This window comes from Oreochromis aureus, linkage group 20, assembly GCF_013358895.1.
Source record: "Oreochromis aureus strain Israel breed Guangdong linkage group 20, ZZ_aureus, whole genome shotgun sequence".
NCBI classification, from domain to species: Eukaryota; Metazoa; Chordata; class Actinopteri; order Cichliformes; family Cichlidae; genus Oreochromis; species Oreochromis aureus.
The window spans coordinates 13,174,969-13,317,754 of record NC_052961.1 but is presented as its reverse complement, the minus strand read 5'-3'; the positions used below and the strand labels follow the sequence as shown (position 1 = coordinate 13,317,754).

The window sequence follows — 142,786 nt, the reverse complement described above, 5'->3', positions numbered from 1 at the left end:
TTTGAGTGAAGCGAGGAAAAGAATCACTCAATTATGAACATTACTTGAAGATGATGGCTAACGACAAAACAAGGTGCCTACAAACGTACAGCAGCATGAATCTCAACTATTTCCATTTTAAAAAGGAAAGAATATAATTTTGTCCGTTTTTGCCGATGGCTTAAAGGGCGGCGCTGTCTGCGGTGGTGTAACACAAAGCCACTGTCTGTATCCATGTACGCCACAAATATATCTGCTTGTGTATGTGTTCCAATTATACCAGAAGTGGGTTATTTTTTGAAAGCTGTTATTGTGTAAAAACCTTAATCCATCCCTGATTTATTTATTTTTTGCTTTCAAGATCCCATAACATCTGTTCATTTTTGATAGTAGTTTTTGTTTTGCTTTTTTCACTCGCCACTCATTAAGCCATGTAACACTGACCCGTGAATTGTTCGAGCATAAAAAAGGGACCTAATTCAAAGTATGAGTAAGTGCTGTGTCTACACATAAAAGACAAAGAACCAGTTTTACAATTTGTCCTCAGGCACTTCGTTACTAGCAGCCTGTCACAAAAACACATAATTTGTTCTCATTTCTTTAGTTGAATCTATGAAAAATGCCAATCATTAAACAGTTTGACAGTCATAGAGTAGAATTGTTGTACCAACAAGTAGCTGTTAGCTGAAAACTTGGCTTATCTAGGCATCGTATGCAGTGTGGCCATACGAATGTTAGAGGGGACTGGACAAGCGGAAGACAGAAGATGAATTTGCAGGTCTAAAATTATATCTAGAGCAGATCAATAGTATCTGAAAGCCAAGTCTTTAAGAAATAGGGGAGAAAATCCAGCAAAGACCTAATGCAGGACTTGAGAGGTTGATCCATTTACTGTTCACTGAAGCCTCATCACACTTGGTCTCAATGGAAAGCAAATGTGGAGAAAAGGCTAAGGTATGTCAAATTACATAAGAGTATCAATAGCAACAGGTTTTGCAGAGTGATGAATAAAAACATGAAATTTTCATTTAAAATCATCATTGGTATGTACACAGGAGGTCAGGAGACAAGTAGTGAGTGTCTGCAGCTATCTGTAAAACATGGTGGAGGCACAGTTTGGGGATCCTGTCAAATGTGTTGGAATTATGCAGCACCCTCATTTTTCAGCATGACATATAATGCGGATTTTAAAAAATACACGCATCATGGAACACTGTCAGTAATGGATTGGCCTCCCCAGAACCTGGACCTCAACGTTATTGAAGTAGTGTTGACAAAGAATGGAACAAAAAACATGCAAAGAAGATCTTTTAATGTCTCAGAGAAAGACTAGAGAATAATTTCTGTAAAGAAATTACATGAAAGCTTCCCTAGGAGTGTTCGGGCTTTGCTGAAGAATAAAGGTGATCATACCAAATAATTCTTCCAAGCTTGTTGTCAATAAATGCCAATAAATTAATAAATCACTCTACCAATTTATCATTTTTCAAACAAAATATAAAGAAGTGAGGCATGACTTTGCACTGTACTGTGGTTACACGTTTAAAGGCTTACAAAAAAGCACATTTGAGGGGAATTTTAAGCAAAGAGCAACTTTCCCAAACTTCCAAGAAGTTTGCTTTTCAGGTTTGGGGAGTATTTTATTAGTTTTTACTTGGCACTAATCAAATGATGTGTGTTTCTGCACACATGCACTTTATGAATACAGCTTGTTAAACAACCTTGCTTGCCTTACCTGTTAACTTAGAAGTGCATCCTCTCTGAAAATAAAAAGTGGTCAAAATGCTAACGCTGAGACTTCAAATTGGTGGGCTCATATGCGCCAGTCATGCTGACTATGTCTATCCTTTATAAACAGTCTATGCTTTGGTCTCAAACTTCAGACTTCATCACTTCCTACTGTCAGCTCAGACAGGGTGCAGGCTTCAACATCATATCATAAAGTAAAAAAACACAAATCCAAAGCTATTTTCCATTGCACAACAAATCCAGCTTTAGTGAGGATGAACCTCACAAAATGTCTAAATATTACACATAAACCACCTCGGTGTTATTCGCCTGTGGTCTGTTTGTTTATTTTATGGCGAATCATGGAAAGTCATGGTACTTTCATGCTTCTGCACAGAGCACATTATCTGTTCATATCCAATAAATTCGTATTTGTTTACATTCCTAGTACTGCGGTTTTCAAATGATTGCTGCTGAAACATCTGCGATGACCCCAACATGATGGAGGGGAAAACTTCAATTTAAAAAAAGAATCCATAGCAAAACAATATCCCGATAAGTAAGGGATATCCACAAACGCCATCAACAGTTTTCTTTGTGGTAGCTTGAACAGGAAGTATCTTTAACTGTAACTATGCTTTATACAGAAACAACCTAAAATGAGCTTTATGATAAACATAGAGCTGCTTCAGCATTTACCATATGAACTATATGAGTGATAACAGCTTGTTATTCACATGCGAGCATACAGTACAGCAAACATGTGGACACTAGAGAGATTTTTTTTAAAACATCTACATGCAGATGGGTAATTTCCATAATATGCATGCCTTTATTTTTGTCAAGTTTTCCAAATAGAGTAAATTAAAGGCAATCTAACTTTGAGCAAATGTAAATGGCTTAATGGAGCTATCCCCTGTAATTGCTCCACTCAGTCAAGCATTCATTAAGTGCTGGGGAGGTTGGCTACCCTGTACTTTTTATAAACAAGTACGACGAATTTTCTCCTTGAGCAACTTTCACTTCAGATTTTCACCAATTTTACTTCTCAGATCTTTTCTAAGAGCCATAGAACGATAATATATGGAAGGATTCATTCTTATAAACAGGCTCTTTGAAATGCATATGAAATTTTTTACATGCTTCCTCACTGAATGTCACCATAGATTTTATATACACTGTTTTTACTGCCTGTGGATGACTGTGTTCAGACCAGCTTCATGTTGTGACGTATAGATAATACAGCAATTTTCTGAAGTCAGTTTGTGTGTTATTTAAAATATGTAATTAACTTTTCATGCTTATGGTATGTGGAGTATTGACACCCTAATAACATCCATCTGTTTGTGGGTCTGGGTCATGTAGGCAGCAGTCAAACTTGGGAAACCCACACCTCCCTCTCCCCATCCACCTACTCGAGATTTTTTTAGGGAGGATACTGGAGGTAAAATATCCCCAGAATACTCCATCTAGGAGGGCTCCTGACTAGATGCCTGAACCATCTCAACCAGCTCCTTTTGATGTGGATGAGTAGCAGCTTTACTTTGGGCCCTCCTGATTGACCAGCCTTGTCATCCTATCTCTAAGGGAGAGCCCACCCACTCATTAGTGAATTGCCACCTTCTCTAGTGGAGGGGTTTGTGTGCCCTAGTGATTCCAGGAGCTGTGTGGACTTCCAAGGCAAACTGATGAGGGGCCAGATTTTACAGCTTGAGAAATAGCAACATGCTGTTTATATGCAATTTCATGATGTCACTGTTCTGACCCTTTAGGAGACTTAGTGGGAGTTAACAGGAGTAGTAACATGAGAACTAATGCTGGCATGTTGGTAATGCAATATGCATTACAAATAAACCTTACTTAATTTACTTTATTTTACTGTGCAGATAATGTATACCAGCTCATACCGCTGGTTCTCTTAGAGGCGGTTAGGTGGATGTTGCTTTATTGAACTTAGCTGGAACTACTGTCACACAGATATTCAGGCAAGGTTGTGATGCACTTCAGTATGTACCACTTGTCCCAGTGAAGCCAAGCTAACGGTCACAATAACCTAATGTCATCGGATGTGTTGTGAATCATTTCATCACTTCTAAAAGCACAAGCAATCAAATCCATTTCGGCCCCTTTTCACATCCCTGAATACAATACAAACTGCAGAGCAAAACACTGCAGACTGCTCCAACTGAAATTACAAGCTCTCCATCCGATTAGTTCTCTTTTTTAACTTTCTAAAACAATTGCTTGTTTACTGCAAGAGCCAAGATGACAGCATCTTTATTCAATGATCCAGCCATCAGGAAATTATTGTGTTCATCGTGTCTGGCCTCTTGTCATTCCACATCACTCAGCAAACAGTTTACCTGCCCACACAAAGAAAAGCATTTGGCCAAAAGCCTGGATGGTCCCCATAGTTTGATGTCATTCACCATCTGTGCTGAAGGCAGAACCTCACTACAGCCTTATAGTGAAGAGACAATAAAATAGGTGAACCTGGGAGGTTAATGTATACTAATACTTTACACCATCAGAAAGGAACATTGAATAAAAAGGACAAAATTAATGGGGCGTTTTTTTTTTCTGTAGGTAGCAACAGACAAGCCTTTTAACCCATAAATAATTTATGGTTAAATTGTTTTGAAAGAAAAAGGGTCTTCAACTTCAGAGCAAGTAACAGAAAACAGTACTTTTATATCTCGCCAACAACTTTGGATTGGTTCAGCTGATTGATGCTTCTTTTCCACATTACTCAAGATTTTCTGCTAATTAATGTTAAAAATGTACATGGTGGCTGCATACGTGCAGTCTGGCTTTAACATGCTTTGACAGCTCTTTATGGCTCCGTATTAGATTCAAATTATGGGGGTGGGGGTGTACTGAGTAATTACAGCCATGTTTATTCACAGTCCCTTACATTCTGCAGTTTGAATGCAGTTGGAAAAATGAACATAGTCATAATTAAAGTGGAGCTTTTTTTAATACTTTGCAAAAACAAAAAAAACACTTTAGAGGAAATTCCTGCCTGAAGTCTGAAACCCAGAGACATCACCAAATAACCCTGAAGGATGTTTTTCTTTCTTTTGTTTTTCAGGCCTTTCATTCAGCTATCTTCAGTTGTTTATTCTGTGGGTCGTCCAGCCTTTGGCTTTGTCTTCAGAAATTAAAATGCACGCTGAACTGGGTTAAGATTCGGCCCATTACGCAGTAGTCCACTTCTTTACCTTCACAAAGTAAAGGTGAGGTAAGGTGAGTCAGTAAACAAATCCATTTTAGGTGAACAGAATCCAGTGAACTCTATCCTATCACTACTTTAGAAAAGTTTCCCCCACATCATAAGCACTGTGTTCTTCCCGTAGGCCATTTGGCTAATCAGAAGAAAGTTGGTTTTGAGGCTGGTGGGCATTAAAGAGCTGAGAGCTGATATTGCCTGCTTCAGCACACAGAGGCTCAACCACTGGGCCAAATAACATGTAGTATGATACAAATAAAGATTTTTTTAAAAACCTTTGAATAAAGCAAAGCTCTGGTAGAATCCCAGAATGAAAATATAGAGGTAGAAATGAGCATGACCTTTCTCTAGCAATATACTGGTGTATACTTGGAAACAGTGTTTGTATTTTCAGGCAGTGTGCTTCACTTTCATACGAGAAAAAGATATGAGAGTTAGAAATACCATAGATACTTGAAAACATAAAATTATGAAACACAAATGTAGCTCCAGTTGCAAAAGTATAATTTGGAGGAGGTGTTTTAGTCCCATAATGCTGTTAGATGTTGCTTTTAAAAATAACAATAGGTGTTGTTGTCATGGTCCACCCGTCCTTCAGGTGAGGACCTGCCTTCTAGCTTTCTTGTGTCCTTTTACTCTCTCTTGCTCTCCTCTGTCTGTGTAGCTGTCTGTGTAGCTGTCTGTGTGGCTGGCACTAAGCACTCTCTTAGAGGAGTGGGTGTGGTCCAGGGAGGACTCACAAAACTTGCTCTCCTCTCCACTCATTGCAACTTTGTCATTGTACTCATGTTGTAGTATAACTCAGGCCAAATACTTCTGCTTTGCTGCGCTCACCTTTTGTCCTTACCTGAGCTTACCTCCTCCATCCTGTGGTACCACAATAATAACCTGCCTGACCCACTCTCATGTTCCTTCAGTTGGAGACCTGTCTATCTCTGGTCTATGGAAAACTGGAGGCTTGAACCTGTGCTGGAAAGGTAAAAATACCCACATGAATACCTACCTAAGGGCATTTACCTAACTGAAGTCTTTGCTTCTAGAAAAACTGATCTTGAGCATAATCTGTTGTTGCACTTACCTGAAACCTGTTAAAACTTTTCATCTGTATCCTGCATTTGAGTTCCTCAGGCTGCATTTTAACAGTTGTTATTAATGAGCCAAATTAGCATGGCCTGCTAGTTTTAGCAACTTGAATAAAAAAATAGAAAACAGTGTTCTGTTTTTTTTGTTTTTTGTTTATGAAAGAAAAGAAAGAGCCCACGTTGCAAAGTCTTAAAATACAGAATATCACTCTTACAGCAGTCTGATGCACACCTGTTAAAGACGTCCACTGAACGTTTGCTAGCTAATTAGTCACTGGTCATACAGGTACTGTGTGAGAGCAATGTTAAAAGATTGAGCAGCAGTATGAAGTTGGGGGCGGAGAACAGGAAAATAAACCATGATAATCTGATAATCCCCAAACACAACATAACAAATCTGAATCTATATGGCATGGACATCTGCTGTTTTTGACCACAGTTGTCTCTTTATTTGAGGAGGGATGATCACTTAAAGCCCCAAGCAAAGTCAGATCGAGGCTTATTCTGAGAACAGCAGGAAGTGCAGCATCACCATCTATAGGCTGGAACGGCAACGACACTCTTGAGCCTTAACAACAGCTGCTTTTTACACAGTGCCTGCTCACCCTGCAGACACACATTGTGCCCACAAACACTGCTTTCAGAATCAATTACTCACACACCACAGGTCACATAACAGTTCATTACTGTTCAACTACCAGTGATTGTTCAATAGTGAGCCTATTACAGAGATAAACCTCTGCCAAGACAAGAGGAGAACAATTAAAACGTTTTAATGATGCTTTTAATGTAGATGAAGAGATGAGTAAAAATAAGTAAATAAAAACAGATGACATGGTTGAGAAAGAATAGGTGAAAAAGGTAAGAGAAAGATTGCAATCTGTTTAATAGAGAAGCTGGATTCTAAATTGTTATCGATCAGCTGTATTATGTTGTACTTCCTGACTTTTAATCTCAGTATCCCTAATATTCTAATGATCAGTGCTGTTTCCTTTGTAGCAGAACAACATTTTTAAAACTACTAAATGAAAGAAGAAGCTGCATGTTTTTCTCCACTGACTCATACAGGTAGTTCAGTTCAGCAATCCCTCCGATGGCAATTCACTTGAGAGACAGTCTGCAGCGTTAAAGTCTCTGCTGTAGCTAATTAGGTCACACTTGACACACCTTTTCATATCTTTCTCCGTGGCAATTATTCTAGCAGAACACACTCGTGGTAAACAGAAAGTTTACTCTTCAACTTCCTCCAGTTTTGAAATTTACTGTTTTGTTCCTTCACTTTCTTTTTACATTCAGGTCTCCAGATTCCAAAGTCTGCCTCCCCAGTGGAAAACCACCACACTTACTTTAGGTTTCATCAGATGAAAATTGAGTTGTTGGAAGGAACATGAAAGAAAACAGCAAAATTGCAACAACACGAAAAAAAAAAAGCTTCCGAACCAAAGAATCACCATACCCTCATATAGATAACATCCATGCAAATGTTGACCTGCAGCATTTTTACAGAAATACAGAACGGTGGGTCATGAAATCATTTAATTTTCTTCCAGCCTGAATGCAGCAGTGAAAGAAAAGGTCTCTGTTGCCTCTCTGAGATTTGCGCTTGACATTTGAGAAACATATTGCATTCTGTTTTTTACGGTTTCTGCAGTCAACAGACACGAGCTGTCTCTGACAGTTACACTTTTTGTTTAATAAAAAAAACATCACATGCAGGCTGTCTGTGGAAGGATAGAGAGGTAAATCTGTATCCAAATAAATGCAATGGCATTACTATTAGGATCCTTTCCAGAATGAAAAGTGCCACTGCAATAAAACATTTGAAATGTGTTACGGTATGTGCTTTAGGTATCAGAGGTTGAACTATCTGATGTGATTATTCTAACTGGTTATTCCGATGTATCAATTCAGCATTTTTGCTAATGTGGCAAAGCTGCAATAAAGTCGGCTAGCTTAGTCCACCGATTTCCAACCTGATTGTAAGTCAGTAAATGTGGGAGGTCACGAGATGATTAATGGGAAAGGAAACAAGGGAACATAACCTGTTGCAGTACACATTTGTATTAATTTTTGCGAGTTTTTCTTACTGTCTACCACTGATTACCTTCATAATAGAAACACAGCTATGAAAGAACGCATTGTCACTTTCATAAAGTTCACTTTTGCTATATGCACATATACATCATCTTTCACAAGGCCCCATTAAGCACTGACCTGGTGACTAAGATGATATATCATCTATCTGATATTGGTATTGTACTTTTCCATCATGTGAATGACACAAAGGCTTTGCTGCCAACGTGAATGGATCCATTCATTCCTTTGTCATGTTTGAAAAATGACCGCTCATCATAGAGACTTACTGAAACCTTGGGCTGTACTTAATGACCAATGAACGGTTCTCGGTGTGTCTGATAATTTGCAGCAGTATTCAAATTGACATGCACAACTTACTGTAACATGTTCGCCATTAATGATGACCAAGACCTGTGCTTACTCTCTGCTAGGTGAACGTGAGTTCCAGTTGACATAATAGAAATCACTACAAAAAATGCACAGATAAGTGGAGAAAAGAGCAATATTTAGAGTCCAAAAATGTTTATATTTATAAAAGCATAGGCTGTATATAAAAGATGGCTATCTCCACTGTAACATCAGTCATTGGTTAACAAAGTCCTGCTGGGAACCCTCAAGCTGATCGTTTTTGCCTCCACCAGAAAGCGAAGGACAAGCGCGCTCATACACTAGCATTAGTCACCTGGTAAAGCATAATCATTTATCCTCCTTTGGGACTCTAATGACGACCATAATTTATTAAATCAACACCATATATTAATTCAATTTTAAAACTAACATACACTCATCAGGAAAAAAATGTTGTATGGTTAAAGGAGAACCAAGTTTTGTTTAAGTACGGACAAATGGATGTCTTCTCGTAATCATCAGAGTCGCCTCCTGATGGTCATTAGAAATAATACAGGTGCTTCTGCACTGGCTTTACTTGTCAGACCCTGAAGTTAGCACAGTCTTTATGTACAGTCTATGGGAGAAACCAAGGGCAGAGAAGTCCAGCTAGACAGCACAAAGGCTGTAATAAGGATGGTAAAATATGTTTTGTAATTTAAGTGTTGAACCTATAGAGGCTGGACACACCTGTGGGCATTGATAGTTATTTGTCTTTCTGAATTAGCCCTGTGATGGACCGGTGGCCTGTCCAGGGTGTATCTCGAGCCCTTTCAAAACTAGGATAGACTTCATGCGTATGGATGGATGGACGTATTCCTTTAATATTTAGGGGAGCTCAAATGTGTGCTCATAAACCAGACCGAATGGCTAATGATTACTGGTATCATGTCTTTGTCTTTTATCTTTGCTGTTGTGCGGTGTGCAGCGCCCAGATTGTAAAAAATCCAAGTATTGACAGAGCTGAATTATCAGACAGGCATTATCTACATTTATGTGAATGCTGAATTCTTCTGACAGGTGTAATTAGCGTCTATTTTTGCAGTGAAGAGAAGGGTGACAGATGATACTCGCGATAACACTGTTATCAGAGCTGTTAATGCAGTCATTATGTAAAAATGATAATGGCTTTTATTTGTCATTGCAGAAATCATTCAAAGAGGTTTTTCTTGCTAGAAGCTTGCTCATTAAGATGTTTTGCATCAAAGAGTTAAATAATGTGTATAAACACAATCATATTTCAGAGAACTGTAAAAAAAGACTGAAACATGAATATATTATGAGCCCGAGAGCCATAAATCAAGCAAAAGACAATGTAAGTGTCATAATGTTGAATTATTTCAGAGAACTCTGCATGTTTGATCAATGCTTTGAATCTACCATGAAAACGCATTTCCCTCTTCAAATGCTCCCCGCAGAGCGTGGTCTCGCAGTGAAAAATAAGAGAGAAAGAGCGACAAGAGAAAGTTGGCTGGCAAGTACTGGCTCCCCTGGCGTCTTTTCCAGAACACAGCCAAGATGGCCATATTGTGTCTCTAAACAAATCGAATGGTTGGCACTGTGACAAGCCTGCCTCTGTGGTGTTCAGATTTACAGAGTCAGCACGACTGTGCTCCTTCATTCCCAGGTCACCACATGCAGCAGCCAGCAGGGAGCCTTGGTCGTGTTTACTCTGCTGCTGGATGGCAACTGTCATTAGTCTTTTGGCTGCAACGTTAGAAAAAATAAAAGAAGAAGCATTGATTACTTTGTGCAAAGTTTATAAACTAAATGCATCTCCACTTCTTTCCAATTCATTAAGCTATATTGTGACAAAAGGTTCCTGCTGGGTTGAGGCTGAGCTGTTTCTATATAATCGCATTTGTCCCCAAGCTTGAAGGTTTCACCGAACTCTTTCTGTGTCTGCACAGAGGACTTACAAACACTTTTCAGTGTGTAGTTTTGTTGCTTGCGTTCACCAAATTCATTCATAAGATGAAAAAAATATTCTGCTAGAAAAAAAAAAGCATGAATGGTTTGGTTAATAAAATGTCCGAAAGCTCAAACAAATCACAAGATTTGTCCGGCCAGCAATAGAGAGCCACAACACTGAATTAAAGCTTATATTAATTGCTTTACATTTTATAAAATGCTTGCATTTTACAGACTGCAGCTATTTGACAGCTAATTGTACTGAATCAAAGAAAAGAATAATTGATTCTAAAAATAGTATTTTACATTTACTCATCAGTTAAACTACAAACCCTTTCACAGGTTTGGTTAGATTTAGACAACAGAAGGACTGGACTGAATGAGCAACACAAGAGGACTTTTAATCTGAAGTAATAAACCACTCTGAAAAAATCATATGTATATGGACCTTTGAGGACCTCTTATATATTGCCATTTTTTCCCACAGAGGACAGTTTCATAATCATGAGGTAATGACCAGGGTCACAGCTGAGATAAACTGAAAATCTTTAGCCTCTACTCAAACAGTTAAGAGCATTTGAACACAGTGGTGAAAAAGGTGTGCATTGCACTGCTGAAGATTCGTGGACGCAGATCCTTATTCACTACGCTGCTCTTTACAGTTTAACTCTTCATCAGAAAAAGCACTTCTAATTGTACTTTGCTCCTCACTGTCTTTGAAAAGCAAGAGCTGTCAAAACAAGTCCAGTAAATGCATTTTTATCTTTAAGTTTGGAACAGTAATCTGTCTTAATCTATTTTGTGTGTTAGTTATCATATGGGGAAAAGTCCTGTGGTTATCCATCCGTCCTGTTCGAATAAACCTTCTCTAGATCTGTTCAGTTTTATTCATGTACCACCACTTAAACAGTCAACAAATTTTGACTCAAAGTATGTCATATTGTAAGGTAAAGACCCCAAAGAGTTAATCTCAGACAAATGTTCAGACAAATGTGAATTGCATTCACTTCATTAATGAAGTGAATGCAATTCAGTAATCAAATGTGTTTGGCTATAACTGACTACATGTGTATACTGTATCATAAGTGGACAGACATGGATGTAAACCACACCTTCACCATTTGGCTGAGTCAAAACAACCACAAGGCAGTGATTCTAACTAAAAGGTACTCTGGATATTATTAAATGTGAACATATTAAATATTACATTTTTTGTTTGTCAGGTGCCCTGTTTGAAGAAAACACTTGGTAGCCACTTGAATGAATGTATGTAAACACATTTACATGAGGGCAAACAGATTTCAAGGAAAATAAAAATGCTCAAATTTGAAAAAAAAGAAAAAGAAAATCTTTAGTCTCCTGTGGCAAACAGTCCATCCGTCCACCCTTACTCTCTCCCCTGCAGACTTCATAGCTCTGTGAGTCACCACCAATAAAGTGACTGATGCTAAAAATGACTGGTGCTGTCATTTGTCTTGGGATGTCTCTATACAGCCTCTATAGATGGACCATAGAGGCTGTATCTTATTGCTGTACTGATTTATATTAGATTGCTTATAATTGTTCATATTATTTTATGAGCACAGCTTTCATATACGCTGTGAACCCAAAACATGAGAAAATACTTGTCAAAGTCATCCAGTACAAGACCATAAACTTCCAGCTTACGTGAGCACAGAGCTGAATCAGCAGCTCTCTGACACTGCGTGAACAAAAACTAAGCATTAAACTTTTATTTGGTATTTATTACAGAACTGTTATGTTGGGGGTTCTGCTTTTGTGGTCACTCAGTGTATATTCTATAGTGAATAAATACAATTTGCCCACTTTCATAAGGAGACCATATAAAGAAGCTCACGCTGTCAGAGACAATTACTGCTATATATTCCCATATAAAGCTGTTATCTCTAAAGAGTCCAGAAACCTTTTTGTCTATGAAACAGAAATGGCTTCTCTCTCTAGGGCAGTGAATGTCTATTTTTTACGACAGCTCTGCAAAAGAAATGTCTCTGCAACACACACCTACACAAACGACATGCACACACACCACACACATTCCTATACACACACACACACACACACACACGGCAAGGACTTGACAGCCTTAGACGCATACATCCATTACTGACTTCCCAACAACAGCCCTTTACAGGCAAATAAAGGGTATTTGTGTAAAAGCTGTAAAAACCTGTCACACCTCCAGTTATGTGTGTCAAGCTCTGAGCGAAAAAAAAGAAAGAAAGAAAGAAACATGTCCAACGGGAGATAAAAGAATCGATAAAGGAAGGAGAGATAGTGAAGAGAGAGAGATTAGCCACATATGTGCTGTGTACTGACTGGGATGCAAGCAGGCTAATTGTTCGGAGACCAACATGAGGCACTGGGATGAGGGGATGAGGAGCATCAGCCTGTTGGATCGATTGTTCTGGTGATATGTGTGTGTGTGTGTGTGTGTGTGTGTGTGTGTGCGTGCGTGTAGGAGAATAATGATCAGTTACTAAGCACATGTTCACAAATATGGAAACAGTATTCTGATCATTCACTTGCTTTAGTTACATCAAAGTAAAATTACCACGATGTATTTACGTTTAATTTAATGCAGCCACTGCTGGTTGTTCGTCTGTCTATCTCAGCCAGGGCACTCTTAAAATATATTTTTTTTAATTTTCCTGTTTAAATAAAGAATAAAGGGGTTTTTTTGTAACTCTCTATTGAAATATCTGAAAAAAATCTTTTTTCTGTTGTCTGTTAATTATATTGACTGTAAATTTAGCCAGTGCAGAACTACCTTAAGCTTGCATTATTCCTTATGGTCCCAGCAGGGGGCGAGTGTTCTGGTTTCAGCGTGACCCCGGCAAACACTTTTCTCAGGAGTTCAGGTTCAAACGCTACTTTCAAGACTTATTTACAGCATTATGTTGGAATATCGAGTGGAAAATGATAAAGAATCACTTGCACATGAACTTTGGGTGTTCTTTCATCTTGCTGGTAACATACAGCCTGCTCTGAGAGATTGCTCTTCATCACAGAGCGCCCACAGCTAGAGACATGTGGTTCACTTGTACACTAGTGATGGGAATTCCGGCTCTTTTTAGAGAACCAGCTCACTAAAAAGAGCCGGCTCTTTCGGCTCCCAACCGGCTCTTCAGGTTGTTTCTTTGCTTTAGCTAATTTATTATCAACAACAATATAAAATTGTGCACAAAAGGAATTACTAATGTTAAAAAAAAAAAAACAAAAAAAAAAAACGTGGTTTTATTTATATATGTTTATATATAAATATAATAAACTTTTATTTATTCACTTCACATAAAATATAATAAATAAATTATAAACACAAAAACCAACTATTTACATTTCAACTTTTAAATGTTAAAATTTTCAGCTTTTTCCTTTTAAACAAATTTAAAGTGAAACAACACAAAACACTGCAAACCACAACACAATAAAATATAAATTAAAATATGCAAAACAAAAAGAAGATCCACATTCTCTGTCATATAGGCCTGGGATGATTTTTTGCAAGAGTGTTTTCCTGCATGGAATTGCATACATAGGATTGCATACATAGGATTCACTGCATGAATAATCTCATGCAGTGAATTCTATGTATGCATCTTGATGAGATATGATGCAGGAGAATGCTCTGTTTTGCTGATGTTGGACCTGACCTCTGCCTTTGATACTGTAGCTAATCACATTTTGCTAGATAGGCTGAGACACTGTGGGGTGTATTTGGGTCTGCTTTGGATTAGTTCACTTCTCTAAATATAGGTCCTTTTCTACTTCTCTTACGTATGGTAAATGGTAAATGGACTGGTTCTTATATAGTGCTTTTCTACTCTATCTGAGCACTCAAAGTGCTTTATACAACTTATTCATTCACCCAATCTCACCCATTCACACAAGCACTTTTTCCTAAGCTGTTAGTGCTTTCATGAATGCACCAATGTAAAAGGTTAGTATCTTGCCCAAGGATATTTGGCATGTAGACTAGTGGGAAGCCAGGAATCGAACCACCAACCTTCCGATCAGTAGATGACCTGCTCTACCTGCCTGAGCTACAGCCAGGTGTGCCACAAGGTTCTGTTTGGGACCTTTATTGTTTTTGCTGTATTTACTTCCTCTTCAGCACCTTCTGAGCACTCTTAAGGACATTTCTTATCACTGCTATACAGATGATATTCAGTTGTATATCTCCTTTAAGCCCCAAGATGTTTCCAAACTACAGATTTTGCATAGGCGCATGGACTCCATTAGAGGTTGGATGGCTGATAACTTTCAACTTAATGAGGAGAAAACCAAAGTCCTTGTTTGTGCTCCCTATAAATTTGTGCCCAAGGTTATGGAAAATTTAGGTCCTCTTGCTACATTTGCCAAATCCTCTACTCGGGATCTTGGAGTAAACTTCGACTCAGCTCTGAGTTTGGACGCTCATGCTAAATCTCTGGTTTGCTCCTGTTATTATCATTTAAGAAACATTGCTAAGCTGAGTCGATTGTGTCATGCTCAGAACTCGAAACTGTCATACATGCATTTCTTTCATCTTGTTTGGACTATTGTAATTCTTTGTTCACTTGTTTATGTAATGCCTCCTTGGAACGTCTGCAGGGTGTTCAGAATGCTGTTGCAAGGCGTCTGACCTTGTCTTCCAAGTACTCTCATGTCACACCCCTGCTGATCCAGCTGCAGTGGCTCCCCATTAAATTCAGAGTCCGCTTTACAGGTACCGACATATATCATAGATCTTTAATATCCATACATCCCCAGCAGGTCCCTGAGATCATGTGATCAGGGCTTGCTGGTTGTCCATCATACGAGGCTGAAAACAAAAGGTGACAGAGCTTTTAAAACAGAGAGGGGTGGCCATCTGTGGCGACCGAGTGGGGTTCAAATGTTCGCTGAAAATTTAGTTTTATATAAATATAATGTTGAGGCCAAAAAACTAAAAGGATCATAGCTCTCACAGCTCCTCTGCAAAGGGTTTCCCTAAGAGAGAGAAAGAGTGGTTAGCTTAGAACCATGCAGCGTTGCAGGAGACGGCAGCACTGCAGAGGTGAGGACCGGCAGCTGTTCGAAAGAGACAAAACAATACACACAAACACACACAACAACTGACTGTCTAGAGACAGACTAGACCAGCCACACCACACAGTCACTTCAAAGCTCATCTGAGGACAAAAACTGCCAGAACAACATAAAAAAGGTACACTGTAAAATGTAATTCTAGATGTTTGTTATTTCAACATATTATTCTATATCAGTTTGACGATAGATGACTGAAGTTGTTGTTATAACATAGAATTACAAGTTAAAACGTCCCAATTACACCAAAAAGCTAACTTGAAAACTCATGTCCAGCTAAATCAGCAACTTATGTGAACTTGACAATGTGGGTAAGTTGAGCACAGCAGGATTCAAAACTGCCTCACGTGACTGCTACCGAGGTGCATCATGGGGAATTGGCGGTTAACGACATGCTCACTTTACTTGGACGCTTTCTAATCGCCTTCTTTGGAATATGCTTTCAAGGTGAGTAACATTGGTTATAACTATAAGGAAAGAGAGCTACAAAAGTTGGAACATGTTTTGAATTTATGGCATGACGTGTGTTTTTCTCTTTACCGAAATGTTTGCTTTAGCTAATGTAACTTTAGCCGACAAGGTCCAGCTTGTGTGTCATGACCAAACTTAACCTAATAAACTGACATATGGCCTTTTTATGGGTTTAATGTGGCACTGACCAAATCACAAGTATTGTGCCGCTTAGCTTTAAGGTTGTGCACTCAACCACTGTTGCGATATTAGCAAGCTAACTCAGCTAATTAATAAAGCTTATTTCATATTGTCTCTGTACTTGTAAATTTCTTTCAAGTTCACAGGCTGTTGTTGTTACGGTCGCTGACCTCTGGTGGCTCTCCCTCGGGGAGAGAGAGAGTTTTTTTTCCTCTTCTTGTGTTGCAGGTGTGCCTCATGAGCCACAGCTGAGGGGTGTTTCAGCTCGTCAGCCACGGCATATAGTCTGCCATCCTAAACTGCCACACCCCTGCCATTTTCCCCATTTTTCCAGAGCTGTGAGCCATAGTGTTTTGGGCAGCAGGCCTTAGTGTGTGCGTGTGAGAGAACTTAAAACTCTGAACTTTGTTTTTCTTTTCTTTTATTGTGAGCAGAGGTGTACCCTGTGTTAATTAGTTCATCGTTGTGGAAGCAGGTAGGGGTTCTCTGCCATTTTTGTTTCAACTGTTTTCTCCTGTTTTGGTTAGACAGGGAGCTCAGCCATTGTATTTTGTTTGGGTTAGAAAGTTCTTGGTTTGTTTTTTAGCTAAAAGGGGGTGTTTTGTTTGTTGTTTTGGCCTTGGAGACCCTGAAGAAAAGAGCTTCCCTGTGTTTATTTTTTACTGTAGTAGTTTTGGGCAATAAATCATGTTTAATGACATCTGTTTTCCAGTAGTTCATATTTTCTTTTTCACTTTGTGTTACCCCCCACCCCAGCCAACACTTCGTTCTTAAGTGGGGCGTAACATAAGTGGGGGCTCGTCCGGGATTTATTTTGGATATGGCACAGTTTAGCCTGGGTGATTTTATAGCTAAGCCTGCATTAGATCAGCTCGATGCATGTAGGAAGGAGGATTTATGTGCTGTTGCTGCACATTATGAAATCCCTGTGGCTAAGTCCATGAAGAAGAGCGAGTTAAAGTCTCTTGTTGTCAGTGGGTTGGTTGGGAAGGGTGTGTTCCTTCAGACGTGGACTCGGGGATGCCGCGTCAGTCCTCGACACCGCTGATCAGCCCGAGGTTTGTGCTGAGGAGGGGCGGGGACACCTACGGTGGTCAAACCAGGTGGGGAAAGCCACCAGCCTCTCTTCCACGGTTTGAGCCCTTCTCTGTCGAATCCAGTAATTCCAGTGTTAGTGCACGCTAAAAGCACGCTTTGGCTGCCTTGAACTTGAAGCCAAAGAAAGGGAACGTAAGGATGAGCTTGAGTTCAAGCTAAAGTGTCGGCAGCTAGAAGCTGAGACATCTATTAGGTTACGTCCAGCTGGAGTTGCAAGCTAACAAATTGTCTCCTGAGCCTTCTGCTCCACCTTCAGTGAAGGATGAAGATAACCTTAGTACTCCTTCAGATAATTCTCCCTTGCTCCTGCACCTCCGACATTTGATGTAGGCAAAAACATTGCCCTGGTTCCACCATTCAGGAGACTGAGGTGGAGGCCTATTTTAATGCGTTTGAGCGCATTGCTGTGGCTTTACATTGGCCCAAGGAGGTTTGGTCCCTTTGCTTCAGTGCAAATTAAGTGGTAAAGCACAGGAAGTATGCGCAGCTCTCACTATTGAGGACAGTCTTGTGTACGACAACATCAAAAGTGCTATACTCAGAGCCTATGAGTTGGTGCCTGAAGCTTACAGGCAGCGTTTCAGGACCCTGAGGAAATCCACTGCTCAAACATTCCTTGAGTTTGCAAGGAAAAGGGATACTATTTGATAGGTGGTGTCAAGCAAGCAAAGTTTCAGAGTTTAACGACTGCGTGAACTGGTATTGCTGGAGGAATTCAAAACTGTGTTCCTGAGCGTACAGTGCTGTACCTAAATGAACAAAAAGTTGCCACTTTGCAAGAGGCAGCTGTCCTGGCAGAAGAATTTGCTTTGACGCACAAAGGCGTATTTGTGGGAAAGTCTGAATCACCCTACCATGAACAGATGAAAAAGGACACAAAGCCGCACCCTCAACAACCTAGGGGTTCCTCGGGTTCCAAGTCTGATAGACAATGTTTTTACTGTCACAAAGTGGGGCATATAGTTTCTGAGTGTTTGGCCCTTAAACATAAACAGGTGCCCCAGCAATCAAAACAAGTGAAAGGGGTTGGCCTGGTCAAGTCACTAAACTGCCCCTCTCATGTGACCACGAGTGAACCTGATAAGTGTTTTAAACCCTTCATTTTTGATGGTTTTGTCTCCTTGACAGGGTTTCCTGGGGATCAGAAGCCCGTGAGAATACTGAGGGACACGGGTGGCTCACAATCATTTCTATTGGCCGACGCTCTGCCAGTCAGTGATGAGTCATCTTGTAACGCGAGTACAATAGTGCAAGGTATTGGGATGGCCTACATACCCGCACCATTACATTGTGTTCATGTGCAGTCGGGTTAGCCTCTGGTTTTTCAAGGTTGCGGTGAGAAACTCGTTTCCTGTTCAGGGTGTTGAGTTTATAATGGGAAATGATATTGCTGGGGACAAGGTACTCCCTGTTCCTGAAGTGGTGGATAAACCCAGCCGTGTCCCAGAAGAGGATGAGCTGTTGAAATCCCACCCTGATGTGTTTTCTGTCAGTGTTCTTACCAGGTCACAAGCTCGTAAGCTGGAGGAAGTGACCCTGAGTGAGACTGTTCTTGGATCTGTTCTAACTGGGGACAGAGAGCCGGCTGTTAGCCCTTCTAAACCAGCACTCGATGAACAGGGTCTGACTACTCTATCTGAGGTTCTTCCTTTGCCAGTCTCACGTGAGTGTTTGAGCCATGCTCAGGAAAAGGATGAGTCACTTGCTAAGTGTTTTAAGGAGGTGTTTAGTTAACAAACAATAAAAAGGCACACAGGTTTTATCTTGAGGATGGGTTACTACTAAGGAAATGGGTCTCAAGACCTGCATTACAGCAGGAAGGAGGTGATGAGGGTTGGGGTGGTACGCCAAATAGTCATTCCTAGGGATTACCGGAGTGGCATATTGCAGCTTGCGCATGAACACCCATGGTCAGGTCATTTAGGAATCACTAAAACCTATGACCGCTTCTTCAGCACTTTTTCTGGCCAGGTCTGAAGAAAGACGTTGCTAAGTTTTGCAAAACATGCCAGGTTTGCCAAATTGTGGGTAAACCTAACCAGACAGTGCCACCTGCTCCTCTCAAACCCATCCCGGTAGTTGGGGAGCCTTTTGAGCGTGTTTTAGTGGACTGTGTGGGTCCTCTACCCAGAACAAAAGCGGGTAATCAGTTCCTCTTGACAATCATGTGTGCCACAACCCGTTTTCCTGAAGCCATACCACTTCGAAAATCACCGCCTCCCACTGTAATTAAGGCTCTACTTAAATTCTTTTCAACATTTGGTCTGCCTAGAGTTGTCCAAACTGACCAAGGCAGCAATTTTCAGTCAAAACTGTTCAAGCAGACTTTACAATCACTTGGTATCAAACACATCCCTTCCAGCCCTTACCATCCCCAGTCACAAGGTGCACTAGAAAGATGGCACCAGACCATAAAGTTGATGATGCGAAAATATTGTCTGGTGACTGACAAGAACTGGGATGAGGGACTGCCATTTCTACTGTTTGCAGCTCGTGAAGCAAAACAGGAGTCCCTTGGTTTCAGCCCTGCTGAACTAGTTTTTGGGCATAGTGTGAGAGGGCCACTAAAAGCTCTAAAAGAACAGTTTTTATCTGATGCAGCTGCAATCAAATGTGCTTGAGTTTGTCACGCAGTGTCGGGAACGTTTGTACCATGCCTGTGAAATAGCTAAAAGTCTCTGTCAGCAGCCCAAGGGAAGATGAAGCGGCGGTATGACAGGAAGGCAGTGCAGCGTTCTTTTAAACCTGGTGATCAGGTACTCATGTTGGTGCCCACATCTGGTCCATCTCTGTCAGCCCAATTTGCGGGACCATATGTGGTAGAGAGCAAAGTCAATGACACAGACTACATTGTTCGCACTCGGATAGAAGGCGCAAAACACGGCTCTGCCATATAAATATGCTGAAACTGTTTCACTCTAGGGAAGACGATCACGAGGGCTCCATCTCACTCATTTCTGTGCCCATAAACCATGATGATGGTTTGGTGAAGGGTAGTGAAGGTCAGCAGAGTGGTAGGCTCGCAAACTCAGAGGTTCTTGGTGCCTTAGACACGCATTTCTCCTATCTTCCTCATGACGAGAAAGATGACGTGAAAAATCTGATCCAAGCGCACCCTAGTCTGTTTGGGGATGTACCATCTAGAACCCCAGTGTTAAAGCACGACATTGACGTGGGTGATGCGTGCCCTATTAAGCAACACGCATACCGGTGCCCCCCACTCAAGAGGGAATTAATGAAAAAAGAGGTACAGTACCTGCTTGAAAATGGTTTGGCGATACCTAGCCATAGCTCTTGAAGCTCTCCATGTCTGCTGACACCAAAGTCAGATGGTTCTCCTCGTTTTGCACTGATTTTAGGAGGGTAAATGCAGTCACAGTCCCTGACTCATACCCCTTGCCTCGCATGGAAGACTGCATAGACAGTATTGGAGCCGCCACCTACATAACAAAGCTAGATCTGTTAAAAGGGTACTGGCAGGTTCCTCTAACTAGCAGAGCCTCTGATATTTCAGCATTTGTTACTCCAGACCATTTCTTGCAGTACACAGTGATGGCGTTTGGCATGCGGAATGCACCAGCCACTTTCCAACGACTTATGAACTTTGTGTTAGCGGACATTAACCATTGTAATGTGTATTTGGATGACATTGTGGTATATTCTTCTTGCTGGACTGATCATGTGAGTACTCTGAGGGATGTTTTTGCTCGCTTAACCCAGGCTTCCCTAACTCTGAACCTGGCAAAGTGTGAATTTGCCAAGGCGGTAGTGACATACCTCGGAAAACAAGTAGGACACGGCCAGGTGCGTCCCGTGAATGCAAAAGTGGAGGCCGTACTGAGCTACCCGGTGCCCACCACAAGACGGGAGCTCAGGCGCTTCTTGGGTCTAGTGGGCTACTACAGATGTTTCTGCCGGAACTTTTCGACAGTAGTGGCTCCCCTGACTCATCTGTGCAGTCCAAAGGAACCCTTCGTATGGACTGCTGAGTGTCAACATGCATTTGACTGTGCCAAGTCTCTCCTTTGCAGTGCCCCTGTACTGGCTGCTCCGGACTTCAGCAAGGCCTTCAAGCTGGAAGTGGATGCAAGCGCTACTGGCGCTGGGGCAGTACTACTACAGGATGGAGTTGATGGCATCAGTCACCCGGTTTCCTACTTCTCAGCTAAGTTCAAGCCTCATCAACTCAACTATTCCACCATCGAGAAAGAAACCCTGGCCATGTTGCTTGCTCTGCAGCATTTCGACGTGTACGTGGGGTCAACCACCGCTCCTGTTATGGTTTATACTGACCATAACCCTCTGGTATTCCTAAAACACATGTACAATCACAACCAAAGACTGATGAGATGGGCGTTGCTTGCTCAGGAGTACAACATAGACATCCGACACCAGAGAGGTATCGACAACGTGGTGGCTGATGCACTGTCCAGGACCCAGTGTTAACCTCAATAACGGACTTGGTGACAGTTGTTAAAAGTGTCTGCTTCACTGTATGTGATATTTTATGTGGGGGGTGTTACGGTCGCTGACCTCTGGTGGCTCTCCCTCGGGAGAGAGAGAGTTTTTTTTTCCTCTTCTTCTTGTGTTGCAGGTGTGCCTCATGAGCCACAGCTGAGGGGTGTTTCAGCTCGTCAGCCACGGCATATAGTCTGCCATCCTAAACTGCCACACCCCTGCCATTTTCCCCATTTTTCCAGAGCTGTGAGCCATAGTGTTTTGGGCAGCAGGCCTTAGTGTGTGTGCGTGTGAGAGAACTTAAAACTCTGAACTTTGTTTTTCTTTCTTTTATTGTGAGCAGAGGTGTACCCTGTGTTAATTAGTTCATCGTTGTGGAAGCAGGTAGGGGTTCTCTGCCATTTTGTTTCAAACTGTTTTCTCCTGTTTTGGTTAGACAGGGAGCTCAGCCATTGTATTTTGTTTGGGTTAGAAAGTTCTTGGTTTGTTTTTTAGCTAAAAGGGGGTGTTTTGTTTGTTGTTTTGGCCTTGGAGACCCTGAAGAAAAGGCGTAACAGTTGTATTTTGGTGGAAGTTCATTTTGGCAATATTTCCAATAACTGGCTGGGTTCAAAAAGAACTTTTTGGCAGGACTCCGATGCTTGTTGTCATCTGTTTACCCCTATGTAATCACTTAAGTTGTTATTAACTGCTGCATGCTAAGCTGCAAGAGTGCACTGAGGACTGAGACAAAATATAGTCTACAAACCAGCATTATATTAGTTTTTGTCAGATAGTCCTTCAGTGTGCTTATTTTTTGCTTTAATTCTATTGTGCAGTTATTTGTTACCCTGAAATGCTTTATGCTTAACAACAGCTCACTATTTTGACTTATTTTTGAACTGTTGTGATCAGTATGACTAGATTGTGTGAGTTTCCATACTAAAAGAGCTGTAGTGATAAAATAATTGGCATCAGAGACACTGATTTTTGGCATGGTATACTGCAGAAGGTTTTTTTTTTTTTTGGGGAGATAATTTACCTTTTAATTAAACTGCATTCTCTGTATTGTAACAAAACTAATATTGTTTATATGTCAGAAAATTAGCAACATGAATAAATGGCGAAAACAATATAATTATAACATATATTTTTATTTTACTTATTTTAGGTCTGTGAAGCCAAACTTGATGCTGGGGATTTATTTTTGTCAGTGGAGTCAAATGGTAAGTTACAATTTGTGCATTTTGTCATACTGGAAACACCTCAGATTATATTGTAACTTAATAGCTCTGTAGAACAAATGATATAAAGATTGTAGTGTCAGGGTACTTCTTAAGAAGTAATATGGCACTGTTGATGATCACATGCAGGTGGCATAAACTAAATATTCAGACGTGTTACCAACAAATGATTCATTAACAAAAGCAATGGAGCAGACTGTTTAGGTTCTTGTGGTTGTAATAACATCCATAACTGCAAGTTTGTCATTAATTTATTTTCACAGGTCTAGATGATCACATCTGTCTTTGTCATTTAAATGAGGTGGACTTGCAAACTTTGCGCTCTTTTGGGTAAATTGCTGTCCACTACATATACACAGAATGTGCACAGTATTTCAGATCTAAAAAGGGAGTATGTAATGGACTTGCTGGCTTTAATGTAAAAAGCCTGTTGTGTAACTTTAATGAGGCAGTTGGACTAAAACAGTATTGCTCATCAAGGTAAACATCTGAGGAATAAGGAAACTGTTACTTGTCCTTTTACTCAGTGTTCTTTTAATCGCACATTTACTAAAGTTTTACATCACATAAGTCATTTTCACAATCATTCTACTTTAAAAGATTTCGAGACAGAGCTTATTGTTCTCTGAACTTCCTTGTTTGCTGAACGGCAGGTAAAGTGCATCTTTTGTTTGTTTGCTTTTGTGTGTTTGTGTTTTCTCTAATGGGCCTCAGATGACCGTTTGCTTAAATTTGGGTCTCAAAGAATCTTTTTTCATTCTGCCTGTACTCTCCACCCTCTTCTTCTATTGCTCAGGTTGAAGCAGAATTTGCCCGTCTTACATCTGTTGACCTGAAAGGGTTCCTTTTTGCTGTGCTTGACCATTATGGAGAGGTTCGTGGAGCTGTACAAAATCAAGAGCGGCATAGGAGGGCTAACTAGGCTCATAAGATGCTTCGGTGATGATGTAAGTGTTCAACTGCGAAATCTAATCCTTTGTTTAAGTTTTAGGTTATCCAGTTCAACTGATGAACTCATTGAAAGAAAGCTGATAAGTAAAGTCAGTCATCATATTTCACAACCGGACATTTAGTGTGGTAACTTTTACAGAATCTATGTATATTGGTGGTAGGTTGGATATCATATTCTACTTGAATGTCCTGATAAGCCTGATTCAAAATCTCCAATGATAATCATATATTGATGGAATTATGTATCAAAAAGCTGTGAATTTGGAGCTGTCTACATGCTTCATAAACACTGTTTAAAAAGTGTTTTTGTTTTCTTTTGACTTCTTTGACCAGAGCCCTACACAAAGGAAGAGGACAGAGGACCTCACCTTCCTTTTCTAAAGGAAGATCCTCACACACTTTCAAGACTGTGAAGGTTAGCATTGTTTCTTTTAGTAAATTTAATAATGACAGCACCACAGTGGATTTTAAATTAAAAAGTACATGTGTACTTTTTCCTCACCAAATGTATTATTACAAGATCTTTGACACTGGAGTTGGTCTGGGTTTCAGAGAAACTAACTGGCAAGCTAGCATTGATATTATTAGTGTCTTGTGTTTATTCATGTCTTCACCAGGGTCTTTGACATTTCGCTGCTGTACTGTTCACTTCAGCTTTACGTTTGATTTCTCACATTGTATATTGTAATGGCAGAGATATTAGGATATTTAAGGGGCTGCAGTGGCTGCTACAGCTGTGGGGGCAATACTTTGGTGAAATGTCCTGGACCCTGGAAAAGAGACTGTGTAGACTGGGTAAGCAATTAAAGGTTACTGGCCGAGAGTCATTGGGCAGCTGGGTAAAGGTGGATGTTGATATTCAGTGCCAATTATGCAACCTGTTCAGCCATGTCTATATGCTCTTTTTCATGCTGTTAATATAGGGGAAAAATAAACTTTAATCAATAAACTGATTAAAGAAGCATTGTCTATGGAGCCACAATCTGATCCTGTAGTGTAGCTGCAGTTTGCACATTTCATGTATTCTCAGCCAGATTTGGTTTAGAGCACAGCCAATATTTAGCATAAGTAGATTTAAATTCACACACTGGTGATGGCAGCTACATTGTAGCCACAGCCGCCCTGGGGCGCACTGACAGAGGCGAGGCTGCCGGACTCTGGCACCACCGGGCCCTCTGACCACCACCAGTAGGCAACAGGTGAAGTGTCTTGCCCAAGGACACAACGACTGAAACTGTCAGAGCCGGGGCTCGAACCGCAACCTTCCAATTATAAGACGAACTGTCAACTCTTGAGCCACGATTCAGTCATCCACCCATGTGTGTGAATGACTGACTGTGTAAAGCACTTTGGAGTCCTTAGGGGACTAGTAAAGCGCTATACAAATACAGGCCATTTACCATTTAAATTGAAAATTTTGTTTGAATTCTGCAATTGAAGACATGCTCAGTTATTTATGAACATGGTCTTTGTTTAAAGTAAGAAATGGATTTGTAACATGGGGTGCATATCTCATTCTGAAAAAACTTTAACAACTAATAAGTGTTACCCAAAGCCAATCACCATCATCCAAAGCATCAGTATGGCTCTTCTTTGGAAAGACATGAATTGTTAAGCACAAGGGATATTGTGTAATTGTAATTGTGTAATTTTTTTTTTTTTTTTTTGTCTTTGAACCCTTTTATAGCCGACAGGTATTGAAGACACGTTTTCTAAGAGGATGAAAGTTGGCATCGCGATGGTGAAAGAAGAAGACATCATCGATGTGTTGGTTGTCCTTGAGGCCCCAGTAATCCTGTCTAATCTGAGGGATGTCTCAAGTGCCATTTCCATGCTGATGGGCCTTCTTTTTGCCCTCAACATACACTATCCAAAGGAACTTAAGGACATCTTTGAAGTCATTCAGAACATCCTAATGAACATTGGTGGAAGGCAGTGCATCTCACTAGTGCATGGTCTAAGAAACAGACTCTTGCAGAAAGCCATGTAGAACTGTAATTGTATGCTCACAGCATACAATTGCCTTAGTGTTAAGGACAGTTTTATTTTACTGTTTGTTTTTTTATTCTTGCAAGTTCTCATTCTCACTTTTGTATGTCACTAAATGACTACACTTTACATTCCAGATTAGACAATTACTCATTTGTTCATGGTTTAAGAAACTTATGTGAACAACAATATAATGGTGGACTTTGCAGATGCTTATCTCATGCAAGTCAGTAGTTTTTCCTTTGTTTTGCAATTGAGCAGACTCAAACTGATGTTTCTGAAATATCCATATTATCAAATGTTTCAGAAGCATGCACTCATTTTCAGAGATATTGGTTCCGTGGAATTTGTTGCAATTGTAAACGAAGACAAATACAAGAGTTTGATGTCTTAGTTTTTATAAACTGATTTTTACTGTCACTTATCAAAGGTTTTGTACTATTTTAATATTTCAAGTTTTATGCTAACAGGTGTGACTGAGCACAATGAAGTTTAAAAATTTTGCAAATGTAAAGAATAACTTTTCTAAAATAGCAAGTGTTCCGTTGATACATTACATTAATGCAGACTTTATGTTGTTACTTCACAAGAATCACTACTGCTCCGAGAGTATTGGTCAGAATTTAATCTTCACCCAAACTGGGCTCAAGACCAAGTTCAAATTTATTGTTTCACAGGGAGCAGCCTTTGAGTTTTGATGGACTGTGAGAAAGATGAGCTACGTCACTGATTTTTCTGTTTCTCAGATGACTAAGATGGCACAATAAATGGTGAATGTTGGGTGCTCATGAGTAATTGTCTTGTCATGTTCTTAAAACAAACTTTCTGTATGAAATGATCAGATAGACTTTAATGGAATCTGTGGGTTTTTATTTTTTTCTCTGTAAACAACAGAAAATTAATTTAAAGGAATGTAGGTATTTAAACCTGAGATCTAAGATAAACCTAACAGGTAGTTTTGCTGAAATGGATGTTAGAAAGCTAAAAAACAAAACAAAACTTAAGATGTTTAATACACATTTTCTTTACATCCAGTCAATCAACTCTGATAATTAAAATGAAACTGATTTACAAGTTCACTCAGCTACCTTAAGGGCTCAGGTAATTAATAAACTTAAATCAACTTAGCTAACAGATTATGTTAGTTAAGCTAAAATAGATTCCTAAGTTAAAAGAACTACTAAAGTATTTGAATTAACTAAAAACCCAAGTCAACTGAACTAGGACAAGAGTTTAAACAATAGATTATTTTAATTTAGCTGAAAGGGTTTTCCCAAGTAAAGATGACAATTAAAGGAGTTGAACTGACTAACAAATCTCAGTCAACTAAACTAAGATGAAAGTTTAGACAACATGTGATTTTTCATTAAGATAACAATTGGTTGTGTTATAAGAACAAACTCTATTTCTTGACTTAACTTAAAATTTTAAGGCAGCCCTTTACCTCATATTTTTAAGTTGAAACAACAAGTTATATTTTACAGTGTAGAAAATAAACCTTAGAAACATGCAGGGTTACAGGAGACGCCAGCCGTGCCGAAAAACAGAAAAAAGAAAGAAAACTTACCTTAGAAATCTGTAGGGTTGTTTTCTCTGAGACATGTTGGAATCTGTAAACAGTTACTCCGAAAAGGATCCAGGTGTTTCAAAATACTTCTCTGGTGAACGTTTCAGTTCTGCGAACATAAATGCTGCGATTAACGAACTAAAAGTTGTTATATAGATATATATATTCAAATCCGTCGTTGGTACTTCCTGGCTTGTGTAGCCACTAGGTAACAAAAGCTCAACACTGCCCCTAGCATCCTGGAGCACTTCCGATGTGTTTTGGAGGTTTCATGTGATTTGGAGTTTTTACGTGCTTTGTCTCTAGGGGCCAGCGTAAATATAATTTTATTTATTCACTCCACATAAATTGTAATAAATAAACTATAACATACAAAATCCAACTATTTCCTGCTTGGAATTGCATACGTAGGATTCACTGCATGAATAAACTTTCTGAATCCTTTATCATCTGCAACTGAAAATAGTTGTGGATGATTACTATACCTTTCTAATGTGATGATGTTGTCTTCTTGTTGTTGTCCCTGGCTCTCTTTCTCTCTCATTCCCTCCCGCTCTCTTCCGGTGCTACTGCGAGTGTAACTACCGGCCCTCCCCCCTCTGCTCAGCGCAAGCACAAGGCTCATGTGCGGAGCGAGAGAGAGGGTGAGAGAGAGAAAAAAAAACACGGCTCGCATCGTTCACTTCAAAGAGTCGGCTCTAAGAGCCGTTTCGTTCAGGACCAACACATCACTATTGTACACACACTGCAACTGGATGTGTGTACTTTGATTTCATTCGACGCAGTGTGTGCTCATGAGTTCATAATAATCCAAGAGATTTTTGACTACACCCGTAAGCTAAGAAAATGGTGAAAGAATAATGGAAATTCCAAAGAAGTTGACATGTGGGAGTCCAGACGGATCAGTCAAGGCCCAACGTTTCTGACATCCAAATATTTGCATTGATTCATTCTTTCTGTTGTCACACAAAGGTCCTTACAGAGTTCACTTGTACATTTTCAGTCAGACTAGCTTGCTTTTTAAAGGCTTATGGTGGACTCTTGTTGTTTATGTTTAACTGTATTGACATGTTGTAATATTATTTTAATTTCATAACAGTGACAAGCAAGGATGTATCTGGGCTGCTACCATGCTACCATCGCCTTATTGTCATAAAAGCAGGTCAGACACATAATGCTGCGCCTTAGGACTTTGGAAGGGTGTGCATACCTGGTTACGATGACAATGAAAGGCAAAAGAGGCTTTTAAGCTTTTAATTAGGAACTGATGCAACAGACCAAAAGCAAAATTATAAAATAGAAATTGAGGGAAAAAACTTGAAAAAATTGACCAAAGGGCAGGTGCTTGAGCACCACCTGGGGTCCATCTTTGCATGGGCTGAAGATTTTCATTGGGAGTGACCAGAAGAGAAAGGACTAGAATTAGTATATCACAGGGACACAGAGAGGCAAGGCTGAGATGGATTGGGCATGTGCAGAGGAGGGATAGTGCATATACTGGATGAAGGATGTTGAAGACGGAGCTGCCAGGCAGAAGAAAAACAGGAAGGCCACAAAGAAGATTCATGGATGTAGTGAAGAAGGACTTGCAGAGGATGCTATGGCGAACCCTAAAGGGACCAACAAAAAGAAGAAAATTGTTTTTAAAAATCTATTTTTTAACCCTAAAGTCTCAAGTATGTAAAATTAAAGTTTAATACAGTACCTGGTAACCTGGTGATGAGTTGTAGCAAGATTGTTTTGCTTGTAAAGGGTGGACCATACAAAACTACAGATTGAACCTAATTGCAGGTAAAGGTCAGGCACTTAGAAATGTATTTAAAAACACATAAAAGAATATAAGTAAAATGAACATATAAAAAGTAAAAGTACTCATAATGGCCCTTTTTTCAGATGGTTTCATTTATGTTATGTGCACAATTTGTGGGAATGCATTTTATGTAAAACCTCAGTTTTTACAGTAACTCGTGAGAAGCTTAAGGATGAAAGTGGAATAAAAAAAATATATTTTCCTTCAAATGTAGTGGAGCAAAAGTACAAGATTGCAAATGGCCTCTGATCACACAGTGGCACACAAATGGTGACAGAATTGCTATGCAAGACACCGACCTTCCCAGTGGGAGGATCTCGGGGTTCAATTTCTTGCTCAAGGACACTTTGACAGGAGGAGGTGTTGTCTCCTCAAGTTCTCCAACCCTGTGATTAATAGACGACCTCAAGAGCCGAGGTTTCCCCACAAAGTAACAAGTTTGGGTGGATTATATTGGACGGCTTTACCTCCCTCACCTGTGGATAGTCAGTGACCGGCACCACCTCTGTCAGATGACAATGGAGATTTAAAAGTCATGTGACGAAGATGATTCTTGAATATTTGTCAAAGACAAGTAAAATGTGAGCTGTCAGTGTCATTTGTTAACCACCAAGCAGTAGGCCTAGACAAAAAAGCATAATTTACACTGCCACCATGAGCAATGAGAATTGGCTATAAAATATTCCACTTGTCATCCTCATCCACTTAACTCCATTTCACACATGGATCAGTTCTATCAGTGGCAGCTCGTCCTCATTTAAAACCATTAATGACTTTCCTGCAGAGAATTTAGCAGGATGGATGAGATTACTTTGTCATTTTTGCACGTGTGTATGCGTGTTGGTGTCCTATTCATTTGCTCGCATATCTGTTTGAAGTAAGTGTTTCATTATTGTGCTGTTTGAGCCCCTGCTACAATGTGCTCTGTCAACATTTGTATTGAAATGAATGATGAAAGATTTAGCACATTAAAAAAAATCACATTAATATTGGCTTCTCCTTTTGTATCCGTTTAGGAAGACCCTGATTGTTATTCATCATCACTTACCTCCATCTCATGCTTAGCTCAGTAGTGGCAATAGTAAAGAGGATGGGGAGATTGGGAGTTTGGGTGGGGAGTGGGGCGGTTGGGGTAATGACAGCACACAAGCTACAGCTGGGCAAACATAGGAGGCGCATTGTGTAAGCTATCTAGTGTGTCACTGCCTCTCAGTGGTGGCTACGAAAGCTGCATGACTGATTCATCTTTATTAAAAGCTCATCCCCTTCCTAGTTTCTCCGACTACGTGTGCTTCTGTTAATTAAAAGATGATTCAAAGGCTCCTTTGGATTCCTAATAGAAAAAATAGAGCATATGCTTGAGATCTGGGCCTGTAACCATCAAACTCCTAAGAATAATACATATGTTGTTTATATGTACACCACAGCATTTGTAATACCTGTCTCTATATATATACATAACAATACTCTTAAACAGGGGTGTCAAAGTCATTTTAGTTCATGGACCTCGTAAATACAATAAAAGCTTGGGCGCGGCTCCTTGGCTAAACAGTCTTACCGCATCGTGATATCTCGGGCAATTGAATACGTCTTTGTCAATAAGAAGGCTATAAAGCTCACAATGACTTAAACCTCTGGATATTAACAGCTCAGGCCACCATTCTCATGGCTTGATCCACGGATAACACCTTGAAAAATGATGCTTTCTAATGTAAGAGAATGGGAAGCTCAAAATTTAGGCCTTAGTTCTCTGCAGTTTCACACGTTGGCAAGCGATTCAACAGACCAGTGCTATGACATGGACTATATGTTGCACTCTCCTGCTCTAAATAAACAATATAAGAATAAATTCAAACTTTAGTAATGCAATAATCCTTGCAGGAAAATCCAGAAGGAAAAGTTAGAAAGTTAGAATGAGTCTAGAAGAAACCAAAATGTGCATGTGTACGATTTTGAATTTCATTATAATTTAATATATTGGAAATACAAACAGACATATAATTATAAAGGAAAATGGATAACACAGAAACAAAAACAAACTGGAACAGGAACCGTTGCCTGCGACCCATGCATGTAAAGAAAGTTGCGTTAATCCTATCAAATTATCAAACCAATAATCCATCAAACTATGGAGTGTGCTCCCTGTTTCTGTACTGCAGTCCTCTAGGATACGTCTATAGTTTGATTTATAGAGGCCCCGGGCTGTATGCGGCACATGTTCCTCATCATCAGTGTCACATCTCACATTAAAGAGATCAAGCAAGCGAGAAAGCGTTATTTATTTTTATAGCGCTTTTCACAGACAGGAGTCACAAAAATGCCTTACATCAGGCAGGAGTTTGCTGAGTGATGGAAGGAGAGATTCGGCTTTAAAGTCTTTGATGCATGTTTTCTTGCCGTCATCAGCTGCTAAAGAGAACAGATGCTTTAAAGCAGCCCCATTATCCACGTCAGGCAACATGGTGAGCTTAGACTGAAGACACAGAACAATAAAGTGACCAAAACTTTTTCTGCATGGTGAATGCTAATTATGTATTCACTTCCTAGAACAGCGGTGGGGGGGTGGGGGTCTTAGACCTAAGGCGCCGGCCTCCCGTTACATTACAAAAGACTCCAATTTTCAATTAATTTGCAGTGACCATCACAAAAGTATAATAAGCTTTTCAAATGCTACCAGCACCATCTCCTATTTTGATGAGTCTCTATTTGATTATCCCTTTCAAGATCATTCATTTTAGCAGGAGATGTAGCACCTTACTTTGATCCATGTCCTCAGGCACAAGAAACCTTGTAAAACCCAAAATTGTTTGGGCGGATCATAAAATAGCTGCATAAGATGAAGGGATTCTCCTGTCACCGGGGGGAGTTTTCTTGGGTTTATGTAACACTGATGTGTTAGGAGAGAAATATCACTCTCTCTGTTTCAGCCCACTTCAGCCAGGATTAATTTTACCTTTCAGATAGAATGGAAAATGTACAGTACAAAAAAAATTTAATTAGCAATACGCTTAATCTGAGGTTATTTAAATTCATTTAATTCAACTGAAACCTCTTATCCAGAGACATCCAAATGAGACCGGCATGTGAAGTGGCCATCCATAGCACACCCTGTCGTATTTCTAGCTGTTTTATCTTCCATGTTCTGAAAGTTTGGGCATCTTGGCTTTATTCCATCATCGTAAAATTAATTATGTCCTGGTTTAAAGCCAATACTTTCTTTGTACTACTCATGCAGTTCATTTGATAACTGGTTCCTGGAAAATTGATATTTAAATCGATGGATTCAGTAAGAACTGTGCAGTGGATTAGAGACGATAGCTACAGATGTTGATCCGACAGATACTGATAATCAAATGTAATTATGGCAACGCGGCCAGTCAAAGAGAAAGTGTTCCGTGGCTAATATATGTGTACAGTACAGCAGCACGTTCAGCAATATCACCTTACATCTGTACATTTCTATAAGTCTCTGTGTAACACTCACACTTGACAGTTAAAGGGATGTGGGGGAGTCTCTGTTCCTGGGGGCATGTGAGATGACATTTGAGGCTCCATTACTGTGGCTGAAAATGGGTTTAATTTAGCTTGTCCAAAGTATCAATAAAACCAATATATAACATTGTTCTGAGTTTCATTATCGCTGTCAGTATCAGCAGAACTAACTGGCCACATGGTAAGAAACACTACAGGCACTGCTATTGAACACAGGCATGCATGGAGCAATCTAATTCTCAGTTTATCAGGGTATTTGTTTAGAATACCTTATCTGTAACATACACATATGTTACATACATGTTCAGTGAAGTAACCGAGACTCGATAGCGAAAAGAAGTGCTACGTCTTTTTTGGTAATGGTGACATTGGAAGAACCTTCAGCTTTCAGGCCCTTCTGCTGGAACCAGCTCCCAGTTTGGATTTGGGGATGAGACACCCTCTCTACTTTTTAAAACCTTCATTTTTGGTAAAGCTTATAGTTGGGACTGGATCAGGCGACCCTGTATTCTCTCTTAGTTACGCTGCAGTAGGCCTAGACGGCTGGAGGCCTCCCATGATGCCCTGACTGTTTCTTCTTCACTCACCTCTTTCACTCCCCATGTGTTTATACACCACTCTGCATTTAATCATTAGTTATTTTTAAGCTCTGGCTCGCTATCACAGTATGTTTTTTCTTATCCTCTACCCCTCCCTTCACCCCCAACCGGTCATGGCAGATGGCTGCCCCTTCCTGAGCCTGGTGCTGCCCTAGGTTTCTTCCTGTTAAAAGAAAAGTTTTCCTTCCCACTGTTGCCAAGTGCTTGTTCAAAGGAAGCTGTTTGATTGTCGGAGGTTTTTTCTGTGTTATTGTAAGGTCTTTACTTTACAATATAAAGCCCCCTGAGGCAACTGCTGTTGTGATTTGGCGCTGTATAAATAAAACTGAATAGAATTCCAAAGGAAATAATGTAACCTCTTAAAATACTGACATGTAGCAGGTTATTATTTTTGATCATTGTTTCGATACAAAGTAATAAAATGAGCATTTTTGCTGGTGCTCAAACTGTACCAAATCAGAGCTCACATCTTTGCCTCTCCTTTGTTTGTCTCTCTGTTTCTCAGGGTGTTTCTTTTCTTTTCCCATAAGTGTGAAAGGTATATTTCTGTACATTCTTTTTTATATCCTTTTTGGATCAGGTATACCCGTCCCTGGCATACCTGTTAAGCAAGAGCTGGAAGTTGTTTGTCCTCCTGGATCCACATTTTCCATAGCTTCACAATTCATCTATAATACTGTCATCTTGTATTCCGTGTATACTATTAATAAATGCTGTTCATGTGACCTCTGCTGCATGTCTGAAGATCCCTCCTCTTTCCCCATTTTCTTCCTAAGATTCCTTCCGATTCTTTCCTCCTGGAACTCTCCTGGGAATCCTTTGGGTTTCCATGATTTTTTCCTCAACCGAATTGGGGGTCAAATTATAAACTCTGTCATTTGCTGTACAGATTGTCGAGCTCTAGGGGGTAACAGTAGGAGGTGTGATTCCTGATGTCGGTGTACTGACTAACAAGCTGCTTGTGCTGCATTTTTTAATGTCTTTGATAGTGCAAACCCAAACACACTTAAGGTTTTAGATTGCTAGACTCTTGATTTATATAGTTCAACCGTATAGATATCAGATAAAAACACAATTTCCATAAAAATGACCAAAAAAAATGACATGTCTGTAAGTGTCATGGGGTTTTTTTGGAGCTCATGATCCTGTTCAGTATATCTGAGTTTACTCAAGCTACACTTTAACAGATGAAAACATCAGGGGGTTCACTGCCTTTTAAAAGACATACACTGCCCCCCAGTGGCTAAATGTTTTTTATGACTTTACTTCCTTCAAATAGCTCCAAAAACTGTTACCACCTTTAGAGGGCCCCCTTGTCAAAGGTATTGTAGCAGATTTCCTCTCTACTTTCTCTGCCATACAGAAAGATCAAAATACTTCATAATTTAAAGTATGAGACAAACAAATTGTGTGATTGGGCTTGTTGTACTCAGTGAAGAAAGGATGAGATTTAGTGATGTGACAATATAAGAAAGAGAGCGTAAATGCCACTGTGTGCATTCACAAGCAGCAGGAGCAGATGGCATTTCATAACCAATCACCATTTCAGATTCTATTGCCCAATCAGTTTTACATTTATATGTAAAGTAGCTTTCTGTTCCAGCAGACCAACAGATGGCTTGAAATGTAAGCTCGGGGACACTTATGTAAAGACTTTATGACTTCTGGTTCCCCATTCCAAACCAAAAACAGGTTTTAAAAATAGCAAATGGAGGCAATGTGCAGACATTACGACACATAATGTGATTTTATCTCATGACAATGGAGAAGACGTAGTGTTTAATGGCTTGAAGTATTGGGCGCTCCACTCGAGAATGGAGTTTTATTTATTCTTTTTGTTGTTTATTGCCACTTTTGATTTACTCCATATCTCAAATAGACAGGGGTACTCGGGAGAGTTAGAAGTATAAATAACATAAAAGGGCTCCTGGGCTGGATTTAATGCAATAGTCTCAAGGGAAGAAAATATGAATAGTTCAAATGTATTTAAGTCCACAGGTAGTTATTAACTTGCTTTTGGGGGTGGTGTTTTAATATAATATGTATGTAATTTAAAATTTTTTACAGTGTATATGTAAGTGTGTGTGTGTGTGTGTGTGTGTGTGTGTGTGTGTGTGTGTGTGTGTGTGTGTGTCACACACGATGACATGATGAAGAGAGCATTCAGGAACTATTTTTGTTTTGTTTGTTTTTTTAATATATTTCTATTTATTAGGTAGTTTATTATCTAACAGCAGAACAGTGCAGTTTAATAATACATCTTAATTTTCTAATGTAATGTAATGTAATGTAAAATCTATGCAGTACACAAAGTAAACAATGTGTAAAATGCATTCACTGAATCAGAATTTCAGTGGCTCAGTGTAATTGCAGTAACTGGATCAAGTAAGTTACAATGCATGAATATAGGCTTACTTTTGTTAAATTCCACCACAGTATGCTGTTGAATTGCACTGTCGCCTCATGTTGGCTAAATTGGCCATAGATTTCCATTTGTCAGCAGTCTGCAGTCGGTAGTTTGTCCACCTTGGACAGACAGCCGACCTGTGCAGGGTGAACACTGCCTCACACCCTATGGCAGCTTCGATGGATGGATGATATTGTGAAATATCTTCACATTTTTAACACAACTGGGCAACTGTTTCATGACTTGCAGAACAAACAAATGGTGAAGGTACAGTTAAACTGGATACAGATTAAGAAAAATATTTATGATACCAGTCCGTTAACAGCTGTAATTGATTGTAAAGCGTGCACTTGATATATTGAAGCAGACATAACACAGAGAACTAAAAAAATCTTGATATTTCAACTAAATGTATCTAATTTTATTCTTGTCTACTGACCAAAATAAATAAGCCAGTGGACTAGGTAGTTTTTTTTCTCTATATAAACTCTATGCCACCTTAACAAATGATGAAGTATCACCACAGTAAGTAGGATTATAAACTTCATTATGGCACCTTTTATATGCCGTTGCTCAGATGTGTTCCAGCAGATAAAGGGAAGTCAACAAAGAGAAAACTTTTAAGTCCTGCTTCTTTTTTTCTTTTCTTCTTACCACATATTGAGATGTTCCAGTAGATTAAAAACTGATCAGTGGAAGACAAGTGAATGAAAATAACTGCATACAAAGAGGAGCAATTTTGTTCGATGAACAATAAGCTTGAAAAAAGAAAAGAAAAAAACAGCCACTCATTTAATGGCCCTTTTCTTTGGTTTAATAAAACAATAAAACAGACATTCACATTGAATACAAACCAAGTCTACAAAGAAACAGCACTTCCTTTGCTAAAAAAAAAAATTAGTTTTCCAGTTTCACTAAAACCCTGCTACATATACGTTTCTGTTGTGTGCTACATTCAAATTAGTCCTCTAACAAGCGTAATCTCTTTATATCAGAGTGCAGCAGTGCATCCCACTTCACACCTGCAATGCTCGCTGAGTAAAAAGCCACATTTGTCATGTGCTTGGTCAAAGTTCTTTAAGGCTTTTTTAAAAATATATATATATATAATGACATCTTTCATCTATGGCATGAAAAATTACATTTTCTCCAAACCAGAAGCAAATTCCACTGAGGATTGTTCACATATCTTTACCAAACAGTTACACAGTCATAACCCTCATAGCCAAAATACTTTTGATTAAAAGTGTAGATTAAAAAGGCTGACTTTTTACATCTTTACATGGCACTCGTGCAGTCACCTTTTGTGCTATACATTCTCTTTAGCATGCACTGCACTGTGCCTTACATGCAAGCAAAACAGCAGAATCACCAACAGAAAAAAAAACAGTCAACGTAAAGAAAGGAAGAAACAAACCCTTCTCGCTTTAGAAATAAAATTATTTTCAATAGCCACAACAGACAACTTATTTACTAAACAGAACCTTTGTCTTCATGCACAAAGGAGAAGTAACACAAAATACAGTGTCTCTGAAAATACTGTTTACAGTTTGTGCAAACACTTTTCCCTCACAATAATGCTCCTTATACTGACTTTCTTCGTAAATGAGGGAACTCCCGGAAACTATGGCCAGGTGAGATCCTGCTTCCTGGCGAAGTTAGTCCAGTGTTGTCCCTGGAACTTGGTGAACAGCCCTGAATCCTGTAGGAAACTGAGTTGTAATAAACAGAATTAACGTGGCAGCCATGATGTTCACTGTGGGACATAAGAGGGCTATCGCAAATCTCTAAGCGATAGCACACGCAGGAACAGAGGGAGCTGAGGCTCGACTCCTGTCTGCGTCTGCCTGCCTTTATCTGGAAATGCAACCTGTGCCTGCAGGGGCTTTTTCGTCTTTCCTGATCCACCGGGGAAGAGATGAGGTTGGTGCGACTGGTTCCTTCCTCCATCGGGAGGAAGAGTGTACTATGGCTGTGCACCATGTTGCTCCTGTTCCTCTCACTGTGGCTATCTCTGCTTTGTTCCCCTAAAACACCAAGGCTCAGGGTCCCATCCAAAAGGCCTCTGTCCCTCTTCATTGAAGCCCTTTCTTGTGCATCCCGTCGCTCATCCTCAGTATTCATGGTGAGGAAACGGAGCACCACTAAGTTAAGAAATGCTCCGATAACAGTTAACCCCACCAGAATGTACATAAAGCTGAAAGCGACATAGGGCGTTTTCTCCTGGAGGTCCTCTTTTTTCTGCAAAGCCACAAAGTCACCAAAGCCAATTGTGGTGAGTGTGATGAAGCAGTAGTAGTAAGCATGGAAGAAGCTCCATCCCTCAAAGTGGGAAAAGGCTGCGGCGCCCACACACAGTGTTCCAATGCAGGACAAAAAGCCCACCAGGACCATGTTCTCCATGGACACCTCAGTGCGTCGAAAGCCCAGGCATTGTTTCACCTTATGTAAGAGATAGCGGACAAATGTGTTCATCCTCTCTCCCAGGCTCTGGAACATAACCAAAGTGAGAGGAATGCCAAGTACAGCATAGAACATGCAGAAGATCTTCCCAGCATCTGTTCCAGGGGCTGCATGTCCATAACCTTAATGCAAAGAGATGGAAAATGTAATGACACTATGACGCATCATGAAGCAATGCTTGGTTGGTAAAACATGGAGCAACTGTCTATTTTTAATCAACACGTCATTAAAACCAAACTTCAAATATTGCATTCTTGCAGAAAAAATAATGTTGTGCTGTGAATTACGAAGCAAGCAAAGTGACACATCATCGGTCATTTCCAAAAACATAACATAAAAAATAGAAGAAGCCTTACAATAACTTACCAATGGTAGTGATTACTGTTATGGCAAAGTAAAAAGAGCCAGCAAATTTCCACTGTCTCCCGGCGCGATGGGGCTCAGCTTGCAGCACTACTCTCTCGATTTCGCGGTAGTCGTCCTCGGAGAAGCGGTACTTCTTCTTCATTTCGTTGCGCTTCTGCTCCAAGATGCGCCGGCGGGAGCTCTCCGACTCGGACTCCAGCGCGTCAAACACCGCGGCGCCCACCAGCAAGTAGGAGAACATGCAGAGGATGAGCGACAAGGTCCGGACGTTTTGCTTCTTCATTCTCGGCATCGGCACGAAAGTCGGAAGCACGGGTACGGTGTTACAGGTGGTACTGTTCTTCAGCTTAGACTCCACATTGGTCTTGCAGCCTGTTGCGTGAAACGTAATGTCACGAGGGGCGGGTGGGAAAATAACGCCTTTAAATCTTCACTGTGTTATGGTTCAGATGTCTTCTTCGTTTTTAAAACGCGCATATTCTCCTATGCATACCGAGAGCTATCGGCTCTCTGCGCGGTTATCTGTTCTAGTGGCCTCAGCTTGCCTTTTCGCATGCGCAAAACAATCACCAATAAAAAAGAAGAAGAAGAAGAAGAAAATGTTTGTGTAATATAGGCTAACATATAACTATATAAGGCATAGCACAAAATACAACGTAATATTTTTCGCGGATGTTCAGTTATGTCACATAACTGTGCAGCAATTTATATGCCAATTTAATATGAAGAGGTTTGTTCAGCACCATGGACAGCAACCAGTGGGATTTCACATTTGACCTGGCACTGTGACTGCACATACTAAGTGGAGGCTTAAGAGGCTGTGAAGCAGGGGAAAGGTTCTGGTGCGTTTAATATGACTGAAAATCTTTGCAGACACCGAATCTGGGGAACAACATAACCATTAGAAAGTTATTCAAAAAGCTCAAAGTTCTAACATCTGGTCCTGAAGTAAGTAATCCCCAGGTTAAGCGAAAGTTAATTAAAATCCCTTCAGATGTACAAACATTAAAATGAAAGCCTAATTTAAGCTTTAAATAATAAAAATTAAACACGTAAAGGTCCTCATGAGCTAAAGACATGGAAACAAATAAAATATCAGGTTAGACAGTGTTTAGAAATCTGGTGTATTGGATTTGTTCTATAAAATAGATCAATAATAAAATAGCGGGGAAAATGAAGTAATAAAGATATCAACAACAAAAAAATTAAGGAATCAAATTAACTGTAAAAATTAAATAAGACTGAAGGAATAAAGTAAATCTATACACATAGTTTATCCCAAATTACAATGTGGTCAAAAATACAAACATTAGGAAATAAAAATTCTGAGAAATACAATCTTAATTGCTTTTTTTTAAAATCAGTTTCCTTAGAGCATTACTTAAACGCTCGGATGCCTGAATGTGTGCCTCTGCATGTGAGAGAGCTCTTGCGTTCATGTGCAGTGGCTAAAGAGAAAAAAAAGCACTGCTACTGTAGACGCTTCTAGAAATTTTACTGTAGGTGATGCTGGTTGCTATGGTTACTTGTACCAGTGGCACAGACTTGGACTATCAGTGAGGTTGACACTAATAAGTTAAGAGTAATGATCCTAGCCGGTTTCGTTAATAACGTTGTCACTGCATCACAACATAAATTATCATTATTTAGACCTTTTTTTAAGTTAAGCAAGAAGAACTCGATAGGAGCATCCTCTGTATGTCAGTACAGGGCAGCAGCAGGTGGATTATTGTGTGTGCTTTTGTTCCTGTCAAACAGAGCAACCTGCTCTCCGTGGTCCTGTTTTTGTGGCAAAATCAGCGCACTTACATCCCTGTTTTGATTCAAACCAGCGCTCCATAAATCAATTACATCTCAGCTGATAAGAGAGGAACACAAAGCCCCAACAGCCACCCATCAATCCAGACAGCTTGTATTCACATCTTTTTCAAAGCCCAAGGACCTGGAACAAAGCGAGAAGGCCCATCAATCCCCACAGAGTTGAAGGATAAGTGTTTAGACTTAAACAGAAGCTTCATTAATCGAGTTATACCTGTTATCTGTTTTCTCTTAGGTGTATTTTATTATAACCCCGCAGACCTACAAATTAATATGTCAGGAAAATATTAAGTAGACTATGGTGAGGTCATATTTATACACATTCAGCAGGATGCATTAGAGGCAGTGTTTTCCTTTGTTCCCTAAACAGTGCTTGCGTTTTGCTTTTTTCAATCTAATATTTATGATACTACAGTATGACACATCACAATGAAAACTTGAAGTCAAGTAGTACATGTTCAAGGGCCGGCTTATACTGTGTTTGTGTCCATATTCATTACATTAATATTAACTTTCTGACAGCTGCCACTGACAGCTGGTAAGTTTATAAGGCTAAGTTATTTGTGAAGAAAAATGTGAACATAAACAGCTATGCTATGCAGAGCTGTGCACTGTCCACATACAGCATTTGCTGTTTTTTTGTTTTGTTTTTGTTTTTTTTTTATCTCACAAAATCAGTTACACCCACAGTGCATGTGGTAATTGGTAAGTCTATGCAGATTTTACAAAACCTTGTTAAAGATGCACATGGCATGGAGTGAAAAGAGGACCTCATGCCTGAAGGCCCATTTTTTTCCACTAAATAAAACCCATCTGTCAGCTCTACAACAACAAAAATGCAAATCTGTCAAAATCCTGGAGGAGAGTAAAAATTAATCTCCTCTACAAAGAAAGAAAAAGAAAAAAACTTTTAGGGTCTTTTTGTTTAACAGGCTGCGAGCCGTTTTATTTCAAGGACAGAAGAAAGAAAATTATCTAGGGACAATACGTGTGATGCAAGAAGCAGCTAGACACAAAGACACGGACAGCTGTGGGTTTCTATGGCTTGGAGATTTAGGACGGCAGATAAGAAATTCAAAAAATCTAAATCCGATTGCTTGACAGCCCTGATGTGTCATACTCCTATTTCTTTTTGTCTTATTAAATATTTAAATTATGATCCTTAAAAGAGAAAAAATGCGGACATAACCTTCTTATATAAATTCTGTATGTGAGCAGAAGTCACATCAGTTAAATCAGTGTCAGCACAGTATAACACACTGTCTTTATCAATAAAGAAAATACACTGCAAGAATAAAACAGTGTGTTGATCTATTTATATATATATTAAAGTGTAAGTCTATATTAAAGTTTTTATTGCAATAGCAGGGCCAAAACAGACACATGCAGACCTGGTATGGAAATGATCTGCAGAGTGATCTGAAATTAAATTCTTCAGCACTTGCTGAAAACTTAACTGAAAGAATTTTATCACAGGATAACAATCAAAATATGAGCTTTTATTCAGGGTACTCTGCACACATATTTACAAAATGTTACGTGAGCTGCTTTCTTCCTGGAGGTAAGCTGAATCTCCTAAAAATACTTGCACTCCACAAAGTGACACAAGACCAGCATTAAAAATATTTGACCTTTATCTCAAGAGAGGAACACAGCAGGTAAGAAGGCAATAGTAAGGATTATCCCCCTGGATATGTCTCTAATTTACAGTTATAACAACTGCTGGGGTGTAACAGACACACAGGCCTGTCCTCTTTGTGCTGTACACAAGGGAGACCTAGGGTTAAATGCATAAAACAGACTATTTGATCATACCTGATTTCATCAGTTCTCTTACTTAATTAATTCCAAAGGGAAATTACACATGAAGTCACAGTCTATGCAGCTCTCCAAGAATAGTTTTGAAGAAATACTCTGAATGTTCGTCCTTCAGTCTGTGACTCCTGTCTGATATGAGAGTTGATCTTTTTTTGGCAGCTCTCTTTTTTTCTTGTTCTTACTCTTCGCTTAAAATGAATAACTCTTTTCTTTCCTGCGTGTGCTTTATCAGCAGTTAAACCATTTTTGTGAATGCTGTACCGCAGGTCTAAATGCATACTATTGATTCCCATTTTCCCGGTTCCCTGAAATAAAAGCACCCAGATATGATGAGACTGAAAAAAATATATATATATATGACTCATGGTAATACCTCTGCAAGGCTTTCACTGTTAAACAGCTGAGGGAGATATGGATTCTCTTTTTCCACAGAGGTGCACCGAGAACTAAAGATGTTCAATAAAGGTTGAGCTAAATCTTCATTTCCTTTGTGAAAACCTAAAATTCCTCAAGCATTTGTATTAGTCTTGATGGACACTTTATAAAGTGTGCCCTTTGACACTTGAAGCACAGAGTTCTTAAATGGCCAGTGAAAGCATATTTTGCACATAATTAGGATTTTGATTTATTCTGATAATATGCAGTCGATACATTTTTTAATGCACAAAGTCAGCACATCATTTGGTGACCACATTTAATGTCAGAATTATTATAACAGCGAGGTCATTATTAAAGAAGTTAATGCACTCAAACTTAATCTTTCAGTGCTCCATTAACATGTGTAGAATATAGTGCATAAATGAGTATTTAAATGTTAAATATAATTATATTCAGATGGCATAACTAAATTAAATACTACATTTTAAAATGCTGGGACTGGGTTTTTATCAGAGATACAGGGTGTGTGCATAAAGGCACACATTTTTCAACATTTACATTATTTGTATGAGGAAAGAAAGGAAACAGAAACAGCTGTGTATTAATGATATCAACTTGTCCATAAGGCACATTATCTTCTCCTCATTGTAAGACTTATAATGCCTGGCTAACCATAGTAAAGTCAACAACTGGCAATTAAAATAAATACATACACCATGATTGTGCCCATTTGAAACTTTAATTGCTGTAAACCAACCACACAAACGTCATAGAGCCACTAGGTCCTTATTAGTAGGTTTTCAGATGGGTTTTCAGAAGTGACTGTGTGCATTTGTCCTATGCTTTAAGATGTAAGATCATTAAATAGCAGCTGGTAAACAAACTATGAGCCAGGGAACAAGAGAAACACATAAATGTCAGTGTAGTCTGGCAGCCAGGCCATGAGCTGTGTGCCTGCTTATGTTGGACGTGTTGGATCCTGTGGAGCAAAAAGGGATCAAATTAGCTAAAACAGTTTCTGTGCAAACTCTTTGCTCCACTCTACTTTCCACCAGGTTTCATGAATTTCAGCTTCATTTTGCATAATCTTGCTGAAAAACAGACATGTCAGGACTAATTATGTACCTCCAGCTGCTAAGCACCTGAATTACTACCTAAAATTACCAAACAGGAGTATTGCAACACAAAAAAAGAAGAACTTGCAGAGGGATCACAAATGGAAATATGACCATATATACCATGTATACTACTGGTTAAAGTGCTGTGCCCAAGAAAATCTGTGTACTTACTGTGAAAAGAAAGTCTTGCATGCATGCCTTTATGTTTCTGGATGGCAGTGCAACAGATTTATTGAATTTATTTTTTTTTGTTTTTTTCTTTTTTGATCATTTCTAGTTAAGTAAATTAGTTTAAAATTGGCTTAAATATATGGTGCTTTTTGCAGAAGTAGCCACAAATGTTCAACCAGTCCAGGTGTCTTCTTGTTCTGTTGCAGATGATCCTTAATTCCAACCACCAGCCTGTTGCTGGAAGCTCATAGTCAGAAGGGGTGGAAAGGGTTAGGTGTTAGATTAATATCAAATCTCTGACAAACACAGCTAGATGGGCTTACATGCTTTTTCTAATCTCTGTGTAGATCTTCCCATCTGTACTGAACTCGCTGGGGGGGGAAAGGCGACAGAGAATCTGTTTTATGAGGCAGAGGTACTAAATAGCAACAGCAAATACTGGATGCCTGCAGAGCCCTCTGGTTTCCACAGTAACTGAGACCAAAAATAGTAACCCACACCAGCGGCTATTCAACACTGAATCCCCTGCGATAACACATGATTCTATTTATACCTTCTAATGCTGAAATACTGGCGTCTCGTATAAATAACTCTGTCCAATTACTGTCAAAAAATGATATAATGGTCCAATTATAGGTTATCACCTCTTAATCCTTGTTTATGCTGCAGGTTCTTATTGTATGAAACCTAAATGCAAGTTATTAGACCGTTATGCTGAAGATATTGCACGAAAGAAAATACACAATCATATAACTTGTCAGTGTGCATTTTCTGGCATCAATTAAATAACTAGTTAGTAGACAGAAAATGTCATGAACTAATTGATAATGTAATTTTTTTAAGCTGAAATACCAAACAAAGTTGTACTGTTTAATAACTAGTAAAAGATTAACTTGGGATTTTAGGCTCTTAGTCAGACAAATAGTAATAGTAGTAAATGATATCATCTCACCATAAGAAGGTTCCCAGTTTTCAAACTTCCTGGTTTGCTGAGGGAATTTTGTGTGGCGTTCTCATGCCTGCAAGGGTTTCCTCCTACAGTCCAAAGACATGCTTGCTGTTATGTTAATTGGTGGCTCTAAATTGACTGGACTGCTGTGTGAGTGCGTGTGGTTGTCTGGCTTGTTGTGTGATAGACTGCCCCCCTGGCCCAGTGACAACAGGAATAGTGTGCATCATTATAGACAGAATAACTCCCTCTTGACCCAGAAGTAGATGGCTTTGTGAGTGAGTAGGAAATTGAAAGACGGACTGTTTTGTTGCTATTTCTCAAAAATATATATAATAATCAAGATTGCAAATAACTGCTCATTTTAAACAAACCTTCACATTTATAAAAGTTACCAGATCACCATGTGCATTGCTGGATTTTTGACCTTCCTTTAATATCTGAGACATTCAGCTACCAGACAGGAGGGGCATTCAATTCATATGTAATCTACAAATTAAATGAGACAATTAGTTAGACACATTTAAGGTTTATTGGTCTGGTTAGTTTTCCTATTTTTATATCGTTTTTCTTTATGTAGAGCTGTTTTTTCTTTTTCATTAATGCGTTAATCAGTCCTCATCTCTCGTACCTGCCCTGTTGCTTTGTTATTATATAACAGTAAAGTGAAAGTTTTTTCTGCATTTATATGCTGTCTGACTCAGCTGGTTTGCGGGTTTTAACACCGCCAACCAGCTCAGTAAGCTGATGCCTTCGGGGTGTATCGGAAAAGCGAGTTGCTAATGAGTATATTTAAAAACCCAAACGATTGCAAATAACACCAAAATGGAGTTAGATTTATATGATAACAATTACTAAGAGAGGGGTTTAGCAATACATAGCTTCCAGAATTAATAAATATAAAATATAGGTGGATTAAAGTGCTAGTAAACGTAGTTAAGTCACATAGTTGATTTTTAAGTGAAGCTCCTGAAGGCAGCACCAGCACTGCACCCGCCAGCGAAGCCGCTATCTGATGATGGTAGACCTGAAAGACGGATGGTCAGGGCCGTCCTCGTCTAACCTGAACATGCAAGTGTAGCTTCATTCAGCAACGGTTGCAACGATAAACCAGGTTATTCGACAATTTAGCCTTAGCTAGTCGCATATCTTTTTTTATTAAAGCATGGAGGACGATTGTGTTTGTGAGTACGACTCCACCTGGGACACAGAGAGTGATGGAGACGACCCGGCCGGAGAGAGCCAAACCCGTCGGTCAAATCAAGACAAAAACAAATCGAGCTGGGCTTTAGTACGTGCTTTTATTTTTACTCAGCCAGAGGACAAAGGACAAAAAACCCTAGTGTATCTTAGTGTAGCTCGTTTCTTTTACATCCAATGCTACGTTTTCTGTTGCCTGTTGTGGAAAGCTAACGTTAGCTTTACGCATCACTGCTGCGACTTTGCTAACTAGCCTAGCTCGCTGCTAGTTTACTTTTTAGTTGAAAATCGTCGTAAATGTTTACTCTGGCCTGTTCACAGTTAGCAGTAGTCTGTGAATCATAGTTAGAATGGATGGGGAATTAATTAACATCTAGACTTAATTCATTGCAACAGTGGGATTTTGATTAACCCGACCTTATATGGCAACTCGTATGACGTTATCAGGAACCGCACAGGTCGTGACACAATTATTAATGACCCCTTGATTTGTAGTATATCAGTTCAGGTTGGTTATACTTTTAATGCAATACAATGCAAGGCCTGCATTTAATTTATGTGAGACGCCTGATGCATATCAATTGATTTTAATACATATGCTTAATATTTGCAGTGGCACCACACGCCCAGAAACATGAGGGCAGCAAAGGACATGCAAAACTACAGGAGAGGGTATCCCGTAAGTTACACCTCAGCTCATCACTTAAAAAAAAAAAAAAAAAAAAAAATCGTGCTCATAGCTGAAAGATGTTAAAGTCTCCTTTTTTCTGTTTGGACAGAATCTTGTAGACGAGGAGTGCTCAGAGGACAAAATGAACAATCTGCAGTTTTATCTCAATAAGTTTCCCTCTGCTCCTGATGGTAAAATACTCATGTTTGCATAATATAATATTTGCTGTTTGTGTTAAAGTCGTGCTTATGGTGATGATACCAATATTTTGTCTCATTTGTCGCAGATATCTACATTGAATCATTTCTTAAAGAATGGAAAAATGACTACAAACGGCTGGAGAGAGTTCACTCGTACATCCAGTGGTATGTACTGTTTGACACTTTGAACTTTGTACTTTAGCCATATCCAGCCTTACAGCAACAGAACTGACCATAGCTTACTTTTGCCATCTTGCTGAGCTTGTAGTCTGAAGCCTGTTACGCATACACACAAACACATTCACTCGTTTCTCATTTTGTACTTCCTTCATTCCTTGCTTCCCCTCCTGGCAAACAGGAAGAGACATTCTTAATTCTCAGTCGGGTTGATTAAATGGGACGTGAGCCACACTTGCATTATTTTCTGTTATTGCCCAACTTCTGCTTTATTTTACGATGTCAGATGTAACTGTCTTTTTTTTTGTAATTTTCACTAAAGCTGGTTACACAGTTGACTGTATTTAAGTAACTAACACTAGTCATGAATATTGATTGGACTAGTTGTTTGTAGCGTCCTTCAATCTGTGCTGTGCAAAAGTCCTAAGTCACCTGTCATTTCTTTATATTTTGCTTTTAAGGAGACATAGTTAGAGCAGGACATCTACTAATGAGAAGGCTGGTAGTTTGATGCCTGGGTGCTCCAGTCTGCATGGCAAATATCCTTGGGCTGGATACTAATCTCCTAGCATCTATCAGAGTTTGAATGTTAGATAAAAAGCACTTAAGCATAGAAAAAGTGTTTGTGCAGATGAGACATTTTGTATAAAGCACTCTGAGTGCTCCGGTAGAGTAGAAATAATATAAGAATCAGTCTATTTGTTAAGCCTAAAAAAGCACCTACTTCAAGGGATGATCTAGTGCTGTCTACACATAGCAGACAACTTAGCAAAGAACCAATTTTGAATTGTATCTGTAAGCACTTTGGTCCTCACAGCCTCTCACAAAAACAGATTTTTTTCCTATTTCTTTTGTTGAATCTAGGGAAAAAGCCAAAAATAACAATTCGAAAGCAACGAACAAAGAGAGCTATTAGCCAGAAGACTGGCATATCTTCACATAGTGTGCAGTGTGTGTGTACATATATATATATATATATATATATATATTTTTTTTTTTTTTTTAAAGAAACTGGACAAGTGAAGGATACACTAGGAGATGAACTATATCATAAAAGTATGCCTTTACAAAATATGACACAAATCTAGAAAAGACCTGACGCAGGAGATGTATCTGGTGCTTTGGTTGGTCAGTCTGTTGTTCACTGAAACCTTATCAGAAATGGCCTCAGTGAAAGGGAATTGGGGAGAAAAGGCTGAGGTATGCCAAATTACACAAGAACTGCACTGAAAATCAATGGCAATGGGTCTTAAGGTTCAAATATGTCAATATGTATGGAGGAGTTCAGGAGATGGACTCGATGGTGAGTGTCTACAGCCGTCTGCAAAATACAGTGGAGGCTGTGTCATGGTTTGGGGCTGACTTTTAGTCAGTGCTGTTAGGTATCGTTTTAAAATTGATAGGTGGATGATTGCAGAAAAGTACCCTCAGATTTTGATCCACCATAAAATACCATCTGGAAAGAGTCTTATAAGCAATGCTTTCATTTGGCACCATGACCCCAAACTCAGTGCAAATGCACTAAAGGCGTACCTGGATAGAAATCATAGTGGAACACTGTCAGTCATGTTTTGGCCTCCCCAGAGCCTGGACATCACTGAAGCAGTGCAAGATCAACTTTACAGAAAACTGAAAAGGCAAGAAAGTAGCCTGGAGAACTATTCCTGAAGACTGCTTAAATAAATTACAAGAAAGTTAGTTTAAGAAAACTTAGGCTGTGTTGAATAAAGGTGGTCACACCAGATGCTGACTGTCAAAAAACTCAGTTTTTGCTTTTTATATACTGATTTTCCATGCATGTTTGCACATTTCAGTAAATCAATAACACATATTTTCCTAGCAAAATATAAAGAAATAAGGGCTGACTCAAGACTTTCGCAAAATCCTGTATATTCCAGCTGTGTGCCTTTATTATATGGTGGGGATAAAAATACTTTATGTATTAAAACTGCTAGGACACACCTGTACAACCTCGATTATAGCTACATCGATACGCCTCTGTTCTCCTGACGCATTTTAGGATTTGAGATATTTTTGAGCATGGAGTACTGAGATCGATTTCCAGATCACAGGCTGGAGGATCGAGGAGACGGAGAAATGAGAGAAGCCTACACTCTACATGTGCACAAGATGTCAAGTAGCAAATGCTTTTCCACATCCATAGTGCATACCAGAGATAGATGTTCATAGTGGGAAAAGAATTGTTACGTATACCCTTTATTTTCGTGGCACGTTAATAGTTTTTACATTTGTTACTGTAAACTGCCAAAAAAGAAATGTTAATACACTGAAGGATGTCACGTTTGTTTGCACAGCGGTGTTTTGTTTAAAAATGTTTTTAAGAACAAGGCAATTTATGAAATTATAGCATATGCATGTTCTTTTAAAATATTGGATGAAGGCACTAGAAGATATTATATTTGGGTCATAAACTGTTCTGAGGGACAGCTGGCGTCAGCACCACTGAATTAAAGTGTCATGTCATTAGAAGTTAATTGGTCTTCTGTTGTTTCTCTCTTGAACTGTCTGCGGTTGCAAGGCTGTTTCCACTGCGAGAACCAGGGGTCAATTACATGGCTTCAGAACTTACCAAGAAGGAAATTGAGGTAAGTGTAAAATGGAAAGCGCTCTTACCAAACAGTAGCAGAGTTGGTCAATAGTGACTTTCTATCACAACACAAAGCAACTGAAAAAGAATTAAGGTTAATGCCATAGAGTTGTCCGAGTCCAAAGTCAGAATGAAATGAAGTCTATTGAATCAAAGCACAAAATGGACTAGAACTGCCAGGTTAAATCAAGCAAAAGACTGCTATAGTTTTCCTAAAATTACTGTCTTGGTCAGGTACTCTGACTTCTCCCCACAGTCCAAAGACGTGCAGTTAAGTGGGTTACGTTAACTGGCGATTCTAAATTGACCATAGGTGTAACTGTGAGCATAAATAGTTGTCTCTCTGTGTTAGCCCTGCGACAGACTGGCGACCTGTCCAGAGTGTACCCCGCCTCTCGTTCCAACCCCCAACCCACTTTGTTTGACCATTACCTGTGAAACAAAGTCAGTTTGTTTGACAGATTAAATTTCTTATGTTTTCCGTAGTAAGTTCATCACATATAGTAATGTTGGCTGTTTGGTTGGTAACTATACCTAAAAAAATGTAGCATGGAGAAATGTCAGTGTCTACAGTATAGCTGCATGTTGATGCATTGGTTTTATCACTTGGGTACAGGTCTGTGGGTGTCTCCACAGCCAAATGTATTTAATTATATAACATTGTAGGGAACAAAAAGAGCAAATGCAGTGGCTATATGCATGTCACTAGGCAAGTTCTACGAGTCTTTCAACAGCATGTTGAAAAAGGAAACAAAATATATGTGATGTAACCTCTTTGCAGCATTGTGGCTTTCCTGCATCTCGGAGCGCCCAATAAAAGGTTACCGTAGAGGTCAAAAGGTCAAATAAGATGCATCACTGAAAATTTGACAATTTCATTTCATATTTGCGACAGTTCTAGCCAGTAAATCTATTTTCCTTTTTCTTTTTTTTAAAATGCACTGTAAATTCTCACCAGGCCTTCAAGAAGAACGAAGATGCCAAAAGGCGACTAGTCGAGTCCTATGAACTCATGTTGGGCTTCTATGGAATCCGTTTGGTTAACAAAGAGACGGGTGAAGTGAAACGTGCAGAAAATTGGAAGGAGCGCTTTGGAAACCTAGAGCGGTACGTAGTATTATTCTCTTGTCAGTAATTTCCTGCATATGTAGGAGTTGTTTTTGTGATTACAGCTTCAACTGCCTTGTCCTTCGCAGGAATATGCACAACAACCTGCGGATAACTCGCATATTGAAAAGCCTCGGGGAGTTGGGCTTTGAGCACTATCAGGCTCCTCTGGTGCGCTTCTTCCTGGAGGAGACTCTGGTCAAAAAGACTCTGAGCAGTGTTAAACGGAGCGTGCTCGACTACTTTCTGTTTGCTGTGCTGGACAAGCATAAACGTCAGGAGCTTGTGCGCTTTGCTTACCTTCACTTTGAGCCAAAGGATAAGTTTGTGTGGTGTCCCAGAAAGGTTCAGAAGCTATTCAGAAAGGCAGAGAAGAGACCTGAAGCTATAGGGAATGGTGATGGAAAGGAGGAAGTCTTTTCACGGGTTAAAGGCAAAGATGGGGAAGCAGCCCTGCAACAGAAGGAAGATGGACTGGACACTGTTGCAAAGGCTCAGAAAGGAACTGTTAAAACTGCATTTAAGGACAAAAGCAAACCATCCGAGGCATCCCCTGAGCCTAAACCAGAGTCTGAGGTAATCGAAAATGGAAGTGTGGAGACTGAATGTAATAATGAAATTTTGGGTAATGGAAATGACTCTTCAGATGATGTTAATGAAATGGAACATTCGCCCAGTAACGAGACTGTGACAGGGAAAAGCGAGTCCTGCGCAGACAGTGACCTGAAATCAACCAGTAACTCGAATGACCAGGATGGAGACATCAATATGCAAACAGAAGAGGATGTAGAACCTGAAAAACCACTGAAGAAAAAAAGAGAAGATAACAAGGTGCTGCCAAGCAATGGCCTGGCTGGGGGCTTAGCCGGTGGGCAGATAGAGGAAAAAGCTGTTCCTAGTAAAGCCAATGGTCAGACGAGCCCGTCAGTGCAAACTCCTCATAAGACTTCAAAACACTCGCCTGCTCTGTCTTCAGAAAGGGAGGAAAAAATCCCAAGGACTGATTTTAATCAAGTGCCACATAAAAAGGAAGCAGACGAAACGTTGCAGGAGAGTATGTCTGCAACAAACGGGTCACTGATGAAAACCGACAACGGTGTGGATGAACAGACAAATGGGAAGGAACCCGAGGATATTGACATGGAATCAAACCCCACAAGCTCAGACCAGAATGTGGGGAACTCATTAATGAACTGATGGACAAAGTTCATATTAAATTAAATGGAAAAAATGTAATATAGGGACAGAGTATGGCTTAAAATCTTTCTAGGCCTTATTTCTACTATATTTGATGTTATGTTAACTTTGAAGGACTATACAGCTATCAGCCACAACATTAAAACCACTTTGAGGTTGAAGTAAATAGCACTGATCTTACAGTTTCTGCAGCGAAACATTACATCCTGGCTTTCATATATTTTGACACATATCACCTACCTAAACATTGTTATAGAACACGTACATGCGTAGTTGATGTACTTCATCACCCAGCAGGACATGTGACCCAACACACCACAAAAACTGCTCAGGAAAAATGACAAATCACCCATAGTGTTGACCCAATCAACACCAACGTCCCCAGAACCCAATCCAACATGCCAGACGGAGCCCAGACCATGAAGGACCCAACTCTCTATCATCGGGACCCAAACTTCTTTATGTCAGACACCACCAGGCTGTGTCCATGCCTTGGATGAGGTTGGTCAGAGCTGTTTGGTGGAATGAGGAGGACCTGCACAGTATTATGTAGTTAGTTGTAATGTTGTGGCTGATGGGTATATGAATTGATTAATTTGTTAAATGTGGGACCGGATTAGACTCTTATTTCTACATGGCCATCAGACGATATTAAAGGATAAACACGCCGTATTGTATATTTTTGACTTTTAAACCAATCCCCAAAAAAGGACCAAAGCATCACCCAAGTGTGTGATTAGTTACGCCTCAGTCACACAGGCCTAGAGACCGAGTGGCAACTGCCTGGCAACCAGTGGTTTCTACGGGAAAATTAGTATTGCCTGACCAGTTGCAAGCAGTTGCTGTGAAATTGTTCATGAAAGGCCCACTTTCGTGAACAGGGGGGACCTAGAGACCCCCTCTGGTGGTTCCCCCTCTGGTAACCAATGGTCACCAAAGGGTAAATGTGCAGCAAGTTGATGAGTGGTTGCAGGAGGTTGCTTGCTGTTGCTCAGGGAAGCTGGTGGCAGAGAGATGTACAGTGCTGCACCAAAGGTTAGTGTGCGGGTGCTTTGGTCACTAGCAGGTTGCTGCAGTCGCTAGTTTGCATGGATGACGCTGGCTTGCGACGCAAAATATAGAACGTTCGCCTTTAAAGTAACAGTTGTACCTTTTGATGCTCAAACCAAAAAGATGCAACTTTTACTTTGATACAAACCTTCTCAGTTTCTGGTGTGCTAGCACCCGAAGCAATCACAAGGAGTTCTTTGATGCCACCACACTCTTTGCAACCAATTTCACACAGCAACAGTCAGCAACTGTTCACCAACCAGTCAGGTAATATATATTTTTTCCCTAGAGGTCAGGCTGGTCGCCAACCGGTCTCTAGGCCTGTGTGACTGAGGTCTTAGACTCTGAGTAATTTAACCATGTCATCTGTGGCAGTGAGTTCAAAGCAATTCTAGAGAAGACGGTAAACTTCAAAACAGGTCAGGGACCTGCTTGATTTTTTTTATTTTTTTTAAAGGCTGAGTTTTACAGTCGAGAAGTAAGGTTCAAATAGTGGTGTACTGTACGTTATGTACAGTAGCAGGAGAGTGTCTGGGGGATTGAAACTGTGGGTCACTGATGCATTTTCAGTAGTTTTAGAATGACAGTGGAGCTCTCTGGCACCTAGAGCCCGACTGCAATATGCAAGTTGGATAAATCCACTGCTGGTTTTGGTCTTCTGTTTTTTGTCAACAGTAAAAATACAGAATATGGCCTGTCTTATCCTTTAAAGTCGTTATGACTAAGACTGTCAGCAACAGATACTTAATAATTTTACAGAATTCATAAAGCACTATTATTACTGTATATCAATGAAATGAAGTTTTCAGCGTTTTTAACACCTTAATACTTTGAATTTTGAACATTTTTTTGCACTGAGAAATAATTACTTTGAAGAGCTTTTTCCCCTCTTTGAGGTGTGTGTGTGTGTGTGTGTGTGTGTGTGTGTGTGTGTGTGTGTGTGTGTGAGAGAGAGAGATTCTTGTGTTTCTGCTGGATCCTGCTGTTAAAATGGAATTAATACTCGGTATCATTTAAGTTATATTTCAGTAGTGTTGCACAGTCTGTATGTCTCCATGCGGATTTGGGAGGTAGACTTTTGAACAACTGAAATCCTTGCCAAAAATGTGATAAGACTGGTTGATTGTACAATGTGTAATTCTTTGTGGCAGAATTGACAAAGCTTTGGATATAATTTAAAGTCTGCTGTATGTTAATTTGTAATGGGTACAGTCTGTGAACTTACAAGCCAGGGTGACTATATCGATGCATCTTTTTATATTTGCACTTAATTTCCACTGTTATTGTTCAAGTTACTGTATTTGCGAAATGAAATGGTTATGACTTTATATATTCCTTTTTTTCCCTCCTGACTAAATACCTGGCAGTTAATGAAGCAGAATAAAGCTGTACTATTTTCTGATTATTTTTTGAAATGCATTTCTGACATCGGAGTCCAGATTTTGTGTTAAAATTGCATTTCTTAAAAACACACCGAGATGGCGGACAGCATTTGCGCCAATTCCCAAGACTCTTGCTTTTTCTGTGAAGCTGTTATGTAGTCTGAAATATGAGTTGTTTTTTAGTATACAAATTTGAGTGTGTGAAAAGATGTGACTCAAAGCAGTGACAAGAAGAATAAGGATGGATATTGGTGCACAACAACTTGTTCAGGACTCAGGAGCAGTGTGGAGTCGAGGGCGTAAGGGAGCGCTAGAGTTACACACTGCTGGAGTTTCCGCGTTGTGTTTATGTCCAGCCTCAGTCGCTACATATACCCTTCCCCTCTTTGGAATATTAGAAGTAGCTCTTGACAGACCTCACTGCAATATTTTACATTTACATTACAGAAAACTTGCAATGTGTCACTAATTTTGTGCTTCTTTAGCTCATCCAGCTGATGGTGTCGGTCCATAATTTACAACAGTCGCTACTTCTCTTATGCTACAGGTCAGATCTTAGAGAAGGTCACACACAGCGATCACCAAACAGTTCTTCACCCAAATTGTTCTCAAGGTCACATTTTATGATAACCTGTGAAATCTTGGCAGGTTGTGAGTCTGTTAGCTACTATGTCACTGATGTTTGAGATGTGATGATGTGCTTTATCTGAAGTGGGGCTGAAACATCAAAGCCTAATGACTTAAATGGTTAAATACCAAATATTTACTTGTTCAAGCAGCTGAATTCTGAGGATTTACTGCTCTTTCTAAACCATTGGTCGATGATAATTTGAGTATCTTTGGGTCTTTTAACAACATTTACACAACCTAAATTTTAAATAGGTTGTTCATTCTGATTTTTTCTGTGCATTTCCTGATATTTTATAGAGCAAAATGTCCATAGCTTGCGAGAATGTAGTTTTTATCCATCGAACTGTTCTCTGCTTCAACAAGTGGTTAACGTGAATAGCTCAACCATGGATGTGCTTTGTTGTGCCCCTGTAAACAGTCTGTAATGGCTCAGTCACACTAGAGTAAAAATAGGACAACAGCCTTCTTGCAAATAGTTAAACTGGTTGTCCAGTGACTTCACCGATTTTGCATTTGGCAACTGATTTCAAGTAGTTGTGACAGCCTGCTGGCTAGCTTTCCTGCTGGGAGGCAACTTTCATCCATCCATCCATTGACTCAGTTGGTTGTCAACTGGTTGTATTTGACTATACTTATATAGAAGAGCAACGTTGCCTAGTGCCTATCATTTTGCCTGAAATCGCCATCCTGCAGCCACTATGTCATTGTGAGGTTATGGCTGAACTCTGAAAGTGGCTGATGTTAGTTTCCGTGAATGTAGACCACAATATTGCCATTTCTCCAGCTCATCGCAGTTAATTGCTGTATTCTCACATATAATAATACATTTTTTTTTCTTCATTTGTCTAAAGAAAAACTCCAGGGAAGCTTTGTTAACACAAGTAACTCAAGTTGACTTCATTCAGTCGCAAACTGATTAGTGCCATTTTATCACCATGTTGCCACGTTGTTCATCCCACAGTCTTCAACCACTGTTGTCCTTCAAGCTATAGTCACACTAGACAAAACAGTGGTTGGAGACCACTGCCTGACCAAAACTATTGCACCTATGTGCAATCAACTTGCAGTCTCCTGCCTCTGAAATGACCCTGATCACATGATCTCAGGGACCTGCTGAGGATGGATGGATGAACGCAAAAATACACTGGTGTTTGTCAATGCAGGGATCTAAAGCTCATAAGGAGAATCTTAAGGTGGACTCTGAATTAATAGAGAGGCAGTAAAACTGAATTAGCAATGATGTGACATGTGAGTACTTAGAAGACTTTGTTAGAAGCCTCGCAGGGGCATTCTGAAAAACCTGCAAACGTTTTGTTCACTTCACAACCTCCAAAGAAGTTCTCTTAATTGCACAATGACTTAAAATAAAAATAAAATCCAGAGATGAAATAAAGGTAAGTAAAAAAAAAAAAAAAAAAGTAAGAGCAAACCAGAAATTATAATGAGAACATCCAGAGGGAAAGCTGAGTCAAAGCTTAACCCCAAAGTTCTTGATAGAAGATTTAGTAAAAGTGGCACGGGCATCTAGAGTTTCTATTACCATCAGTGCAAACGAGGATTTCTGTTTTTATTAAGATGGAGAAAATTGTTAGCCATCCAACTTTTGGTAACACTTTATAATCATGTTAAACTATTAAGCATCATTAAGGTATTAGTAAATATTTGTATAGCAATACTCCTCCATAGTATGCCACTTCTACATAAAGATACTATTATTATGATGATGATTATTACTAGCAGTGATAGCTGTACATGGAGTAACAGATGAATAAACGTCTATTTATGAATAACATACAGGAGTAATGATATATAAATGATGAATTAAGTACTTGCTAACACCTTACTAATGCTTAGTGTGACATTATAAAGTGATACCCAAGTTTCAATAGAATCTAAGCACCTGTGCAAGATCTGTAGTTCAGAAAAATCTTGGGGCTTAATAGCAATATATAACTAAATGTCATTTGTGTAGTATTGATAAGAAATGTCCTTAAAATGTTCAAAATGTGCTACAGAGAGAGAAGATATAGCAGAAATGTTCAAGACCCCAAAACAAAACCATGTGGCAATTTTTGTCTGATCATTCAGACAAATATAACGAGAATCACTCCAAAGCAGACCCCAATACACCCACCCAGTATCTCAACCTATCAACCATAGCTTGGTCACTACGCATAAAAATCTCACTGGTGACACATTTCAGGGGAATAAGCTCTAAAAGCCAGACTGAAATTTATCAAGAATCCTGTATTTGTATCAAACAGCTGTTCTTTCAGATGCTGAGGGTGAACACTCAACCAGCTGTTAATTATTCTATTTGACTCCTAAAAAGACAAGAATCTGTATGAAAACTAAACTTGAAAATAGCAACTGAAACCAAAAACTCATGGAAAACGTTTGGATACATCAGGAGAGCAGCGGAGCTTTCCCCGTTTACTGCTGTATAATCAGGCTCCTTTTTACAACCAGAGGTGTCGCCCCTGCTGGCCAGTGTTTTTTTTTTTTTTCCTGTGTTTCTTCCACATACATTTCACTGTGTGGAGTATTTTTTTTTTGTAATTTATTTATTTATTTATTTATTGTAATACATTTTTAGCTCAGCCCACATTTTCAGAGGCCGAAATCTTGTCTCCCCCCTGCATACTACCACCTTCTCCACCTCCCACCCCCCTTTCCCTGTGTTCAGCCAGCTAGATTGAGTTCAGCCCCTTCGGCTGGAGGCTCGGGTTTATCTGGAACTAAAGAGAAAGCTATTCAGGAGCTGTGCGCCGCCAGGTGAAGGAAGGCTCCGTTTTGGACGCTGGGGGGGAGCAAGAGAGGACCGAGGGCCGGGGATTTGACTTTTTCTGTATAAACTCGGGTTTGTGAGGGCGAGTGGGGAGCTATGGCGGTGCTCTCTGCGCTTTGGGTGCTTTTATTGTCCCAGCTATTGATATCATCCTCAGCCCAGGTAAGAGTTACTAAGTTATTACCCTTCTTTTTCTTTGCGCGTCATTGGTGATGGGTTTGTTTTTTACCTGCAGATCTCATGTAGTAAGTCAGTAATTTAAAAAGTGTATCTTTTGTTTTGATGACAGTGATGATGATGATGATGACAGAAGTGACTCTCTTCCGGCAGGTTTCAGGCAGACATTCACACACTACCTGACAACCTGATGCTTTCTGTGAACCTTTTTCCTTAGTTGTACATATATTGTATTAATCCTGACAAATTAAAGAGGAACTAGAATGAACAGGGGTCTCTCTGGTTCTGCAGGTTTGTTGCTCTGCAGTGTAATTGTGTGCAGGTGGCTCTATCGTTTGCACTAGTTAGTGAAGTCAGGCCGATGTTTTGCTTGAATCTGTGGAATGCGCGGATTGGAGATCAGTGCGCACAATGAAACCTCTGTTCACTCCCTGACTAAACCGAGCTTTGGAGCAAGTCTTTAGAGCAAAATTGTTGTATTGGGTGATCATAGCAGTACAGGTTTAATTGAAGAGGATTCTCATAGTGTTACATCGTTAATATTAGTTTTATTATTCTCTCTCTCTCTCTCTCTCTCTCTCTCTCTCTCTCTCTCTCTCTCTCTCTCTCTCTCTCTTATTCATTCTCACAGTCACTGTGTCAAAATATGCCAAACGTTTCTCATCACTTTCTGTTGCCTCCAAATTTTTACTGCATTCCATCAAAAGAGGGTCACTTAAGTTGATTCTCATTAATTTCATGTTCCAGAGGCCAGGCCCCAGAGGAGCTCCTGGCCTGCAAGGACCCCCAGGGCCACCAGGAAGGGATGGTACTGACGTGAGTAGACCAAGGGTGTCTGCATATAAAAACACCTCTCTGTCATTTAGACTATTAAACATGCACCGAAATTCAAGACAATGGGAGTAAAGAGTAGATGCGTAAGCACTTATATTTTTGTGGGTAATAAACCCACTCAGTTACCTATGGTATACTATGGTTTGCTTGTGCTTAGGTGTGGATAGGTGATATTATTTATTAGTTTTATCTGAGTGACTCCTCCCACAGCCCCTCCTACAAGTATTAAATGATAATGATGGCTATCAGGTAGGCAGGCTTTAAGTTTATCTTCTGAACAGAGTTGTGTGAAACTAAATTAGAAAAACTGTGTGGCTGATTATGTTTTCTTTTAAAAAAAAACAAAAAACATTTTATGTTGTCTACAGTGCTCCTTAAGCTGATTACAGGACTCATACAGTGTCAAGGCCATCATAGCATGTAGTTACAGAATACAGAAAATGTTTTTACATCCCCCTGATGCCTTGCCTTTAAGGTTTTTATTGCAGGTAAGCATATGATGTTATAGTAAAAAATAAATAGAGAGTAAAACAATAAAATGAGGCTTTATTTGCACAGGGATGAAGAGGAAATTGGATTACAGGCAAGCTAAGTAAAAAGAAAAACTTTGCTAACGTTGCAGAGTCCTTATCCTTTCTGATTTTTGTCAAACTAAACTAAAAAAAGAAAAACACTGAAAGCAAATGTTGTCCATGCCTGTCAGAAAACTTTTAGTTGTGACTCCAGTGAAGCTTAGGCTAACAGAGGGCCCATTCATACATTCCCCAACCCCGTGAGACCATCTGAAGTTACACCTCATACCTCCTGCCTGCACCTTCAGCACCCCTCCCCTACACAAACCAAACTGGAGCTTTTATCATGTGACCGGTCAGCATCAGGTCGCTGACTGGTTTGGTAGTGTTTGCTCTTCCCCCCGTCACAGCAGAAGCTAAACATTGTATAGAGTGAAGCAGCCCACGGTCTCACTGCTTCAGTTACCTAAAACACTAAGTTACTGATGAATATTAAAGAGGGGCTAATGCTGGCTCTCCAATAAAACACTAAAGTGTTTGGGTCTGCGTAGCAGTGCCTTTGAAATTTGTCTGGTTCAAGATTATCTTGAAAACAAATTTAATTACTTATTTTTTTTAATCTAATTAACAGGGTAAACCAGGACCTCCCGGTCTGCCAGGGAAACCAGTAAGTATTCCAACAATTCAAGCAAAGTGCGTTTTATTCAGTCACAACTATAAGCATGCACCTAACTGTAAGTGTTTTTCTTGCACCTTTGACTTCCTCAAAATTGGTCAAATTATTGTAAATTGGTGTTAAATAGATGCAACTTGTTTAAAGACCATGATCCAGAGACAGAACTGTTTCTCCTCCACTTAAAGTACAAGGCATATCCATGAACTGTGCAGCAAAGAAAGGCTGCCATTTAAATTTAAATAGTGATAATGCAACTCACTAACAATTAACTATATGTGCAAAACAAATAAATTAAGCATAACATTATCAGGAGTCTTTCCTACTGGCTCAAAAGTAATCAGACTACCCTGCCTTCAGTCAAAAGAAAACAGCACCTTGGTCCCTTAAATAACCTGAAATCAGAAATGTGTTACTTTAGAGTCTTTCTTTTAGGTTTTCCCTTTAACGTGTTTACCTTTATTTTAGTTTGATGATGATTTTGTGATACAAGAAGAATAAATCAGTTGTTTATTTGGGAAGTAAATTACTCACTCTGCTTTTGTAGGGTCCCAAAGGGAAAGCGGGAAAACCAGGGGGACCAGGACAACCAGGACTGCCGGGACTTCCAGGTGTAGATGTAAGTGTCCGATAAGCAAACACAGCCAGTCCTTAAAGTAACATCAACATACCAGCTCTGTTTTCATCTGTACACAAACATAGAGATGCTACAAAATGACCAGTTACTGTTTAAAACATCATTGCACTTCCTCTCCAGGGTTTGACAGGTCCCGATGGTCCTCTTGGCAGGGATGGACCCCCAGGAGAACCAGTAAGTTTTTCTCAGTTTTGTGAGCTTTCTGGGACACTGCGAATACATTTAAAGATGCACTAGCTGGGTTTAAAGACCTCCTATCTACTTCACACTGGCCTTCATAATTTAGCTGAAGTCAGCCACTTGCAAGACACATGTAGGAGCATATACGTATGCATGCAAACTCTGCATGTTGATTCTGTTGCATGAAGATGTTTAAGAGGCCTAACAGGCACAAGGTCTGTGCTTTCTCTGTCGGCCTGGATTTGTCAACCTGGCTCAGCCTCCTAGTGGGAATATTTTTAATGAGGGATCAGAATCGGATTTATTTCTACTGCTTCCATAATCCGGCTAGGAATGCACACTGTTTCCCACCAATCTGTGAAACCATGGGAGATAATGAACTCTTGCTCCAATGCCGAGGGTAAACAGGTATTATCCTCTCAGAAGCACAAGAGAAGACAGAATTACAGCACCTATGACATCAAACTGCTGCTGCGTCTTATGATGAAACAGGAAGGCTTTTCTTTACCATTGTATATATGAATATAACATATGATATGATAAAGACCGTGGGGCCACTATTAAATGGCTTCAAAGTGACCAACTAGACAGATAATGCTCTCACTCCCCAAGCCCCTTAGCAATTCCACTAATTAGCCAACTTAATGAGGAAGCTTGTGTCAACCCATGTCACTGATTACTCAGACAACTAAACTGTTACTGCTGGCTCATAGTACTGAAGAGTCATGCAAAGACAAACAGGATTAAAGTCTTTGAGTCAAAGTCAGAGTCAAAGTACAACTAACTTAATCAGACATAAAGTAAAGTCTGTGTGAGTAGCAACCTCACAACCATTTGTTTATGATTTGTGTGACAGTATGTCCTATTACACGCTGAGGAATGGAGCGAATTAGTGTAACATTGCTGTGTTACATCTGTTTGTTTGGAGTCATTTTGCCAATCGTCCTCTGAGGCACCACAAATACAGCTGGGAGGAAGTAAACAAAGGAGAACTAAAAGAAAAGAAGACAGGGCATCTCAGCAGACCACAATTTGATCATTTAGTCCAATAACTTGAAAAATAATTAGTAATAAGATGCTTTTTCAATGTGTCCTCCAGAGCTAGCCTAAATCTTGGCTAGAAAACCAAACTTAGACCCACCCAATCAGATTATCTGTTTTTATCTTTCTTTCTCTCTTTCTTGTGTTTGTTTGTTTGTTTAGTTGGGAGGGCATCATTGTATAAATATTACACATTAGTTCAAATAATATTTTTATTTTTAATGTGCAATACTAAATATTTGACGATATGGCTTTGTTTTGGGACCTCCCCGTCCTCCCATGCACGTGTGAAAAAGTGTCATAACGACACATGAGATGCTCACAAAAAACAGTCTTTACAGCTCAGCCCAAAAAAGCCCTTTAGCTCACATATTTCACACAATTCACACGTTTCTTTTGCCGACATCTTCCAGTACTGATGATGGGAGAGTCCATCTGCTAAAGTCTTCTGCAGTGCATCCCACAGATTGTCTCTGGGGTTGAGATCTGGAATCTGTGGTGGACAAAAATGGTGAAAATGATGTCTAATGCCTCGTGAACCACACTTTCACAGTTTGAGCCAGAAGAATCCTGGCACTGGCATCTTGGAACATGCCTCTGCCATCAGGGAACAAAAAATCCATTGATGGAAAAACCAGGTCGTTCCACATATTCAGGTAGTTAGCTGATCTCATTTTTTCAGGTACATAACGTTGCTCAGTGTACACCTCCAATTCAGTGTAAGGTTTTCATCTATACTGACCAGTCAAAAGTCCCCACCCAATGAGTTCATTTGAACCAGCAGTGTATTTTTCCATGTTCATGTTCATGGACGTTAATTCTAATATTTTGTCATGTGAGCACAAATTTTTGAGTGACATATTTAGATATAATTTTTGTGTCAGAGGCACATATTTTGTCCAGAGAAAGCAGGAAGGGAACCATCATTGCAGACACAAGAAATCAAACCTTTAAAAGAGATCACAGCCATTGAATTTGAACCCAGACCATGACCTTTTTCTAAATCCAAGCTAGTAAGTCTTAATGCCTAACTTAAACCAAGTTGAATTTAGGCCCCTTGCATGAGCAGTGAAATGATTTGCTCCATCCCCAGCCCATCCAAGTCATCCAACCTTTATTTTTATGTATATGCCATCAATAGTGGCAGATCACAGATCTGATACAGCATGACAGCAGGTGTTTGGGTGGGCATGGGTTGCAAAGTGGCTTGCAAATGCACAAAAACGGCAGACAGACCAAGACAGATTCAGCACTGCATGATATTAACCAACTGGATGCATGAAGTGGCATCAGATGAGCCTTCAGCTGATGTAGGTCTGTTGTTAAGATCAGGTGATCTACCAGAACTGTGGGCTGGCTCTTCCTGACCTAACGCTAGGCTGAAATGTATTGCCAAAACTATGGAAGCTTGCTTCGAGATAGACGTTGTACTGTTTGAAACTATTTTTTTCATTTAGAATAAGTTGATGTTTATCACCAGTACTGTTCATCCTGCTGGAATAGCAGGCTTTATTAACACATAAATTCAAACTCTTGCAGACAGGCTACTTTAAACCTAAAGTATATATATAAAAAGGGAAAAATCTGAATTTATGTTATATCTGTATGTGAGCATTTATTGTAGCGTCTTTACTGTACAATATAAAGTGCCTTGGGGTGAGTGTTTTTGTGAGTTGGTGCTATATAAATAAACTGAATTGAATTGAATAGAATGAGATATGGGCCTTAAAAGTTTCTGCTAGGTGTGATTATGCCTGAGAGGCTGATTGTGATTTGTGCCTTGCTATCTACAGGGTGAAGCAGGTCCTTCTGGGCCACCTGGACCTCCTGTAAGTAACCCCACATGTGTAAAACCTAACAAGCCTTTATTTTCCTCTTCTCTTATAAGTAAACACGTGATTGAGGCTACTGTTACACAGAATATTTCCCTAAAATACTTTTACCCACAGTAATTATTAAACCTACGGCAGTTACTTTTTTCAGACGTTATTATTTCATGCGGAGAGAATACCTTTCTGTACTCGTGCTCCTGTTAAGTCAGGTTTATGATCAGCTCTTGGGTGACTCAAGCAGCAGTGTCACATTTTGTCTTAGGATTACTCAGATGTCATATACATAAGCGCACATTGGCCTCAAAGCAACAATCCATGAGAAATATTCAACATGGATTCGATGCAGTCACGTCACATGGTGGATATTGTTTCAGTGTGTGAATCTAATCATTTCCCAGGTGTTTGTGACTTAATTTGCCTTCCTGTGTCTTCCGTAGGGCAGAGGGAGACCAGGAGCTTCAGTGAGTACACAGCACTGTCTTTTTATGTTGTTCTGGGGGAGTACACCTGTGGTGTCATTTTTTATTTATTTATTTTTGCTTATTTGCATTCTGCAATCAGATGCTCATTATTCTTTGATGTAGTTCAGACAGTGTGCGGCACATGTGCTCTGGTGGCATGCAAACACCCAGTCTCTTTTGTTTCTAGGGACTTCCCGGCACCAACGGGTTGCCAGGCGGACCCGGACCCCAGGGCCCAGTGGTGAGTGTCTCTAATTAAGATCTCCTGTCATCATTAAGGGATTTCTTCATTCGAATAAGAATGAGGTAGTCTGTTTCATTTCTGTATCGACAGAAAACTCTTATCTTCCACTTGATTTTTAATGTGAAATGATAATAACAGAAAATGTATACACGAGCCTCTGCAGCAGAAACAATAAGCTACAGTAAAGCTAACAGATCCTGTGATCTCAGCTTCAAATCAACCAGGACAACGTTGCCCTAAATTTCTGTATACTGTAGCAGGAGGATAAGAATAACCACTGACCGAGAAGGACACATCGTCAGTGTTTCTACTGGGTCACACTTTATTTAGGCTGAACTCAGCTCATTTGTATGTTTCCAAAGACCCCAAAACCTGTTAGAACTCAGTGTAATGTTTAGGCTACTCTCAGAATTACTATAGCAACAGGTCATCGGTTGTTCACTGAATAATCATAAATAGTGTTTGATAGGGGTTTTCTACAAAAAACGGCAAAGTCTAGCAAGACGTTTCCTTTTTAAATGAAATTGTTCTGATTGCTCTGGAGGTTTCAAGTTTACTTCACTCTGTACAGTTAAGTTCAAACAACAGTGTGAACTGAAAACAAGAAAATCACATTTTTGTTTGAGTACAGTACAAAGACAATTCCTGATTTTAATCTAGTTCCATCACAACCTTCCAACTGGGAAAATAATCACTTCTTTTATCCTGAGATGCTGAAGGTCCTTCTGCTTACCCTGATGCTCCTCTGTGTGTTTGTCAGGGTCCTGAGGGTCTTCCAGGACTACCCGGACCTCCTGGCCCAGATGGACTCCCAGTAAGTACAGTTATCATTGTATATCTGGTGTTGGTGGTGTTGGTACAGTAGGCACATTGTCATATTTTCCCAGTCACCCAGTGGATATCAGGAAAAGCACTAAAAACAAAGAATGCAGCAAAGTCACATTTAAAGTAAATGTTGTCGTATTTCTCACTTGTGTTGTCATTATTCACTTTCTCAGGGTCTTCCCGGTACACTTCATGATCTCAACGGAGAGCTTCTGGTAAGTGTTTCTTGTGAAAATGGTGTGATGGCAGAAAACTGAAGATGTGCTCTCTACATACACTGGCTGTAGAGGTCTCAGTGTTTTGTCTCTGTACTCTGCAGTGTCCTGCAATCTGCCCCTCTGGCCCGCCTGGTCCTCCGGGAATGCCGGGATTCAAGGTAAACAGAGTTTTGGGGTTTTTTGTTTCATGTTGTTTTTTAAGCACGATATTAGACCAAAGGTGGCCGACAGGAAAGAGTCATACTATAAAAAGCAATTTAAGCAACACTAACAAAAGTGTTTCAGAAATGTAAGATGACCTTCTCAGAATGCATCTGCTGCTACAGCCTACATCTACTAACCTACCAACAGCAATGTAGCACGGCATTACTCATGAAAAAACAATATATGGAGTTAAAATGCACAAAGCTAAATGTTTGGCATTCCAATAAAACTAAATTAAAAATGAGCTGAATTGTGGGAGCATTGCTTAAATGATCCGTAGTCCATTACGACTGCACAGAGGAAGCTGTGTGGTGAAAAGAAGAAGCAGAGGTGTTATCGTCATACAGTCTGCGTACATCAAACATCCTTCCAAAGTTTATTAGATCTACATCGCAGTAAACCCAAAATGTTGCTGAAATCTCACAGCGTGTAAATATAAGCACCCGGCTCATGACGGCATTCACTTCTGTGTGTGTTTGTGTTCATTTAGGGTCACACTGGGCATAAAGGAGACAAGGGAGAACCTGGAAAAGATGGAGAGAAAGTGAGTTAGATATATGGCTTGAAGATTTTTGCTGTTTCTGTTATTATTATTTTATATTACGGCTGAAAAGAGAATCAACATCTTTCTGTGATTTAATGTTGACATTTTGCCCTGTTTTGTCTCTAGGGTGATGCTGGACCACCGGGTCCACCAGGTCTTCCTGGCACTGTGGGTCTCCAGGTGAGATATGCCCACAGTTTTTTGCCCACTTAAGTTTTGCTCTACGCACAAGGATTTTTTGAAGCATTATTTGATGATAATAGGTTGTTGTTGTCTTTTAAAGTGCCTTCAAAATGTTCAAACGCTGTGTTTCAGGGTCCACGTGGTCTAAGAGGTTTACAAGGCCCAATGGGACCTGTAGGCGACAGAGTAAGCAGCTTTTACCTGTTTTCACTCAGTAGATGTAGATTTGTGTCAGGGTGTTTCTTTTGACCTCGTTCTCTGTTTGTCCCCAGGGCTTCCCTGGTTTCAGAGGCAAGCCTGGCATCCCTGGCATTATTGGAAAGACAGTGAGTCTCCCGATGTTTATATCACAAAAATAGAAAGAGTTTGTCCGTACTGGTTAGTAGTTCACAGCTTAAATAAATGGCAGATCCCATCAATGAATAGCTGTGTGTGTGTTTAATCTGATGTTTCCAGGGTGATGTCGGAGAAAAAGGACCACAGGGATTCAAAGGACCCAAAGGAGAAATAGTATGTAAAAAAAATTTGATCTGTGATTTGAGTGTATACATAAGATGTAAATATCATGTGTCTTTTAACAGGGTAAAATTGGTCCCAAAGGAGCTTCTGGTGGACTAGGGCCCAAAGGAGAGCCTGTAAGTGCAAATATACAGAATTCAAGATTTTATATTTATATCACCTGTCAGAACAATGCGAGTCATATCTGATGGATTCAACAGGGTATTCCTGGCAGAGATGGCAAAGACGGGACCCCAGGGTTGGATGGTGAGAAGGTAAGATGCATTTTTATTTTTTATCTTTTGCTTTAACTGCTTGATTTCACACTAACTATGACGTCTGTCTGCTGACAGGGCGATCCTGGACGCCACGGGGTAGTTGGAGAGAAAGGACCAAATGGCCTTCCTGTAAGTGTTATTAATAATCACCACTTTCATCACTGCCATGAGAATCACCTTCACTTTCTGTGCTTTTTTTTTATGTACATTCATGTAATTTTTGGGGGGTTCTAGGGTCTGCCAGGAAAGGCTGGTACAAAGGGATCTAAAGGAGAAGCTGTGAGTATCACCACAAAATATATTCTAACTTTTAAACTATGATTAGAAACATGGAGGAAAACTGTTACATTCTCGTTCCTGTACACCAGGGTGATCCAGGAAAGCCTGGGGAGATGGGACCCTCTGGAGAGCCAGGTATTCCTGTATGTATCTGATGGTGCTTTTAGGGTGTTACAGTCTAATAAATGTGTCACTTGACCCAGCAGGTGAGCTCTCTAAACTTTTCTGACTTGTCTGCAATTTCTTTCGCTTCTCTTCAGGGTGAGATTGGCATCCCAGGAGAGAGGGGGATAGCAGGTCCAAGAGGAGTGGCGGTAAGTTAATGATCACGCTGTATATTACGTGAAGTCTTGCACTACCTGTTGGTGCATTGCTGCAATTCTAGCATTGCTATTTTTAAAAAAAATCTGAAAAAGCCTCAATATAAGCTCTGCCACATTTACAAACGAAATTATTAAAATTCCTGCTGCACATCTTTTGATTATAACCCATTTATAGAATTTAGGCTTAGTAGTTTCCAACACTTTAAAGTTTGCTTCTTTAATGACCAGTGGGCGGTTTTTAAACGACAATGGCTGAAAAAGAAATGGGATTAACAGAGCCAAAGTAAAAGGCTAAAACGACGGGCAGTCTACAACATGGTACTAAATTGGAATAAAATGAACCACTGGCCTTCCATGTGAATGATAATCTCCAAGAGTGCTAGGAGTATTTTTCTCTGATTCAGTGACTTACTAAGGTGGAGTTATGGAGCGATACCTACAGGGAGGGCAGGTATTCAAGAGGGAGGAATTTATAAACAGAGAGATCTTTGTTTTTCACATCAGAGCCTGCGGCAAGGAAAGAAAGATAAAACTCGCATCGGAATTAACACCCCTACTATCACACACCGCACTGCATAACAAATCCTGCCTCACATAACGACCTCCTGCATTTGTTTAGTTTCTCTTTCCCGAATCAAAAGAAGGAAGCATCATTAATTTCCAGTGCTTTTTTTTTTTTTAGTGCTTCATGTTTTCTAGAAGAATTATATGACTATGTCTCTTTCTGACAGGGAGGTATTGGACCAGTGGGCAACCCTGGGCCTCGGGGAGTAAGAGGCTTCCAGGTAGTTGCTTTAAATGATAAATCATCATAATTTGTTCTTCTTATTATTATTTCTTAACTTACTGATTGTGTGCCGTGTGCTGCAGGGAGTCAAAGGAGACTTGGGAGATCCGGGTCTTCCAGGACCAACAGGAATTCGTGGAGAATTTGGTGACAGGGTGGGTTTTTAATTATTCAGGAAAATGATGTCCCTGTAACATCTTAAAATGTCTATTTTGTTACCCCAGTAGTCCAAAATGCAAATGTGACCAGTTTACTGCTGAAGTAGAATATGAAAGCAAGAAATGTAAAGTGATGGAGTGACTTATTTGTTGCTAAAAAAAACAACCCCAATATAAAACAAACATGGACATGTGTAGGTGTGTCCCCGCGTATCTCCACATAATCACAGTGGAGATGTGTGACTGTCCAGCTGTGTTCATGTTAGGACACTGTATCCCACTGTATCACCATCCTGTCTCAGTCTTAGTGGTATAAACTCAAACTGCAGCCCAACACAGACACAAAGTGGCCTCCTGTTTAGAACATGAGGACAGAACAAAGCCAGCCTTTATACCAGTCCTGGTTCCCCTCAACCAGCCCACCGTGCTTCCTTTCATCCCCCACCCCCATCCTTTTCCCAGCCAGCCGGCCTTCAATAAATATCTCTGCATGCCACTTATTTATTCTCTCATTCTCTTTTTTCAATCCTATAGGGCCCAGTCGGGGCTTCTGGACCTAAAGGAGACATGGTAAGTCACCAACAATCTCCACTGATGTCCTGTGATAGTTTTCATCCAGCTTTTTGAAGAGTAAACAAAAGAAATGATTATTTTATATGTATAGTCCTGCCCATACATAGATTTTTCATAAGCTTATAAGATGAAAGACTTTCTTCAGTTATGCGTTATGTCACATGCAGTTCAGATCTCACGTTGTCATTTCAGGGTGTTGCAGGAAGTGATGGGTTACCAGGAGAGAACGGAGATCCTGTAAGTGTTTTCGTCATTGTCTGAATACTAACACTGTGCAGTGTTAGTAACCTACAAAGCAGTTACTGTGTTTGCAGTAGTTAGTTGTACTGTTTGTGCAGAGGCTAAGGCCATTCCACCTACTCAAGTACATGCACTTGTCTTTAACGCACTTCATTGTTTTGTACAAGTGTATTCGGCTCCACCGGTCCTTTTACACAAGTTTTATGGTGCTGAACAAAAAGTTCTGGTGAGGTAGCTTTTAGTTTTTGCTGCCAATGGATCAGAAAACACTGAAAATATGATTATTTTTACACAATTATAAACAATTATTTAAATCTGCTTATTCTGATAGTGTATTTCTCTGTATTTTAACATGACTTTGGGCTCTTATCTATTGTCTTTATTCCTTCTTTTTTTTATTTAAAGCTGCGTGAAAGATGCTGTACCAAACAATGTTTGACTGTTTGAATGCTGAATGCAGTTCTGTAATAGAACGTTTTCACAATTATCTAAAACAATGTCCTTATTTTCAGGGTCCCTTTGGGCCAGTTGGACAAAAAGGGGAGGTGAGCTATATTTCCTGTTACATTTTGCAATGTTTTGTGCTTTTACATCTTAGAAATCAGCTTTTTATCACCAAACTATTAACATCTATTAACACCAAACATAGATCAGATGTTGTGTGTGGGTGTAATTAGCAGCAAGTTTGTTCCAAACTCCCTCTGTTTCTGCTCCCTCACTAAACATTAAAAACTGGCACCTAGCTCTGAGCTTTTGCCTACTTGTCAGAGTCACTGCACATGATTCAGCCTCACATTCCATGTTTAATAGGATTAATTAGAGATAGGTATTGCTGCTTTAGTTTTATTGGCCTGTTTGCTGCTATGGCCACGAGGGAAAGGCGATCAACATTAAGCTGCAGCACAATTTATGTAATTAGAGACAGCACTGATGAGCCACCCTCTCTTAGTCTCATTTACTGTTTGCTGTGCTAGTTGGAGTAATTATCAAGCAACAAGATGCCACCCTCGCGTTGTTTCAACAGACCCAGTTTGCTTCTCATTTGGTGGTTAGTCAGCGATCAAATGTTATGGATGTTTTCAGCTTCAGTTTGGAATAAATCAATTTGTTTTTGCAAACATAATGACTTATTTAACAGATAATTGTTGTTGATTGTAGCCGGGGAAGCGAGGTGAACTGGGGCCTAAAGGCGTGATGGGTCCACAAGGAGAGGTTGGGGGAAGAGGGCCTCCAGGAAAAGAAGGCCCAATGGGCTTCCAAGGGGAGCAGGGTGTGCCTGGACTTCCAGGAAAGAGAGGTGTACCTGTAAGTGTGCTGTTCTTTTGTTTTGTTTTGTTTTTTTGACTGCACAAAACTCCCTGGTTAATACATATAGATGTAAATGGTTTCATATAAACTGCCTCAAATCTGGTGTTTCAGGGTAAACTGGCAAGTGAGCAACACATCAGAGAGCTATGTGGCCCAATGATTGATGGTGAGAGATCCTAATTTAATCTTCATGTGTTACTCATTCTATTGTCAATTTTTTTTTTTTTTTAATGCGGTATTTTTACCTTTTGGTGCTTCTCCAACATGTAGATCAGGTTGCACAACTGGCTGCCAACCTGCGAAGACCCCTGGCACCTGGAATGGTGGGCCGCCCTGGCCCTCCAGGGCCGCCAGGAAAGCCAGGAGTTGCAGGCTCTATTGGGCATCCAGGTGCCCGAGGTCCACCAGGGTACAGAGGCCTGCCAGGAGAACTTGGAGATCCAGGTCCCAGAGGTATGAAAAATGAAACGTCACAGGAGCACAAAAATAATTTCCCTGCCTATTTAGCCTTACAGAGGCATAATCAGATGGTTAACGTCAATGATGGAAGATGTACTCAGATCCTTCACTCAACTAGCAATAGTACACAAGTACCAGTAAACACGTTGTATTAAAAGACATATTAGCAACTCAACTACTTAGCTATTCATTTTCGATGGAAAGAGATTTAATCATTCATTACTTCAGTGTAGAAACGATACATAAGATATTTTTTGCACACTGAGGGAGTTAAGGCTGCTGATTACCAGCAAAAGATTGTGAGATGATTATTGGGCTAAAAAACTTTCTTGCTACACAAATATGAATTCTGTTTTCTTACTTTTGTTTGCTTTTCCTTACTAAAATATTGGATCATTTGATCTAGCTAAGCCTCGAACAGTTACTTCCATGAAACCATCCTGAGTTTTTGGGGTTAAGAGAGATCCATATTTGGTGGAAAAGCTAATTAGTCATGACAACAAGCCCCACTGGGATTTTTATAAGAGGCAGCAAGACACAAAGGTTTGAATTCACTGTAAAGTTTGAACTGGTATAAAAAGGAAACATCTAAACTGTACTTTAGCACCACACCTATGTAAATGGACTTTGTTTCCACCACTGATTAAAATTTTCTGCTTTCACAACAGGTGATGTTGGTGAGGCAGGTGATAAGGGATCCATTGGTAAAGCCATTGATGGGCCTCCCGGAGACCAAGGATACCAAGGTATGTGCTCTCATACGGAGCACTTCCTTCTGAACCAATCATTTTCTTTTTTATACCTACATTTGAACTACTGTTCTAAACATCCACTCATCCCAGACTTTGACTTGTCAAACAGACATAAGTGTATAAGTCTTCTGTCACTCCTGCAACTTCTAACTACAGCGCATTCCCACAGGTCTTCCAGGGGTACCTGGAATTGTTAAAGATGGGCGCGATGGCTCTCCAGGAGATCCAGGTGAGCCCGGAGAGCCAGGCAGAGTAGGCAGGACTGGGCACCAAGGACCTCCTGGAATCTGTGACACATCAGCTTGTCAGGGAACATCACCTGCTGGGAAATCCTCCAACCCCAAAAACAATTAAGCATAAGTTCCTGCACCCTGACGCCATCCACTCCGAGGTGAGAGAGTTATAAGTGAGGATAAAAGGAATGAAAGAAGAGAGTGGCCACAAAAAAGTCCTCTTTATTTAAATACATGCATCACAAGTTGGGAAGAGTAACATCAGATGGTGTGATATTTTTGACAAAATAGAGGAACATCCAGCGAGTGACATGAACATCAGCGCAACTGAAAGACAAAAGAACCAATGTTATGATATGAAATGGAGAGAGGTAAGGAGAAGTGCAAGAGAACAACTGCATTGATCCAAGTACTATCACATGACAAGACTTGACTTACAAACACCTGGAAAGTGAATGATGAGTCCTTTGTGTATAAAAACTTTGTACATGTTGCTTCAACGCCCCAAACACTTTGGTTAACATCCTTCTGCAGATAACACTCTAAAAAAAATGGTGACTGTCTCTGATGTGGATGTGCATTTATCATGGCCCATTATGTAAATCACAGATGTTACCTCAACATGGAAATAAGTGCAAGAAGCATAAAAGCCTCTGTGGAGGAGCTGTGTATGTACTGTAAAAGGAATAAAAAACAAAAAATCCAGGTTCCCAGACATTGTGTATCTACAAAGAAAAAAAGGAAGAAAAAAACGTTTGATAGTCTTTTTTTTTACAGCTTGTTTTCTGTTGTTGTTTTTTTTTATGACATGTGAATTTGATTCTTCAGACTTCAGAATCAAAAGCAAAATAAATTTATGAAAGCATAGATCACACATTGTAAAATACAGTTTAAGAATTTTAAGAACAAAGTATTTTTTTCCAATCTGCAATGACCACATCCACTATGTACTACCGGTGCTGTAACTATTAAATATACATGACTTTAAATACTATTTATTATTTGTGGGTGACTGTTGTATGTACAGTAAGATGCTACAGCGACATGTTGTAAGAAAGAACAAATAAAGCCACTTTTCAGTAAAACATTACTCTTTTCTACATATCAAATGAACAGTCTGCATTTCAGAATACTCTGCTGTAAACACTGAAATCAAAAAAGTCCATCAACTAACTAGGAAGTAACACTTACTTCGATACCAAACTGCTTAAATATCCAAATACAGAACAGATGTTGGCAGGCACTCAGTAGAAAAACATTCTGAATGAATAAAAACGAACAGAAAACAAGACATTAAAGTGCAATTTTGAATACAGGGTATAAATACTGCACAAATTATCAAAGTAAAATGGTTGAAGGGACGGCATCTGCCAACGAGAGCGCCGCCTGTGCTTTTCGAAGAGAAACAGCGCCATCTGTGTGTGGAAAGCCCTTCCTTTCCAAAAGGTTGATGTGTTAAACTCGGCCCCTGAACTAAACCTTCCACTTTCTAGATCGTTGCAGTGTGATCAAAAGGTTATATTTAACCATGTCAACAATACTTCATCTTATCCCCACACCCACACCTCACTGGGCAAGCCTGAGCTACTCTGACGGTTGAATTCAATTCAGTTTTGTGGCTGACATATAGAAGAAAACAATGAGGAGAGGTCACTGCTCTGCTGCCAGGGGAATGCTGCTCAGTGTCTCATCCATCCTGTGGTGCACTGGGTCCTGACCTGAGCTGGATTTACCAAAGTGTTCTTTCTCATGAGCGAAGACTTTCTGGAACTCCTGCAAACAGAAGAATTGGAGGTTGAAGTGGTTCATGACACATAGTACCAGAGATGTTTTATCTTCCTGCAAGTCTGTAGCTGTCTAGATCGCCCTTCTGGTGGCGGTAGTGCATGTTGTGCGTATGGCGTGATTTTATTTGCTGTGTTGTACATTTTTTTCAGCATAATCTAACTGCAGCAGATGATTTCTCTCATTAAAACAATAAAGTTTATTTGATTTTAAACTGTAAAAATGTGAAGACTTTAGTTTGAACTCTAAATAACAAAAGTCACAAAGTTTCCTTCACTAATTAGACAGGCAGCAAGGGGAAATGTAATTAACTCTTATCTTCCAGCCACAGCTTTCTAGTGTCAGATAATTCAGTTAGAGGACACTTTTCATCAATCACTGTTCTACACATGCCCACCTCTTTAAAGGTGTCTCCATACGTTTTAGTAATATATCTCAGGAAAGCTGTGGTCCACTGCAGGGTGGTGACTTTGTCCGTCTCCGAGTCACAGAACGGCACCAACATGTTCAGTTCATCACAGCACAAACGAATCCTCTTCCTGTACGACAGCACAGACAATGCAGATGATTTTGAGTGATGCAGTCCTGTATATTTAATAATCAGCCATCAGTCGGTAAGAATTCTTTGGTAGCTCTTCAGCAGTTTCAAATCATGAACCATTTAACTTCTGAGTGTATCTGTTTTAAACTGATTTAGCATTTGCATAGGAATCAGGTTTCTTTTCAGTCCTCAGTGACACTCTTATTTTAAATCAAAATAAATCAAGTTTCCACATCAAGCAGCTAAAACTAATGATCACAACCCAAAAGACGTTCAGTTCTGATACGTTGCTGTTGCACTACTTATCTGAATGTATTCAAACAAGGACTGAGTTCACTCAAATCATTCCATCACCACACTGTGAGCGCGAGGCTCTGAAAAGAAACTATGAATGCACTTTTGGTAAATGGACTGGTTCTTATATAGCACTTTTCTACTCTACTCAAGCACTCAAAGCGCTTTATACAACATTCACGCATTCACGCAAGCACTTTCTATTACTGATGGATGCATCAGAGTGCAATATGGGGTTCGGTATCTTGCCCGGTGATACTTTGGCATGCAGACTGCACAAGCCATGGATCAAACCACCGACCTTCCAATTAATAGATGACCTGCTAAAACAGAGGGACAGACAACCACACATATTCAGCTACAGCCACCGCTAAGCAGTGCACCACTGTTCCACCCCAAATAGAGGACAAAATGTTTAAAATTTATAAATTGAAATAGTTTTCTTCTTGTGCCTAAATGCAACTCCTTTCAAACCTCTGACTAAAGCAAGCACACTTAAAACACTTCATCTCAGGATATTCCTGAAATGCAAATCTTTATCATGTTGCACACTGTGGATGCAGGGACACTTCCATGTGTAACCTTTGCCTGCTCACCTGCGTTCCCTCTCCTTACTATTGTGTCTCTCCCGGCGCTGGCTGAGCAACATACTAGATCTAGCAACTTTCCTCTTGCTGCTTTGTGGCTCTCCAGCAGAATCTGGGGCGGCTTTAGCAGCTTTGGGTATCACCGCATCCTCTGTGGAAAAAAACCCAAGCATGTGAGACTAAGTTAGACACAGCCTTTCAGTCTATAATTGTAGCCAACAACACAGTTATGGCTTATGAAGTAAGATTAGAATACTAATTATTACTTTCTACGTTCACCAAAGGCTGCTCTTCTGCTGGGTGAAAATTTAAAACGCTCTTGGGGATCATAACCTGAAATTAAAACAGAAAAACCAAGGATTAAACAGTGGGCTCTGCTTTACCATTAAGATACAATAAAAGCATATTGATCTGTTTTTTTTCCAGCATACCTGTCCACACGTGTTGGTGACTGGGCCATAAACACCTTCTATATATGAACTAGACACCCCAAAAGAATTTGCTCTGTCCATTTTCACCCACTTCTGCTTTGGAGGATGCATGACTGTCTCTTGAACCTCTGCAGACTGCTGAAGTATTGTCAAAAAACTGAAACATGACATAGCACACAAAATGAGTACATGTATGCAATACTTTAATAAAATGATAGTCACATATAGTATATAGATATTACTGAAACCTACTTGCTGAGAACTGCAGACTGTATATCTTGTTGTCTCGTGGTTTCAGCACACATGGCGCTAAATCTTTTCTCTAAGCAAACTCTAGCAGCTGGTCTGGTGCAATTCTGTACAGACTTCTTGTCACTGGTAAAAGGTTCAGCTGGGCTTTCTTCAGCTCTAATTCTGGCCAGCACAAAACCTGGCACCTCTCCATAAGACACTGGTGTCTTTTCTCCAGGCATTACTATACAGTGGTCTTCATTTGAAGTTGATAGATCAATAGCTTGAGCGCTTCTGAAGGGAGAAATCACTGTAGATGTGGCCTGTTCTTTAACCATCACTGTAGAGAGGTGACATCTGACATCTGGAAACTCTGACTGTGCCTCCACAAGATGCTGAAGGTGAGAACAGTCAACCTCTGTCATCTCCATCAGCCCAAGCTCACTGCCCAATACCTGCCCATGTTCATGGGTAAAGCATCCACCTTGACTCACAATCATTCCAGCAGAGTCACTTATCTGTTCTCTTGATGAAGGTAACACATTGATATTTTTATAGGTTGAAGAAAAGGACATCTTTCCCTCTGGAGTGGGGCTACAGATCAGGAAAAATATTAGATATAATACAGACCACTTACTGTAAATACTTTGTTACTTAAAGCATTCGCCAGTTACTCTTTATGTTAGCTAAAGAAAACAATTGTATAATTATAATTTAGGTCGTGAAGGTACGTTGTCGTGAATTTTAGCTTAGCTACAATTAGCAAGTGAGACGTTGGCATAAACTGGCCAAAATCAACAGGCTGTACCGCCATTTTAAAACTTGTAATACTATTAGAAACTCCTGGGCATTTAAAACAATCAGTCTGAAGTTATATAAATGCATAAAAGGTTGTTATTACTGAATTAATAAACTCTTTGTACCGCTTTCTGTTCGGGGATTAGCACGTATTAATGCTTGATACCCGCAGGCTTTAACGACGACTGTGTCCAGCTACCGGCGCTAACCTTCTCCCCGTCACAGATAAACCTCCGATTATCTCAGTATACAATAATTTAGTTAAGCTCGTAAGCGGAACTTTAAACACAAAAACAAGCAATTGTGAGGAAGACGGCCCCCACAGTATGTACGGAAAATTCACGAGGGGTCCTAAAGAAAACCGACAATTGTCATCATAAATTACTTATGTAAGATTAGAAAATATTATTATTGATCAGTTAGGGGGAAAAATAGTCCTACTTTTTCCACGCTTTTCTGTCATTCAGTATCTTTTGGTTGATCAAAAATAGTTAAATATGTTACATTTTTAACATTTCTATACAAAAAACTGAATATGTAAATACATTGATTGCAGCTTCGTGAAACTTCATGGTTAGATAACTATATATATATTTCCAGATTTTCTGTTTTTATTATTTGATTCATAAAAACTGAAAGAGTTTCATTTTTTAAACAAATAAAAGCATTTACACCTAATAAAAATAGCACAATAATAAAAATTATCTTAAAGTATTTAGATATATAAAATAACAATCTAGTTTGAACCTCGTGGGGTCCAAAACAGACTGTCTCTTGTGTTAACCCTGTTATGGTCTGGTGAACTTTCCAGATTTACCTCTTCTCCTGCTCTGAGCAACCTGGGATAGGCTTCCCCCCACACAAATGACCCTACCTTCCATAAGTCGTTGAGAAAATCAATTAAATATATATATATATATATATATATATATATATATATATATATATATATATATATATATATATATATATATATATATATATATATATATGTATATGTGTGTGTGTGTGTAAAGTTTAAGCACCACCCCTAACAGCACAACTGGCCAACATAGTACTTTTCTACATAACAAAAACTGTTCAGCAATACTCAGTCACATTGCAAAAACTGTAATGGCTTCCTTATTTATTTTAAATAAAAGATTATTTCCAGTTGCAATTCAAACTTTATTATCTCTTAAGACCTGAGAATCACACTACTATGGAAAACAGAGAAATTAATTCTAAGTAAAATGACAGAAAACAACAGAAGAGTAGTAACAATGCTTGAGTTAAACTAGACTCCTGCAATGCAAGTTTTACACATGTGGAGGGTTACAGAAGATATGTAGACCCACCTTCGCTTATTGTGATTTCCACACTACCCAGCAAGAGGCCTCAAAAACGTAAAAACTAATTAAGTATTACCTTAATTGCCTGAAGTTTGAATCCATTGTGTGTGTGTGTGTGTGTGTGTGTGTGTGTGTGTGTGTGTGTGTGAGAATCAGCGCCCACTTTACAAGACAACCAGTAACAATTATTACCTCAGAGTCATGAGAAATCTTTACAGTCATCAGAAGATCTGAAATGTTTCACCAAATAGTTTTAGCAGTTTGTATTTAAATAAAATAATCCAATTTTTATGTCTCAGAATCATTTATTGCCACAAAGGTAGTAAAACTGTCACTTTTCTTTGATATGAGATTTGCTTGTTAAATTAACTGGTTTTAAGCTATCAATCTAAATGTGACAAAATAAGACTTCATATCAAGTGTGTTACTTTATTGACTTCTTGCATTCTAAAAGAAATGGAACGGGTCATTTTTAACCAACAGAACTTCATAAAAGAAAATGAGGGCTACCATACTGGCTATTAAAAAAAACACAGAAAAACTGTACATTTTCTGTACAAAACATTTATGACTTTGTCAAGCTACAAATAAAGTTACATTTACAACTGAAAATTAGATTTAGCAGGACTTTTACTGATAATCAAAAAACAATAATAAAAGCATCTACTTTGAAAACAGAAAAACTACAACACAATAAACTTAAATGGTCATCTCTGAGCACTTTTCTATCAAGTTACAAAGTTGGATTTTTTGCATGGCTTTGCCCGTATGTCATATTAAAATTTAACAAGCACATGGGTAGTCACTCTCAGTGAGAAAAGAAATACATTCATTGGGCATTATGATTAGGTATCTCTGTCAAGTCTAACAATGCAAGCAATTTTAGATGTCTGATTCTTCAGCTTTAGGTCCTTAAAGGTCTGCATGTTTTTCCCAGTGACTAATCTGGCTCACCATTGCTTTAATTTCCAACACTGATAATAGAGGTTAATTGTTTTTTTGTTTTTATTCTGAAAACCATTTTTTTTTTTCCCCCAAATCAACCTTATCCTTTGTTTCTCCTTCCCTTATGACTGGACCTTTAGGTGTGCTATTTTCTTTCTTCTTTCTTACAAGCAGGTTTTACCCATTATTTACATGTTATCAATTTACCTACATCTACTCTGCTCTGTCTGTTGGAAATGTGTTTTAGTTTCATGCCAAAATCCAAGCAATCATATTTTTGGGAAACGTATGAGACCTTCTTTTGGAGTGGGAAGTAAGGCACCTCTGTGTCTTTGAGGTCTTATGGCTTGCTGATTTTGTGGGTTTTCAAAACCAGGGAATGGTTTTCCTCCGCTATTTGGACCTGGGCCACGGGGCCTATTAAACTGTGCCAAATGTGGATCTCCAGGATGTTGGAATCTTGCAATGGGATGAGGACCTCTTCTTTCATTAATGGGTGTTTGACCTCTCTGCCTGGGATCTCTCCCCCTTATATTTGGGCCCCTACTAACATAACCTGCCCCCCTTATATCTGACACCTGCATGTCAATATTTGGATCTGGCTCAGACCTAGTGTTGTCATCCCACCTACCAGGTCCATTTCTAAAATCTGAACGCTGAGGTGATGGTCCCCTGCTGTCTGTTTTATTGGGCCCCAAACTTCTCATTTTTGGACCTCTACTTTCCCTTCTGAAATCAAATCCTTGTCTACCTGGTTCAGGATTTTCAGGTTCTACATTATGCCTTTCAGATCTTAGATCACCACTATCTGAAAATCTCCCATCACACCTTGGAGCTTCAATGCTTAGATTTCTGTTTGCAGGTCCTGGGGGTCCTAGATCTCGACCTGCTGGAGGTCTTCTATCACCTCCTCTGAGAGCCCCACGCCCTTCAGTGTTTGGCCCTCTCATTTTCCCCCTGACACTTGGCGGCCTCCAGTCATTTCCCATATCTGGATGATTGTGCATATGTGATCCTGGCCCTGCTTTCCTGTCTTGTCCTCTATTGTCTAGATCTCTTTCTCCTGTAAAAAATTCCCCAGCACCCTCTCTATCAAGCTCTGTCCATTCATTTCCATGACCTCCCCTATTTGGCCCTGGGCATACCATATCTGGATTTTCTTCAACAGGCCCTGCACTTCTGCTGCCAGGAGCATTCCAGTTATGTCTACGACCCCTTAAAGGTCCTTGAAATAACATATTGGGTCTATTCTGCATGGGACCTGGTCCACTACTTTCAGGGCCTCTCCATTCACTAAATAGGCCTTGACTAATATCTTCTTGGTCCTGTTCATCTTGACCCTCTTGGATAGGTCCAAATCCTTTACTAGCATCTGTTTCCCAGTCATCCACTGAACATTCTCCGTCTTGTCCTAAGAATTCTATATTTGTCCTTCTTTGATATGACCTTTGTTCCTCTGTGTCTGGGCCTCTCGTCTCAGGAGCAGAACCCCAGAAGCCGGGCCCTGGTCTTCTGATGTTTTTCCTCATAGGCCTTCGACCTCTAAAGCTCTGGCCCAATCTATCAGGTTCTGGGGCATGGTAATCTGGGTTTTCTTGAATAGGTTCACATGCTACCCAGTCATCCCTTCCCCCATGTCTTGGATCTTCAGTATTTGAACTTTCATGTTTGTAGCCTGGACCTCTGAAATCAGGGCCATGTGATTTTCTCCATCCTGGTCTTGAGCCCTCCGTATCTGGATATCTTTTTTCTGGACCACTTTCACTGTAGTCTGGACCTACTAGAGCTATTCTGTCAGGCCCAGGATCCACACCAGAACCTGGCCTTTCCAACCGCTGTGCACAAAATTCTGGACCCCTCCTATGAGGCCCTGGAATCTCCATATTTTGATACCCAACTTCTTTTCCACGACCCCTGAAATGTGGTCCACCTCGTCCTCTGTTGTGAGGCCCTAGATCTCCCACACCTGGACCAGTTCTTTCAGACCCAGCAACACCAATATGTGAACCTCTCCTGTCAGGACCCTGTCCACCTGTGTTTATTTCTCCAGGTCCTCTCCTTTCAGGCTCTTGGCTATGCATAGGAAAACTTGGTATTTCATGCATTGGCCCACTAAAATCTGGACCTTGTGAAACTCTGCCAGGCCCCATAGCAAGACCTCTACAATCAGACCCTAATCTGCTGATATCAGGACCTCCAGGTCCTCTTCTCTCAGGCCCAGAACCTTCTATAGGTCCTGGTCCCCTGAACCCAGGACCTCCAGGTCGTCTATTCTCATGTCCAGGACCTTCGATAGACATATTTCCCCTCTCATGCCCTGGTCCTTTAAATTCTGGACCCCCAGGTCCTCTCCTATTAGTCCCAGGATCCTCCATGGAATCTCTCCTTTCAATTCCTGGACCTCTACTGTCAGACCCTGGACCAGCCATATCCAGACCCATCCTTTCACCCCAGGTTCCCCTGAAATCTGGACCTCCAGGACCCCTGATGTCATGTACGTTTTGCTCCATATGTGGACCTTTTCTCTCAGGTCCTAATCCTCTAAAATGTGGACCCACAGGACCTCTTCTGTCAGGTCCAGCAACCTCCATGGCTACACTTCTTTTAGGTTCTGGTCCCACAAAATCTGAAGCCCCTGGTATTCCTAAGTCAGGTCCTTGATTGTCTATAATGGGGCCTATCCTTTTAAGTCCTCCTTCCATGAGGTGCGAGTCCTCTGGTCCTCCACTATTAAGCTTTGGATACTGCATGTTTGGACCTCTCATTTCAGCCACTGGTTGTCCGAATTCTGGGCCTCCACTCCCTCCTGTGTAAGGTCCCTGGCTTTCCATGTGTGAACCTCTTCTGTCAGACAGATGGACACTCCATTCATCTCGTACCACTGGCGCTTCCCTGACTGAATCTGACCCTCTCCTATCTAGGCCTCTCCAATGATCTCTTATGTCTGATCCTGGGCCATTCCAATCTGGATCACTTATATTTTGACCCAGAACTTTATTTTGATTCCCCTGACCCCTTATCCCGGGACCAAGATCCCTTAGTCCTTGACCTCTCCAATCTGAATTCAACATGTTTGAATTGACTGCATCTGCATGACTGCCACCAAGCTTGCCAAAGTCTGCATTTGTGTCATGTGGCTGAAGAGTACTTTTACGGGGGCACCTTTCTTCAAAAGCCATACTGCCATCATGTCTTGATTGCCTAGGAAGTCTTCCTAAGCCCATAAAGGATGGACTTGACTCCCTCATCCCAACACTTACATCAGATCTAAAAATCTGACCTTCATCTTTATCTTTTTGTCCTCTACCACCTCCACTACTATCTGGAGCCATAGCTTCTACCTGTGGAACCCCAAATGACTGCTTTGTTCCCATTTTCATCACATCTTTCCTGATATCTGTGTTTTCTGGCTCTGATCTATGTTCATTTGTCTTTGGACACTGTAAACCTTCCTGCAGAGAACTAACACTTTGGTTTCTCTCATCCACTTTAAACAGCCCCCTCATATCTGTATTTAGATGATACACAGCTGATAAAGAATCCCTTGGACCTGGACCAACATTACCAGGTGCAGATCTGTCAGACAAAGGGCCCTTCATGATGTTAACTTGGCTTTCGCGCTGGAGGCTTGCCTCTCCCATATACAAATTTGTAACAGTAGGTACAATATTTTGTCTAACATCAGGACTTGGGCATTTTATTTCTGCATTTACACCAGAAATAAAAGGCACACAAGCATTTTTACTATCTTGTGCTTCACTCCTCATTTCTGAATCTCTCAAGGCTGGCCATGAACCAGTTATTACAGTATTTTGATGTTGAATACCTTGTTCTCTCATTCCTAAGATTGTACTTGGATTTGAATATCCTCCCTCTTGACCCTTTGTTTCTGAATGCTTGAAGCAAGGATTGTCTGCTAGTGTCTCATTATGTGTCTCTGTCAGACCTTGTCCCTTGGCACCAAAAGCTTGCAGATTCAATGCTCTAAAATCCATGCTTTTAATATTTGAGATCACATCTCCAACAGACACCAATGCTTGACCACAAATTGGCAAACAATTATTTTCAAAGACTCTAATATCTTCCCTTGAATCGCTGACTTCATCAGTTTTAACAGAGTCGTGCTTTTCTATGCTGCTAGGTTTCACAAACTGTGGTTCTGGATCTGGGCTTTGGGGAGAATCTCGAATAGGTGGATCAATTTCTCTAAGAGGAATTGTACTGTCAAGTTTGCTGTGAAACAAATTGTCCTGTTTATAAAGTTTATTTTGCTGTGTCATATCATGGTCACTCAGTGAAATCTTTTGAAGCTCCTGAAATTTTGGTGGTTCGGAAATCTCAAGCTTCACATTACATAGAGGTTCGTGTGAGTGTTTTTCAGAGCTCTCAACATGATTACACTCTGAATTTTGTCCATCTGGATCACTTTTGATTGTAACATGTGATATGTTACTCTCTTCAAATTGTCCAGCAGAGTCTAGAGAACTGCATGGAACACTTGCATGTTTTGATTTCTCAGGGACCTGAGGCAAGGGTCCTCTGTTCGGTTTTGGTGAAACTGACACAGATTCTGTTTTTCTAGAAGAAGATGGGGATCTTCTACGCCCACGAGAATGCCGGCGTGTGGTATGATCTTTGCGATGGCGTCCCTGCCGTTCAGATGGATCTCTAACTCTGTGTCTTGACCTGTCTCTTTCACTCTTTCTGTGTCTATCCTTTTCTCGGCGTCTTCGGGACCGGGAACGAGAACGCTGCTGTGACTGTCTTGAAGGACTTCTGTGGCGGTCCCTTTCCCGATGACTCCGCTTTTTTGGTGATGACCTTCGCTTTCTACTGTGGTATGAATTTGGAGACATACCCTTGTGAGAGCCACCATACCTTGCTCTAGACAGAGAGTCCATAGTTGTTACAGTTCCCCCCTTAAAAACATCATCTTGAATTTCATTGAAAAGTGATTCATCCTCAGGATCATAAGCTACATCAGAATCTTCAATCTCTCCAGCAGATGAATATTTGTCAGATTCCACACTTTTCTGTGTTTCATCTTGCTTTGCAACACCATCTGTATCATTTCCTAAATTTTTGACAGGTGTTGCGTCTTCTACTTTCACAGCTTGTGAATCCAAATTTGAATTGTCCACAGTCTCTGTAAGGGGGGTGGCCTTGTCTGTTGTTTCTGAAGATTTTGACTCCGTTTTTATAATACTTTTCTGCAGAGAGGACAGTTGGTTAAGGGGCAAAGATTTTTGTGGGGGAGACATAAGTGAATCCGAAACAGAAAAGTGAGCCATGAACATTCCCACAGCCTCTCTCTGCTGACGTAGTGCTTCCTCCTGCTCTTTTAACTGCCGTTTTTGCTCTTCAATTTGCTTATTGAGTTCCTCAAGCATCCTCTGTTGTTCACTTAGTGTTGCAGCTGAGATAACCACAGTGCCTGTAGGGAGGTGTGGCATGACTGCAACTGGAGCAGAAGTTTGTGCTGGGGAAGAAGTGGAAACCGTCGCTGGGCATGATGGAGAATCAAATGTTTGAGTTGTAACAGGGGGCTTTGCTACAGGAGTATCACTTTGAATATCTTCAAAGATAGTGTCGTCCTCTGGATCATAGGCCACATCATCTTCCACAAAGCTTGATAATGCTGGGGCATCAGCTTTAATTTTTTCTGTGGTCTGTGGAGCAACGGTTGCATATCCCATTGCTGGATCATATTCTTCCTCTGGGTCATATGGTCGGTCAAAGTCATTTTCATCTTCAATCTCCTTGGCTTTGGTTTTCTGTCCATACTGTTGGACAATTGGATCCACCACTGATCCAGAAAGCACTGGGTTCTTCTTAGCAGTTACTGTTGTTTTTGTAGAACTTCCATCAGAGACAGTGGAGTCAGCCTGATTACTACCAAACAAGGTACTCAAGATTGTCTGTAGTGGTGTCTTATCACTGGATGCAGTAGTGGGATTTTTATCAGAGCTGCTGTTAAAGGTGGAGTGTGTTGCAGCAATAGTGGCTGAGGTAGAAACAGAAGGGGCTGCTTTAACGGAAGTTAATAGAGATGGTATGGTGACTGAGCTAGAGGAGGAAGAGTCTGTTGGTGACCCAGGGCATGATGGTGAACCAGGAGGGGTGGTACTAGCAGGAGTCTCTGGATCATAGGGTTGGAATATCTCCAATTTGTCAGATCCGTAAAGGACTGGTGGTTTTGGGATCCACATAGGGTCCTTGGACATATGAACTTTGGGTCTTTTGTCTTCCATTTCCTGTGGCAAACTTCCTGGACGTTTGACCTTCTGGACGATTGCTAGACCAAGAAGGAGATTGGGCCGGTTTCTCTCAAGTCCTGGAAAAAAATTAGATAACACATTAGAAAACACATTAAGGCTAACAATTAGCTTTCTAGTATGGTTTTGGTATGAACCCTCGCATATTCAAACATATAAAACAGAAAAATGTCAGTTATTTATGAATAGGCAGCATTCAAAGCACTTCACACCTGGTCCTTCAAGAGGTTGTAGTATAGATGGGATTGGTTCCTTTGCACTGAGTGGGACAAGGTATACATCTTTGATGGAACGGCTGCTATTGGCAACCACACCGAAACGACCTCTGCTGCTGAAATAGGAAAAAAGGGAGACATAGGCGACCTCCTCTTCCTCTGTTGCAGGGTGAAACCGGATCACACATAACTCCTAACAAATACAAAGCAAACAAAAGTGCATGTAAAATACTGATGTAGCCTCAACATTATTATATGTGGTAAGATGCAAAAAGAAATACAGTATATTCTGCTTGCCTTTGTAACTGAGGTCTTTAGTTTTGCAACGTAGTCCCACACTGTTTGAGGCATGATTCGTCCTCCAATTTGTATAGTGTCAGGTAGATCCTATACAAACCACAAAAATAAATGCTTTTTATATCTCCACCCAGTGACAATTATAAATCCTTTTGATATAGCCAGTAAAAAATGTAATTAATATCATGCATTACAATACCGCTTTAAGATTTTCAGCAGATCCTGACACCAGATATCCCTTGGTGACAAACTTGGCTACAGTGAGCATGTTTAGAAAACCCTTCCACAGTATTTCCTGCTTTGCCAGGAACTGAACTGTCTCACCATCAGCTGGGGATTCAGAGATCACGGTTCTGAAACAGAAACCACAACAATCATATGTACACAATGCCCAGCTTCTGGACAAATAAAAAAACAAAACAAAACATTGGCTTGGAGTTCTTTATACCTCGAGTGTGGGCCATAAAGTCTGGGATCAGCAGTGGAAGATGGCTTCATTAAGATGGATTTAGGTACTGTTTTGGTTGGTGGTAGTGATGATGCTACGTTCAATGCAATGTTCTCTTTAACAAGAGCATAAGGAGCAGCCCGTTTATGAGTTGTGTTACTGGGACCAAAGGTGCTACTAGATGAAGCTGAGAACCTGTTTGCAGTGCGGGGGTCACGACGCTGTGTAATGGTTACCGTGGAAACAGGTGGAACCAAAACTGGTATATATGGTCTTTTTGGTGCAGTAGCTTTAGAGGTATCTGGAGTTGGGGATGCAGGGGACTCCATGGTAGGAGAAGCAGGAGATTCTAAAGTGGGGGAGGCTGGAGAATCCATTATAGGAGAAGCAGGTGATTCCACTATAGTCAGTGCAGGAGAATCAATATTGAAATGGGATGAAAGGTCCAATAGGTTGGATGCTGGAGAATCCATGTCAGGAGAGTCAGGTGGCGCCAGAAGTGGGGAGTCATCCCCTGCAGACTTTCTCCAAGATGGTTCGTGCTTATCCCTGGATACAGATAGCTTGGATTTTTTCTTTGCAGGTTCCTCCTCTTCCATAGGTTGCATCTGGCCTTTAGGAAGGAACGACAAACTACTTTTGAAAATCTGAATTTAACAGCTAATCAGTAGATAATGATGTCTAGTCGTTTTTACATTTATTCTCATCGTTTTTGAAATTTACCTGTGCATATCTTGCATTTTAGGTCAAATAGATGAGCTTTGTGCTCTGATGTTGTGTCTTTTAGCATGCAGGCAAGAACATCTGGCACTGCATTGCCCTGGCTTGTTTGGCTTGCCCTGGGCTTGACTGCAGGAGCAGGAAGACTTCTCTTCTGTTCCTGTAAAGCAACATATACCAACACAAGAACACAAAAAACAATTCTTAGTCGATGTATATAACGCGTCATGAAAAAAAAAAAAGATATAAAAGACACAGCATAATCACCATAAAAACTGTATATCCACCTGTTTAATTTAAATACGATAGGTACGTACCATGCTATCAGGTTTTCTGTCGGATTTAGCAGGATTCAAACTGGGTAAAACAACCTTAACTGCTTCAGGCTTGGGCAAACTTATTTTAGCAGCTGTATCCTTAACCTAGAAAGACATAAGCAACCATTTAAGATAATCACTTATGACAAAAGCATTGGTTGATCTTTATCAGGCCTGGTATCAAGTAGAAGCATACAATACAATTTTATTTCACTGATATGGTTTATGACTAATATTATTTACCACTGTTGTTTCTTTTACACTTGGCTCAGGTGCCTTGGTAGCCTGCATATCCTTCTGGCTCATCCTAACTAGTCTGAAAGGATTGATATCGCCATGTACCACACGGTATAACAAGCCCTAGAAGAAATAAAGAAGTAGATTGTCAATTTGATTTATATTTAAATGTACATAAAATAAAATTGATGTTAACAAATTTCAACATACCTTGTTTCTTGGGTCTTTTAGGTTGAACATTATAGTTCTGTACTTGTTCATGTATTTGCTGTCTGTGTTGCGAAATATGTCAAACATCTCCATCTCAATGCTTGCAACAAGCTTTGCAGCTTCGCTCTCAGACATCTCCAAATCCTCACATTCACACACCCTTAGCAAATTGAAAAAGGAGTTAGTCAAGAAATATGCTGATACTATACTTAAATTTTTTCTACTAGCCTATCAATGTCTTTGAAGACTGAGAGACCTTTAATCAGTGATATAGTTCTCACCTTAACAGGATGCTGGTGAGAGCGCTGAAAAGAGCTTAGTGCACTTGAGAAGGTTTGAACCTTAAGCTTAGTTTCAAAGACGGCTTCTGGGATGATGCTGAGACTAACGTATGGCTTGATGGAGACTGAGATCCAGACTGCTTCTTTGGTATAACATATGTTTCAAATGTGGCTGGAGTCAGGCTAGATTTTTCTGGGGCAGGTGTTATTAGGGGATCTGATTCTGAAGATTGTCTAGGACACTTATTTACACTGTGTTGGTAATGCTACTTCATAACCAGTCACCTAGATGAGAATGATTCTGAATTGTGGAAGGCAAATAAAACAAATGTTGGTTCCCTCAGCACAGTTTATTACTGCATGCTAAAGTGTCATTGTTAAAAAACAAAAAGATACTATACTTAAATTTTTTTCTACTAGACCTATTATTATATCTTTTTAATAATCTCATGTTACATTTACCAAAAAAAAAAAAAAGCAGAATATGTGCAATAAAAAAATCTAAGGCTGTGACTTTCATTTAATCAGTGATATAGTTCTCACCTTTTGAACAGGATGCTGGTGAGAGAGCGCTGGATACTCTGTCTGACCTGGTTATTGGGTTGAGAGGGCCTGGAGGAGGGTGCACTGGGTGCGGGTGGCACTGGCAGATTTCGGGTTTCGTTCAGGGGTGTGGGTGCTGAAGACGGCTTCTGGGATGATGCTGAGACTAACGTATGGCTTGATGGAGACTGAGATCCAGACTGCTTCTTTGGTATAACATATGTGGTCTTCGTTATCATGAGAGCCCCAGTCTCATGATGTCTGCGCGCTGAGGTGGTTGGGGACGATGTGGCTGGAGTCAGGCTAGATTTTTCTGGGGCAGGTGTTATTAGGGGATCTGATTCTGAAGATTGATGCTTAGGCAAGTCACTGTTTACAGTTTCCTTTTCTCCTTCTTCACAGTGGCTTTGTGGCTGGGCTGCTTCAGTGGTAGGTTTAGAAAGGAGACTTGTGTCTGGTGAAGGGTCTTCTGTAGATTGTGCTGAAGGAGATACAGCTTCCTTCTCAGCCTCTACCTGTTCACTGTCCTTATTAGCTGTTAGGGAAAAAAAAGCACAAGAGGCCATTCTGTAAATATGAAGAAATCTCTCAGAACAGTCTATCAAATAAATCTAACTGTGATATGAACCAACATGGCACACTAGATAAACAAATAAGTGGCATCTTAAAAAAATATAAAAATTTCTTACTGCAAATCCATGAATAAAAAACTGGTCTTGCACCCCATTAACTGCTCAGATACTAAACAGTAAATATAAAGATTTACAAGTTTTGTATCAGATTCAGAGTCCCATCTATAAGATTCGGATTCAAATTGCCAGATGTTTGAATAAACTTGTAGTTTATATGGCCAGATAATAATAGGTTAGGTAACTTAAAAAATTCCTTTTGGTGATTTTATGACTGTAAAATTAGAAGAGGCAAAAACTGAATTACAGGCACAGACTCACAAGTACAGGCTCATGAACATTTAACATAAACCTGCTGTTTTTCCTGCTAACTCGAAAAAAACTTTTCGGTTGTATAATACATCATCTGCTTCCCTATAATGATATTAAGGAAATTTATAGCACTTCTTAATTGTGGGCAGCCTTGTTCTGGAGATTTTTTTTTTTTTTTCTGAGAGACACTGAGATTAACCAATTCAGCCTGGTTAAACATACTCTAAATGTTAACAAGGTAAAATGTTGTACTTTGGAGCTACAATGCTTCATCCAAGAGCAGTTTGGGCATTTTAAATTTGCATGTACAGCTAAACTTCCTCTTTGCTTTTCAGCATCATTAGCACTGCCTGGCTTTACTCTCCTCGCTGTTTGTAGTGAGAATTCTTGCATTTATCTTAATTTATTTATTTATTTTTTTAGTTTTGCATTAAAAAACAACAAACTGAGCTCAAGTTCAAACAATTCTGAATACACTGAGTTTTATGTGTTTAATTTTTGGTTGATCAAATATCAAACCTTAGTAAAATGTGTTTTTATATGCTATTGTTGGGGCAATCATCCATTTTTTGTTTGTTTGTTTGTTTTTGTAGATGCTGAGTTCACAATAAAGCCCAGTATAGGCAGATATTTGAAATCTATTGTGGAGAAGTCTTTGTTTACTCATTGCTCCATGAATACTTTCAGTCTGGCATATAACTATATTACTCTCTCTATCCAGAGTAATGCTAACAAGTGAACTGTATGTGTGCAGTTATTGTTTTCCAGTTCCACTCACTGGAAGAAAAAGAAAAAGACACTTTTTTGTATACATCTATATTCCATGTACATTTTGTATGACTTCAGTACTGTGTTTGGTAACTCTTGTACCACATATGCTTAAAAACAAGGACAGACTTTCCAAAACCTCTGCACTCCTGGGGTGTATTTGTTTTCCCCTCAAAGGCTTTTTAAAATTTATCAGCAATTAGTGTTTACTGTGGAATGCTGAGCCATAAAAAAGTGTGTTGAGTCTCATGAACAGACTTCACATTTATCACTATGAATGAGAATTAATCACACAGGCATAGTTCTGTGATTCCAAACTACTGAAATATAGACCCAATGTATCGTTTATATTTATATTACAAATTTCACATGCACACAAAATGTTTGATAAATGTGCTTTAGAGTTCTGCTATAAGGAGGAAAATCATAATCTACTGACTTCCTGTGCCTGACATAATAACACAAGTTCTTCCAAATAAAATTTCATAAGAAAAACTAACATCAGATCTTCATAAATCACACTGCCTGCTAATGTGTATTGGACTTACTGTGTAAATAGCTGTCTGTGCATAAGACACGTACAAATAACTCTGATATATTGGTGCAGTGCCACTGGGGTAATAAGCAAAAACATTACAATATAAAGCCAGTTGCATTGACGAGGATGTTTCCAAAAGGATGTTAATAATCCAGCCCAAAACCTGAACTTGGTATTGATATAAAGTTAATTCTTGCTATTTATGAATTACAGCTGAATGAAATGACCACATTTTATGTCAGCTCAACCAAAGACAAACAACATTAAAGACTTGTGTGCAAACCTGCATAATCAAAGTGCCCCTGAGGACAGATAATGTGACTATTACAGGTTATTCTAAATAGTTAATCCCATAGTTAACCATGCTAATAATAATTTAAAAAAAAAAGATTGATAATGATTTTACTATATTTATTATACTTTTACATATTTAACTTCAGTTTTATTGTGAGAGTAAATTATTTTTGTTCAACAGCTAAAACACCGATAAAATATATATGCAATTTATATTGCATATATAAATTGATAAACTGCACAAGTGCTATAAAACATCCCAGGTTTGCATACTACTCTGTTAGGCAAAACATTTTAAATTGATATTTATAAACACAGCTTTTGAAACCTAACACAAATAATGCATGTATTTTTCAGCCTTTCCACTTTTGAAACTGATGAATTTTATGCATAACATATAATACACTGGTCCCATTTGGAATATCAGACACAATGAAATACCAGCCAACCTCTGCAAGACCACAGAAAGTTCTGTACACGTTGTATGGTGTGGTTTGGAAGTCTTAATGTTCACATGTGCAAGTGTTTGAGTATTTATTGTGGGATTAGGACAGATGGCACAGTGTAGCCTCATCTTATCAAGAATGGGAAAGATGAGCTTTTTTAGGTCAGTGTATGGCATGACCACTATTATGAAGCAGGAGGCATCAGTCAATGCAATGTGAAGGAAATCAAGGAGATTTTGTATGAGTAATGTAGGCTCTTTACCTTGGATTATAAGGTGCTTTGAGATGAATTGTGAGTTTGCACTATATCAATAAAAATTAAATGAACAGAAAAAGTGAACTTCCAGAAATGATGAACATTATGGTCAGAAAACCCAAAGCTGGCAACCAACCTGTGAGTTAATTTAATGTACATAGACAAGGAGATATGAGCTAATGACATACAATAATTTGGCCCGCTGGTGGATGCAGCGGACAAAATCTGCCCTTATATGTTCCCGATTCAAACCAGTTTTTTTTGTTTTTGTTTTTGTAGTAACAGAGAAGCAATAGTTTCAGAGAACTAGTTTCAAATCAGTTCCAAGTACTTCAAAGTATACACCAATCAGGCAACTGTCTCAGCAAGAACAAAGTACTAAAAGAAAGAGGAAACAATGACACATCTTCAGAGAGACAGGAAGCACCGTAGATTGTAAAAAAGAATTTGTAAAAGGAAGAAAATAAAAGATCAGGGATTTAGTGCATCATCTGCAGAGATTTCACTGCTTTCTTTTGTCCACTGACAAGCAGAAAGGCTTAAGACAAAATGAACAATATGAAAAAATAAGGATAGAGCAAAGGAACAAACATGCAAGTGAGTCATTTTCCACATCTATGAGGTAAATCATGAAGAATCTTTATTTGTGTGAATAAGCTACTGTTTATGTGAGTCAAAGTGAGGAAGAAACAAGCATTTGCCACAGTAAGTACGTGCAAAGTTATGATGCAAATCCTTTTCAATTGTTCAGAACACATATCTATGAAACTCCTTATTTATTGACTAAAATGAAGAATGTCGTCACTTTAGGTATTTGTGCTGAAGTTTCAATAAATGTTCAGCAAGGGAGAGTTTTTCAGTCACACGCTGCCTTTGGTCTTCTGAATATACATTTCTGCTTTAATCCTGTTCTGATCTTTTGCATAATTTCCACTGTCCCATACCGTCAGACATCAATATAATGAAAATGAACACAGACACCAACCCATTAACACCTTGACATTCAGGATGCTACTGAGGACTTAAGGCAAAGTTTCCATCTACTATTTCTTGGATTAACCTAACCATTAGCAGATGAGGTGTCTTCATAGTGCCCTACTATTAGTGAAAAAACAAGAGTGGGCCAGGTGTCAACAACTGATATTTGATGCGGACTTCAGTAAAAACAGCTTTACTTTTCCCTGTTCACTATACGTGTTAATGTATAATGTTAATACATTGCTTTTGTTGTTTTTTCTGGTGTATTTACTGACAGATGTACTAAATCTGTCAGGAAATTAGTTATTGCACTGTGCAAAACACAGAGCGTCGACGTGGCAGCTAACTGTAGTTGGCTTAAAGTTTAAATAGCAATGAATCAGTATCTAGCTCCCATGAGGTCATTTTTAAAGCTGCACCATAGGCACCATAGGCATACCCAAACAAAAGTTATTGTTGAAAACTGATTTTAATTCAGCCCCAAATCAACCTGACAGCAGCCCCCCCCTTTTTCTGTCAATGGACTTAAAGTAGAATAATTAATATACATTGATTTGGCAAAATATCATGACTACTGTCAGGCGAAGTGAATAACACTGATTGTATCTTCATGATGGGCACTTGTTAGTGGGTGGGATATAACTAGGGGGCAAGTGAACATTTTTAGCCCCAAAATTGCTGTGTTAGAAGTAGGACACATGGGCAAGGGTAAGGATTGAGTTTTGATCAAAGTCAAATGGTGATGGCTAGATGACTGGGTCAGAACATCTCCAAAACTGCAGCTCTTGTGGAGCGATCCGGGTCTACTATCAAAAGTGATTAAAGGAAGGAACAGTAGTGAACCAGCAACAGGTCATGGGAGGGCAAGGCTCACTAATGCATGGGGAGTCCATGTGGTCTGTTCCAACAAACGAGCTCCTGTGGCTCAAATTGTCGAAAAAGTTAATTGGAGTTTGTTGTGTAATGGGCTGCATAGCCACAGACCAGTCAGGATACCTGTAGTGACCCCCCTCCACCGCCAAAAAAAGAGGAATGTGACCAGCAGAACTAGACCACAGGGGAATGGAAGAAGGTGGCCTGATCTGATGAATCACGTTATTTTACAAAACGCGGAAGGGCTGGGTGGGTTGTTGCAGAACATGTACACTCTTTCATGGAAACAATAATCCTTCATGGCCGTGGCCTCTTTCAGGAAGATAACGTGAACTGTCACAAAGCAAAAAATGGCTTAGCAATGGTTTGAGGAGCACAAAAATGAGTTTGATCTCCCTAGAGCTCAATTCAATCATTCATCTGTAGGATGTGCTGGCCAAATAAGTCTGATCCATGGAGGCCCCACCTCGCTTTTTGCAGGACTGAAAGGATCTGTTGCTAACATCTTGATATCAGATACCACAGCATAACTTCATAGGTCTAATAGAGTCCAACCTCAACAAATACAGGCTGTTATGGCAGTAAAACAGGGACCAACACAATATTAAGCTGGGCATACACATGTGTGATTTTTTCAGTTATTCAGCTCCTGCTCAAATTGTACGATTGACTCGCAGGGGTTAGAAGTTCGTGGGTCACTATGCACGGTCTCACACTATACGGCCCGATGCTCCGATGCGACCTGAGTGCTCACACTGTGCGTCCATAACATGAAGCTTATAACACAAAATCTGTCTCTCACTCTCCCTCTCTCTTTCACTCACACAGACACACACACCACCACCATCAAGCTAAATTGCTAATGAAAAACATTGACCAGGCAGCTGCAATTGAGCAGCAATGTCCATTCAACTCTTTTCATGGTTGTTGCGGTCGTGATAATTTTGTGAGACCACATCGAAAAGGCTTGGATGAGCTTGCCAAAGTTCTACACGCTGCGCTGCCATGCTACTCTGTCTTTTTCACTTCCATTTCTGTGTTTGCGCGTGCGCAGTGTAAGAGGTTGTGTTGAAACCCTCACGAGGGGCCGACAGGATTTCAAACAGGTTTGATTTTCTTGCGACCATACGATTCTTGATTGGGAGCTGGCCGTGAGGTGTTAATCGCTTCTCGTTACCCCATGTATACTACAGGATGCACGACACAAAGTTGAGGCCAAACTCGGGCCGATCCCCAAAACGGTTGCATGACTGAAAAATAGTCTCAAAATGGGCCAGTGTCTCAAAATCGCACAGTGTATGCCCAGCTTTAGGCAGTAGCTCATAATATTATGCCTGATTGGTGTATTTACTAACAGCAACAGGATACCAAGTTATTATCATAACTTTTTTTACCACTATTTTTTCTTTCTTTTTTTGCCAAACTGGTGTAATGATTCATTTTGTAATTTTTCCAAGCAGGAGATACTCAAACATCACAAGGCCCAGTCAAAATGGATGCATCTGATTTTTTATTTTAAACAGTGTGATTTCTAATTTAACTATATTTTTTACAGCATTATTCTTAAGCATACAAATCCATCTAATCCATCCATATGCACAAAGAATAAGATAAAATAACAATGACTGTAATGATTTTTAAATAATTATTGTAGGTTCTTTACCTTACAACATAAAGTGCTACAAGGCAACTATTGTTGTGATTTGGCGCCATATATAAATAAAACTGAATTGAATTTAAATCTTATAGTTTTTTCCCTGCAACAACCCCATCACTAAGAAATTATTACAACAATTCAATTAAGTCTTATCTGTAAAATCAACTTTTGCTTTAGCTTTATTCCTACTGCACAAACCAGGTTCTCTTTTCTTACATCTCTGGGCTTTCAGCACTGCTGCTATTTTTAAGTCACCCGTTGGAAGACCACTTGCATGTTGACATTTGTGAAATACAAATGTTTTAACTTGAACCCAGGTTCTAAACATTAATGTATTACAAATTCAAACTGTGACCGTCAACACGCAGAGTTCTGGAATGAACCTAAATAATTGCACGCCATTATGTGCCAGTACACTTTTTTTTTTTCAGCAACACAATCTTTGCTTGCTGCAAGTTATGCACTTCCACAAAATGAAAATCAAATTAAAGGATAACTGTAGTACGGTTGGGTGATTTCCTCCACAGTCCAGATGCCATACTGTCGCTTTCGGCATTGCTAATGGCCAGTAGCATACCCTCAATAATGCACACTGTGTAGCCCAAGCAGGAGAAGAGGGCACAGGTGAAAGAGAAACACACACACCGGGAGTACATTTTTGGTCCAGTTTGTGTTTTGTGTGTAAAATATTTCATCTGTCACACTTTCATTCTTCAACTGCCTAGTCCTAGACAGCTGAGTTTTTAATCAACAAAGATGTCTGGTGGTGAAAAAAGGAGACAATATAAAGGAGTATTTCTGAAAATGCACACTTACACTATGCTGTATACTGAACAAATAAATTAAGAGTCCAGCAGTCGAAAAATACAGATCTTTTCTGATTTGATGATGATGGATGAGCTTCATTGCTTCACTGACTTCAAAGCAGCACAGAAGTCCAGACATGTACCTGTTTGTGTGCACCCAAGCATGCTCAGATACCTGTGTGTTGCAAGTGTCGGCTATATGTGGAGGTGCAAAATGAACCAAGAGCGAGGCAGATTCAATTTTTTATGAATCTCATAATAATGATAATTTAATGCATTACTTGGGAAATGAGATCTGTGAAAAAAATGCCTTGACCTGAGAGCTATAGCTGCTCACTTTGCCCATAGGTGATCTCTGACATCATCCATCACCACGACCCTATACTGCTGACATATTGGACAAAGAACTATACTGCTGACATATTGGACAAAGAACTGGTGGAGACATCTACAGGGTCGGAACTAAATGGGTTTCAATCTTAAAAAAAAAACCTGTTGAAAAACTAACATCAGCGTGGGAAGACATCTAGATATGGGTCGGATGATGATCTTGAAAATGTGTTTCAGTCTTAAAAAAAACCTGTTGAGGCCTCAAAACTAATTTAGTTTCTAGCACTTTCTAGCAAAATATTGTGATCGGAGTCACATCCAAATTGCAAGCAAACATATTCTGATCCTGCATTAACAAATATGAAAAAAAAATCTAACTTAAAAAAATAAATAAAAAAAAATATGAATCATGGAATTGGCATCCTTTGGCCGAAAGAATAGAGCATCCATTAGAACTGTCATATTTATCAATAGTCAGCTTCTACTTAAAGGGTAAATTGGTGCACAATGGGTGGCTAACTTGCACATCTGTGACCGATATTTGAAAGTTCTGGAGCAACATATACTGCTTGAGGCTTGCTCATTGCAGTAAGACATTACCAAGTCACATTATGCAAGTACTACAACAGCATGTCTCCTCTGCAGTGTGGCAGCTTAAAAAAAAATTAAAAGAGCAAATGATTTTCCCCAGTTTCCAGTTTTAAAACCAAATAATTTTTCTCAACTTCAAATAATTTAGGTTAAAGAAGAATCACAATGTTTTTGGAAATGACGCTGCCCTAATTTGATTTTATGAGGAGAGAAAAATTAAGTTGGACCCAGAAGAAAATTTAAACAGTAAACCTCCTCCCCACATCTTTAAGACTCACTGAGAGTAGAATTTCAGTAATTTAATACATTTATAAACAGAAGTGAATAATTAAGTTGTGTTTTAATGATGAATAACATGCTGGGCTATTTTTCAATCAAGCTATTCCCTTCTGGTCATTAAACTGTTTTGTTTTTTTTCTCTTTAAACTAAGACGGCATAATGTTACTGATCTTTTCAAGTTCCCAACACAAAATCAAAATAGGGGTAAAAAGTAGGTTGAGAGCACTTCACACCAAATTTCACTGTACAAAAAAAAACCCAAAACGAGTTTAAAAATGTTTGTAAGCTGTGTTTCTAAATCTCTCCTTTTATAAATAAGAGACTCTTTAGCACTGTTCTGCTAAATATATATATATATATACACACACTGCTGGCAAGGCTCCGTGAGGGGAACACATCAAGGCAAGACTATCATTAGGCTGCTATTTATTTACACGTTCTTTTCATGTTATCATGGATCAGAATATATATAATGAATCATGTGGCTCACATTGGATTTTACCTCAGAGGGAAAAAATGGTATAGACAGATCCCTGTCAAAAGCCCAAGTAGGAAGTTTGCATAAGTCAAGTTTAGTTTCCTATACAATTAAATTGTAATCACTGGTAGATGGTACATTTTTAGTTCTCTCACACACACACACACACACACACACACACACACACACATTCAGGAGAAAATAGTGAATGCTTCAAACACAGTGCAAATATAGGTATGCTAGCACATATGTTTGCTTTCTGATGGAGAAAATCATTTAATTTTTCAAAATGATACTACTTAGAATAATATTCAATAATAAATACTCTAGGTTACTAATTCTGTGCTATCACACAAGAATGTCAAGAAATCTCCACATTGAGCAGATGTCAAAAATGTGAAATACTCAGAACATCAGCAGTGTTTTTTCCATGGTTGCACATTATTTGTTTGGCCAGTAGAGGGTGCTTGTGTTTTACAGTTAGGTTTGAGATGGTATTAAAAAGATTTGACTGTTGGAAAAAAAACACACTGAACATATACAGGCCTTTAGAAGCATGCAAGACACAACACTAAAGAGGTTTAAGATGCAGCCCCGAAAATAAAATAAAAATTTTAAAAAAATCTGCTGAGGCAAACTTTCTCAAAATGGAATTTAACAATCAAGTATTTGTGCTCTGATTCAAATTAAATATAATACAGCCCCCTCTTTTCTTGGTGTAAACAATCAAACGAATCAAAAGTCTTTCCCTCAACAGCTACACTACACACCATGTGATTGCAGCTTGGTGCTCAACCTGAAAACAGTGAAGTCTATGAGGACATATAGCTATAGTTTTCACACATGCAGCGCAGCTCCCAAACTTTTCTCAACACAGCCCAACAGAGCTGGATAGGAGAATGCACATAAATGTCCAGCACAGCTGGATTGAACATAAATTTTCTTCAGCCTGCCAGCTCCCTTTCCAAAGTCTGTGTGATGTCTGATTGCAGGCAGGTGAAAATGGCACAGGCAATGATTAAATGCATTCACAGTTTGTGAGTGGGTGTCATGTTTGTGTACACCCTTTCCAGGCAGCTCCTTCGTCCAAACCAAGCAGAATATTTTCAGAAGTGAGAAAGCATGAAGCAAACTATGACTATACATGAAGCCTGCTGTGTGCTACTTGTGAATAAAGGATGACTTTGGATAATATTTGGACCTCATTCTCCTGAAACTGTCTGGGCAACACGTGTGGTAATATCCTAAGAAATACTGTGGGAAAAAATGCTTGCATGGGCGTATGTTATCCAGAAAATCTCAGCAGGATTTCACAACTAATCATTCAAGTTGTCATATGAAAGCATTAGTCATGTGCAAGCTCTATGAATAGAAAATATCTGGTATTCATGCTTGCTTTGTGACATGTGTTTAGTGGAGTGGGCTGAAAGTTGGATGCTGGTTTGGGAAGTTTGGAAAAGTAAGAAATAAACTAAGCAAGAGCTTCACTCAGATCACATCTGATACAATTCATTACCATCATCACAAAAATCATGAAACCCATCGAATCACTCATCCATCACAATATGTGTGTGCAGCTACACAATCAATTGAAAAGCTATAATTACTAATTAAAGGCTTCTCCAATTAGAAAAGTTATTCAGGGAAATATTATTACATACTCTTAACGGTTACGAGTGTAAAGAATGGATGGAGACCACAGACATGGTCCCTTCCTGCAACCCCAAACTGATCACAATCCAACAAGGCTTTTCATGTTCAGCTTCATTGGTTTTGGGTTTTGTCATGCAACAATATGTGCTATGACACAAGTATGACAGGGACTACTGCAGCAGACCACTCAACTCCAGCAGAGTTTTGAAAAAAAAAGAAAAAAAAAGTCCAAATCCATTTGTACAAGAAAAATAAAGCAGGTAGAATTTTTTTTTATCCAGATGCAGTCAGTGCTCTAAATCAAGACTAAATACTGCAATGTACTATAGCATGTTTTGTCTTCATAGTCATAATTATCTTCAACTGAAATGGTTTGATTTATTGTAGGAATGTTGTTTTATTGTGTGACTAGCTTATTTTCATAGTGTGTACTATTTTAGAGGCACCTACAGAAGTAGCACGTCTATTCGATGTATTTTATAATCCAGCAACATTAAAAGGAATTCCAATTCTAAACTTTTTAACTTGAGAAAGATATGTTAAAATGGATTTTTATTCTTTGTTGTTTTCCCTGCCTACTGAGCAATTAACTTGAGACAGGACCTGTTGTAAATAGCAAACTTTTCGCGATGAATATGATCTTAGGTCAAGTTGATCAAATGTGCAGCAACAGTGATAAACGCTGCTCAAGATCAAAAATTTTGGTTCTGTATTGTTTCCTTTGGTGTTTTAAGAACTATTCTTTTTTTCTATGAATGTATCTGTGTGAAAACAGTATCTTCAGACACCCAAACTACAGAACCTTTCTTTTTTCTTTTCATTTTAACAATGCCATGCACTGACTTCCAGCGGTACAGAAAAACTTCTTTAAAGCATTTTGGATCTAACACAGAACTTTCATCTCTTTCCAAAACAGAAATAAAAGAATTATCAATACACGAAGCAATACTACTGTTCAGCGTACAGACACTAGACTATTTTGCCTGCTTTTCAGCGTGTTTGGTGAAACATTATGTGGTTTAATTTGCTTGGTAGCGCACTATGCATTTTTCAGAGTAGTGCTAAAATTCCAAAGAAAAATGGGATAAGAATGATCGCCTTTTTGGATTGGTGTATCTGAGAGCAAAAATGCTAACTTGCTGTTCCATGTACTGTATCACCAATAATGAAAACTAATGGGACACAGACGGAAAACCTATCTTAGCTGATTTCATTTACTATCCAAAGGAAACCTCATCCATTCCATCACTGTTCTGCAACTATGAAGAGGGTCAACGCCCATGAACCATGCTTTCAGCTTTGCAATAACATGCTCTTTCCTTTGCTTGTTACGTTACATGAAAGAAGTTACATCTTTCTGAAAGGTGCAAATGTTTATTGAGGGGACAGCTAGAAATGCAATTTGTTATATATACACTGATGGAAAAGAAATTCTGCATACCAAGTGGAAACAAAGAAAAATTTTTGTCTTCCAATTTAGGAGTACCAATGTAATTAATATGATTAGAAAAAACAGTGAGAGATCCCTGAGAGTACTTTGATGGTGGGCAGGGGCAATCCTCTACAAACTCCTCCTTACACAAAGGTAAAAGGCATACGAGTTCAGCGTTCCATTTCTGAGTCGGCTCGTGTTGCAGCAATGGAATTGTGCAGAATATCATCACATGCAGTGACACCACAGTTCAACGGGTCATACTTGACTGCTGCGATCACAATCGCCCTGAGGAAAAACTGGTGCAAAAATGATGTCTCAGCCTGCATCGCTGTCTGATCTCTATCCCACTGAGACACTCTGTGGCACAGGACAAAAGCTGGAGATATGACTCCGAGCCATCAGCTTTTGCCAGAATTGTGCCAGTGATCACACAGCTCCACATTCAGAGGCTCACTGATTCCATGAGGCATTAAGCAGTGGCTACCACCAGTGATCAACCATGTTTCTGATGGGCTGCTGGGCAGCTACTGTAAATGGAGTCAATGTTTTCAAGAAACTTACTGTTTTGATCTCTTGAGTTGTTTTGTGTGTGTTTGTGCAAGTGTGTAGACTAGACTTCCTTTGCCATCAGTATATATACGGACTTAAATTCCATACTTCCATCTTTCTCCCTCTTTTACCTATTTATATCTTTCAAAATGTGAGAAAGACATGATATTGTTATCTTGTCATAAGCAGACTATTTTAATCTCGACATTTGTTGTTTTCACCTTTGTGTTTTTTAGTCTGTTGAGTAATTTTGCTAAATTTAAATTTTGACAGTCCAGTCAAGTTGGGCCAGAGCTCGAAGTTCATGAAATCAGGGCAGTGTTGTTGTTAATGTGTATAAAATTGTAAAAGAATATGGTTTGTATATGTTTGAGAGAGCAAAAAAGAGTGTAGGGATTTGACATTTTAAGCTAAATGTAGGATAACATGGCCTAAGTAAGGTTATTTAACACTATGAATGTACCAGGTTTGAAAAAAAAAGAAAAAGAAAAAGAAAGATGTACCTCTTTCATTCCCAGTTTTGTGTGTGTGTGTGTGTGTGTGTGTGTGTGTGTGTGTGTGTGTGTGCACGCGTGTGTGCATTGTGAAGTATTTTTTCTTCATTTGCAGCAGTGTGAAGACTTTTCTCAGAGGAATGGAGCCTTTTGCTGACAGTGGCCAGCTGACACTTCAAAATCTTCATGAATCCTTCAGTCCCCTCCTCCTCTTCCTCCTCCATACCAGCTGCAGCATCTCTATTGATTCCAAATCCTATCCAACTTAAGGCTGGTGTGTCTGTGAAATGACTGATCCAAGAGTGTGTGCTTGTGGTTGTTTGTGTGTTGACGACTGAAGGCATTGGAAGTTGGAAAAATAAAGTTTTCCTTGAAATACCCGAAAAGTTGCGTGACAGTGAGACAGAGAGGTTTTCAACTTGTGTATGCGTATGTAACACAAAGGGTAGATTATGCTCCAATGTTGACTGCCCACAAAATAAATCAGGAAGATGCTGCATGTTGGAGGAATCAGACCACTGTCTGAAAGCAAAATGCATCCTTATGGCAGGGTGGCTGGAATATTGGGGCACTTCTTTGAACAGACGATCAACTTTGAGAAAATGATACCATCTGGGCACTTGAGACATCATTATGAGGACTTCACAAAGCCAGTGTACTTGATGGCATTGTGGAGCAGTGTGTGTTTGGTGGTTTAATGTGGTTTGATGTGCAGGAGATTTAGTTTAATACATGTAAACCAAGGGATACCAAAAACTGGAATGTTTAATGTTATCTATGGTCAAACCAGCAGCAGGACAGCTGCAGCAGGTCTATACAGTGTTTGAACTGCAGTCTTGAAAAGAGGTCTGCTTTCTTACAGGAGTTGGAAAACATGCATGTCATTTAGACGAGTGTATCCTAACTTGTTAAATAGTAAACAATCCACTCTTAACCATCGTATGTTGGCTGCATTTGATTTGAGAAGAAGAACTTGTATATCTAGCCCTATCAAAATTATTTCAGAAACCAAAACCTTTCGTACTTTGATTTAGTTTTGAAAGTATATTTTTTTATCCATTTAAAATTTCTTTCTGTTTAAGACTTAACCTTGTTAAGGAAACGTTCTGCATAAATAAAGTTTCTTATTATTATTCAACACTGAAAAAAAGAAAGCCTCATATCAATTTTCATAAAAACAAGCTTTTGGGCAAAGACCTACAGGAATGTCTTATATAGTGTGGAATAAAATAAAATATATGGAATGTAGTGTTTATTGTATGTCGCAATGCACCATATTACTGTTATAAGTTGACGATGACTTACCCATTGCACTTGTCTTCTAACAATTTTCTAACTTAATATAAAGAACTAAAGATGCTTTATACTAACTTTTATAATCTTATACACTAGTGTGGAATAAAATAAAATATATGGAATGTAAACTGTTTATTGTATGTCACAATGCACCATATTATATGTTATAAGCCAAATAACTATATTTGAAGATGACTTACCCATTGCACTTGTCTTCTTAACAATTTTTTCCCATAACTTCAATATAAAGAACTAACTTCAGAGATGCTATTATACTAACTTTTATAAAATAGAACAAACATTTCATTGTTACACAAAATATTAATTCAAAAATGTTGGAATAAAGACAAAATTAAAACAATATCAAATATAAAAGAAATATAATACTTTGTTGTATAGCTTTTCAAACAGTTTTACATTGGAGCCACAACAGCCGAATTCAAAGAGATTGAATCCTTTCTGTTTTTGTCAGTTTTAAAAGTTTTTTCTTTGAGTATGCATTTTTCTTTTTCCTTCATTATGCACGGCTGCAAAACAAATTCCCTTATATGCTGCGGCTGTGATTGGTTCGGCTAAAGAGACAAGAGATGAGGCATCTATCGAATCAATTACATCTAAAACTGATATTTCATGAATCTTTGTGTTTTACTTTTCTTTAAAAAAACAAATCTCATAACAATGTCATTATACTGCATGGCCAGACATCTATAATGGAAACTTTCAGTTTCTGATGCTACTACTTGTTATATTTGAATTTTAGAGAATATAATAAAAAACAGAATGCACAAGAGTGCTTAAATTATTAAATAATGAGTAATGCTGTGAATATGGGAGCACCATGCTAGATCTAAGCATTACTGTATGTTTTATGTGCTGTTTATGGTACAAAAAGATTTATAAAGCTTCGCTGATTGTTCCATCCATCAATTTAAGAGAAAGTATGTCTTCAGGAGCCCTTTGGGTCACAATGTTTGTAGAATTAGAGATCATCCCAACAATAACTTGGTTCCAGCTTGCATTCATATAGTTTTACATTTGCAAAAGGTTTAGACAAAGATCAACTCATTGTTTGAACACATAGTCACCAAGCGCAGCTGTGTGTTGCTCATTTAGGGATTTTTGTTATGACACGGTTTTTATATGCATGTGTTTCGGTAAGACTGGCATTCTGACTTGTCGAGATTGTTTCACGAGAACATCTGTGGTACTGCAACTGAACAGGGGAATTATAAAAGTGAACATACTTACCCACTGCTGACCCCTGCTATGAACCAAGGAATAAGTAAAAATGTGTGTGTGTGTGTGTGTGTGTGTGTGTGCGCGCACGCGAGCGCACTTGTGTATGGTTTCATTGCGAATTCTATTGATTCAAAAGGGGAAGGTAAATCTGTAATTCTGAAACAGGCACTTTGTGCATGGTGTGTAAACTGCTTGAATGTGTGAGTATAGAATGATACATACACGCTGTGTGTAAGTTTGATGCTGGTGTGGAGGTAGCCTGAGCTTCTGTGAGTCTGGGGTCACAGATGACAGGAGATGCAGCCGCCTCCTGCTCACTATCATCCTCCTTTTTCTCCTCCTCACCTCGCAGCTCAGCTTTTTCTGCTAGCCTCTTTGATGTCCGACTTGACCTTTGAGCCTATGATTGAAATGTTTACATAGGGTGAAAAAATAAGATTTTTCAGTTACTGAAACTAACTACCTGAAACTACAGAAATGACCCCAAGATGAAAATCTATTACCCACACACCTCAATACTCTTCTCAGTCTGCAAGCTAATTTTTCTTACCTTTGCAGCAGGTCTGGACATGGAAGCTTTTCTCTGTGCCCGTCCTTTGGATTTGGGCACCTTAGGGCCAGAGAGTGTCTTCATAGTGACAGCAGCATGCTGAAGGATGCAGTCATTGCCACAGTAAACAGAATCTGGCAGTGCTTGTTTAGAGCAACCAGGTCCAATGCACACGGGAAGAGAGCTATCCATCTCCATCTCAGGCTCAGGTTCAGCTTCAGGTTGAGCATCAGGGTCTGGCCTTGCTTCAATACCCTGCTCTTGCTCCTCCTCCTCTGTTTCTTCCTCTACCACTACAGTCTGCTGAAAACAGATGTTCATCTTAAATCCAGAGAGCAAACTTCCTTCATGAAAATCATCTATCGCACGTATGTGGTCACACAGGTAAAGACTGATGACAACCCAAATGAAATTCAAACCTTAACTGTTTGCTGGTCCTCTTGCCCTTCTTCAACAGTAGGACTTTGTGTCAAGCATTCAGGAAAGCTAAGCTCAGGGTCTGGCTGAGGGTGAGACTCAGACTGGCTCTGTTTCTTTATAGTGCAAGGCGGGCAGACGTACTCTTGCATACTCTGACGGCCTTGCGTCTCACTGACACCGACGCATTCACCGTGGAACCACTCCTGGCAGCTGTCACAGCAGATCATAAACCTTTAAAAAGCAGTGAATAGACAATAGGAAGTGAAAATGGTACACAGCTGAACTATGCAAATCATCCGAAAGAACAGCTCAGCCTAAGAAATCCAATTACTACATATAAACATGTACCTCTTATCTTGTTTCTGTCTGCAGATGCAGAACAGAGCATTTGAGTCATATCCTTCATTGTGTGATATGCTTGAAAACTCTTCTGTATTTTTAGCATCTTTCTTCTCCTCCTCCTCCGGCACTTCATCAAACTGACCGGGAGTTAGCTCAGGAATCTGATCAAAGTCACTGTCTATGATCATGCAGTCTGAGTTTGATTGCTGAGCAGGACTTAGAGCTGTATCAAAGAGAGCAGCCGAACCCTCTTTTTCAGGAGGACTTTGTGGATCAGTTTCTTTTTCCACTTCTTGTAAATGCTGTTGCTCAGCTAAACTAACCAGCACCACATCATCATCACTGTCCTTATCATCTGCAATGGTTGACTGAAACTCCACAGCCCTCCCCTTTCCTCTACCCCTCCCTCTACCTTTGCCCCTACCTCTTCCTCTACCTCTCCCCTTTCCTCTGGCCTTTCCCTTTCCTCCTTTCCCTCCTCTAGCTTTCGTGTCTTCCTGTCTGCTATTAGAAGCCAGCTGTTCCTTAATCTGTAGCAAAGTCATTTCATCACTATCCTCTTCGTGACTTGAGATTAAAACCACATCATGGATCTCTTCTCCCTCTGCATTGTCAGAAGCAACTGGCTGCACAATCTCCATGTCATCCATGTTATCAGCCATCTCAGTTTCATCTATAACCTGTGGATTAGGGGACTCAATGGCTTCAGTGGCTTCTAAAATGTCAGGAACTGCCAGTTCATCTGACATTGTTAGTGACAGGCCCTCACTGCCCCCAAGCAGTGTGAAGGCAGTGTGGAAAGCAGACCCAAAATCCTGCCATAAGCTGGGATCAAGGCTGCCTCCTGCAGAAGTTTCTGAACCAGTTTTGCTATTCTCAGAGACAGGTGAGGATGGGGCAGACCACTGAAGTTCATCAATAACACTCCTTGCTGTACGAGTAGCCTTCTGGGTGGTGGGGGTCTCTGTAGCGGTCTGGGCTGCTGTTTGGTTAGTTCGACGATTTCTGCCTCGTCGAACAATTGGAGGACTGTAGGTTAGGTCTCCAACCTCCTCCATGAATTCCCTTCTTGCAATGGTTGTTCGTCGAAACCCCCAAGACTTTCTAACCTGTGACAAGGTCGGCCTAACACTTGACTCGGCCTCTTCTGAGGGCATCTGCCGTTCGTCTGTAGATAATCAGAAAGAAATTGATTTAACAAAAAAAGAAGCAACACCCACTTTTCACCTTTAGGCAACTGGCAGGCTGATTGTACCTGAATTATTATTATCATCAGCGACATTGGTGTTGTCCATCATGTCCATGCTGACATTTAAAGGAAGCCACGCTGTTCAAACCTACAAGATCCTTTTAGTTATTGTCTGTAAACTATGTTTACAATTCACTAAGTTGAACAAGAAATAAAACAGAAAACACGTACCTGTGCAAAGTGTATGCACAGCTGCAAACACCAAATGTGTTTAGGGTGTGTAAAGAGTCATCCCAATGTTTCTTGCTGTGAACCTGTAAAAATCATGGATGGAGAAAAAAACCCAAACCAATTTACATTAGAGACAGGTGATTAAAAAAAATATGCAAAAACAATTTAGTTAAAAAGCTCAACTCCAACTCCACTTATTCATTAGCACCACAGACAGTTTCAACACTAAGGATTTAAAAGCTTCATGGAAGGAGGATTTCTGATACCCTGTATTAACTTTAGCTCCTGACCAGCTAATGGGTCTCTTTGACATGAACTCCTACTCAATACTCTGACTGCATCTTAATTTATGAAAGTGAGCAATGGAAGCCTTACACTATGCAATGTTCATGTATAATTTTTAACACAAGTCTAAACCTCATACAGTTGCCTTAAAAGATAGGCAGGCACAAGATTGTGTTTATGCATCCATCTCCTTGAACTTCATGCACCTTGATTTGGAGCAACAACAAGTGGGGAAAACCACTATTCACCAATATTTGTTCACCTTGTAGTAACATTCCAATGCATGACATGTTGCTTAAACACAAATACTGTTTTGATGTGTATACACACTTCCAAGATCACTTGCACAGTGGTCTCCATTGCTGTTGTGGGTATGTCTGAACAAACCATGAGGGTCACCAATTTATGAATTGAAAAATGTTAAAGTCCTGAACTACTGTAAGTGTAAAAAAGTTTTCCCATGACTCAATAAAAGACCTAATAGCGTATATAACTACCTTTAGTCGTATTTAGTGGAAGTAATTTTCTGTACTCTTTATCAGTTTCTCACATCATTGTGGAGAAACTTTGGACCTCTCTTCTTTACAATGTTTCAGTTCACTCAGGTTTACAGGCATTCTCTAATGTACTGATCTCCTAAAGAACCGCCACAGCATTTCAGTCAAGCTGAGGTCTGGATTTTGACCGGGCCATAGCAACACCATGTTTCTGTATTTCTCTGAACCATTCTGTTGTAGGTTTGCTGGTGTGTTTGAGGTCCTTGTCCTGTTGCATGACCCAATGTCAGCCAACCTTTTGCTGACAGACAGAAGGCCTCAATTTTGAGTCCAAGTACTGTGGTATATAGAAGAGTTCATGGTTGACTCAATGACTGCAAGGTCCCCAGGTCCTATGGCTGCAAAACAACCCCAAATCATCATCCCTCCACCGCTGTGATTCACAGTGGGTATGAGGAATTTGTGCTTACATGTCAGCATAGTCTTGGAGTTTGTTCTAATGCAATTTTGTAAACCTAAGCTATGCTGCCATGACTTTTATAAAGAAAAGAGACTTTCTCTTGGCAACCCTTCCAAATAAGCCATACTTAAGTCATTTCTAATTGTACTGTTATAAACATTTAACATATTGAGGCCTTTAGAGTGTGAGATGTAGCTCTCATTTTTTTGTGTGTTTTTTTCTTCGGGCATTGCATTGCTTGAGCATTTCTTTGAGCATGTCTTGATGTATGCTCAATCATCCAGAAAGAAAGAAAGAAATGCTGACATTCAAAGGAAGCCACGCTGTTCAAACCCAGAAGAAATCCCAAAAAGTTGTAGCGTTTTCAGTGGAAGATACGTTTCATCGGTCATCCAAGTGACTTCTTCAGTCTCAGCCTGAAGAAGTCACATGAGTGAAGAAATGTTTTTCACATCCAGATGAACAGAATCAACATTTGGGATTTCTTTGAGCACTGACCTTAAAGTGATTTTGCATGGATATCCACTTCTGGTACTGTGTTAACATGATAATGATCAGTTAATCAAGTGTATTTTTTTTTAGCACCACCTGGCTTCTCCTTACCCTCTTAATTTTTATGAAAACATTAAAGGAGTACTTAGTTTTTCACAGGACTGCATAGAGTCCACGTTCTTTTTCACATGACTGCATTCCATGCCTGAAACGAGCATTTGTTCATTGTACACTTAGTTACATGGATTTCTCCAACATCAGACACTTTCAAAACCCCTTTGAAAACCCTTTTTTTCCTTTGGCTTTTAAATCAGACTGAGTTACTTTTTTTTATCTGTCCTGTGTTCTTCATGTTTTTTCACTTTGTGTTTTCAGTTTTTTCAATCTCTTACCTATATCCCATAACCACATCATTTTCTGGAACTTTGGTCAACAAGTGTTTTTAAAATTTGCTTACGAATAAATCTGACTTGACAACTTACAGGCAGCCAATCAAATCAACCTATATTTTAACTGTGAAACAACTGGATTTGATTTTTTAACAATGCCAACATTGGGCTTAATCCATCTGACACGCAAAGATGTCAGTACATTTACTCAAGCACTGTACAAGTGCTTTCTTTGGACTGCATTTAAATGTTTTCCACTTCTGAATTGGGTGTATGTGGGAAATGTACATGAAATAATGATATTTTACAATGCGGCTTAAATACAATTTGTAGCAAAATCTGTACTTTTTGCTCAAGTAGATTTGTTGGAAGGTTACAGATACCTTTAAGCTAAGATAAGGTAAGATTAAACCACATAACACACAGTCATGTTAACAATATCTTTGAATCATTTTCGGAGTTTTAAATAGAAACAAACTGCATATTAATACATTAATAACTATATAATTTAACAAACTGTAGGATACAGTTGTAAAAAGAGGGGTGAAATGTTGTTTAATGTGTATAATTTATCACCTTAGCCTTTGTACTTTTGAGGATTTAACTTGTATTAAGTCTTCCCATACTGCCACAGTAAAGGAAAAGATGTTTGCACTTTTTACAGCACTGCACATCTGTAAACACGTGCTGTGTCCCTGTTTTGCTTCGTAGACAAATTACTTTGTTGAGTTTAAAATTCAGCTCGGCTGAAGTCTGCATGAACAGTTTATGAGATGCAACTCGCAGAGACGTTTATGGTGATCAAATTCACAGTTCATTTTCTCACTTTGGTTAATTTCTGAGCTCTACTTGCTGCTAATGTTACCCGGTGCAACCAGCTGCTGTGTTCACTGATGCTTCACATTGCAAAACTGGCCTGCTAGGAGCGATACGTTTATGCAAAAACTCAGCAAAGACTGGCTGGGAAGTCCATAATGTTCCTGTACTCCAAATGAAACCACAGCACGTACTAATTTAACTGCCACACCTAATTCAGTTTTAAAACCGCAAACGAAACGTCCTTGCCCTGAAACCCCGCAAACACTCACAAGTTATTCCATAAAGGTAAAAGAGAGGCGTCTTCTGTGTGGTGGCGACGACATTGTTCTCTGCAGCTAGCGTAGCTAAAGCTAAACTTGAGCTTCTAAATCACCTGTTAATAAATACTCTACGCGGCAGCGCTACGTCTCATTAGCGATACCGACTACAGAATTAAATGCTGAACGCCCGTACACAGACACGGAAATCATACCTTCGATGTAATTTATAAATTTTCCAGCTATGGTTTGAGTCGCTCGGCAACCTAGCTAGTACCCACAGTACAGCCTTCCATTTTCTGGACCTTGCTGCAACATACTCTCGCGAGAAGTATTCGCATGGAGAGCGACGTGGTTTCTTCTTCGTCCGCCGTTCACTGGGTTTGAAGAGGATGTCCAACACTGAGGTCTACTGTGCTAAAATAAATAACGTCAAATATGTTTAGTGCTTGTGTTATTTTAGTTTTCCATTACGAGTTTTTTTTATCAGTTTGGTTTCTATTAATTTCTAAAGTGAATGTGTTTGAAATGTGTTTCGTTTTTTTTATTTGTGTTGATTTTTGCATTTTTCTCAGCCTTGTCTCTAATTTTGTCACCAAAGGGCTCAACCAGTGCTGTCCCTCTGATGTACTCATTCCTAATTTTGTTCACTCCCAGTGAATATCTGTCTCCTTATGTCAGTGCCACCCTCTCCAAACTACACTTCAAAGGACCCCCTCCACCATGCCTGCATTCTCTTCACCTCTCTTGTGGCACTGTCCATTGCTTTGGATGACTGACCCCAGTTTGTCTGTGAAGGACACATTGGTAATAAAATATTACAAACAAACAACTAATTGTGGAGAAAGTAGATTTAAAGTCATGCAGACTTCTCAATCCAAAGCCACCTCAAACTGGTTGTGCTGGTAAATGGGGCCGAACTAGGAATGAATAAAACAAATAATTCCCTGCTGCCCACCCCCTCCTCCCCCCGTCAAAATCTTTCTCACATCACACTCAAAACAACTCATGCACCAAACTGACGATTTTTTAATTTTTTTTCTTCACGGATCCATTTATTTTATATACAATATGTAAACAAGAACGAGACACAAGCTCAAAACAGACATGCTCACAGGAAGTAATATCCAGCCAAAATGCAGTTTCTATTTATGTCTACCCAGTTCTTAGCAGCAGTCTGACCAGGATTTACTTTGGATATCTGGTCAAACTGACTCTGCTTAGAGCTGACATTCATATAAAGTAATATACTTTCCAATAACTTTTTTTTGTTTTGTTGTTTTGTTTTTTTTAAACACATAGAAATGTAATTCCAACAAACATACTATAAAAACATATAACACTATAAATATTGTTCAGGTATCTTCTTACAAAAACTTTGTACAGTTTAAATTTTTAGTTCATTTTCATAAATTGGATCTCTTTCTGTAGTCCTATACAACATAAAACTACAATACAAAACTGGTAGGAGACAAAAATGCCACCACTGACATGAAGAGGACATGGCTGAAACAATTTTTGAACTTGCATTGCTAAATTAAAAAAAAATAAAATAACAAAAACAAACAAACACCTTAGTTGGCATGAAGCGGTGGTTTATACCAAAGATAAAACTTGCATCAGTCAAAAGATCTCTGATGGCACCATGATAAATGTTGATGGCTGTTTCAAATGTTTTGTCTCACAATATGGAGAACAGTCGGCAAAATAAAACAACCCTGAAGGAGCAGCAATGGAAGTGATAAAGACAGAAGTATTATGTGGATTCATACAATCTTGCTCAGAGCTGAGAAAGTGGTGAGAGAGCTGTAACATAACTACAGTATGAAAACATATAGACTCACATTTATTTCTCAAGACAGACAGCTTTCACAAGGTGAATCCACCTGAACGTAGATGAGGAAACTGAGAATGTCATTTGAACCAAAAACTAGATGTACATAAGGGAATGGGAAAAAACGATTTGTCACAGAGGTGTGGGCCTTCCGGCACCACATCTGAACCAAAGAGTCCCACAGTGACCTCCCAAAATATGCCCGTAGTGTAGCAGTTAGGTCACAGTAACACCAGCACTGTCCTTGCTTTTGTCCATATATGTGGGAGAGTTGCTTTTGTCCGATATTGATCCTGAGCCTGAAGGCACGGTCTGCGTGGCGGGAGAGTGGCCTGATGATTTGACTGACGGCTCTGGGTTGGGGTCTGCCTCCGGCTCCTGCTGCGACGCTGTGGCTGTTTATATTTTAAATAAATAAATAATAATTTAATAATAATGATTTAAGAAGAGAATATATACAGGTTGTCTAATTCATCTTTGCACAGTTTGTTTCTTAAACCACTGGTTAGGTAAGAAGGGAAAAAATGTCTACAATTCTCATTAATGATGTAACACATTTGTGTTTATGATTTCACAGTTGCGCTGTACTTTAGGGGGCTGAGCTACCAAATAAGAGTGGGGAAGAAAAAAGGACAAAATTGAAAACGATTTCATGTTGAATTTAAATCTAACATTAAATATGACACCACATTAAAAATTACCAAATAGGAATGCAATGCAAGAATACAAAATAAAAAGAATATCCCACTAAAACTGAAGAGCACTTCAGCATTAACTAAACAAAAGACTGATGACAAGTCTGTTGTAATAAAGCTCCTAACCATTTCTACCCTGCTTCTTCTAACTAATTTCTTAATCTTGTGTGTCATTTATAGGTCTGTTTATTCAGTGAGCAACTTTATTCCTTCTAAAAAGTGTGATGCAGTGATTACATGACCAACAAATGACAGGTAAATATAGAAGGTGTCACCATAGTAAAACTAAGCTAAAAATGACTAATAGTTTAACTCTTTAAAAAATAAATAAATAATTAAATCCTCTTTTATCTCACAGGTATGTTTGTTTTACCTGATTGCGTGCAGGACTTCATGTGCTCTGGCCAGTGGGCTTGCTGGCAGGGGTAATCACAGTAACTGGTGTTCCAGCAGCAATAGAAGATGGCCTCCTTCCGACAGTTAGCACACCACTGTTTCTTTTTGGTCTCGTCCACCGCTTGCTGCTTTTCTAACTCCGTTTGCTTTTTCACCTCAGCCACCAATCGTTCTCTTTCCTGCTCCAAACTCTGCCTCATCTCTGCCATTGTTAGTTCTGCATTTAAAAGACACCAAAACAAATAACTTGAAACTTGTATACCATGTCGGCACCTGTTTAAAATTTGATGGCGAGGAAAAGGCAGGTTGAAGATCAAATAAGCTCTGAGGAGTGACAGAGGTAAACGGGTATCTTACCCAGATTGTGCTTCATCTCTGACAACTCTTGCTGATGGAGCCACTGGAGCTTCTCGATCTCTATCCTTAACCGTCTAATCTGTGGTAAAAATACACTGTGATTATAAATACTGACGTATTATTACCACAGAAAGTGTTCCTTTGACTGACAATTTTTACCTCTGCAATCGTGTTTCCCGATGTGCTTTTGGAAAGATCATTGTAGATTTCAGTCATCGTCCCCTTTATTGTGTCCATAATCTGCAAAGTATTGGTAAAAATGTGACATTACTGTTGAAATACTCAGTTATAACCTTTGCAAACAAAGTTAATAGAGTAGAATCTTAATTATATGAAAAGGCTCCAACTTACTTTGTTTGTGTATTTAGCTATATCTGCAGCTACATCAGCTGAGACTGTGGGGATCTGCAAGTCACCAGACATAAAAGAAGAGCTACCAGATGTGACCTGGGCAGATGTTGATGAGGATGCACTCAGAGGTGGGTCTTTTTGTTGCCCTGCAGAGGATGATGATGATAACAAAAAATTAAAGGGAAATTATAAAACTTCGAGTACATTTTTTATTTTCTCATGGTGACTAACGTGGAGATGACTAATTGTATGGGTGTATATACCCTTGGCTGCTTGTCTGGTCTGATAGCGAGTGCTTGAAGAAGAGTTCTGCTGTTGTGGGCTGCGCGTCTGTACAGCCGACTGCTCTCCATCCTGTTGCTGTTGCCTCTGCATCTTCTGCATATGCCACTTCTGAGAAGACGTTTGAAACTTTGTTGGATTCCAAACTACAGCCCGCTGCACAGCTTGAGCAGTCTCTTTAGGCAGTAGGGGACGCTGTTTCTTTACAGCTGTAGTCACTGGTGAAGAAGTGGAGACAGGAGAAGGTGCACTGGTGGATCCACTGGTGGTGGTCGTGGCACTGGGCTGAGCAGAAGCGGCGGAGGAAACGAGGTTGAGCGCCGATGTGACAGAAGGCTGCGATGAGTCTTTCATGCTGGATGTAACATCACGTGCTGGTGCTACTGATGCAGCAGATGAAGGCAGTTTGCCTAAGCAGTAAAAAAAAAGTCTCTTATGGGTGAGGCGTTCTGCATTTCAAAATCAGCCACATTAAACAGATTTAACATTTTATAGCTTATATAAGATTATATTTAGACTTTAGAAGACTGAAATTGATATTCAGCCTTCCTCCGATGATGATTTAAGACTAAAGATTATTAATTAGGACATGTAGAAATGCTTCAGCAAAGGTAGCACCTAATAACGCCCTTTGACACACAGCAATTTACTCACGTTTCTATAAAAAGAAAAAGAATGTGAAAAGAATCATTGTAGTCTTACTTTTAAAATTTTTTGTTACTTTATTACCCATAGAGCATTTCAAAGTATGATTGAGATCACTATGTAGACATAGAACCCAGTCACTTTGTTTCTTGTATGAATGCATGGCATTTGAAAGCAAAGCTTCCTGATAATTACTGGAATATATTGTCCTCTCCATTTAGTAATGTTTCTCTGCCACCGACTGCCAAACAAAGCCACAGTTTTATATTTCCGCCCCCCCACCCTCCTGCTTGTCATTGTGGCGAAAACACTCAAACTTAACTTCCTCTGCCCACAGCCCTTCTTTCCAAAACAATTCCAGCTTATCCAGATGTTGTTTTGCAGACTTTAGAGGTCGACTTCTGTGATAATCGCAGCTAAGATTGCGATGATTCTTCAATGTGGACCCTGTTTGTGCATCAACTCAATCAATAAGCTCATGACTACCCTTACGTCACCTACACAGTCTTCCACCAGCAGAGAAACACTGCACAGTTTAATCTGAAGGTTTTCGTGGTCTTTCACATCATGCATTAACTCGTGCAATTCCCCATATCTGACACTGTGATGTTTCATATAACCAAAAAAAACAAAAGAAAAAAAACAAAAACCAAGCCTCACCTTCCAGCTTGGCAACATTAGACTCTTTGGGAGTTTTGGCAGTGGAAGATCCCAGCTCTCTTTTCGCCCTCTTTGAGTCACGACCTCCATGTTCATCCCCTAAGTCAATCACAAGCTCTCTTTCAGAATCAGAGTCCTGCTCAGCTGCTGATGTAGCAGCAGCTGCTTTGACATCCTCTGGGGCTTTGGGTTTGTCAGCAGGGGGTTGAGACTGGGGTGTTCTGGGCTTGTCCTTGAGGTCTCTATCTGGGCCATTGCTACCCTGCTTCTCTTTGAGTGGGGGTTCAGGGGTGGCTTTATCCCCCGTTGCCAAAGCTCCTTCCTTATTCTCTCCATCCGTGCTTGCTTTAGACCTTTTTCTCTCCATTTTGTCCTTGTCCTCCTGAGCTGAACTTTTTGGCTTGTGTTCCTCATCACTGAGATACTCGCTGTCACTTGAATCTGATTTCTCAGAGTCCTCAGAGTCACTGTGATCCACATCTTTATACGCATCTTCAGATATCTCATCAATACCTATATTAAGAAATGGACATTGTGTTAATTTATTTCTGTCAGAAGCAAATAGAAAGAAATAATGAACCCTTTCTCTGGTAATAGCTTAATAAACCCTAGTCAGCAGCAGTCACACAGACTCATGACCCCCACTGATTCGAGTCAGAACTACCATGATGCATTTGTAAAATTGCCGAATTCAAATTAGTCTTGAGAAATAATCCACAACTTAAATTCTTAGATTTGTTATTAATCATTACATTGACAAGTTCGAATGACTTATACAGTACAAGAATAGAGTTCTGCAGCAAGTCATGTCACAAACTGGTTTTGTATGTACCAAGCTGTGCCTTGCAGCTTTCAATAGTCTTGTCCAAGCTCCTGATGGGTCTCTTTGGAGTAGAAGGGGGCGCAGGGACTCCTTGTTGTTGCTGCTGTTGTTGAACAGTCTCACTCAGCTCTTTGAGATCCATTTCAGCCTTGACTCGATCTGAAATGAACATGGAAATGTTTGTTTAGTCACAAATTTATGAATTATTAAGTACTTTTTGATTATTAGCCTTTGTGAGAACATAAATGCAGTCTCCCTTTGTTTTTTGTTACTGACCCAGGTTGAGATTGAGGATGCCACCTGTCCCTGCAGTCCTCTCCTGCTTTGGCACCAGTCCAGGGTTAAAGGGCTTTGGACTACCTGACACGCTGCCTGCAGGACCCATCTTCCCTGAAACAGGAGATGCTGTAATAAAAAGATTTTTTTTATTTTTTTTAAAAAGCAAAAAAAAAAAAGCTTATAATGGTGAATAAATTAATTTTAAAATCACATAAATAGAGTTAATGCAACCAGAGTGGAGAAGACTTACCAGTACAGTCCATTGATTCCTCTCCAGTGCTGTAATGGAGTGCAGGATTTCTGTTGCCCTTTTCCACATCTTGCTCTCCATCAGACCCTGTGTGAACTGAAGAGTTTGTACTCATGGGAGACCGAGGCATGTCTGTCATTGAGACCCGCCGATTCATACTACTGGGTGTGCTACTCTTGCCGAGGACCATCTTAGGAGAAGCAGTTATATCAAAGTTGAAGCGAAGTTTATCTGGTTTCTCTGTTTTCACTGTACCAGCACCGGGGTTGGAAGGGTCCACCAGCATTTGTAGCTGGTTGCTGGGGGTGTACGGAGTGCGGAAGGGTGCGTAGTTGAAGACTCCAAACTTCTTGCGAATGTTTTCCACATAGACCTCCATTTCTTGCATGGCACTATTGAAAATGCTCTTTGTTTTCTTTACAGAGAAAGGGATCTCTTTGGACATGAGGTAGCAGTTGTTGATGGGAACCCAGGCCCTATGTGGAAATGCAACAACAGAACAAAATAATGTTTTAATACATTTAATATCCAGTGGTGATGCAGCGACTCGGGTCTTTTCTAAACCTCTAAAACAAGGAGAGTTTCATCTATAGTAGAGATGGACCAATCCGATATTACGTATCGGTATCGGTCCGATACTGACTTAAATTACTGGATCGGATATCGGAGAGAAATAAAAAATGTAATCTGATCCATTAAATATCAAAAAAGTACCTCACAAAACTTGCGACACGGCGTAACTCGGCTCATAACCGTAGCACGTCGGAGCAGTATGCATCACATGATAGAGCGGCTGTGGCGTGCCAGACCGGTCGGTGGTCTGGTTGAGCATTTGTAGCCTCACTACCAAACCGGCATTTCATCTCCGAGGAAGTTATCCCAGAGAGAAGTAAAGCAAGTGTGTAAGTTCATCTCTGAATGTTTGTAAAGCATTCCAGCGTTAAGCTTAACAAACGATATATGGAGCGACTGCCTCTTCTCCCTCTCCTGCCGCTACTTCAATCATGAAACTGATCAACAATCAGCTGATCGGCTTTTCTGTCGCGAGTCCGTCTCTCTTCTTTGTTTTTGGCCCACTCTGCACCAGAAAGAGGAAACCAGCGGCGGAACAACAGCAGCACGTTTAACCTTGATAAGCTGTCGTTAGAATTTATTTAATATTACTTTCTACACCAGGATCCTTTTCTACGTAGCTGACCGCTGGTAACTGTGCAGGGGCGGATCTAGCAAAGTTTAGCCAGGGGGGCCGATAGGGCATGAACAGGGAAAAGGGGGCACAAAGACATACTTTTCTTTCTTATTCTCATTTAAAATGTCTAGCTTTTAATAAATAATTATCTGAATCTTACACCTAAAGTTTTAATCTGATGTAAAATGTATAGAAATCCATTACTGTGTATAGTAACTAAGTCTAATATACCCAAGTAAGCTATAGTACTTTTTCCTTTGGGAAGATACCATCTGTGCAGTCTGCAATTCTGTTGAAGAAAGATGTTGAATCTATTTAATTATTCTTGAAAAATTATTTATTTCTGTGCATTTTTTTCACACTGCATCAAATAGTTGATAGTTGATTACGTCGATTAAGCATCACGAGGTGGAGGGTGGTTCCCCTTTTTTTTTTTTTTTTTTTTGCTGGGAGTTTGCAACTCTATTAGTTATGTTGCTTAATATTTCTGCTAACTACTCTTTAAAATACCAGAATAGGAAGGCTGGTGCAGGTTTAAGTTTATTAGATGGATCAGTGTTGCTGAAATATGAAATATTTTGGGTGCAGTGTGTTTTTTTTTTTTTTGTTTTTTTTTTTTTTTTTAAATAAACATACAGGTATAACAGAATAGCTTTAGTGGTTTTTTTTTTTTAAAACTTGAGTATGAACTTATACAAAATGCAGCAAGATATTAAAAAACAGTTTTATTGATTAAAAACACACTATATCGGATTCATATCGGTATCGGCAGATATCCAAATTTATGATATCGGTATCGGACATAAAAAAGTGGTATCGTGCCATCTCTAATCTATAGTGCCCAAAAGGTTCATCTCACCTGTCGTGCTGCCCGAAGAAGCGTGCATCTACTTGCCCATCCTTTTCACGAAGTGCTTTTGCTGGCCAGAATGGAAAGCCCTTCAGCTTAGCCCAAACCAGGGGGTGGGGTTGACTCTGTTGGATAGAGCAAAACAGTAAAATATTGTGCTTCAAAGCTGATATCCAAGCTAAGACGTATAAAAATGTTTTAAAAAATCTGTTACTTTTATGGATTTAAATTAATGTAAAGACCTACACATGGCTCACAAAACCAGTTTTCCCTTTTTTGGCATGCGGACAGGTAGCACTCTGGACACACCTCAATCTCATTCATCTAAAAAAGAAAAAAAGAAAACAAAAAGTATTAAATGAAGATGATGCAAGTCCATAAATAAGACACATTTACAAAAATGTCACCAAGTAATTAAAGTTGCTTTACCTCATGTTCACAGATCCTGACAATGACTTTTGCAGTTGCTGTTAATTTGTGATTGCCTGGAAACGACGCTGAAGCTTAATTTATATATTCTTACGACAGTAAAGGGAGTAATGACGTACATCAAAGTTGCCTACCTCCATTATAGATGATGCAGTTGTGCAAGATCCATTTCACATCAGCAAGAAAAGCTTCAGTACAGCCATACATCTTCTTCTTTACATTCTATAGTACAGTGAAAATAATAATCAGTCAAGCAACTGCACTTTTGCCAGCATTTTATATGCATATTTACCTCATACTTCATGTTTCATTCTAATTCTAGTTTTGTTTTGTTTTTTTATTGTTAATACTTCTCCAGAAAAAAAAAAAAAAAAATCTATATATGAGTACCTTCTCTAAAGTACATAAGTCCATGGGGTGGAAGATGTACTCTGCATAATCTGGATGTTGTTCCAGAGATACAGGTTTCTGAAAGGGCTCAGTCTGCTCAGATTAGACAAACAGGAAATAAACACACATCAATTACACTTTCCTCATGGATATTTCCAGAATCTTTGGTTGAATCTGAAACACGCAACTGGGTATAGAAAGACTTGAAGACACCCCTTACCCCAGGCTGTTTAATCTTTTGGAGTGCAAATTTGAGTAAATAGGAGAGCTGGTCTATTGTCAGCATTGTCATCGCCTTGCTCTGGGTTTCAATGCATTCAGCGACTGTAATTTTCTGCAACAAAATAATAATAAAAAAAACAAGACAATAATTGGTAAAATAAAGAGATACTATTCATATCTAAAACTGCGTAAAGTTTAAATCACTTTTTTGTGATGCAGTTAGTGTATCCCAAATTGAAGAATTATGTAACAAATACATGTAGAAGTGAATAAGTAGATCTAAAACTTTAATCTTCTAACGTCGTCTCTTATGCTCACAGAAGCATGAGCCATGAGTTTGAAAGGTAGTTTCTGCTGTTCATGGCACACAGTTCCACAATTACTTGTGTACACCCACACAAATGCACATGACTACAGCAAGATACCTCACACTCTGGACAGAACCAGTCGCCCTCGGGCTCAGCTGGTAGTTTGAGGCACTTGGCGTGGTACACCCTGGGGCAGAGCTCACAGCAGAGCACCTGGCCCTCGCGGTGGCACAGCCAGCAGTAGAAGTCGTTCCTGCCGTCCTGCGGTACAACATCAACAGGGTCTGTGGTGAGTGCTGGCTGCTTCATATAGTAAAAGGGACCATGTCTTAGCTCTGACTGAAATGCAGGCAAGAGAAACAAGGGGGCAGGTTTCAAAAAACACGCAGGAACACAAAAAGGTGCAGTGCAACAGAAACAAGCTGGGATAAGCAGGGTAAGCAGCATAGAAGGTAATAAAGACAATCAATCCAACACAAAATTGTTTTAAGAAAATCAGTTAATAATCTGAACATCTAGTCATGTGACGGCTTCAAATGAAATCAATACTAACCAAACAGGTTCTACAGCGCAAGTTGAGACATGGCTCATCTTAAACCTAAAAAGTAAACATTGCATGATGTGGCTCTCTGGTAAATGCCTAAATGGTATCTTAGTGTTAACATGTTACTACATGAATACAAGTTGATAGATGGCTCAGAAGAGTCTTTCTTAGCCCAAATTCAAGTCTTTGGCATTCAATTTGAGTGGTGTTAAAATCCAGCTGCTACTTATTTGACCTTTCCCAGAGAGCCAAAGCATGTATTCCAACAGTGCCACGAAGACATAACTATGCTCACGTCACATACCTGCCAAATTATACAAAAAGGGCTAAATTAGCTTTCAATATCATGCAAGATCAACACAGGACTAAAAGGAATCACGCAACACTACATTATCCACCAAGCAAACAATAAAAACCATATCCATCTAGGCTATTTGGTACTAAATGCCAACGTTAAAGACCATTGGCGACTGATGTTGCATTAAAGGACTTGTTTCCAAAATAATAAATTCATGTGAATTGTGGCAGCTCACAAGACACCTCACATTCCTGTATGGTGGGTCTACTTTAAAAATGGCCAGTATTCAAGAGATTATGATCAAAATCAGTGTGTTCTCACAGGCACATTTAGATGAGACTATTGCTGGGTTCTGTATACCTTGAAAGTCAACGCTGGTCAAAAAAGTCAAAGCTCACTACCATTCCAGTAAAGTTGGAAAAACAAGGAAAACAGGCTTTGTTTTGCTTGTTAGGAAGGCATAGCCATTTATGCATCAAGTAAGCAATGCTTGATTTCTGCAGTTTAAAAATAAATAGAGCCTGAATAAATAGTGTTGCTTTACCTTATTTAGCGAATCAAAAATACAAAACCGTGGCAGTATAGTTTTAAAAAAAAACTGAAATTTTACTACGGTTTACATTCACAGCTGCCACTTTGGATTGTTAAGTCACTGTTGGTGGGGCTGCTCTGACTTTCTGAGCTGGAAAACCAACTTGAGTTGTCTATTTGACAATTCTGACTTCAGACTATAGCACCAGTACATCTGGTAACATATTCTTGTTGAATACTTCAGATACCCCCTCCTCCTAGTTCAACTCTTTTGATGATGGACAAGGAGGTCTCTGTCTCACCCTTCATGTTCAAAACCAACAACTGGCTAAAGCCTGGCATTTACACAGACAGCTGAAGACCTGACAGCCAACTAGTCAATCCTGTTATACGTCTTTAATGTCCACTCGGAGTGTGCTGCCTGGGAAGCATATGTACTTGGTGCTTTGTAATGTAAATTCTCCATGAATGAGGCCATGTGGTCACAAAAAGTCAAGTACACGGACATCCGCATCAATCCTCCCTCTAACTGTCTGATGATGAAATTCACGTCACTAGGACTCAAACAGACCCTAGCAGACTTCCAGAAGTGGAAGGTATAATCTGCTGCCAACTATATGCAGTGGGGAAAAAATATATATATATATATTGGATTTTAACTGTTTAAGATCTTTTTTCTATGTTGTACACATTAATTGTGGAAGCATGAGGCAAAAAAAATAAATAACACTAAACACTTCCCATTCAAGACCCTGAAAATAGACTTTATTATGGCTGTGTTTATACAGCGGTTAGATTGATCATAAACATATCTGATTTCTGATGTGGTCAGATAGCACATCATATGAAATGGTTGTTTTCAGGCACAACCCTGGCCTTAACATTCTATGAAAGTATATGGCCCATTATTGAAATTGGATAAAGAAATAGCCTTTGAGAACACACCTGATTTCAAAATGAACTTGCACTTACAAGAGCCCTTACCTGGTCTTTGTTGTTACAATTCATGGCCCCTGGCTTCTTCTTCTTCTTAAGAGGGCTGGGGGAGGTGTCTGAGGGAGAGTGCCCATTGGAGGAATGGGTGGGACTCGACACCTTTCGTTTCTGTGGTGCCACTGATCTTTCTGCTGACCCTGGTGGATCAGGGACTGAATGCATAAAGATAATCATGTCATCACACAATAGGAGTCAAGCTTGTAATGTTCAGTGTATTTACAGCCAACACATTACATAAGCTTAAGAAAAATAATTACCAAAAAGAGGAAAAGAGGACAAAAAAACAAAACTATAAAACTATGATACATCACTGTCATCGACCCACACGTCTTCCCTTGAGAAACCAAGGGAGGAAGAGTATTTTGAAGTTATTTATTTTCAAGGGAGCAGTACAATAGATTAAGTGTTCAGCACTATTATTTTTTAACCATCTAATATTCCATCTAACACAGCAATCACAGTAGTCTGAAAAGCAGTTACTGAAGACAACACTTATACACGTCAAATTACTATTTCATCATAATAAATGGCTAGAGGGCTTCCTCAGAACTAACTACACCCCGTGTAGATTCAGCAGGCAGACTGTCAGGAAAAATGGATTATCTTTGCAATCCTAAGAGACCAGCAAAATGTATTAAGACTCTTCTCCTCAAAACATACACTAAATAACCTCTACCTTCTCTGTAACTGAGCTGTGTTGGATGCTTGGCTCCTAATGTGAGGTCCTCGGCCTTAGAGACTTACCTTTGGATCGCACAGATGCATCCATTCCCTCTACCACATCAGACTCTGTCTTTATCTCCTCCTCAGCCAGACTGCAGAGCACCGAACAGGAGCACACAGAAACACAGAAAGAGAGGCAAACACAAAGTCAGAAAGGGTGTTCAGAAACCACATCAGCATAGCAGTAAACAAGTGGAACACCACCTAAGGCACCCGGGTCCCAGAGGATCTGTCAACAGGGACTCTGCTGATTTCCATTGTTGTTGTTTTCATTTGATTTTACAACATCTCCCACTTTGTTTCATGAAATTAAAATACTTTCCATATTATCATCTACAATGGAGTCTGGAAATGTTCTTTATGATCCAAGAGAGAGGAGGATAAATATCACCATGGTAACGCTGATCTCCGCTAAGCACAAGCTGAGATTTGCAACAACACGTAGGCCCATTTAGCTGTAATTACACTGCACCTCTGTCCTTACATTGCAGTCATAGCATTTTAGTCCAACTAGGTCACAATATTAAAACAGTGCTTTCTTTGACATATGGTGTATAGAGCTGTAGATCTGTAGCAACAAAAAAAAGAAAAGAAAAAAAAAAATCCACGGGGAGTTGGTACATACCACTGAAGGGACAGCCCCCCATGGCAAATAACAGCACCTCTCAAGCCCCTTCAGTAACAACAGAATACCCCTGAAGGATTTGGGCCCATTGTTAGAGACCAGTAGCAAGAGATACATCTAATAAACTTCAAACGCTAATCTGACAACACATTTCTGGCCTAGATCTTAATTACAGTCACATTAAATCTTCTGTCAGTTCTGGTGCTGTTTTACGTCTTTGTTTATAAAGTGGCAAACATTTTTTAAAATAATAATAAATAAATATATCAAAACCTAAAAACACAACACACATACTGTATGTAGCACTGGAAACGACTGATTTCCCTTTGCTCTTGTGTAGCATCCCACTTCCTCTGAGGCAAAAAAAGGGGTCTGGCAATAAATGAAGGTCTTTGAGTGTTTGGCTCCTCCTTTGTGAGAGCCACAGAGGGCCTAGTTCCAAGGATGTAGCCTTTATTGAAAAGCCTAGAGAAGAAAACCCACCCACAGACCCCTGACAGGTCACACACTTGACCAGATCATAGCTTTGGCTACAGCTCTGGTTTCCCGCTAGGATGAGTGGTTTTCGGGGTAGAACTCAAAGGTCAACCACATTTGTGGGATAATCTTTTTTTTTCAGTTCTGAAACTAAAGGAATGTTCTGCATGTCCCCTCCTCCATCCTTAAAGAGACATTCCATAAAAAGTTAAAACAAATGTCAGTTCACTGAGAGGCAAGGAGGGTTCAAAATGCAAATCCTAGGAGTTTGATCAATGAAACAAAACCGATTACATATGATCATAATGCCTAGCAAACCTATGCTTGTAACGTCTTGATGCACGCTCAGTCATCCAAGTAAGGAAATCCAAAAAAGTTGATTCTGTTCATCTGGATGTTACGCTTACTCATAAACGTTTGCTCATAACACCAAGTAAACCACGATGTATCGACAACAAAGGGGTTTAAGATTAAAGTTTGTCACTCTGGCAAAATCACCAGCAGTTCCTAAAAACATTCAAGTCAATGTGACAGTCACCGATGGTTTATCTGAAACTCGAGAGAATACAAGTATAGCTTGCATTGTCTGAAAAAGTGACAAACATGGGTTGAGCAGAGTTTCTCATGGCATACGGGTATCTAGTATCATCTAGCCTGCAGTTTCAAATGCACATACACACCCTCAGTCACACACACCCCAACCCCTCCGGGGCCTTCCTGTTCCGGACTGAGGGAACAAATGAGGCCCACATGAAAATAAGAAACCGTTAGCCAGTTCACTCTGCTACGTGTGCCACAGCCCTATAAAAGAACATTCGCCATCACCAAGCAGCCCTGAGCTGCCAAACAACCCTATAAAACACAGTCTCAACACCAATGGCAAGACATTTATGTAACTACAAAGAAAACAGGATTAGCAGAAGTTAAAAGGAAAAAGAAAAAAGTATGAAGATCCAAAGTGCATTCTCAGATTAGCAGCTATGATCCATCAAATAAGAAGAGTTAAACAAATAAATCCTCAGCAGGTTCTGAGATATATTCCATAATAGTCAGGTGCAAGAAAACACAGTATTCCCACTCAGTAAGTACTGAAGTACCTGACGGAAAAAAAGGAAACAACACTGAATCAATGTCTTTAGATTCCACTCCTGTGAGAGACGAGCAGGGTTCTCTCGTCACAGAAAATGGAGGCCACAGCTTGCTCCCCTCCCCCCTCTCCCCCATCCCCCACTCCAAGGCTGAGACTCGGGCACTGGCACATCCATGCAGGAGGACCAGAGAGATCTGTGGAGATTACAGTCCAACATTACGAAAAAAACATGGTCTATGTCGGGGCAAAGCCTCACGGCCAATGACAGAGACAGAGGCGAAACACAGGGAGGGAGACACAGGAAAATCCAGCAAAGTCAGAAGCTCTCATCTGTGTGTGTTGGGGGTTTTTTTGTTTTTTTTTTTTGTTCCCTGTATTCGATCTTGGCTTCCCTCCTTCTGTGTGAATACTACTGTCATGGAATAATTAAATTTCATTTTTAAGAAACACAAACCACCACTCTAAAACCACAGTCAGGTCCTGGCAAAGCTGTATGGAAAAGCTTCTCCATTTGTAAAAACAATAAACAATTTTCACACATTAAACAGATAAATATCTGGCTCCGTCTGGAAATCCAGAAATGCAACTGAATGCGAACACCATACTGCACTCATTATATTGCATCATATTAGAGATGCCACTGAAAACATCTGCGGAAAAAAAAAAAAGGTATCCTACACAGTCTGCTACACAAAACCCTAGAGAGATTACTTGATTTAGCAATACGACAAGAAACAACCGGCTTTCATAAGAGCAACAAACACATGCAGACAACTGAAGAAATGAATAGGATTAGCTTTTGCTTTTCCTGGGAAATAAAAGCATTTCATTAAACAATGACTTTAAGTAAATTAAGGTGCCTGATCTAGCACAACTCCCAGCACCTAATCAGTATACTGCTCATATACACAGCGCATTCTGTATGAAAGGAAAAAAAATTGACCTGGATCTTATAAAAGGCTGTAAAGGGTGAATCAAAGATGGCTGTGGAATTTTCCAGAAGGCCTTGCTCTCCCTGCTGCTCTCCCTCGGATTGTCAATCTTTAACCTCAACTGCAGCTGCAATTGGCTGGAGGGCCAACAGGGTGGAACTTTATTGGTCGGCTGTGTTATGCCACACAGATCACAGTATGCAGGCTCCCCTCTTCCTCTTAAAAAGCGTTTTTGCTGCAATGCAGAGATTTCCCTCTGCCTCGGACGATTTATTTTCCTTCAGTTCTGTTTGGTAATTTGTGATTATGACAGCATAAAACCAGGGGGCTTTTTTTTTTCCCCCTTAATGTTTTAAAAAAGCCTTGTGGCTGTCATGCACAACTCAGTGTCTGTGCTATTCAACCTCTGTCACCCTCTCTATAGCCTGCAATGCTACAGAAAGAGGCCCAGAGCTTTGCCCCACATATATCCATCTAAAATTTAATAGTTACACAATTTAACATAAATTCTCAATCAGGCATTGTGGCATAGTAAAGGTTTTGGTTTCACAGATAGCAATCTTTTAAACTACGAGTAATTTCCTGATTATAACCTTACTCTCTTCTGAATGTTGCCTACATGAAAAAAAATGCCTTGCGTCAGGCCACAAGAAAAAGAAATCATTCTTTGTTTCCCCGGCGCAGCTGAGACTGCTAAAATGGTGCAACATGACAAAACACAACGTACCGACTATGATGTGGACAGCATGACAGGTTATTTGTAGGAACAATCCTTCTTAACAACACTTTTAGCAGCTGTTCAAATGCACTTTATACATATGTAAAGCATTCGGGTTGACCCTGTTTGAAATGTGCTATTCACATTAAACTGCCTTGACTTGAAACATTTAAAAATATGTCTGTCTTATGTTATTTCCACGAGTAGTGTGTTATATTTGCTTATGCCGTCTGATCTGTGAAGACAGCAGCACAAAATGGCTACTGCCTGGCTGAGAGCGTAGGAAGCAGTTTCACAACAGCACTGTGGAATCGCAGAAGCCAGGGGCAATAAACTCCAGGCCTATGAGTGTAAATAGAGGCAACTAGATTATAAAGATTGCACTGGAAAAACTGGAAGGGGATTACCCTGTCACAAAGTGTTTGTTTGTAATGTGGCCTCTGATGAGTATGGATTGTAGAAAACCCAGTCTTAGTGCAGCCTTCCTAAATGTGTGTACACTGTGCCACAGTTTTCATATTCTAGATATTTTTCACATATGAATACATGAAAATGTTACAGTGACGTGATGCCCTGCGCACTCTGCCCTCCTAGCATGCACATCTGTTGCCCTTTGCATGTAGTCCCCATCCTGGCATGACACAAGAAAACACCACAGAGCCAATCCACTTAGAAACAGTACATAATACACCCTTTCCTCCACTGCCCATCCCCCATTCTTCCTCTGCCATTCTAAAAAACACAAACACTCCCACAACAGAAAGGAGATGTGTGTGCCATTTTTAAATCCAACTCTCTTTTGCATTTTAAAAAAAAAATAAAAGGATTTTTCATGGTCCACTCTGCCTCCTGTATAGCAGGCTGGTTGTCTGGGGCACTCATGTGACCCTGAGACATAGAGAGAGAACAAGGGTGAGAGTCGTTAGCCAACCCCCACCCTCCCACCCTCAGGACTGTGGAGCACAGAGGCCTTACGAGGCCTCCAATCCACCCCAGCTCCTCCTCCTCCTGCACACTAAACTGACTTTAAGGTGTGCGCATTCATCATTAGAAACCAACAGTCAGCACAACAAGAAGAAGGAAGCCATGTTGTTATCAGAAGTCTGAGATAAAAAAGACAGAGCTTACCTCTGTGGATGCATGGCTGCCTGACACACTGTTATGTCAACACTTATAAAACATGGAGGACACTCTCAGCCCTCAGTCGGGGAAGGCTCCGCTCTTCAGGCAAGGCGATCAGGCCCCGGTGATGTTAGCCAGATCCTGACTGGTCGCTTTCCTCACGAGCAAGATGCAAGGCCGCGCCTGATTGGCCGAAATGTTTCCTGAGTAATTATCTTTGTTCAGTGCAGGCAGGGGCAGCACTGTGAGAGTCAGAGACAGGGGAAGAAAAATAAGCACAGAGCTAGGTCTTAAAACCACAAAATATTGTGATTACTTCGAGTATTTCTGACATACAAACCCCATGTAACAATGCTTTGTAGCTTCCAACAGCAGAATCAGGAAACAGCCGTCTTAGTTGAAGGTTTTAGAAGCAGAAACGGCAGCATGTAGTGTTGAGAGCAGGACACCATGGCTTCTCTGCACAAGCCTCCATTTTTTATGTGGAAAGGGCCTTTGTTTAAACTCCTCCCTCTTGGCTTATTCCAAAGAAAAGAGAGGCTAAAGCTGTTCATCTATTCGGACATTTCAGCAATCAAAAAACAGAAAAACATAAGAAATTATATAAGAAATGATATACTTGTATTTAATCCTAAAGAAGCTAACCCTTACTTTTTATTATGTATATATGAATGGCCAGTTAAACAAATCATATGCAAAAATACTGTGTACGAGTGATTACCTGATGAGCTTGATCAGTTACCAGATTTGGTCCCGTCTGACTTTCAGCAGACCCAACTATGACCAGATAAAGAGTAAAATATATAGATTATTAGGCAATACAATATAACAATTCATTCTGAGGAACACATGCACTTTCCTTTTTGCTTTATCTCATTTGTTGAGACTGCTCTTGGGTCATTTGTAAGGCTTTAATTTGATGTGATGAAAAGTCTATTTTTATATACTCCTATGTAGAATTCAAAGGGGTATTTGAATACTAGAAAAATGTGTTCAATGCATAGGACTTCATTAAATTAAACATAAAATATGTCCTGATATATAAATATTGCCATACGTTGCTTATCAGTATCACAAGAACTAAAAATTACACTTCAATGATCTTTTTTGAACTTCCTTTAACCACTTTGGGGGCTTTTTTCAGCACCATTTTTCTCCTCCAAGCAAGGATAATTTACATTTCAAACACTGGAAAATAGGGTGATGAATTTGAAAAGAAAACAGACTTGCACAAACTATGGCCCAGTAATTTTTGATTAGTTAAAAAGCAGGGCAGACTCAACTTTTCTCTGATTTCCGTGTAAGCACAATGGAGGCCTGTGTTCTTGTGATTTGGGGAAGTCAAGCACACAGAAAAAAAAAGAAGCTTCCGCCCAACGTGGGGCTCGAACCCACGACCCTGAGATTAAGAGTCTCATGCTCTACCGACTGAGCTAGCCGGGCGCTGACGAAATGACTCGCCGTTTAGAAATTTCACCCAAATTAGATAAAATGAACTGAACTAAACACTATATTTTGTGTACACACGTTGTACTCGAACGGCTACGTGCAGTTCTCTTCGGTCTGTCTCATACTGCCCTCTGGTGCCGTGATGCATGGAGATAAAATGAACGTGGAATTCTCTTTAAATTGTTGGGAAGTTAGCTAACAACAGTCTAAACACGTTAGTGTTAAACACACAGCTCCTGGATGTGAACAAAAAACGAATAGAATTGTGAATATACAGGGACTTGCTTTTTTAGACGGATAACACCGCCGATAAAAACTAAATTAAAAAATAAAAATCAATGAAGGTTAAAATTAATTGTCGACGGTTAGCTGTCACAAATGTAAGCGACCATGTGTTAACATGTTTGCTAACCTCTGACACACAATTATCCCTCTGAAATTAGAAGAAATTGTATTATAATTACAAACAAGATATTCTTAACATTAAATATAGAATCAAAAAACTTACTACCTGGCATGTGACTTTACCTCTAGTTGACCTTTTTCAGATTATACCATCGTTGACCAAATTTAACTTCCGGTCCCTCCGACAATTTCTATTTAAAACTATTTAAAACGATTTAAGCTTCATTTAAGTAAGAAATGTTTTTAAAATATATTTGTCCTCACCACACCATTACTCTGTTATATAGTGGATTATTTAATTGATAAAATCATCTTATGAATTAATTCATATAATATGATAACATATCATCACCATATTAAAGCGTTTTATATTTACATATCCTCAACTACAGTTTGAAAAGAGGACTTTATTTATTTTATTTTTTTAAATAACTGCAATTTAAACAATATTCATAATATAAACTTACTGGTGTTTACATAAAATAGTGGACACCAAACAGTAAGTGCAGTTATAGGACACAATTTAGGTCAGAATATAGGAAATGTGCCTGCTGTATCTGTGACTGGCAGTCATTAGAAGGTGTACAGAGGTTTTAACTCAGCAGATTGTTTCATATGTTAAAGATGCAAATTCAGAATGAGATGCTTTTGACTTGGGGTTCCACAGCATCGCAATAATTTGGATTTCTTTAAATATAATGTTAGGTACATAACAATAAAAAAATCCCCCTGTGACTCTGAGTTCCAAGCATGATTAAGACAGAGTTGAATGCTTGAACAAGATTGAATATAATCGATTGTATATGATTACATGACTCAAAAATAAGTATCCAGCTCCGGTTGAAACTGCACACACATATTGAGAGAGTAGGATGACATGGTATGCATCCCTATTGAAACTCGAAGATGTTAGCTTTAACACTTACTGCAAAACAAAAGTGTGCAAAAATCATCACAAACCATAAAACACACTGTTGCTTCCACTTATGCCCTCAAGAAGTTAGAAATGTGCATTTAATCCCTATCCTGCATAATTTGTACCTATTTATTTTTGTCAGACTACCTCACAACGTGCCCCACACAATGACTGTGTGAACGTTTTCTGCAACCATTTGTCAAATATTCTTTGGCCTATTTTCACTTAAAAAATCTGGTCACCCCCCGCCCGCTGGCTTCCGGGAGTGTAACTGATCACCAGTGTATCTGCAATTTTGGTAGACAGTATAATTTTCAAACACGCCAATCATTTAAAATAACGGTAAGTATTTAATGCATCACCATACGTGGTGATTTAGCATCTCTCTGCCCGCATTTCCTGAAACCTGGAGCGCGCTTACGTGGGGAACGTGAAGGCACCACGGGCCCGGGTTCTCCTTCTACGTCAATGACACTGGGCGGTTCATGAATGGGGTTTCGAAGTGGGAGGGCCCGTCATCTGACTTCAGCGGGCAGCAGGAATAAAGTGGGTGTTGTGCTGTGGTGTTTGGCTCGGTGCGATGCGTCTTCATGTCTGCTACTAAACACACGAGCAGCGGTTCACTGTGCTTGCGGACTACGGCGGAGGGATCGTCCCAGAGCAGCGCGAGCATCCGTCTGTTGAGGCCAGCAGGCCAGCAGCAGTGCAGCAGGGGAAGCTAGCTCCAACCCCGCTAAGACTCAGTGACAGCAGCCCCGGAGCCAGGCAGCCAGGCAGGGTCGGTGAGCCATGGGTTTCCGCAAGAAGAACAAGAGCCCACCGGTGCTGAGCCACGAGTTTGTGATCCAGAATCACGCCGATATGGTGTCGTGCCTGGCCATGATCATCCTCCTTGGCCTGATGTTTGAGGTACAGTGTGACTGGACGAGCTGTTGTACTTAGTCGATTTATGTTAGCTGATGCTAACTCTCGCTAGCTGGGATGACAGCAGCACTCCAGTGGCAGGGCGCTAGCGTGTCTTTCTCCTTACCTTCTCATGTGTCTAACTGATTGCCAAAGAAGATGGTAAGGAGGCCCATTGGCACAGCTAACAGGTCATCTTACCACCACTCTAGGCTAATGCACAGCCTCTCTCTGGCTTTTGACAACCGGATGGTCAGGAAATATCTGCCTGCGTGCCACACATTTGATTACCAGCCTTTTGATTCGCCACAGCTGACTAGTACCTTAGCCATATTTGAAAGGACTAAGATGGATTTCCTTCATCAAACATGTCCACACCCAAACCCTGCTTCCAGACGGGAAATGTCTCTCCACTTTCCAAATCAACTTTTTTTAATACTCTGTGTGAATATATTGCATTTTATGATTTATTAATTAAGAACATCTTAGCTGAATTTCCATGATGCACTTATACTGAGTCATTGTACCAGTGGTAGTGAAGACCCCTGGGAGCCCCTCCAGGCAGCTCCTGGAGGTCTCTAGACCCCAATTATGAGAATAAGTGGAATTCCACATGCTGTAGCTGCTCTGCAGCACTCACTCCTCACATTTCTCCATTTTTCACTGCTGATAACAAAACTGTGAGCTAGATGCATTGGTGCGATTCAGTTGTGAACCCCTGATTGAGGTAAAGTTCACTGCATTGCATGGCAATGAATTCATCAATAATCAAAGTGTTTTCTTGTCATTACAGGTCACAGCGAAGTTTGCCATCATGTTCATCACAGTTCAGTACAACGTAACTCAAGTTCTTGGTGAGCTTATATTATTCTGTCTATTATTCTACCCTTTCACTGTTCTGAGGCCTGTGCTACAAAGGTTCAATATACCCGTGGTACATTTCTGTTATCTGGGTTAACTCAACTTAACCCTCAAAGCCAGGCTAAGCAATCCCACAAAGCTAGTTATCAACTCTCTAAGTTAACCCAGGGTTTCCCATGCATAGTCGCATGTTGGCAGCATCTGACCAATCACAGCTGTTGATAAGTGTTCTGGCAACAGCTTTTATTTATTTACACTCTAAAGAAAGATGAAACTAGAGGTTGAACACAAAATACACACTGGGGGAAAAAAACAGCAGTGTGTGAGAAGAAAAGCACTGTAGACTTCTATTTTAAAAGTGTGTTATCGGCACTTTGGTCAGTAAAACTAGAAAGCAGCTGCACTATTAATAAAGTTTGGCCCATTCAAAGCCAGGAAAGAAAGCTGGAATAATGACTGTATAATTTAACACGCGTATCAATATAACAGCTTTGTCATTAAGACAGGTAAGAACCCGATGGATTATAATTGAGTATTTTGTTAAAAATAATGTTTAAAAGAGAGTTTTAGTTTTGTTCTTTCAGCTGTGGCCTTGATGGTGTTTAACAGTCTGTGTGTAATGAATACATTTGAATTCTGTTTTTAGATTTTTGCTTGGGCAACGTGCAAATTTGGTATCAGTTCTTTTCCATTTTAGGATCTTATGTTGATGCTTATAGAACAATGAAATTGTTTTACTTTTTTTGACGCCAATAAGAAAACAAAAAGTTGCCTGTAAGACCTGAAACTGATGCTCTTCAGGGAAACACAAAGACTTCAGATGCTATTAAAAAAAACTTTAGACTCTCCTGCTATCTGAGCACATAGGTCAAAGGGGTCTTCCAGGAACAGTGTCAGTACATTCTGGAGAATTCATTAGTCAGTAGGTGGTGATTTCATACCTGTTGATCTCTAAACTGAAACCTGACCTGCTCCATAACAGGTTAGCTTCATAGCCGGTTCACTTCCCGGTAAGAAGTGTTCCACCTGTGTAGTACTGAAAAACCAGGGTTAAGCCTGAAATTACCTGAATAAAATGAAACCCTGCTTTGTAGGTTTTAAGTTCTTCACCTTGTTTATGTTTTTATTTTTTCTTGTTTTTGTTTTTTTGTCCTCTTTGCAGATGAGAAAAGCGAGCCAGTCAACCTTTACCAGTATGGCCCTAAAGACGTGGCCACTGTGTTTTTTTACCTTCTTATTGCAGTCATCCTTCATGCCTTGATACAAGAATATATTCTCGACGTGAGTACATCGGCTTGATGCCTGACCTTTTTTCTCCCTCCTTTAAAACTGGCTTGTTTTTGATGTCGCAAATAAAACCAGAACTGTGCTTAACAATAACTCAGTCTCCCCTTCAACAGCTTGTGTACATGCCCTTTTAAAGCAAATCACAATAGCGGAAGGAACCCGTGCGTGCAGTACTTCACAATGGTCTTTAGAGTTTCATTTCAAAAGGATCAAAGTAGCAGAGTCTCCACTGCCACATGTGTCGCCTACGTTATGTCCCTATTCTTTTTGTTGGTGATCAAATTCCATCCTTCCGTCCTTGCTTGTGTGTTCATTAAAGCACAGTGACTGAAACAATGCTCATGTTTCTCCTGACAGCTTATGGCTTTGATAATCGTTCTAAGTAGGAGAAAAGAATGTTGTTAGATGTATTTTTACCTCAAAATCTCTTTTGGACCACATGTAACAGATATAACAGAAGGGTATATTTTTTCTGGTCCTTTTCTTTTAAGGGATAGAATCGCAATTTTCATACCTCTTAAAACAATAGTCTGATTTTTAAAAAGGTTTTAAAATCACAGACTTTCTCCAGTTCATCCTAATGCTCTTAAAGTTTATGAAGCAGGAACTTTGTAACCCCACTCTGACTCCTGTCTTTACCAGATAGAGTTAAAAAGTGTCAGCCCAATTTTATTTTTTAATTTAACACTTAGTGGCAATGTGTTCATTAGGTTGTCTGTTTTTACTTTTATTTCAGAAAATGAACAGGAGGTTGCACCTGTCAAAAACCAAACACAGCAAGTTCAATGAGTCTGGGCAGCTTGCAGCGTTCTACCTGTTCTCCTTCATCTGGGGCTGCAGCATCCTAACAGCGGTATCAGGATCAGAAATCCAAGAGATGCATTCAGTCTCAGCCTGCATTAGGCCGCATCTCATGCAGTGTCTCTCTTTCTCACGCAGGAGGACTTTGCAACAAATCCTACTTTCTTATGGGAGGGTTACCCACATACTCGCATGGTGTAAGTAAAGTTGTACACTCCTCCACATACTATAGACTCATGATTTAAAGCTGAGTGATGAATCTAAAGAAGAACTTGCCTTCATGAGATATTTTCATTGAGACTTTTCAGCCCTTTTGTTTTAATAATATGAAAAATTAATCAAGTATTGTACTTGTCTTATTCATCTTCCACAAGGAAGGTGGAGCATGAGGTGGACTGCTAGATTGGTGCGGGCGTTGTATGGGACTGTTATAACCGTAAGAAAGGGTTGAAATGTAGATGAAATGCTAAATGGAAAACATCGCCATCGCCACGAGTACTGGTTCACGATCAAAAGTGTAAGGTTGCAATTACGAGCGGCCAAATTGAATTTCCTGTAGGGTAGCTGGGCTTAGCCTTACAGCTAGGGTGAGGATCTCAGACATCTAGAGGAAGCTTAGAGTCAAACAGCTCCTCCTCCTCACGTCAAAAGGAGACAGTTGAGGTGGTTCGGGGATCTGGTTAGGATGCCTCCTGAGTGCCCTGTTGTAAGTTTTCTGAACACGTTCAACTGGGAGGAGACAAGAACCTGCTCGTTATCATTATCTGATTTTCAGTCATATGAAAAGGTTTTTATAGGACTCTATGCAGTCATGGGGAAAAAGTAAGTACACACTATGATACAGAAGCTTGTAAAACCACATTTACCATAAATACTTACAGTAATATGGAGGGCTAACACACGCGTTAACGTATAACCGAATGTTCCGGACCAGCCAACTGTCAAAACCTTTCTAGAGGTGTCCACACTTGTGATAATAAGTTCATTTAAGTTTATTTGATTAGCATTATGTGATTGCTCCTCGCCCTCTTAATTCCTGCAGAAGCAGTAAGGTTGTACTCGGTTAACTCTCTTTTCACATGACTGTATCTCGTCTGGCTTGGGAACACCTTGGGTTCCCCCAGGAGGAAATGTAAGGAAGACAACATCATCGAGCTCAAAATGCTGAATTTAACCTTTTTCTTCAACTGTTTTCCAATCCTGCTACTGAAGCCTTTCCTGTCTGTCTGTGTCCAACTGGTAAAACAGCAATTCACATGTGAGAGAAGCACTGGACTTGCATAAATTTTTAAGGGTGTAGTTATAATTGTTCCTAATGGGTATAAAATTTGGGTATAAAATGTGACAAACTCACAACTTATTACATTGAAACATTTTTCAGTCTGAGTTGGGGAATGTGATGTAATGTGTAATTAATTATCTGCGTGCCCTACTGCTGTTGACTCCGCGCTGAAAGGTTTCTTGTCCTCTACACAACCTGTCCTTTGTTTAGTTTTCAGGTCAAGTTCTTCTACATTTGCCAAATTGCGTATTGGCTCCACGCACTTCCTGAGCTGTACTTTCAAAAAGTACGGAAGGTAATGATGTCTTTTCTTTTTTTTTTTTCCTTCCCAAAACTGATCAAATTCCAATAAAAATACATTTCGGTTTTATGAGTTGGGGATTTTTAAGCTGAGCTGAGTTCCAATAGCAGTTTTAAATTTTGATTTATCAGACCACAAGACAGGGTTTTATGTCACCTCAGGCCCAAAGAGTGAAGCAGCATTTCTAGATCTTTTTTTTTTAAATTTGATTCACTGACTGATTTTTCTGAAGTTGTCCTGAGTCATGCAGTGATTTGCACCACAGAGACATGTTTACTTTTAATGCAGTGCTCCTTCAAATCTCTGCATTCTGTTTTATGAGTATTTTATAAAGGGTTACATACTTTAAAACAATGCTTGCCAAATTTCTCATTGTCCTTCATGAAGCATATGTTGTAATCCTAATATATATTTACAGAAAACTGTTCGCTTTATGGCTATCTGCTGATGCTAACAAACTCTCCTCATCTGTTTTATTGTTTACAGGAAGACATCCCCCGCCAGCTTTATTACATTTGCCTTTATGTTGTCCACATCACCGGTGCCTATGTCTTAAAGTGAGTGCAATAACAGTTTTATCCTGATGAAGAAATAAAGAAGAAGCATGCATTATACTCACAAAGCTCAACCACTTAATTAATTATCAATTAGTTCTTTATTTGCAGTTGCACTCAAGTGCATAACAGTAAAATTAGTACATTATTATCCAATAAAGAACATTAACTTCCTATCTTACAGTGATCCACTGCTCTGTATCTCATAGTTTTTTAAGTTCTTGATTTGTATTTATTTTGTTCTTTGAACGATGTACTGTGCGTAGTTGCTCAGTTATCAACCTTTACACTATTTTCTCTGATCATTTTTACACTTTTATTCTTCACCCCTGCAAAGGGGATTGCAGTCATAAGGTTTAATAATTTTTTTTTTGACCTGATCTTTTAAACTGCAGTCTTTTCACTTTGTTCATCTCCTTTAAAACTATTGATCCAAAAATAAAGTAATATGAGGAACTGATGAAAGAGGCATGTTCTTATAGAACGCTATGTAGGTGACTTTTGTCTTTTTTTTTTAAAAAAAAAATCATATTCTGAGTGACCCTCATTACTGTCATTGCTCTGCTGCCCTTCTCTGTGTCCTGCCTGTACAGCCTTCACCGACTGGGCCTCGTGTTGCTGGTCCCTCACTACCTGGTGGAACTTCTGTTCCATGCTTCACGCCTCTTCTACTTCAGTGATGAGAACAAGCAAAAAGGGTATGGCTTCTGCGCTGAATTTAGGATTTACTACTTTGTGGGTGGTAACGACCTAATGCCTATTTTATTTTTTTATTTTATTTTATTTTTTTCTCTTTGCAGTTTTACTCTGTGGGCGCTACTTTTTGTCATCGCCCGCCTCCTCACCCTCACACTCTCGGTTCTGACATTCGGTTTCGGCCTGCCCCGAACAGAAAACCAGGGCTTTTCCCTAGCTGAAGGCAACTTCAATGTGCTCACCATAAGGTAGGCCCAGCTGGGATTTGAAGCGTATTGCACCTAGCCAAAATACAGACGGCAATAAACTTAAATTAACAACATCCTGCCCCTCAGGATGACTTGTCTGGCAGCTATTTGCCTGACACAGGCCTGGATGATGTGGAAATTCATTAATTTCCAGTTGAAGAAGTGGCGAGAGCACAGCCAGAACCAAGCCTCAAAGAAGAAGGCGGCCAGCCCAAAGAGCAAGCCTCACAAAAGGGAACCCACAAGGGGTGAGTGTGCACTCTTCGTTGTTAGGATTCTTTACTGCTCCGTGATGGTCGCTGATGAATATGCCAGTGTGAAATCAAATTGACCGGGACTCTTTCACTTACTTTGTCTTGTCAGGTGGAGCTGCCAATGGAGTTGTCAAATCTGAAGATAAAACCTCACCACGGGCAAGGAAAGCTAAAGCCTCATAGAGCTTCACAGAGGAGGAGGGGAACGAGTGAGGGAGTTCTGACAATGTGACGCTTTGTCTTTACACAGCTTAAAATTATGTCTACTGCTCCCCAAAACAAATGTTTAAGCACGCTAGGAAACCTTACATGACTGTCCCTTTTGGGGGGGCTGAGACTCCTTTCCAACAAAGTTCAGTGTTACTGTCTGCTAGAAGTGTTTATTATTCATTTGGGTTCGCCGGAGATGTTGACAGGGCAGTTGTGGTTTTGATGCTTTAACAGGATGGATTTAGCTAATCAAGTGTCCTTTTGTGTAAAACTAAGATCGCTCGTCGGGTACTTTAAACTGAGTTGCTCTTTGGTAATTTGACACCGAATCAAGTTAATTTTACAGTACCTTAAAAAGCCAATTCCCGCTTCAGGGCAACTTAATATAAAGTATTAGCGTACACATCAGCTGTACAGGGTGTCAGTTAGAGTTTGGGCCTTTATTCAGTTTGGGGAAAAAAAAACAGAGGCTATGGCTCGTGTTCCAAAATGTAAAGCCTTTCTTGCTCTACGAGAGAGAATCTTTGATAATCTGCGGTTGTCAGGAAAAATCTCTTAAATTATTCACTCCAAAGGAATGTTTGTGCTATTTCCATATTTAGCGTAGCTGCAGTGAGAAAGGTGAAACTTGTACTTAACTCCTTGATCGTGTACTGCCATCATTTAACAGCACCTGCCATTGAAATCCAACACGTTGCAGGATTGAGGCACTGTTATATTTTAGACTGCTTTTAGCACTACCCTGGTGATCGGCCTGTTGAGCCCTTTTCAGACATGGGTGATGTAACCTCGCTGGCTTCATCGGTCTGTTTAAGTGACGGCATTCTGTCGTTCAAACAGGGGCCACTTCTCTGTTGGCGTTTCTCATGGTACGATAGATTGGGAATATGGAAAAATGTAACACAGAGCATTGTTATAATCCTAATCTTATTGCAGGTTATAAATGGATTTGGTGAGATAAAATGTCACCATATTCATGTTATTGCTGTTGGGATGTTTTTGGGCTGCAGCAGCTCACAAACATGTCTGTGTCCCTATGCGATTACATTTAGACTGGTGTTTGAAGTGTGATGTGTAAATGTTATTGCCTTGACTTTTACAGAAAAGTCACCAGGAAGCCAATATGGTCCAACATGTCTGAAAGGGGCTTTTACAGCTGTTCCTCCAGGTGAACTGACTTGCCAAGAGGAAGCTGCACTGCAACCTGTGATGCTGCCACCGTATGCATTCAGTTAAATCTTTACAATGGCATGACTGGAAGTTAGAAGGGGAAAAAGAACAACAATTTGAGGCTGCACTTATGTCTTTTTATATGGTAATGTATGCATGACGGTTTAAGGCTAAAGACTTTAATGGCTAGTTCTTACCTGTGCTGTTAAGTTTGCATTTCTCTCTCACTCTCACACACACAACACACACAAGCATTCAGAGGCCTTTTTACAACTGCTGCAAGAGGTTTGAGTTATTTATTTTTGTCATAAGCTACAGATACTTATTATTTTATATGCTTTGAAAAGCTATAACCAGCAAACACTGCGGTACATAGCAAAACTGCATTTAGTTAATCCAAACAATACAATCTTTCTTCAAGTGTCCTTATAATGTTGGTGGTTTATATCACTGCTTGTGTTCTGTTGTGTTTGCCTTTCTCTCTTTACTTTTGTTTGTTTGTGTTCTTGGGCATCAGGGGACAAGCGTTTCACCACTTACACCATAAGTTACATCCGAGAGCAATGGGAGGCATGTTTGTGAGTTTGTATGCTTGTGCACTTACTCGTGTGTGTGTGTGTGTGTGTGTGTGCAATATTGTTTTGCCTACTGTGTATGTTTGTGAATTAACAGGGCCTGAATGATGTTGATGCTAATGATGGTCTCAGAGCATGAAATTTGACAATCTGTTCATTGACTCCTGCCCGTTGGTTGTATTTTCACAGTAATATCCTGTTCTTTGATTCTCTTTGGGTCTTTCTCGGTTCCCGGCACACTTCTGTGTGCAAAAACACCGAGTTGTGGGTTAGGTGTATGTTCTGTAGGCTTTCGGTTACTAAATGCTTATGTGTTTAATGTCTCCGCCTCTCAGATGTTCTATCCTGTGTGAGAGAGATTCTCTGATTGCCAAATGCGGCACGTTTTTTTTTTTTTTGTCCTCCTTTCTTCACCTTTTCAGTGATCCTGACATTGCTACGGAGCACATGTATTGTATTGCCGGTCAAACTCTTTCCTCTCACGGACCAAGTCCTGCTCTACTACTAAACCACTGTGCATGCGAAGCTCTGTACAGAAAAGACTGTCTGCACACAGCTGGAGTCTGGAGTCTTAGTCTGGAGCAGGGAGGAGGTGAAGATGCCATTCATTTCGTACTCCCTTTAGCGCTCCTTAGTGGGACTTGGGCTGTCTTTTAAAGCCTGTAGTCTGTGTATAGCAGTGTCAAAGGAGGGAAGGAAGAGCGGAGGACTTATGTACCAGCCTGTTATTAAACTGTCTCAGATGTAAAAGATACAAAAAAACTGACTTAACCCTACACTGTACTAATGTATGTATCAGATTTTTAAGCTATTTTTATAGAGGGAAACTGTTGAAATTCACTGTTCAGTACACACACGTGAATATTTGATTTGCATCTATGTTATGAATTGTTTTTGTTTGTTTTTATATATAAAAGAACTGTTTGCTGAACTGTTAGTGTGGGTATACATAGTGATATGAGTGTAAATTTTACTTAGCCTAATGGTTTATATAACTTCATGGCCTTACTAGAGCAAAGTGAACTCGGTTGTATAACTACGCTGCAGAAATGCATTGCAGCTTTCACAACATGCATATTTAACACGATGGTGGAATACACTGTCATAATGTCATCCACACGTTAGGATTTTTTTTTTCTTTTCTCTCTTTTGTTTGTGTCATTCTGACAGGTAAGAGGCCTGTTTTTTAAAGCTAGCAGTGCAGAGTGAAAGCATCTGTAGCCTTTTCTTGCTCATCAGATGTCTCACTGTACAACAATCAGGCCCTGAATCATGAGCCACACTGCGGTAGAAGGCTCCTTCGCTTTGAGACACAATAGCTTGTATAATCCCACGGAAATAAGCTTCTTTTTTTTTCTTTTTTTTTTCTTTTGCATCATTGTGCAAAAAATGAATGATTATGCATCATAGCACTGCTCACTTAGGGCTGTTTCTGCATTGATTCTATTTGGTGAATTATAAATTGGAGTTAAAAATCTGTGCATTTTGCCACTGTTGAAAATCAAGACTTCAATGAATTAGCTGTATGAACAGCCTCTAGGTGGCAACCATCATTAATGCATTTGAACATGAAATCACTTTTAAGAGGGGGGAAAAAAAGAAAGAAAACAGAAAAAACCTTCAAAGAAAAGCCACACGATGTTTATTGTATTTTACTCATTTTGCATTGTCCTTATTTATTTTTCTTTTGCTGCTTATTTATAGATGTTGCAATTTTTTTTCCCTTTAAAATATGTTATCAGCTTTGATGGTATATATTTATGCAAATTCTTGTGAGTTCTGATCATTTTTCTTGCCACTTTTTTTTTCTAATTCCATGTTTTCAATAAAGCTCCTGTTCAAAAAAAACCAAACCCAAACTTTTTTTTATTTTTTTACATACCACCTACAGGTTAAATAGTAGAACTGTCTCCATGGAAACTTTATGAAAAAGACATGCAAACTATACTGCAGTTTTAAAGCGCCCTATAAATTATGAGCACTACAGATAATTATCCTTATCAGAGGTGAAACAGCAAAGAAAATGTCCTTCATAGAGCAATGATAGTGAGCTTTCGTTATCTCACCTCCTGCTCATTACGTCTTTCCACCTATTGCACTTAAGGATATATTTGTGGGCCTGTTTAAAATTAAACCTTTTTAATTCACACTATCCGTTGGGGATGGTGTCAGGAGATATGAGGAAATATTGACCAAATCGTACTCCTTGGCTAATTACCACCAGGGGGCAATGCTGAGCTTTTAGCCTGAGGGACAGGAACGGTCTGCTGGGAT

General features: G+C 39.7%; 7 protein-coding genes and 1 non-coding gene across 21 annotated transcripts; 3 read left to right on the top strand and 5 right to left on the bottom strand.

The window, feature by feature from the left end:
• Positions 1-36,525: 36,525 nt before the first annotated feature.
• On the bottom strand, positions 36,526-39,051 carry LOC116328641 (potassium channel subfamily K member 15-like). The gene is made up of 2 exons (XM_031750472.2): positions 38,552-39,051; positions 36,526-38,307 (listed from the first exon to the last, which is right to left on the bottom strand). The coding sequence occupies exons 1-2, from the start codon at positions 38,841-38,843 to the stop codon at positions 37,307-37,309; spliced, it is 1,293 nt and encodes a 430-aa protein (XP_031606332.2). The 5' UTR covers positions 38,844-39,051; the 3' UTR covers positions 36,526-37,306.
• Positions 39,052-45,804: 6,753 nt separating this feature from the next.
• Positions 45,805-54,417, top strand: ogfr (opioid growth factor receptor). The gene is made up of 7 exons (XM_039603856.1): positions 45,805-46,094; positions 46,617-46,682; positions 46,783-46,864; positions 46,960-47,038; positions 49,590-49,656; positions 50,617-50,765; positions 50,855-54,417. The coding sequence occupies exons 1-7, from the start codon at positions 45,969-45,971 to the stop codon at positions 51,960-51,962; spliced, it is 1,677 nt and encodes a 558-aa protein (XP_039459790.1). The 5' UTR covers positions 45,805-45,968; the 3' UTR covers positions 51,963-54,417.
• A 3,277-nt stretch (positions 54,418-57,694) lies between these two features.
• Positions 57,695-73,338, top strand: col9a3 (collagen, type IX, alpha 3). The gene is made up of 32 exons (XM_031727908.2): positions 57,695-57,974; positions 58,737-58,805; positions 59,967-60,002; positions 60,556-60,627; positions 60,766-60,819; positions 63,660-63,695; positions 64,136-64,159; positions 64,347-64,400; positions 65,164-65,217; positions 65,402-65,443; positions 65,548-65,604; positions 66,141-66,194; positions 66,321-66,374; positions 66,510-66,563; positions 66,650-66,703; positions 66,834-66,887; positions 66,959-67,012; positions 67,097-67,150; positions 67,229-67,282; positions 67,388-67,432; positions 67,522-67,575; positions 67,693-67,746; positions 68,487-68,540; positions 68,626-68,697; positions 69,235-69,270; positions 69,466-69,510; positions 70,026-70,058; positions 70,672-70,818; positions 70,933-70,987; positions 71,092-71,274; positions 71,949-72,026; positions 72,202-73,338. Exons 1-32 carry the CDS (start codon positions 57,909-57,911, stop codon positions 72,384-72,386), a joined length of 2,037 nt encoding a protein of 678 aa, XP_031583768.1. The 5' UTR covers positions 57,695-57,908; the 3' UTR covers positions 72,387-73,338.
• On the bottom strand, positions 72,514-77,445 carry LOC116310905. 6 transcript variants are annotated; one of them, XM_039605033.1, is made up of 9 exons: positions 77,058-77,335; positions 76,156-76,728; positions 75,904-76,060; positions 75,739-75,805; positions 75,482-75,623; positions 74,448-74,589; positions 73,984-74,038; positions 73,457-73,525; positions 72,514-72,592 (listed from the first exon to the last, which is right to left on the bottom strand). In XM_039605033.1, exons 2-8 carry the CDS (start codon positions 76,707-76,709, stop codon positions 73,473-73,475), a joined length of 1,170 nt encoding a protein of 389 aa, XP_039460967.1. In that variant the 5' UTR covers positions 76,710-76,728; positions 77,058-77,335; the 3' UTR covers positions 72,514-72,592; positions 73,457-73,472. The 6 variants fall into 6 exon arrangements, with proteins under 6 accessions (XP_039460967.1, XP_039460966.1, XP_039460965.1 ...); XM_039605032.1 differs by lacking the exon at positions 72,514-72,592 and adding an exon at positions 72,874-72,990 and having other exon boundaries at positions 77,058-77,334; XM_039605031.1 differs by lacking the exon at positions 72,514-72,592 and having other exon boundaries at positions 73,030-73,525; positions 77,058-77,333.
• Positions 77,446-78,041: 596 nt separating this feature from the next.
• On the bottom strand, positions 78,042-110,889 carry si:ch73-181d5.4. Of its 3 annotated transcripts, none has more exons than XM_039603889.1 (17): positions 110,800-110,889; positions 107,386-107,468; positions 107,221-107,302; positions 105,972-107,133; positions 105,623-105,854; positions 105,204-105,506; positions 104,876-105,053; positions 88,752-89,286; positions 87,928-88,087; positions 87,724-87,840; positions 87,481-87,585; positions 87,167-87,323; positions 86,444-87,056; positions 86,195-86,348; positions 85,996-86,085; positions 85,696-85,891; positions 78,042-85,542 (listed from the first exon to the last, which is right to left on the bottom strand). In XM_039603889.1, exons 3-17 carry the CDS (start codon positions 107,267-107,269, stop codon positions 79,478-79,480), a joined length of 10,116 nt encoding a protein of 3,371 aa, XP_039459823.1. In that variant the 5' UTR covers positions 107,270-107,302; positions 107,386-107,468; positions 110,800-110,889; the 3' UTR covers positions 78,042-79,477. The 3 variants fall into 3 exon arrangements, with proteins under 3 accessions (XP_039459823.1, XP_039459825.1, XP_039459824.1); XM_039603891.1 differs by having other exon boundaries at positions 105,204-105,503; XM_039603890.1 differs by lacking the exon at positions 110,800-110,889 and adding an exon at positions 110,597-110,788.
• A 701-nt stretch (positions 110,890-111,590) lies between these two features.
• LOC116310906 (protein kinase C-binding protein 1-like) lies at positions 111,591-129,363 on the bottom strand. 7 transcript variants are annotated; one of them, XM_039604379.1, is made up of 22 exons: positions 129,322-129,363; positions 128,941-129,154; positions 128,607-128,842; positions 123,658-123,728; positions 122,902-123,065; positions 120,662-120,883; positions 120,235-120,348; positions 120,015-120,107; positions 119,759-119,846; positions 119,625-119,680; positions 119,442-119,519; positions 119,205-119,320; positions 117,157-117,632; positions 116,904-117,017; positions 116,637-116,786; positions 115,805-116,317; positions 114,481-114,909; positions 114,218-114,363; positions 114,026-114,106; positions 113,867-113,945; positions 113,487-113,726; positions 111,591-112,813 (listed from the first exon to the last, which is right to left on the bottom strand). In XM_039604379.1, exons 3-22 carry the CDS (start codon positions 128,618-128,620, stop codon positions 112,635-112,637), a joined length of 3,423 nt encoding a protein of 1,140 aa, XP_039460313.1. In that variant the 5' UTR covers positions 128,621-128,842; positions 128,941-129,154; positions 129,322-129,363; the 3' UTR covers positions 111,591-112,634. The 7 variants fall into 7 exon arrangements, with proteins under 7 accessions (XP_039460313.1, XP_031583695.2, XP_031583694.2 ...); XM_031727835.2 differs by having other exon boundaries at positions 116,904-117,032; positions 128,937-129,154; positions 129,322-129,361; XM_031727834.2 differs by having other exon boundaries at positions 116,904-117,032; positions 129,322-129,361.
• Positions 129,364-129,970: 607 nt separating this feature from the next.
• On the bottom strand, positions 129,971-130,043 carry trnak-cuu. Its single transcript has one exon. It is a non-coding gene; the product is annotated as a tRNA-Lys (tRNA).
• Positions 130,044-131,867: 1,824 nt separating this feature from the next.
• Positions 131,868-142,353, top strand: zgc:113278 (uncharacterized protein LOC541528 homolog). Its single transcript, XM_031727839.2, has 11 exons — positions 131,868-132,279; positions 133,067-133,127; positions 134,297-134,415; positions 135,158-135,274; positions 135,361-135,419; positions 136,715-136,799; positions 137,292-137,362; positions 137,953-138,057; positions 138,160-138,303; positions 138,391-138,551; positions 138,667-142,353. Exons 1-11 carry the CDS (start codon positions 132,160-132,162, stop codon positions 138,738-138,740), a joined length of 1,116 nt encoding a protein of 371 aa, XP_031583699.1. The 5' UTR covers positions 131,868-132,159; the 3' UTR covers positions 138,741-142,353.
• Positions 142,354-142,786: the final 433 nt, after the last annotated feature.

What these genes read in the sequence shown, in the direction of transcription:
- LOC116328641 (XM_031750472.2), bottom strand. Translation starts at nt 38,843, where the DNA reads ATGCCGAGAATGAAGAAGCAAAACGTCCGGACCTTGTCGCTCATCCTC. An exon ending in AACAGTAATCACTACCATTG is followed by an intron (nt 38,308 to 38,551) that starts GTAAGTTATTGT and finishes CTTTGCATTAAG; the next exon opens with GTTATGGACATGCAGCCCCT.
- ogfr (XM_039603856.1), top strand. Translation starts at nt 45,969, where the DNA reads ATGGAGGACGATTGTGTTTGTGAGTACGACTCCACCTGGGACACAGAG. An exon ending in ACTACAGGAGAGGGTATCCC is followed by an intron (nt 46,683 to 46,782) that starts GTAAGTTACACC and finishes CTGTTTGGACAG; the next exon opens with AATCTTGTAGACGAGGAGTG. An exon ending in GTTCACTCGTACATCCAGTG is followed by an intron (nt 47,039 to 49,589) that starts GTATGTACTGTT and finishes TGCGGTTGCAAG; the next exon opens with GCTGTTTCCACTGCGAGAAC.
- col9a3 (XM_031727908.2), top strand. Translation starts at nt 57,909, where the DNA reads ATGGCGGTGCTCTCTGCGCTTTGGGTGCTTTTATTGTCCCAGCTATTG. An exon ending in TGATATCATCCTCAGCCCAG is followed by an intron (nt 57,975 to 58,736) that starts GTAAGAGTTACT and finishes TTCATGTTCCAG; the next exon opens with AGGCCAGGCCCCAGAGGAGC. An exon ending in CTGGCACTGTGGGTCTCCAG is followed by an intron (nt 66,375 to 66,509) that starts GTGAGATATGCC and finishes GCTGTGTTTCAG; the next exon opens with GGTCCACGTGGTCTAAGAGG.
- LOC116310905 (XM_039605030.1), bottom strand. Translation starts at nt 76,709, where the DNA reads ATGTCCTTTTCTTCAACCTATAAAAATATCAATGTGTTACCTTCATCA. An exon ending in CAGTCTGCAGTTCTCAGCAA is followed by an intron (nt 76,061 to 76,155) that starts GTAGGTTTCAGT and finishes GTCATGTTTCAG; the next exon opens with TTTTTTGACAATACTTCAGC. An exon ending in ATGGAGACACCTTTAAAGAG is followed by an intron (nt 74,039 to 74,447) that starts GTGGGCATGTGT and finishes TTCTGTTTGCAG; the next exon opens with GAGTTCCAGAAAGTCTTCGC.
- si:ch73-181d5.4 (XM_039603889.1), bottom strand. Translation starts at nt 107,269, where the DNA reads ATGGACATGATGGACAACACCAATGTCGCTGATGATAATAATAATTCA. An exon ending in AAAATGCAAGATATGCACAG is followed by an intron (nt 87,057 to 87,166) that starts GTAAATTTCAAA and finishes TCCTTCCTAAAG; the next exon opens with GCCAGATGCAACCTATGGAA. An exon ending in CTGCTGAAAATCTTAAAGCG is followed by an intron (nt 86,086 to 86,194) that starts GTATTGTAATGC and finishes TGGTTTGTATAG; the next exon opens with GATCTACCTGACACTATACA.
- LOC116310906 (XM_031727835.2), bottom strand. An exon ending in TGCATCTGTGCGATCCAAAG is followed by an intron (nt 123,066 to 123,657) that starts GTAAGTCTCTAA and finishes TTATGCATTCAG; the next exon opens with TCCCTGATCCACCAGGGTCA. An exon ending in AGAGATGAAGCACAATCTGG is followed by an intron (nt 113,727 to 113,866) that starts GTAAGATACCCG and finishes TTTTAAATGCAG; the next exon opens with AACTAACAATGGCAGAGATG.
- zgc:113278 (XM_031727839.2), top strand. Translation starts at nt 132,160, where the DNA reads ATGGGTTTCCGCAAGAAGAACAAGAGCCCACCGGTGCTGAGCCACGAG. An exon ending in GCTGCAGCATCCTAACAGCG is followed by an intron (nt 135,275 to 135,360) that starts GTATCAGGATCA and finishes TTTCTCACGCAG; the next exon opens with GAGGACTTTGCAACAAATCC. An exon ending in CAAAAGGGAACCCACAAGGG is followed by an intron (nt 138,552 to 138,666) that starts GTGAGTGTGCAC and finishes TTGTCTTGTCAG; the next exon opens with GTGGAGCTGCCAATGGAGTT.